Source organism: Perognathus longimembris, chromosome 7 (genome assembly GCF_023159225.1).
Source record: "Perognathus longimembris pacificus isolate PPM17 chromosome 7, ASM2315922v1, whole genome shotgun sequence".
In the NCBI taxonomy this organism is placed as follows: Eukaryota; Metazoa; Chordata; class Mammalia; order Rodentia; family Heteromyidae; genus Perognathus; species Perognathus longimembris.
In genome coordinates, this window is record NC_063167.1 from 11,465,981 (window position 1) to 11,608,547 (window position 142,567).

Consider the following 142,567-nt stretch of genomic DNA (forward strand, 5'->3'; position numbering starts at 1 on the left):
GGCTTCAAATCACAACCCTTAGACCACAGATTCTTGCGTAGCTAGGATTACGGATGTAATCCATTTGGGTGCTGGTGTTTATGGGCTAGAGAGAGATCCCACCTCATTAAAAAAATGTAAAGAAAAATGAGTGACAATTCTCACTCAGCTTAAATTCAGGGCCTTTACCTCTTTTGTTCAAGACTGGTGCTCTACCATTTTGATCAGACCTTTACTTGGAGTCTCCCAGACTGGCTTCAAACTGCAATCCTCAGGTCTCAGTCTCCTGAGTAGCTATGATTATAGACACAAGCCACATGAATGGTTGTTGTAATAGATATGACTATGTGTGATGAAGCAATGTGGTCCACCTTACCTGTGGCTGATTTTAGATACACTGAGAACAAAATATAGTGAGGATTTGAATGTGCCTTTATATACTACCTCCCTCCCCCCCCCCCCCCCCAGTCCTGGGGCTTGGACTCAGGGCCTGAGCACTGTCCCTGGCTTCTTTTTGCTCAAGGCTAGCACTCTACCACTTGAGCCACAGCGCCACTTCTGGCCATTTTCTATATATGTGGAGCTGAGGAATCGAACCCAGGGCTTCATGTATACGAGGCGAGCACTCTACCACTAGGCCGTATCCCCGTTGCCTCTTTGGCTTGTGGGGTGCAGTGACAGCCCCGGGACCCAGCGTCCACCAGCAGGCGCTCAGGGCAGGGCTGGTTTCCCTCCAGTCTTCCAGGGGCATCCCGGGGGCCGCGCAGGAAAGGGGAGGTGGCTGAGCTGCCCCGTGTCTCTCAGAAGAGAATGTGGCAAGTCTCCTGGTGAAGATTGGCCCACGGGGCTGGGGACGGCCGTGCCGGGCCACGCAGGGGGAAGCACGGTGTGCAGCACCAAGGAAGGGGGACTAAAAACTGAGATGTGCCGGCACAGCAGCTCCTGCCTGCAATCCCAGCGACCCGGGAGGTGAAGAAAGAAGGCCTGTGGTCTGAGGCCGTCCCGGGCAGAAGCGCAAGGCCCTAACTGAAGGCCGGGAGGTCGTCACCGGGGCTGCCACCGGGTAGGGGGTGCAGCTCCTCCAGTGCGTGGCCACAGGACAGCTCCCCTCCCCGCAGGGCAGGGATGGGGCTCCCTCAGCTCGAGGTGAGCCGCCGCCCTCCCCGCCCCCCCCCCCCCCCCCCCCCCCGCGGCCCCAGCTCCAGCCAAGGTCATGCCAAGGTCACGCCGAGCAGGGCGGGCGAGAAAGAACACAAGGCTGGCGCCAACTGCGTCCCAGTTTCTTTTTATTTATTTATTTTTGTTCTTTTTTTTCCTTTTTTTTTTTAAGTATGGAGGCTCAAGTATAAGATGTAGATTTTTTTTTTGTTTAAGCTTTACAAAAAAAACAAAATAAAACAAAAAACTCCTTTTGCATTCCATAAAAATTGACAGAAAAGCACCTGGCCAAAAGAGCAGACAGTCGCCGGCCCCCCTCACCGCGGTCCCTGGGCTGGGGGGGGGGAGCCCTGCGCGGGGCAGTGCCGGGGGCGCCCCTCTGCCTCCAGAGCTGCCCCCCGGCCCCCGCCCAAGTCACTCCCAAACACACCAACCAGATTTCCAGTTTTCGTCTTTCACACACCACAGTTAGTTCATAAAATTTTTTTGTTTTACATTTTTTACACCAATGTAACAAAAAGGTGGGCGGGAGGGTGCTGGCGGCATATTTATGCCTGTAAATGGGGGGGGGGGGCGGGCAGGCGAACAGACACCGGCTTTTATGGGGACACCGAGTCGGTAGCAAAACGTGGTGGGAAGCAGGCCCGGAGCCGAGGGGGGCTATGGTTTATTGTGGGGAGGGATGGCGCTGCGCTGCGGTCGACGACGATGCAGTTGTTATGTGACCTGTCTGGGAGGAGAGGGGAGGGGAGGTGGGGGGGGAAGGGGAGGGGAGGGGAGGGGAGGAGGGCCGAGGGAAGGGAGCAGAAAACGAGTTTTCTAAGAAAGGAATCTAAGGAGTGCATGGCGTGTCCGGTCAGCGAAGCGGAGGTTTAACACTGCTGCTTTCTCTTCAAAGCCTCCACCAGGTCGTTCTTCAGCGCTTCTTGTTTTGATTTGTCTGCAAATGTCTGCACGGACCTGCGAGGAGGAGGGAGGGAGGGAGGGAGGCGCGTGAGCGCGCGGAGAGGCGCCACCTTGGAGGCCGGGAGGGTGCCGAGGGCTGCCCGCCCTGCACCTGGGAGACCGGGCCACGGCACCCACCAGGTCCCCGCGGCGGCCCCGGGGCGGGCTCCACGCCGCGCAGCACAGGCACCATGCGGCCTCGGCCCCTGCCCCCCCCCTCTACGGCTCCGCCCCCCTCTATGGCTCCGCCCCCGCCCTCGGAGGGCCTGGCTCATCTCGCACAAGGCCCCGGCAGCCCTGCTTCTAGGGGCAGCTGTACTGGCTGCTCAGCAGCCCAGAAGATTCCCTCAGCCTGGACCCCAAAGGGGCAGCCCCTGCGGCCAAGACCCGGAGTGGCGGGAAGCCCTCTTCCACAAGCTGGGCGCAGAGCCAGCGCGGGAGCGCCTTCCCCCGCGTCCCTCTGTCCCTCCGCGGGCTCACCGGCATCTGGGGCATCTCAGCCACTCCGGCAACCGTACCAACCTCCCCCAGCCGAGAACCTAACGGTGGAGCCGTGTTTCAACCGGCTACCAGCAGATGCGAGGGGAGAGAGCGCCAGGGACATCCCCATTCCAGGAAGAAGGGGGGATGAGGCCACGAGGCAACCCCAACCTGGATTCCATCTGCCAGTCCTAGTGTGGATACCCCCGTGCGCCTGGAAAGGCGCCCCCTGCTGGCCGCCGCGGCCTCCAGCCAGCGCAAAGGCCAGAGCCGCCCAGACCTCACTGCAGGGACAGGCCGAGCCACGCGGGCCACTGCAAACCCCACGGAGCCCCACCCGGCCAGGCCCCCGGCTGGCGGCCCTGCTCTAAAAGCAGCTTCCCGCCCGTCTCCAGGGCTGCCGACGGCTTCCCTCCATCTGTATTTGTCACAAGCTCCGGTCATGGTTCTTGGCCATTGTCAATAAGCAAAGGCTGTTTTCCTTCCCACCCGCGTGGCCCGCGTGACAGCTGCAGCTCGTTAGGGGGAAGGGGGTGCTGTTCCCCACAGCGCGGGCCCAGCCTGGCTCAGTGCACACAAGCAACCACACGGGGGGGAGAGGGGGTGTTAGTGCGCTGGCCCGGGCTTCTTCGGAGCAAAAGCCCAAACCAGGCATCAGCGTGCCACAGTGCAAAGCACACACTGCACACGCGGGGCCCGTGTCTGTTACGTGGGGCTGAGGCTACACGTTAATGTGGCTGCTCCGCCAGCCACGAGCAGGACGGGGTTAGTGGCGGTTTAAACGGGCACGCGGCAGCCACTGGCCGGCGAGTCGCCGGCGGGTTGGTGAGTCCTGTTTAGTGGGGAGGCCTCGCGCCCCGCAGGCGGGGTACCTGGGTCGGCTTAGTTATCAGGCTGGATGTAGACCTGGCGCTGGGTGAGCACCTGCGAGAGCTCCCTCTGCAGCTGCTTAAACTTGTGGTTGTCGGGGAGAGCGTCAAGAGATCTACAGAGCGTTCAGAGAGGGGGGAGCGGGAGGAAGAACAGCAACGCGGAGGGCGTGGTCGACGCTGGCGGCGGTCCTGGTGTTCGGGGACGCACACCCCATACCCAGCCACGGGCAGGGGTGGCATGGGGAGGGAGGGTATGGGGGGGGAGGGGTTGATGCGGCAGCCCAGACCCAGGCCCACGGGGCCCTGAGCTGACACGGGCCAGGGAGGGGGAGTGAAGGGGTTCCTGCCACCTCACTTTAAATCTGGAATCTGTCTCTTGGACCAATTCACAAGCCAAGGCGACCCCCAGAGAGGTGGCAACCCCCGGAGTGGTGTCTCGCCTTTCTGTCCCTGTCCTGAGGTCTGGACTGGGGACTGGGATCAGGGGCTGGCTACCACAGGCACAGAACACCAGGGCTGGAACAGCAGTGCTGGGCTGCTTAGAGGCCTGGGGCCACGGAGCCTGGAGGAGACCGGGTCAGCGCTGGAGGGGACCCGCGGCTGCTTCTCCTGCCCATCAGCGGGGCTGGCCCTCCTGCTCAGAACACCATGGGCCTTCGCCCACCAGCCTCTGCTCGGTGGCCGTGCAGAACCCAAAGCACAAGATGACTGGGTGGCACTCGGGGCCCAGGCCATCGCTAACCGCCACGGCAGAGGGCACAGAGCGGTGGGGGCCTCTACCTGTGCCAGAGGCCAGCGTCCGGCGAGGTGGGGCGCGCCCAGGCCCCAGACACCAAAGGGTGGGCAGAGTCTGTACCTGGGCCTGCCCAGCCAGGGGAGGCTGCTACAGGAAGAGGGGGTACCCAGAGGCTGTTGAGGTGAGTGAAGGAACCCCAAACTACGAATACCAAGTATTACACCTTGTAGAACTTACACGGCACTCCCCAGAGGGGGACTCGCGGGGCCCCATTTAAAGGGACAAATTTGAGGCACATGGACACAGAGCGGGGATTCCAATCCCTTTGTGGTTCAAAAACTTGGAATTTTTGGTACGTTACCTCAGCCCGTTGACAATATCCTTTGTTTTTCCAAAGTAGATCTCATTCAGTGTACTTCTGATTTTATTTTCCATGTCCTGGAAAGGGAGGTCGGTTAGCCAGGATGGCAAACCCACCGGCCACCCACCCACCCACCCACCCTGCAGTCCCCGCTGTGGCCACACGGGGGAGACACGTGACTGCGCTTCCAGCGGCCGGGACCCCGTCCACTGCCCTTAGGCACGAAGGAAGCCAACACCTAGGGGCTGGCGGGCGGCGCTGACCATTATTGGGAGCTGCTCTAAACCACATCACCACCCCTCAGCCTGGCCACCGACTCCGTGATAACAACTCTGTGAAGCTGGAGAACACTTCCCGGCTCCCAAACGGTGGTGACAGGCGGGGCCTCGGCCCCAACTGAAGCTGCTCTGCGGCAGGCCAGCGCTCCAGGGATCGGCTTCCGGCCCGCGCCGCAGCGTCTGTTGTTCACACCCAGTGGACTGGGCCAGACAGGACTGGGCGCTGCTTCCCAGAGCCAGGACACAGTGGGGTCCTTGGGGGCATGCGTGGGGCAGTGGGGGAGGGGGAGGGGCTGAGCTGGGGTGGCAGGCACGCGGCCTCCCGGGGGAGGCCCTGAGTCCTGAGGCCCACTCACCTCTACCAGGCGCCCGATATTGGCTATGTGTGGGGAGCAGTCGCTTACAGTTTCATCTTTCTCCATCTGCAAAAAAAACCCCACCAAAGCACTAAGTGAGAGGAGGCAGCAGGAGGAGGAACCAGGCCTGACTACGCCGTCACCTCGGTCCCTGCTGGCCGGCACAGCACGTGGTACAAGGACACGTTCCTTGGCGCAAAAACCATTGAAGTTTCAGGTCACAAATAGCCCACGGCCTCATTTCCAGGGGAATCTGCTGGGGCCCCGAGAAGCCTTGCTCTGCCTCTCACACCACTCCTTCCCCGCCCAGTGCCCCGTGGGGAGGGGCTGCCAGCCTTGGCCGTTGGAAGACCGGGGCCAGGGTCATGAAATGACCAAGCACGGCGCTCAGGCAGCGATGGGGGGGCCTGGGGCAGGCCCTTCCTTACTTTAGAGCCCATTCTCAGCCACTGGGGGCCGTGGGGGACGGACAGGAGACCCCCAGGAAGGGATGCTCTAAGCCCAGGACTTGCAAGTCAGCTCTGACCTCAACAGGGGGATGGGACAGCCACACCTGACATGGCTCAGGAATCCTGACAATCCACTTTTAATATTAGTTGACAAAAATCAACCCTTCCCTTCCCTTCCCTTCCTTCTCCCTCCCTCCCTCCCTCTCTCCTTTTCTCCTTCCCACCAATGCTAGAGCTTGAACTCAGGCCTTCACACTCTGGCTTGGCCTTTTCTTTCAAGGCGGGTTGAGCCACCTCCACTTCCAAAACTGAGTTTTTCTAGGAGAGGTCTGCCTGTTTTCAAGGGTAGCTAGCAGAATACCATGTAAGTGCTCACATTACTAAGTCGTTGTTGGACAGGATGCAGAAGCTCAGTGAGTAACAAGAAGCAGGAAGTAAGACTGGGTATGGACGGGGACACAGGAAAGCTCAGTGCTGGGGAGACTGAGGCAGGAGGGCTGCGAGTTAGAGGCCAGCCTGGGCTAGTGAGAGCATTCTCAATAACCACAAAAAGGAATTGTGAAAGAAAACAGGCTGGGAATATGACCTAGTGGCAAGAGTGCTTGCCTGGTATACAGGAAGCCCTGGGTTCGATTCCCCAGCACCACATATATAGAAAACAGCCAGAAGTGGCACTGTGTCTCAAGTGGCAGAGTGCTAGCCTTGAGCAAAAAGAAGCCAGAGACAGTGCTCAGGCCTGAGTCCAAGGCCCAGGACTGGCAAAAAGAAAGAAAGAAAGGAAGAGAGAGAGAGAGAGAGAGAGAGAGAAAGAAAGAAAGAGAGAAAGAAAGAAAGAGAGAGAGAGAAAGAAAGAAAGAAAGAAAGAAGAGAAAGAAAGAAAGAAAGAAAGAAAGAAAGAAAGAAAAACCGAGTTCCAAAAAGCACAAGCACATCAAAGCCAAGGCTGGGCCGCCATGTTTGGACAGGAGGAAGGAGCCAGGGACAGAGGTCATTGCGAGGTAAGTGAAGTCAGGTGAGCAGTTCAATGCCCTCGCTCCCAGCCTCTGTGCGTCAGAATCAAGAGGCACCTTCCAACAAAGAGGCGGAAGCCACTGGACCCTTAAGGAGAGACGCTGGGGGGGGGGCAGGGGAGCCCCAGTAAAAGGCTCAGCGGGGGCTGCTCGAGATAGGCCAGGCATGGGGGAGCCATCTGGCCCCTGAGGCAATTTCCAGGGCTCCTCTCTCCCCCCCCAGCCCCCTCCACACCTGGCCAGGGGCAGCCGGCAATGCTGACCCACCAGAAATAGGGCTATTTTTGCAATGCATATATTATTACATCCTTATAAAAGTGGCTGCCAGAAGTAAAACATTTTTATGTTCTGTGGCCACACAGATGTTCCGTAAGGTGGTTCCAGTGAGTCTGGAGTCAGCCCGGCCCTCCTGTCCCCAGCCAGCCGCTCTCCTCTCCACAGCCGTGATGGCGACGACACAGGCCAGGCCGCTACGGGGTGGCCTCCCAAAGCCCCTCGTCTGCTCCCCGTCCTGGAGCCAGGAGAAGAGCTCTGGCTGGTCCAGGCCTCCGCCCCTGGTCTGTGAACTCGGGTTCACACGAGGCAGAGCAGAGCCTGGTGGACTGGGAGCTTGTCCCCCTGCCAGGCCCCCAATGGACCCTTCGTTCCTGGGGTCTGGAAGGGAACGGCTGCCAAGCCGGAAGTAAAACAGCTTCCCAGGAAAGGCGGCTCTCCAAAGTCCGGAACTACATTCTAGATCTGCAGTAGCAGTGAGGAAGCGGCACCAACGCTCAAAGCCAACTTCCTCAGCTCCGTGAAGGTCAGTCCAGACTGCGCGGCGGAACCTCGCTTCCTTCTAGACCCTTCCTCTTCACCAGAAAAGCCAAGGACAAACCACTGCCCAGGGCGTGGAAGGCCCAAGCAGGGCCCAGCCGGCTGCCCCTTCCTTCCTGGAGGAAGGGCAGGCCCCACAGGGGGCGCTTCCTGCCAGCCTTCCGTCTGGGGCACGGAGTACCCCGTTCCTAGGAGCCATGCTCTCCTGCCTAACACGCACCCCCGGCCCCACCCACCCTGGATTCCGTCCTCCTGGAAGGAACCATGGGCTTTGTCCCCTCAACAAATCCGTGCCTGACCTAACCACCAAGCCCAGGTGAGGCGGCCTGGGCTGCCCGGTCCCCCAGGGAGGGCTGGCGGAGCCCCACGGCTGGGAGGAAAGGCGGAGCTGCCCGGGCATTCCACCCTCATGGTTAAATATTTGGAATCTGTAAAGAATATCACACCCACATCGGCAGCCCCACCCCCCCCCCCCAGCCTCGGATCTTTCGAGACTTCGGGTCCGTTTTCTGCCTCCCGGCAGGAGGGACCACTTTCCGCAGATGGGTCCTTGGTGTGCCACCCTTCTCCACCTGCTCCACCCCCTCCCGTGGGGGGGGGAGGGCACTGGAAGAGGGTGGTTCCTGCGCCCCCCAGGCCCCCACTCCCCTCCCAGCCCCCACTTTATCTCCTCCACTACCTAACTCCTGTGTCAAAGACAACCCTGGGCAGGGGCAGCCAAAGGCCGGGAGAGGGCGGGCGGGGACGAAGGGGGCTCGCGCTAGGGTGTGTCCGGCTAGCTGGGGAAGGCAGCTGCAGCACTGAGGCCACGCTCCGCACTCCTGCGGGGGAGGATGGGGTGGGTGCAGGCAAGCCTTTCAGGGTGCTGCTGCTGTTGGAGTGAGTGCCTGGGGCCACACACAGGCAAGTTCCCCCCCCCCCCCCCCCGCCGCCTAGGGGCAGGACGTGCCTGTCCCAGCAGAGCAGCCCGCAGCCGGCCGGAGTGCTCTCAGGACCGGTGCTCAGCACGGCCGAGCAGACAGCTCCAGGCGCACGGGCCTTCCTTCCTTCCTGCCACCGTGGGGGGTGTGGGGGTGATTGTGAGGAGGCTGTGGAATGCCCGGGCCGCTCCCAAACTCTGACCACCCCACCCCCACGACTCCCAGGTCCTGCCTTTCCCTTCTTCCTTCTCACCCGGCCACAGGCTTATCTGCCCTCCCTGTTTGGGGGGGGGGGGGCAGACCAGGCCTCGCGGGAACGGCCCCGGGGCCCTGCGTGGCCCGATGCGGGGTCGGGCCAGCCCATCTGCACCTCCATGTGCATCCGCCATCCACACAGTCAGACCAGGCGCGTGTGGCTGGGTAGGTAGAGCAGGTGTTCCTGCTGACAAATCTGGGTTCAGAGCTTCACATGGACTTACTGGTCCAGTGATCGCGTGACCGCCAGAGCCCAGGCCCTGCCTGACAGCTGGGCAGGGCAGCTCTTCCCCCCCGCCCCCCCCAGCTCACAGCCGCATAGCCCTGCCCCTCACCGCACCCCTCCTTCACCTCTCCATCTCCCACCCAAGGCAAACAGGCATTCTTCCAGGGCTCACCTGGGACCTACAGCGAAGCCCCTCAACCCCGATTTCCTCTGCTGGCTGAGAGGCTGTGCACCTCACTGCGCCCCACACCCCCTTTCCTACGGACAGCGCAGGAACGCCTCAGGGCTAACACAGCTCAGCTGGGTGAGAAGCCCGCATTTCCTCAGCAGAGCCCCGGGAGCAAAAGGCAGCACAGACAAGGCCCCCGGCCCCTGCCAAGGTGTGGTGAGGACGGCTGCTCACCGGGCCCGAGTTTGGCAAGCCGGGACCGGACTCTGGTCGTGGCTGACAGCTCTGACTGAAATGATTAGGAAAGCGAGGGATGAAGTATTTGTGCAGGTCGCTGTCCACGGGGTGGAATTACCAAAGCTCCAAGTGGCCAGGATGCAGGAAGCAGCCTCCAGGTGCAGAAGCGGGGTTTCCCAGCCATTCTGTGTGGGACGGGGGGGTGGGAGGGCTGGCGGGCCTGTCCTGTCCTGTCTCCACCTAAGGTCCTTGTCTGCGCAACATGAGTGGGCTCTGGCCTGGCGTGGGGTGGACAGAGCCCTGCCCAGAGGCCACGGGAGAGACCCCAAGCCCCCTCCTCCCCTCCCCCACTCCGGGCGCGCTGGCCAGCGCCGCCTGGCACTTCCACAGGTCTGTGGACGCAAGCTCACTGACACAGCTGCTGACCGCATCCTTTCTGCCATGTGTTTCTATCACAGAGCTATCAAACCCGTAATTACCATTCTAGTTTGGGTTGCTAGGGATGGAACCCAGGGCTTTACACGTGCTAAGAAGCCCTCTTCCAGGGGCTGGGGATATAGCCTAGTGGCAAGAGTGCCTGCCTCGGATACACGAGGCCCTAGGTTCGATTCCCCAGCACCACATATACAGAAAACGGCCAGAAGCGGCGCTGTGGCTCAAGTGGCGGAGTGCTAGCCTTGAGCAAAAAGAAGCCAGGGACAGTGCTCAGGCCCGGAGTCCAAGGCCCAGAACTGGCCAAAAAAAAAAAAAAAAAGAAGCCCTCTTCCAGCAAACTGCACCCCAGCCCAAAGCCTGCTGAGGAAAAGAAAAATCGGTGGATCTGAAGGGAAATTTTCATAGTCAAAAGCCACTCGGGAGCGGAGGGAGGGGTTTGCGCAGCAGGCACCGGAGCGCCTGCCAGCGCCACCCGCAAGGGCGAAGCTCCGCCGGACATCCTCGTTCCCTTCCGCAGCCTCCTGCACTGGGCAGGCCCAGGGAAGGCCGCCCTCAGATGGGATAGGCGTGAGGGGGTCTCCACAGCGCATGGTCTTAAGCATGAAGCCCCGCCGTGCCCCCTCTGTGGGGTCTGGAAGCTGCTTAGATGCAGAGGTTAAGGCAGTGCGGTCCAGGGGCAGGCGGCGCCTTCCCATGCGAGCTCCCAGTTCAGCTTGGGTGCTAGGGCGCCTCGCAGCCCGGCCAGCTGTCACTGCCCCAAATTTTAACCACCTAGAGAACTCCCTGGAGGATTCTGTTAGAAGGCTGGGCACCGATGGCTTATGCCTTGTAATCCTAGCTACTCAGGAAGGTTGAGATCTGAGGAGCCTGGTTTGAATCCAGCCGGAGCAGGAAGGGGCTATGCGACGCTTATCTCCAACTACCCACCAAAAAGCCTGAAGCAGAACGGTGGCTCAAGGGGTGAGTGCCAGTGTTGAGCTCAGGGACAGTGCCCAGGCTCTCATTTCAAGCCCAATGACACCTCCCCCCCACCCCCGTCTTGATCAATTTCTCGATTTGTATACACTCTGGTGACACCGGTGCCAGACTTCAGGTACGGCTGGAGATGTGGAGACCCTGAACGCACCGCAGCTTATAGAAGGCGGACTGGCCGGAATGATGGCTGACCCTGGCACGCCTGAGCAAGGGCTGCAGGGGGGTGAGCCCCGTGAGGGAGAGGAGACAAGGCGAGTGCGCCGGCTCCGGGTCCCACCCCGCCGGAAGCCGGCTGGGGAATGGCGGCGACACTGCGAAGCGTGGGCAGGGTGTCTCTGGGTGGGGCCGAGGGCAGGGGGTCAGCTCTGAGGCTGGCCCCGGGGCGAGAGTGGAAACCGCACCTGTCTGGTGAGGCTGCCTCCGAGGTTCATGGTGCCCGAGCCCGATTTGTTAGTTTGCAGCCACAGCATCACGGTGGAGGTCAGCTTGTAATGGGCAGTGCGGCCACTGGACTTCTCCTGAGAAGACACGATGGACATCAGAACCTGGGGTACACCTGAGCCCAGGAGGGCCTTGGCCTGGTGTGGCCTCTCCAACCTGGGGTCGGTCTATCTGCCCCGTTACATCATCACCACAACACCTCCTCCCCCACACAATCCCAACTTGTTTTTAAAGGGGCAGAACCTGGACGTGTGCATTAAGTTCTCTGAGGATCTGGAGGGCCAGTGATGAGTGCAATCCTGGTTCATCTTCACCTGGAGGGGCTCCAGGGACCCGCAGGGATCCTGTCCCAGCAGTACTCCCCCTGTCCCCCCTAGGGACCTGTGGAGGGGGGACCGTACCTGCACCTCTACCACGTGGATCGAGTCCCAGCAGCCTTTGATCTTCTTTGACCCGTCTCCAGCCTTCTTTATGAGAATGACTCCAGCAAAGCCATGATCCAGGTCCCAGAGGTAGACTGAGGAGACGCCACCTTCAAAATACCTGCGGGAGACAGGCCCATGTGCCCATCAGCTGTTCAGTCAACTACTGACCCTGGTCCCAGGCTGCGACTCAGCCGCACTGTACCAGATGATGTGCCTACATGTCCTGGGGCCACCAGCAGCTCATCCCTGGTGAGGGGAGATGTGTGGTGCCATTTAAGTCAAGAGAAGAATGTGGACTCAGGGAATCATCAACTTGAGCCTGACCTTTGACTCCTTGGCTACCTTAACTCCACGTCTCTGAGCTGTGGCTTGATCCCAGGTAGGGCCCAGAGCAGGCAACTGATGGGAGCCACTGCTGCCACAGTAGTTACTATTATCGACGACTGTTCAGTATTTAGCTTCTGGGGAAGCGATCTGACCAAGAAAAGGGGGAAAAATAGCAGCAAGCCCTCTTCTCGCACGCCAGGACTCCTGCTGGTCTTATCAAGTGACTAGCTAGAAAAACCCACGCCAGAAACGAAGGGCTAAGCTTGGCAACACGGAACAATATCTAGTTGTGACCAAATGGAAGAGGGGAAGGAAAGACTAGGAACACAGGTAATGAGTGTGCACCCTGGTCCAAGGTGACAGAGGCCGCGGGAGCAGAGGTCCCCGCAGGGCCTTCGGAACTGACATGGTCTCCAACTGGTAACCCTGGGGAACCACAGGTCTCGTGACCAGCACACTGGAACAGAAAGACCTCAGGAAACTGCTCCTGGTGCAGCAGGCACACCTCGGAACCGGCATAGAGGGCGGGTGTCGGGTGTACAGGACCTGTCCTGGCATCCCAGAAGGGCAGCTGCAAGGGCACCGTGAGCACCACACATTTGTGGGCCATTGCCAACTGCCCCGTGGCAAGCTCGGCTAGAGGCTCATCCACTCAGTGAACAGCCAGGGGCTGGCGGTGTAAACCCAGGCCCACGGGGGGGGGGGGGGGGGGGGGAATGCTGGAAATGGGAGCTGCGGCTCAAGTGGTAGCGTGCTAGTCTTCAGCACAAAAGTTCAGGCCCAGAGTTCAAGTCCCAGGACTGCCTTAAAAAAGCCCCAGTCTGTAGTGAATGTGCAAACTCTTTACGTGTAGCGCAGAAGCTGCTGACATGGCAGGGAAAGAAAGGGTGCTGGGGAGGGTTAAAGCACGCGGAGGGCCGTGGGGACCGCGCTTCATGAGCCAAGGCCTCGTGTCTGAGGACTCCTGTACCCACCAAGGTCCTGGAACTCACTCCCCGCCGGCTCCGTGGCAACGAGGGCCGACTACATTCCACTCTTACAGTTTTACTGCACATCTAGAACTGTTCAAAGTGAAGCCTCTTAGGCTGGGAGCCCCTGGCCTGCCTGTACCAGACCTGCAAGGGGCAGGGCCCCAGCAGGTGGTTCTGGAGTGTTCCTGGGACGTGTGCAGATGGAAGGACCTTCTTGCTGGACCTGAGGTCTTGCAGTACTCTGCCAACCTGGGGGCATGGATTGCAGAGCCTTTCTGGCATGTTCTCCCTCACCGTGGTAACTCCTTTGGGCCCTGTGTCCACCTAGGAGGCCCCAGGAAGCCGAGCCCCAGAAGCCCATCTGCTACTTGTCCTGTTGGTGATATAAAAGGTGGTCATACCCAGGGCTGGTGGCTCATGCCTAGCTACTCAGGAGGCTGAGATCTGAGGATCGTGGTTCCAAAGCCAGCCCAGGCAGGAAAGGTTCTGTGACTCATATCACCAACGAACCACCACAAAGATGGAAGTGGTGTTGTGGCTGAAAGTGGCATAGTGCTAGCCTTGAGCAAAAGGAGCTTAGGGATAGCACCCAGGCCCTGAGTTCAAGCCCCATGACCACCAACAACAAAGAAGGTGGTTTGCACAAGGTCTCCCTTAGAGCCTGCGTGCATGTAGGAAGTGTGAGCCCACATCAAAAGGGGAAAAACCACCTTAAATCTACCTTCAACCCGGGGCCCTTTCTGTGCTAGGTCAGGCCTGGGGCTGCCGGAAGCAGGCTTGAAGCCCGGGACATTTTCTCTTTCCTGTGGTTCAGGAGTTGTGGTGTCCAGGGCCTGCTCTTCGGGGAGCTGGGCTGCTGGGGAAAGGCAGGGTCAGGCTGTCCTGGAAAGGAGCCTGGAGAAGGCTGGGGGTTCATAGCCCATGTCAACACCACCGGAGACTACTTCAAAAGCGCCAGTGGCCTAAGGTCTTCTCTTCCCAGAGAAACAAAACAACAGCCAGTAGGCTTTATCCAGCGGAGCGGGCTGTTGCCATGCCAACGCCCCACCCTGTGGCCGCTTCTGCCCTGGCATCCTCAGCTTCCCCCGTGGCCACACCGCTCATGTCTCCAGTTTCGAAACGCTGGAAATGAAGGAGTTTCCTACTGCAAGCCCAAATGTGATCTCCTTGTGGGTCACTGCTCTGTTTCCCAAAATTTAAAAACGTACTGCAAGAGCACAAAGAGGGCAATTTAAAAATGAGCCGCAATACCATAAACCAACGTATCCCATAAATGGGAGTTTTCCAAAGTCCCTTCCAGCCCTCGTCCAGATGCCTGGCCTTTATATAACACTGGGCGCAGCAATGGGGCTGGGCTACGTGGGTGTTTTGGGTTGTTTTTTTTTTTTTTAACTTGGCATCCAGTCACGAGCACTTTTCTGTGGAGCCCCGTCTGCAACAGCTGGGACAACATTCCTCCAGGCAGGAACCTCATTTATCATGGGCCGGGTTTTTCACGAAGATGCGGCCGGGCAGGGGCGAGGCGGCCGGTCACTCACCGGACTGCGTCCCGTCTCCGAACGAATTGGGGTGTTCCCTGGCGAGGTGGGGTGGGCACGCTGGGACTTGGCCTCCTCAGGTGTGGCCCAAACACCACAACAAGTCGAGAACAGACTTGATCCCAGGCACCGAGAGGGACCTCCGGAGGTGCGAGTGGCCACAAGTCACAACGTGACACCCCAAAAGGAGAGTGGCCGTGCCACTTGGAGGGGTTGCTTCATCATCTCCCCCAAAACACCAGGCTCACTGGCACCCACTGTCAGGACAGCTCGTGGCCCGGCGGGGCTCTGGCAACTGTGGGGTGCACAGACAGCCCCCTCCCCATTACATGGTTTATGGTTTTACTCTGCGCGTGAAGCATTAATTAAAGAGACCTCAACAAGTTTCTGAAAATATATTCTTACCTACTGTACTTTGATCATAATGACATGAAACAAGGAAAAAAATCATTTTTATGTGGTTCGCATTTATGAGTTTTTACATAAAGGCTTTTGTGGGTATTTTAAGAATGTGCTAAAATGTTGTTTGAAACCACATGAAGCCATCTGAGGAGCTGCCGGCCAGAGCTAACAGCACACACATGGAAGCACTTTAGCTGGCCTTTGTGTATTTAATGAGTCAAGTAGTATCGATATTGTTTAAATGATGCCATGCTATTTCAGTAAGGGGGCTCCGCCATCACCAGTGACCCTCTCTCGGGTCAGCGAGCCGTCCACTGTGGTCAAGCACGGAGGGCCATGGAGGAGCAGCTCTGCCCTGCCTGCAGCTCCACCGGCCCCCCACCGTTCACACTTGGGGGGTGGGGAAGGTGGGGGGACCAGGGATGACTACTGCAGCTCAGGCGACTGGGCTCAAAAAGGAGATCCTGGAGAGTTCTGGAAGTGAGGCTTCAATCAACGAGGAAAGCATGGGCTCCGCTCAGGTGGCACAGGGCTAAAATCGAGTGCGACCATGCAGACAAATGGCCACCCTGGGAGTCTCCCAACAGGACGACACAGGGACAGCCTCGTGAAGACCACAGACAAGGCAGCTTGGACAGGGTTAGACTGTGCAGTGGGTGGCCTCAGAAAGCTCTGGACATGAGGGGTGGGTGGAATGACCAATCAACAGTGGGTAGGGTGGACTGGGAATGTGGCCTAGTGGTAGAGTGCTTGCCTCGCATGCGTGAAGCCCTGGGTTCCATTCCTCAGTACCATACAAACAGAACAAACCAGAAGTGGTGCTGTGGTTCAAGTGGCCCTGAACAAAAGAAGCTGAGGGACAGCACCCAGGCCCTGAGTCCAAGCCCCAGGACTGGCAAACAAACAAAAAACAGTGGGTAGGGGGACCAGGATCAGAGCACTGGGGTCTCTGCTTTGCTGGTGTCCACAGAGTGAACTCTGTCACTGAGTGGCATCGGTTCCACAAGCAGCACTGGCAGCTTCCGGCAGGCAGATGGACTCTACTGGGGAATCTGTCTGCTGAGATGGAAAGATGGGGCCAGACGGGGCCACTGCCTGTTACTAACAGTATAATGATTATAAATAGGCAGAGACAGGCATCTTGGCACTCAGGGATACCTTTGCACCAGGTGAGCCAGGAGCAAAAGGCAAGTATCTCAGATGGGGCTGATTGCCAGCACAGTCGATTCCAATCAAGCACCTGGTTGAGCTCAGTCTCTAATACCTGTAAGATCTTTGAATCAGCTTGTGGCCTGAGGTGTCAGTGATTCTCTTCCCAGAGACCTAGGTTGTTTCTCTCTGAAAAGAACTCGTCCTGTTGAATCATGTTACAATTACGTATACAGTCTACGCCTGGAACTCTTCAACCACAGGACTTTGGGGGTTGGAGAAAAAAGGGGACATATACCTTACACTCACAGTGACCTGCTTCACAAAAGGAGGAAGGAAGGAAAATATTCTGTGCAGTGCCTGAAGCCGCGGCATGTCTGGAGACTCTGGATGGAAACTTGTTTTGGGAATCTGAGCTGTAACTATGACCAATCCATTCCCCGATCCCAGTCAACACCAGGCTGCAGAGCGGGAAGATGGGCCTGGAGCAAGCCTTGGAAGCTGGCAGGCTCCTCTGGGGTCAGAGGCTGGATTCCAAGTTTGCATACAAAGGCGTCCAACAGGTAGTGAGTGAGTCCCATGATATTACCTCCACACAAGAAAGAGCCAGGCTGGGAATGTGGCTTAGTGCATGCCCAGCATGCATGAAGCCCTAGGTTCGATTCCTCAGTACAACATAAACAGAAAAAGCTGGAAGCGGTGCTGTGGCTCAACTGGTACAGTGTTAGCACAAGTGCTTGGGAACAAGCCCCATGACCAAGCAAACACAAAAGAAAGAGGCAGCCAGTGCCAGTGGCTCACACCTGTCATCCCAGCGCCTCAGGAGCCTGAGATCTGAGGATTGTGGTTCAGCCCAAGCAGGGAAATCCTTGAGACTCTTATCTCCAATTAATCACCAGAAAACCAGAAGTGGCCCTGTGGCTCGAAGTCGTAGAGCACTAGCTTTGAGCAAAAGAGCTCAGGGACAGTACCTAGGCCCTGAGTTCAAGCCCCATGACCAAACAACCAAAGAGACGAAGACGAAGTAGAAGAAGGGGGGCCAGGCCAGACCCGCTAAGGGAATGGCTTTTCCAGGGCTGGCCAGGAAACCAGCTCTGCATTTCCTGGGTTCCCTCAGACATGGCCTTTTGACCACTACCTGGAGGGGCCACCGTCATGAACTGGGCTTGAGTGAGGAGGCTCTGGTTCCTGAGCTCTGGCCTGTGACACCTGCCATGCTGACACAGCCACAGACCCAGATGTATGGGGAAGCCCCGTGGGTGCTGGATGGGGCTTTTCTCTTATAGCTGGCTTTATTAAATAAAGACTAGGCATATTAACTTGATACCAACATAGTGTCAAAGACCAGGGAGGGTCAGATAAGGCCCAAGGTAGAACCTGAGTGCCACAAGGGGGTTCAGAACATCAAGTCTGCCACACCTCTGCGCTCACACTTATAGTGAGTGACAGCAGGTCCTTACATGCCTCAAGGCAAACATCTCTGTGTGGAATAATTCAAAATAGTTCTCTCTGGACCTGAGCCTCTTCCTTCTGCTTTCTAGAGCCACACAGAACAAGAACGTAATGCCCCTCCCTCAGACGGTCCACAGTCCTTTCTGCACTGAAGGTGGCCTGCTTAACCTCCGTCCTCCCATCCTTCCGTCATTCCTCATAACACCGCGTCAAGTCCCCATGCTTTATGCTTTGTGATCTGAAACACCCTCCAGGTCCTTCAAAAGTGGAACAGGAACTCCCCCCGCCCCTGGTCCCACGTCCCCCAGCCTCCTGGAGACTCGGTGTGGCGGAAGCTGTTTCGGAGCAAGGAATGGGGACACAGGGTCCCCTCAGTTCCCCAAGCCACAGTGTTCACACGGCACACACGCCTGGCATCGCCTCAAATGACACAAGCTTTCTCACATGCAACCCAGGACTCCTCTCTCACATCTCACACAGCACCTGGTGGACCGCCCCCTCTGTCATCTTCCACTCCAATGTGTTACTTATCTTTCTCGCAGACGTGGCTCTACCACTGCCGCTTGTCTATCCAGGCCACCCCTTCCTGGAGGTCTTTTCGCCTGGGAACGTATGGGAAAGCAGGAGACCACACAAAGCGTCGCCGAGTTCCGGGTTATGTGAACCAGCACTCTGCACCCCAGAACTCCTCTGCTATCCACAGAAAGAGCGCAGTGCCCATGGCAAAGGCTCCATGGAAAAGACAGAGGCACCGGCTGATGGAGCTGCAGTCTGCCGCTGCTACTACGCGGGGACCAAGACAAGAACACCACAGCCTGACTGCAGTCAAGATGGGCTGGGCTGTCTGAGTGAGGGAAGAAAAGAACGGACAAGGGGCTGGGGATTTGGCCTAGTGGCAAGAGTGTTTGCCTCGTGTACATGAGGACCTGGGTTCGATTCCCCAGCACCACCTATACAGAAAACGGCCAGAAGTGGCGCTGTGGCTCAAGTGGCAGAGTGCTAGCCTTGAGCAAGAAGAAGCCAGGGACAGTGCTCAGACCCCTGAGTCCAAGCCCCAGGACTGGCAAAAAAAAAAAAAAAAAAGAACGGACAAGGCACGCTCCCGAAATGCCAGCTGAGGGGTCCAGACTAAAACTGTCAGTGCAATGGAAACAGCAAAACCCTCCTGCACCTGGCACCATGCTAGTAATGCTGGAGGAGTCGTAAGGGTTTGAGGTTTGCCCTCCTCCCGTGTCCTTCTGTACACACACAACTGTTCTGCTTCTCAGATCTCACTCAACAGCAGCAAGATGCAAGTCTGACCGTCATGAGGGACACTTCTGCACTGGCACTGGCACAAGGCAGGGGCAATGAGCTAGTACCCAACCAAGGAGACTGCAGTGCAGAGGCAGCATCTGGGCTCTGGCCTAGGACAACACCTTTGTCTCTTCTTCAGCCTCTACCAGCAGCAGTTTGTTTTTGAGCGAGCAGGTGGTTCCCACAGGTGGGAACAATTCCATTGCACTTTGGGAAAGAGGAAAACTTCCATTTTGCTTGGAGAGGCATCTTAAAGCCAGCATTCCTTTTGCACTCACTGGCTCCAAACTAACCAATGCTGGGAAGCCAGTGGCTGAGCAGGGGTGGGTGGGGGGATATGTGTGTGCACATGCGTGTGCGACTGTGTGTGTGCATGCATGTGCGCGCTGCCCCCAGGGACAACTTCTGCAGAGAGAAGTCAGCAGAGGCTTCTTTCTTCCCCTGGTTTTGTCAGCTCTGCTCAAAGGTGCAGGTACCCAGTAAGCTCCCAGCCAGGAAGAAGACAGAGGAAGTAGGACCAGGAGCTGGCCTCGCTGCCTGCTGGCTGGTATGAGGTGGTTTTGCCGTGTGCTGGGGGGCAGATGACGGCCTTGATGTGTTCTGAACTTCCCAGGAGGTAACCCATCAGAAATACGAGACGCTGCTTGCTGGGTGGGAGCAGTGGCCTGTCTCTGAGAACTAGACTTGGCTTCACACAAAATGGAGAAAGAGCAACAACACTTGGCACTAAGCTGGCCACGTCCACATGGCACGCCCAGCCGGCCGGCCTGCCTGTCTGGGTGTGGAGTCCAGCGCTTTCTCACCGTGGTTTACAGCCTGTGTCCCAGAGTCTGCCCACAGATGGGACAGGTATTGTGGGAATTCCTTCTGGCACACACAGGTGCAGAGCTCCCCTGAACAAACACACCAGTTGGCTGGCATAGGCGTGTGCAACTTTAATGCAAGTTGTGCCTAGAGGTGCACATCTGGATGGCAGCAGCTCTCTGCAGCGTCTCCTCACAGGCTTTTATTGTAAAGGGAAAGAAGAGGCCTTTCTGGAGACGACAGTGCGGCAGGAGGGGCTGCCAGCCAGCTCTAGGCTGGGCTCAAGGCTCTGAAGCCTCTGTAGGTAGCACTGTGGTGACTGTTCCCTGTGGACTGCGTGGGGAAATGCTGCCAGCCCCAAGGAGCCCACCTTGCGAATGCGTCAACAGTGAAGACTTCCGGGGCTCCAAAGCCGTCACTATCAGCCAGAGCTGTCATTGTGCACAACCCATTTGGGGCTGAGGGCTTTGCATACGTGTCACAGTTAAGCAAACTGTAGGCCAAAAAAGGGAATGTACCCAGGTCACAGAGCTGAGGTATGGGGAGCTGGGTCCACGCTCTGGCCCCACACCAGGTGGCCAGAGGTTGTGTGGCCTCGTGAGGCATCCCAGCCGTGGTGAGCGGAGTGTGGGATGGGTTCAGGCTGTAAGTTCAGTCCAAGCAGGGAACTCTGCCCTGCACCCCATCCAACACCGTCTGAGCAGGCAGCATGTGTAACTGCAGAGCCCTGAGTGTGCCTGAGTGACACACACTGTGTGTGTGTATCCCTGAGGCTCCCCTGGGTGAATCATGTGCACAGTGAACTGGTTTTCTACCCACTCCTGTTTTCCTCTTAACTTTCCCTTAGCAGATGAGAGTAGGCAGCACAAGTCAAGACAACCAATCAGCAGTCCTGGAGGGGAGTCAGAGGCAAGCCTCCTAAGGGCCCCAGGGAGCTGATGCACGCGTTGCGAGGGAGGGGCGGGCCTGACCCCTCCCCAGGAGGTGGCTTCAGTTAAAATCATAGAATGACAACCACAGACTGGAGGCGTGACTCAAGTAGCAGTACCTCCCAGTTCAATCCCGACCAGTACCGACGGAAGAAAAACTCTAACTGCAGTGAGTCCCACTGGCCACTTCCAGCACCCTCACGGGCGGGCCAGGTGTGGCAAGCAGAACTCCACTGCAGGCAGGGGGTGCCCTGAAGCTCCCCGAATTCGTGAAGACACACACAGTACCTATGCCATGCCCAATGGTCCCTCCAGATCTGGAACCTTCTAGCACATTCCTCATGGCTTCAAACTCACTCTGCTGCTCCCTGCTTCCCCTTCCTGACTCCCCACCCCAAAGTCCGAGGGTTGTTGTTCCTGGAAGTGGAAAGTACCTGGCACGTGAACTGTAGACCTTGTCGGGCTTTGAACCAGCCAGCCTGGTCCTCCCTTCCCTGGCCTCTGCTCCAACCTCCAATGTTCAGAGCCACACCCAAGCCCGGGCGCCCCAGCCTACGTCCTGCTCACATCCCCCTCATGGACGACAGCCTGGAGCTCCCTCGCCTGATGGACCAGGCCCTGCTCTCCCCCCTGCTCAGGGCACTGCCTGGCTGCCGCCCTTCCAGGTCTGAGGCTGAGGCTGCACTAGAAGGAGTCACAGGACTTGGAAGAGCAGAGCGGACCAGCTGAGGGAGAAAGCAGAAGAGGGCGAAGGAGCCTGGGGAGAAGGCGTGAAGGATGCAGGCACAAGCTGAGTCACAGGGGACACAATTCCCCAGCAATGAGCTGGATGACCCAGGGAAGAGCTGCTTAGAGACCTGGGGCTCAGGGCGTGACTTACTGCAGCATGCACTGGAACCTCAGACTCCTACCACGAAAGCAGGGAGCCCGCACAAACCACAGTATCTGGGTACTGTGAGCTCCTCTTATCAGTGGAAAGACTGGGGTGAGGCTCGCCTCACTAGCAGGCCTTCTGATGAGGCTCAAGGCAGACCCACTATCTGCCCCTCTCCCCTCCCAGCTGCTCCATGGCTGGGGCCGCTGCTCTTCCCTACCCCAGTGCCTGCTCTGTATATATCTTCCCGTATATACTAGATGGGGCAGGCATTCGTCCATTTGTTCGTGGCCTAGTATGTGCTCCTCAGCCCTGTTAAGACAGGAGCCTCATGAAGTAGGAGCAGGGCTGGGTCTCACTTCATCATGGCTGCACCCATTTGTGCCACGTTCCTGGGAAGTGCTCGGTATGACCCGTGGTCTCTCTCCCGATGCAGCAGGGACCAGGTGTCAGTGCCTGCCCGAGTCCTCGCTTTCCGTTTTCTCCATGTCTCCCTGTGGGTGGTGGCTGAACGGTAAGACCCAAGGCACAGCCTTCCAGAAAGGCCAATGACAACAGCCTGATACCCCACCAAGGCCAGGGCACCCCATCATCATCACAGGAACAGAGAAGGCATCCAGCACTGGGTGGTAATGTGGCCTGAGCAGCCTGGGGCCTTGTGTGGCTGTGAGGAGCCAGGGTGGCTGGGGCCCTCTGTGTGGATGAGGAGGCGGGCTCATGGCTGGGGCATCAGGAGAGCATGCTGGGAGCCCTCTGTGTGGATGAGGAAGCGGGCTCATGGCCGGGGCATCAGGAGAGCATGCTGGGAACCCTCCAGGTGGACAAGGAGGCGGGCTCAGGGAAGCTGGCTTGCACAGAGGAGTTACTCGGTGGGTAAGGGCAGTATAGGCAAGCCCAATTTGCTTCTGAAGCCAAGGTTCTCCCCTTTCTGCAGCCTGGCCTCATCCAGGTGGGCGCTGGAAACTCCTGCTGGAGGTCCCCACGCCTCTGGCCCAGCAAGCCCGCTTGAAATCTCAGCAACTCCCCATACTCTACAAGGTTTCTTCAGACAGGAGCAATGGACACTCAGGGCTCATGTGCAGAGGAAGAGGCCATCCCCAGGAGCCCAGAGTCCTGGGGCACGGAACATATAGTTCCAGGAACCCAAGAAACAAGGGGACAAATGACAGATGGGTGGTTGCCCTGTCCTTCCTGGGTCAGGGTTGCTCACATGTCATCAGTCCCATTGGACTGACAGTAGAAAGGGAAGAAACAGTCAAGCCTCTAAATTGGCTGCCAATTAGGGACGGGGTAGAGGAAGGGGAAGGCCCATCTATCCAGCACCCTGGGTCACTCCCGTAGAGGCCCGTGGGCTTTGGGGACAGCCATGGGGAGCCTGGCTGGCCTTGTTTCACTAGGCAAACTTGTTCCAGACAAGCAGAGTTGATTAGAAAAGCTAATTAAAGCTTTTGAAGATTATCTCAGACCCCAAACAAGGAAGAACACAAAACTCTGTTCCTCCCCTCCTCCCACCCCCCCAGACCCTGGCCTTCATTAAGTTTTGATTTCAATCAATTGCTCACCCACTAAAATTAACTTATAAGGCCAATAAATTGCAACCGCATGTTTGGAATATTATCTGCTCCAAGTCAAGAGCCGGGGATCGCAGAGTGCAGGCAAGATGTCTGGCGCAGATGGGAGCAATCGTCTGTGGGAGAGACTGGTGCTGCCCCTCCTTCTAGCGGAGGGCTAGAACATCTGGTCTTGGGTAGAACAGAACCCAGGCCGACAGGCTAAGCAGGACCCAGCCTGAGGGCTGGAGCTGGACAGGCTCCTGTTTTCTCTGGGAACCTGGCAGGTCAGGCTGCTGACCCCGGAGCCCCCCGCAGCCTTCTGTGGCTTACCCCTACTATGAGCAAGCTGTATTCCTGGCAGCTGTATTGACAATGCCACCTCCAGACCTTACCCCAGAAGATGGACCACTCAGGTCAAGGAATGAGGTTCTGGGACGCTAAGCTGGACAGGGCTCAGGCTAAAGCCAAGTTTCACCCTGCCAGGAAAGAGGGCAGAGAGAGCCAAGTGCCAGCTGTCCCCGAGGGCGCTACCTTTCCCGACTCTCCACCTTAGTTCTAGCTCTGCACAGAGCTGGATGCAGCGATCATGGGCAGAAACCTTGGGCACTGGGAGAGGGATGAGGACCAAGGTGGTGGGTGATGGCCTGCTGTGGTGATGGGCTCTTGCAGTCCCAACACACAGCAAAGGGCGCCCACCATCACCTGGGCATTCTTACCAAGTGACTGCCAGCAACAGCTACTTGGCACTTCATCCCCTGGGGAAGACCACTGCTGGGCTCCTTTCTGCACAGGATGGCAAAGAGGGTCACCAGTAAGCGGTCCAGCAGGAGAGCCAGGAGGAGTGGGGAAGCCAGGAACCACGTGAGTGGGGGACACGGCTCCACTTGCTAGGCCTGACTTGCCTCCTATGGGGCAGGAGCTACACTACCAACTGCTGGCCCTTGAGTCTGGGGTTGAGAAATGCTGTGCACAGGCTGGGGTGGGGTGCCACTTCCCACGGGAGTTCCAAGCCAGAGGGCCTGTGCGTCAGCCACTCCGACCAGACTGGCTCCATGTGTGGGTGATTAACTCCAGCCCCTGCAAAGTCAAAGCCTTTGCAGGCGCAGGATCAAAGCCGGGCCCTCGGGACGATAGAATCAAGTTTTCCCCCAGGATCTCACCAGGGGGCTCTTTTTCTTTCATGACAGAGAAGGCTCTGGGGAGAATGTCTCTGGAAGGGCCAACTGTGGCTTGGGTCACATTTCAGCTCTGTTCCTCCGCTTATCTTTAAAAAGCTCAAGGACTAAGGACGAGGCCACAGGGCTCGCAGCAGGCACACGGGGAAGTCAGCGGGGCCTCGCTCACGCCTTGCACACCTGCGCTGCCAGTGCTTCCCCCTCTTGTTCCCTGGTGTGTGTGTGGGGGGGTGGTGTGTGTGTATGTGGGTGTGAGTGAAATCTATGAGCAAATCCAGAGTGGCCTTCCCACTAGAAAGGGAGGCTTGGTTCACAAATACGATTCTCTAACAAAGTTCTCAGCAGCCTAGCATCCCCCAAGAGAGGGCTGACACCCCCAATGTGGCTGGAGTCTGGCAGTTTGAGGTATCTGATGGGTGAGTAGTCAAGATATTCGAGCATACGCCAACCAGCCTTAGTTCTACAATTCACCAGAATATGAGGCTTCTGCAACAACGAGCACCATGCGAAGTCTGAGCTGGGTCCCACGGGACGTGGGGGCGCTCCACACGTGCCCGACTCACTTCCCCTGGGCACAGTGGCACCCACTGTGTTCTGGAGGGAGTGACTTTTCAGCCATCCTTCCTTCCTAGCGGGGATGGGTCTGCCTGAGGACGCAAACAACTCTCACCAGGACTGGAATGGGAGCCACCTCGTGCCCCTTGCGTGGCAGCCTGGCAGGCTTGAGGTGGCGTTGGGCAGGATCAACTTCCTCATCGCAGGGACCTCTACCGGAGCCTGTTGGCCAGCATGAAAGGAAGACAGAGCTCCATGGCTCTGTCCACAGGGTGACAATAAATGATCTTTCCATGGGCACGGGTCAGTGGTGGGGAGGGTACAAATGTCAAAGAGAGAGAGAGGTATAGCTCTTCCACCCTAGTGAACTATCTAGAAAACTCAGTGTCACACCATTAATGGTCAGTGATACTCAAGGACCAAGGCCTCCTAGACACAAAAGGCCTGTATTCCAACACTAGGGGGAAAAGAGATCAGGATCTACCACCCCACTTTCGGGATGTTAGCATGCCACGGACACCCCAGGGTGCTCTGAAAATGGGACATTCTGGAGGGGAGTGGTGTACTGACAGGTGAGAGTAAGAAAAAGATGAAGGAAGGCAGGTGCTGTGGCTCATGCATTTCAACCCAGCTACTCCATTTGCTGATATGGGGGGGGGGGGGAATGAGGGTCTGAGGCTAGCTCAGCCCCCACTTCTTCCCCTCCAGGAAGCTAGATGTAGTGGCAGGCACCTGTCAGCCCAGCTAGGCAGGAAGCATAAATATGAGGAATTCAGTGTAGGCCAGCCCAAGCAAAAAAAATGAGACTAGTAAGCCACCTTGTTTGTGAAAGAAATAACAAAAGCATTCCAGGTGCCAGTGGCTCATGCCTGGAATCCTAGTTACTCAGGAGGCTGAGATCTCAGGACTGCAATTCAAAGCCAGCCTGGGCAGGAAAGTTTGCGAGACTCTTATCTCCACTAAATTACAAAATAAGTCTGGAAGTAGAGTTGTGGCTCAAGTGGTAGAGCACTGGCCTGGGCACAAAAAGCTGAGGGACGCGCCCGGCCCTGAGTTGAAGCCCCAGGACCAGCACAAAACCAAACCAAAACCAAAGTAGAAAGAACTGAGGGCAAGGCTTGTCATTCAAGTGGTAGCGCGCCTAATAAGCACAAGTCCTGGAGTTCATTTCCCCATCTTCCTAGAAACACAAAGCAGACTGGTTTTCATCACGTTTAGCCCAGAGTGGCGAAGCTGATCCCACGTGGGCCAGTTGGGGAGAGCTCCTCACAGAGGACAGGGCAGGGCCACGCCACTGGAGGTCTCAGGCTGAGCTGCCCACCTGGGGCCCCTCCCTGAGCCTCCGCCTCCCCATCTGTGTGGTGGGCAGCTCCCGCTTAGCTGACAGCTACATGTAAGAGCTTAGGGAATGTTGTTTTGAGCTCTCAATGTGGGAAGGACAAGATGGGGGGGGGGGACACGACCCCAAGGGGAGTAGAAATCAAACACAAAGACCAGCTCGTCCCACGCCTGGCTCTAAATGCACTGTAAGACAACATGTCGAGGTCACTTCGTTAAGGAAACAATACAAATGTGTTCAGTCTATAAAAATCAGAACCCAACCCTTCACTAAATCTAAACATGCAGCCCACCTGAAACACACACACTAAAAGCACTCAACGTAGCCTCCGAAGAGAACAAGGGAGTGAGGCGGCCGCCTCGCTTCTCTGGCTCAGGAGAGGCCCACGTGGCCCCATTCGTGTGGAAGCCCAGCACACACGGGCAGAGGGGGCTTTTCCCTCCCACTCCCCACTTAACTGGATCTTGCCCCGTGGAAGCTCTGTGATAGCACCCACCCGGCTCACGGGAGGCCCACAAATGCCTGCTCATTTGTCCTGGACCCTAGCGTGGGGGAAGGATGTGGCTCCACCACCTCCTGGCCTGTGCATCTGAAGTCACTTCGCCTTTCTCATCTGTCCACTCACTTGTTTGGGGGGGGGGGGGTTGGTAAGGACCACGGTAAGACTGAACGCGACTGAGCAGACCGTGGGCCGGTAACTATGACTACCATTGTTATCTTACTATCAGCATTACTACTGCAATATGAAACTAATTCCACTTGGGACATTCTTGAATAGCTGGTTTATTTGTGGCTGTATTTGTATTAATAAACGAGTGAAGAACTACTTTTTGTGCGAATGGGGACGGAGCTATGAGGCAAAACTGAAGAGCTAGAACTCTTACACAGACCTGAATCCTAGCTCTCTGACTCCATGCTTGTGGTCCTGTGTGAGTCACTGCCCTCGTGGTGCCTGTGTCATCTGGAAGGGACAAGCTGTCTCCCCACAGTTTTTGAGAGGATCAGTTAAGGACACCCGCCACGTGGCAAGGGACCAGGACAAGGCTGGGTTACTCGGGAGTCATGAGGGGCTGCTGAAATGCTCCAAGCCACTTAAAACTCTGGTTTCTCTTGGGCTCTGTTGGTGTGTCACACTGAGGAGAGTCTTTTCCTTCCCAAGACATTTGTAAGTGAGACAAGTCATAGTAAACTGCTGTGAGCTAGGCAGAAGACCAGTCTACCCAGTGGAGATAGAAACCTCTTTTCTGACCACCAGTTACTTCAGTTGCTATTTCTAGGATTTCTATTTTCCTGCCTATAAACTACACTAGGGGTAGGCAAACTATGACTGAGGGCCAAATCCCAAGGCTGGACAGACAGGGTCTCCTGCTTTTGCCCAGCTGAACCTTGGACTACAATCCTCTAACCTTCATCTCCTAAGTAGCTGGGATTATAAGCATGAACACTACCATACTTGGTCCCAGAGTTTAACTGGTTGGTTTTTTTTTTTGGTGCTACTCCTGGGGCTTGTTTGTACTCAGGGTCTGGGTACAGTCCCTGAATTTTTCTTTTGTTCCAGGCTAGTGCTCTACCAGTTAAACCACAGCTCCACTTCTGGCTTTTTTAGTGCTTAACTGGAGGTAAGAGTCTCATGGACTTTCACACCAGGGCTGGCTTAGAACCGTGATCCTCAGATCTCAGCCTCCTAAGTAGCAAGGATTACAGGCGTGAGCCCCCGGTGCCTCGATGAGTTTAATGTTTTAAAAAGTTATATAGAAAAAAAGAAAAACAAAGACTAGCCTGAGGCCTGCAAGGCTTTTCTAACTGTCTGCTGTCCCCAGTTCTAGATGGTGGAAGCCACAGAGAATTAGTACCACATAGTTTAAACTTGCTACGTTTTCAGTACAGAACTTAATTTAAGATGAAATTCTGTTAAGAAAATGTTTCAGAGGACATCTCTGGAGCCTTCCCTTGAGATAGTGCTTAGTTAGGTGAATGCGCTTTCTCGGATATGGTGGTAGGAGGCAGAAAAGCATCTAGCAGATGTGTGAACACTTTCTTCTGGCAGGAGTTGGTACCCTGCCCCAGTCAGCTGAGGATTCAGAGGCGCTGATTTGGAGAAGGCTGCTTCATCTCACTGCAAAGACCAACCTAGCTTGACCTGTCAGCTAAGCCACCAGTAGGGGCCTGAGCACCAGTCAGTCAGCTATGAGGCACAGTAAAAACCCAGAGATCAAGAAGAGACAGATGGGCATTCAAGTCCTGGGTCTGCCTTTGGCCTTAACCTTTCTGCGCCTCAGTGTCTCCATCTGGAAAACAGGGACTTGAGTAGCTATGGCATTTGGGAGGAAGTGAGACAATCTTCCTCACAGTGGCTATCCTGGCAGTACCTGCTATGGTCATGGGCCGGGACACGGGGAAATCTGTCTTGTTCTAGGACCACACGGTCGGTGGCTAACCAATCAAGGAACCAGTGGCCCACATCCTGTCACGGGCAGCTCAGATTTAGTCATGGAGGCAGCCACGGGGTCAAAGGACGCAAACCCACAGGCTCTGTGGGGCATGAGGCGAGCAACTCACAGGTCTCGGTACTGGTCAAAGGCATTGTTGGCTTCCACCTCCAGCTTTCTCAGCCGAGCAGACGGCATGGCCCCGTCTTCCAAAGGAGGGTCATACTTGTTACTCCACGGTGACCTGCAGGGAGAACGGGGGAAGAAGCCCATGAATCACTCAGGAAGAAGCGGCTTGTGAGTGGTGAATCTGGGCTCCAGTTGTGCGGGGTTTCAGAGGCTAAGCCACTACCTGCAGCCACTTTTGAGCCCCTGCCCTGCTTACCAGCTAAGTGATACAGACAGAACCTTCGTGAGGAGCCTCACTTCCCCGTACAGAGAGTGAGGCACCAGGTGCTGCCCACAGCAGGTGAGAAACATGACAAGGTGGACACCCACCGCCTAAGCTGTGGCCTGGCCAACAGTGAGAGACCCAGAGCTGCTGGGTCTGTGCTCAGCCCTCCCTCTCCCTCTGCAAATCCTTGCCCCTCCTCCACAAATGCGGGTGATGGCCAGGGCCGCCTCCTCCCACTCCAGAAGGGAATTCACATCTCACATGCGGGCCTGCGGACTGGACTGTGGGAGGACCGCTACTTGGAAGGCTGAGGCAGGAGGATTGCCTGAGCCCAAGAGCTGGAGGCCAGCTTGGGCAACATCGTGAAATCCACTAAAAAAATAAATAAATCGAGCCGGGTGCCGGTGGCTCAGGCCTGTAATTGTAGCAACCCAGGCCTGAGTAAAAACAAACCCACACCTGACCAAGGCCTGTCACTAGATCTGATTGGGATGCGGGGTGCAGCTGAAAGGGGGCAGACCTGTGGCCGCGATTCTCATGTAAGTGGGCTGGTTCTCTACTGGGGCAAAGCTGCAGAGGCAGAAGCCCGAGTACCACCTTCAATGCCTGCCTCCCCACTGTGGCTTCTTCTGAGATTCTTGGGCCCACTGGGTCCCACGGTCCCTGGCCTGGGTGGAAGACCCACCCCAACTGGCTCTTATTTAAAGGCCACCTGCTGAGACACAAGAGCCCATCCTCTGGCAGACTCTCTTGGCCTGGAATTTCCAAGAAGCCTGTAACTCACATTTCTCCTGGCTCACAGGCAACAGACAGCATTTCAAGCCACTAGTCCTGGAGCCAGGGTAATTTTAGCTGGGGGAAAAATCCTAACATTACCCAGAATATTCTTCGTGGAAGGGGCACTCAGAACACATTTAAGAGCTTAAATGGAGGCCATTTGAGAAAAGACAGATGGACAGGAACGCTTAGATTTCAAAAGTCAGGCTTTCATTTCCCCAGAAGGCCTTTTGTTTCAGCTAACAGGTCTCCAGCCGTGCTGCTGGCAACCGTCACGCCATAAGGATCTTATTTAAGCCAACGATCAAACACAGGATGGAAATGTGTGGAGAAAATCAGAAGACCTTGAAGTCTCAGATCCACAAGGGGAGAGGAAAGACAAGCTTTCTGCGTGCTGGTCACGCTCCTCTTCAAAGCTCCCCGAGCCTCTGGGGCCCCCCTGGCATCTCAGGAGGGCAGGCAGGGCACACAGGGCACCCTGGCTTGAGGCCCCCGGGAGCCAGACATGGGCACAACCCCATTCTTCTTCCACAGCCTCCTGTAGAACGGCTGGACTGAATGGAGCTTGCTAGCAGTGTGGATGGGGGGATAATGCTGACTGAGCACAACTCCATTTCCAGATCCCTCTTCCGGGAAGCCCTCTGAGGCCACTCTCGGCAGCCAGGCACGTCCTGGCCTGTCAAGGGGCATTTCTCTCAGAGGTTCTGGAGCCTCCGGAGGAGGACCACACCCACTGGCAACTTGACCTGCCCAGTGGTATCACCAGCCAGCACCTCTGCTTAGACCTAAAGAATACTTCAATCTTAAAGCATCCCCAAACCAGGAACTCCCTGAGGGACCACCCCCCCGCTTCCATCAATGGCCCTAAGTCCGGCAATCACCCACCATACCCGTCTCAAACACACTCCACCCCTGGCACATCTGCTGGCATGCACCCCATTTCTACTCTCTGCTCTATTATTGCCCACCTAACTTCTCCTGGCAGCAGGAAAAAATATCATTCTAATACAACAGTGTTCTCATCTCTCAAAAAAAAAAAAAAAGTCACTGGGGCTGGGAATGTGGCTTAGAGGTAGAGTGCTTGCCTAGCATGTATGAAGCCCTGGGTTCCATTCCTCAGCACCACATAAACAAAATAGCCAGAAGTGGCGCTATGGCTCAAGTGGTAGAGTGCTAGCTTTGAACAAAAGGAAGCCAGGGACAGTGCTCAGGCCCTGAGTTCAAGCCCCAGGACTGGCAAAAAAAAAAAAAAAGTCACTATTTGCAGGGCACTTGTGGCTCATGTCTGTAATCCTAGCTACTCAGGAGGCTGAGGTCTGAGGATTGTGATTTGAAGCCAGCCCCATAGAAAAGTCCTTGTGAGACTCTTATCTCCAATTAACCACTCAAAAACAGGAAGTAGCTCTGTGGCTTAAGTGGTAAAGTGTTATCCTTGAGCACAAAGATGCTCAGGGACAGTGCCCAAGGCCTGAGTTTAAGTCCCATGACCGACACACAAAAAAGTCACTATTTAAGCTGGGCACTGGTGGTTCACACCTATAGTCCTAGCTACTCAGGTCTTAGCTACTCAGGAGGCTGAGATTGAAGGATCCCAGCCCGAAGTCAGCCTGGGCCATGAAACTCTTACTTCCAATTAGTTAGAAGTGGGGTTGTTGCTCAAGTAGTAGAGTAATACCTTGAGCAAAAAAGCTAAGGAATAGCACCCAGGTCCTAAAGTTTAAGTCCCAGTACTAGAGCACACACATACGTGTGCACGCATGCTCACACAGTCACAATTAAACCTTTAAAATATGTGGTGAGCTCTGGGCTGCGCTGTCCAGCTCGCCCTATGTGCCATGTCTTTAATTCACTCCAGGAAGCCTTCACCGGGCCTTCAAGACTCTGGTATGCTTTCCCTGCCGGGCTTTTGGCTTCATCCTCTTAACACACCTGAACACCAGCAAGCTCATTTCCCCTAAGGGGCTTAATTTAAGCCCAGAAAACTCTTCCCTCCAACCTGTACAGGACTTAACTTTTGCATTCTGAAGGACACTTGGGAAGGTCTTCTGGGTCTATATCTTCCTCTGCCTATACTCGGCTCCTTTCACAAACTATTTTATTTATGGACGTGCTTATGATGGCCGGCTCCCCCCCGCCTTGAACTACAGACGAACAGAAGAGACCTCAACAGTGCCCAGTTCATAGCACATGCTTACGGCAAGACTGCTTCTGGGCATGGCTGCTGTCACCCCTGTGTTGCTGTCCAGCAAGCCCAAGGCCCTGAGTTCAGCCCCTACTACTTTCTCTCTTCCCACAAAAATCTTAGCTCAGACATCACTTTCAGGAATTACCTTGAAATAACCCCCACCTGCAACCGTGTTACCTGCAAGCCCTGTGCCAGTGGTGCCAGGATCTCATAGCTAGATCATCACCCAGGCAAGGACTAATGTCAACGAGTACTCAAGAGGTGCACAGAGGCAGACAGAGCCGGGTGGAGGCCCCCTCCCTGGATGCAGAATCCCCACCGCAGGCACAGGCTGTGCTTTGCCCTTTGCAGGACCATACACGTGGCAAAGGAGCAGCCATCTGCTAATGGAGTCCCTCCCTCTCCGTTAAGATCCACGAGGACTCCATCACCAATGCTAAGGGAAGCACTCCCCAAACACCTGCAGGCTAGCTGGGTGACCGGTAGAGGAGGAGGAGAAAAGGACAAACAGAAAGATGGGCGAGTGGAATGTTGGTCCGTCCAAGTCATAAGGGTGTTTGTGTCACCTCGGTAATGGCTGGCATGGGAGCGTCCCAGGCATGAGCTCACCTATATGAGTCCCCATCTCTGTTGTAGTCACACAACAGGTAATCCTTGCCCACCACCTTGTCTCTGGCAATTTTCAGTGGCTGGTCAACAGAAGACAGGAGATCTTCACACAGACTGGGGACCTGGCAGGAGGAAAAGAGCAGGTAGAAATGTGGTTAAAACAACACCTCAGATTCCGGTTCAGGCATCTGAATGGCGGGCAGTATATCTGACATCTGGCCCTTGGTGCCTTGCCAAAATCATGGGCTTGTTCTTCTTTTCCCCTAGATGTGCCCAACATCACGTGTGTGGCTCTATAAAGAAAGTTGGCTTGGGTTACGGCGAAGCGTGAGCCCCAGGCGGCTCTCACCTGGCCGCCGGGGTGGTCCAGTAAGCGTGAGGATGTATGTGCCTGCTCTTGGCCTTTGGTGGGCAAAGTACTAGCTCAAGTCCCGAGAAAAAGGCAAACATTTCAAATACATAGGAATTCAAAGAACTCAAAAGAATAACCCATCCATGCAAGAGAACTCCCACAGGCTCCCATGCCGGGTGGAGTTTCCAGCACTTTCCAGGCCTCTGGCCAAGCATGCCCAGGCTGGCTTGTAGAGTCAGCCACATTGGATGCAAAGGTAGCTGCTCACAGGCTCTCCACAGCAGAGCTGGGCTGGTTTGCCTCTGCAGTCCTGCCCCATGGCTGGGGGGTGGGCGGGGGAGGGGGGCTGAACCCCCCCGGCACACACTGCCAGTTCCAACCATGGCCCCCAAGTGAGCAGGCTGAGGCAGCCCCCTCCAAACTCAAAACATCACATTTCCACCAAAATATTCCAGAAAGGGACAGCAGCCCTCTCAACAATAGATTCCTTTGGGCTTGAGTCATTTCCACAGTCTATGCATGTGCTGGCTCTTTCTTGACTTGTGGCCTGGTTGTGGGGGTCTCAGCGTTTCATTTGCCTGGCAAGGGGCTGCCAACTTGCACCAAGCATCCTCCCCAGTGGGAAAAGGAAATTGCTTGCCAAGATGGCAATGGCTCGGCTCTTTCTAGTTCACCCTGTCCTTGGCCCTGCAACTACGAGAGAACAGTGGGAGAGGCCAGGCATGGTGCTCATGCCTGCAATGCTTGCCACAAAGGAGGTGGAGGTCAGCCTGTCATCCCAGCTATGTGGGAAGTGTCAGAGGGAGGACCGCAGGCCAGGCCAGCCCAGGAGAAAAGTGCGAGACCCGACCGGTTAGATTTAACAAAAGCAAGAAAAGGGCCAGAGATGGTAGAGTGCCTGCCTAACTGGTCCAAGGCCTGAGGTGAAACCCTAGTATTGAAAAACAAAATAAAGCCAACGGAAGAATTTACCATAAGTCTTGTGGATGGTGAGCTTGCACAGTGACTTAACTGCAAGGATAGGGCCAAGCAAAGCTGAGCCCATTCTGGGCTGCGGAAGCAGTGGACCCGGAGACAGCTCAGGTGAGGAGCAGCAGACCCCATCAAAGGCTGGCCCAGGCTGCTGGGCCAAACTTAAACCCTAGTGACTTGGAACAGCAAACGCTGTGCCGGCCAGGACAGTGGCCCCCCGTTTCTCTGGAAGGGAGGTTCAGGGCTCCACTGACTCCTCTGCTACAAAGGAGCATGGCTCACCCTCTAGAGTAGGAATTGCTGCGGTCCTCTCTCTGGAGCCTTCAAGCTGGTTTACAGGTACCCATTAGAAAGAGAGGCGGAAGGAGAAGAAAATATATTAAGACTAGGAGGAAGGCGATCAGGGATTAGAAGGTCACCAGCCACACCCTCCTAACAATGAAGGGACTGCAGCTCGACGTAAGAGTGCCGGTCTAGCAAGTGGGAAGTCCCGGGCAAACCACATTGCAGGCCAGGCATGATGTAGCCACCCACAAGCCCGCTACTCTGGAAGCAGAGGCAGGAGGATGGCAAGTGCAAGGATAGGCAAGGGAAAGAAAATTCTAAAAGAGGATGAGGGGCATGGCTCCAGTGGCAGTTCTGCCACTTGCCTGGCACACATTCCATCTCCAGTACTAGAGAAAAAAGTGATACTGCATTATCTGGGCAGCAATGGCACTGTCCTAAAGCTCCATGCTACTTAAAAGGCAGAGGGAGGAGGAGGAGGAGGACTTAAGCCCAAGACCGGCCTGTGCAGCGCAGGGAGACGCCCATCTCAGAGCAGCAGTAGCCATAGGCCAGGGCCTGGCTCTGCTCCATCCCGCTGCCTACTTCACCTCTGGTGCTGAGGCAGCTCAACACACAGTTGTTTTCGAGAAGAGATACAATGAGCTGCCCAAAGCTGCAGTTCCCAGCCAGCGTCTACGGAAGGCAGGCACAAGAGATTAAAAAGTACAGGGAGGGCTGGGAATGTGGCTTAGCGGTAGAGTGCTTGCCTAGCAAGCATGAAGCCCTGGGCTCCATTCCTGAGCACCACATACACAGAAAAAGCCAGAAATGGCTCTGTGGCTCAAGAGCTAGAGTGCTAGCCTAGAGCAAAAAGCAGCCAGGGACATTGCCCAACCCTTGAGTCCAAGCCCAGGACTGGCAACACACACACACACACACACACACACACACACACACACACACACATAAAAAAAAACAGTGAGGTCTTGCTTTGGCCCACAGCGAATCCTTCCCTACTATCTAACCCAACCCAACAGCTGATCACATGAAAGGAGATACAAATCAGAAGTTTCCGGCCACAGTGAGGTTTGTGTTCATGCCGCCATATGGTTCTACTTTGCCTCTTCCTCTTCTCCATTAGTTATTAATGTTGAAAAAAATTGCTCAACCAGAAAAAGAAACTTGAGATGAACCCTTCAGAAAAAACACAAAAGCCAGACCCGTTCAACACCGCAGATAATCTAACCACAGTGCCCTTAAGACGTGCACCCTTATACTTCAGCTTTTTTTCAAATGGCCAAATGAACACACTCCACCTTTTGATCTGCCTGTTGGCCAAGAGCCCATTACTGCAGAGATAAGAATCGAAAACAGATGAGTAATGTTGGTGAAATCACAGCTGGGAAGAGTCCCCTCCCCCTCCCCGCCCCCCCACTTTCCAGCAAGCTGGGTGCCCACGGTGCATGGTGCCCACTGGCCAGCAGGGGGCTCTGTCAACATCCTGTTCCTTCTATTTTCCTAGGTCCCAAACTTCACTCTCTAAAAGAGGCAGGTACCCGTGGCTCACACCTGTAATTCTTTTTTTTTTTTTTGGCCAGTCCTGGGCCTTGAACTCAGGGCCTGAGCACTGTCCCTGGCTTCTTTTTGCTCAAGGCTAGCACTCTGCCACTTGAGCCACAGCGCCACTTCTGGCCGTTTTCTGTATATGTGGTGCTGGGGAATCAAACCCAGGGCCTCATGTATACAAGGCAAGCACTCTTGCCACTAGGCCATATCCCCAGCCCGTCACACCTGTAATTCTAGCTACTCAATGAGGCTGAGTTCTGAGGATCAAAGCCAGCCCAGGCAGGAGAGACTCTTAGCTCCAATTAACACAAAACGCTGGAAGTGGAGCTGTGGCTCAAGTGGTAGAGAGCTGGCCCCGAGCACAAAAGCTCTGTGGAATGATGGCACCCGTGGGTGAGGAGGCCCAGGCCCAGGGAGGCTGTGGTCCAGCTCTAACAGCTCCTGAGGGTTGGGGAGGACTAGTACAGATCCTAAACCCTGTCTCAGGCTCATCATGCAGGCGAACTGTCCTGCCCTGGGACAGGGAACCAAAGCCACTCGGACAAAGGGCCTGGCCAGAGCAGACCCAAGGGAGCTTGGTGTGGGGGCTGCAGGGCTGGGCTCTCCCAGTCTGTGACTAGAGGCTCAGCACCTTTCACTGGGCAGAGTCCAACAAGGAACAGAAAGGAGTCCTTGGGCCTCCCTGCACTGGGCCCCAGCACCCAGCAGTACTCCCCCACATTCCTTCAGACCCAACCTCTGTTCTCATCAGCAATCCCTGCATCCCAGGATATTAAGATCAGCACGGGCTGTAATCCTCATTTGCGGACTATAACTTGTAAGATGTAGCATTAATCCAAACATTGTTCAAAAACACGAGTGAGCCTTAAACTGGGCACAGCAGGCTGCGGGGCTCCTGTGGGGGCTCCGGTGACTGGGGTCTGATCCAAACGAAGCTGGGCAACAGGGCCAATGCTGGAGAACCATTTTGGCCAATCAATGTTCTTTGCTAGTCAGAAATGTGATTTCACATGCCACTAACCCCAAGGAGCCTTCTCAAGAAACAATAAGTTGGGCTGGGAATGGGGCTTAGTGGGAGAGTGCTTGCCTAGCCTGCATGAAGCCCAGGGTTCCATTCCTGGGTACCATATAAAGCGGTACTAAGCCATAAAGCTAAAAGTGGTGCTCTGGCTCAAGTGGTAGAGTGCTAGCCTAGAGGATCAGGGACAGTGCCCGGGCCCTGAGTTCAAGCCCCAGGACTGGCAAAACAAAAAGGGGGGGGGGGAGAAATAAGCCTCCTCTCCATTTCCTCACCTGGGCAGGCGCCCACCAATCCTGAGATGGATAACAGAGCTCTCAGACTTGCTTTCAGCCGTTCACACTCAGGATTCAAAAGCTTCATCTTTTGCAGGCTTAAAGCCTGGAGCAAGAGGCCACAACTGCTTTGTAAAAGAAGGGCCAAGAAGGGGCAGCACAAGGAGATACAAACTAATAAAAGAGATTACCAGTCACTATGTTTGAGCACAGGCACAAGCAAGACTAGCCTCTCCCTGAAGCGACAAGCAAGCAGAGCAGCCTAATTAACTATTTCCCTGTCAGGTGTATCTCATCTCCTGGGTGGACACAAGTGACTATGCATTAAGAACTGGCCTCAGAGGACACAGCACAAGACACTAGTGCCTTCTAGTCTCCAAAGAGGCAGAAAACTCACAGGATGTAAGTGTCTGGGGGGGGGGGGTGTCAATGCTGAGGACTGCCTGCAGGCAAGGGGACTCCCCCAACTTAGCCACCTATCAGGCCTTTTCTGTCAAAGTGGGCTGCTTTAGCTCTGTTCTAGTTGATTATTCTGCTAAGACATTATCAACAAGAAAAGGAAAAGGAAATGCTTTGGGATGGGAGGATTTTTGGAATGTAAGGTGTTGTCTTAACTGGAATTAAGACACACCTCAGATTGTTCAAGAAAGCAGCTGCGGGTGTGAGTATGTTTTGAAGAGGAATTGAGACACACCTTAGATTGTTCAAGTAACAGAGCATGTGTGTTTTGAGATTGCTTATGTACTGTAAATCTTATCTCAAAGCCTGTTAATGGTTACTGTGCAAACCTGTGTACTAGATACAGCCTAACCTCTTCAAACTAGCCACTCACAAGCGGATTGGGAACCTGAGCACTGCCAATTGGAGCAGAGGGGCGGGGCCTGATGCATTGGGAATAAAAGGGGAGGGGCAGCCAGCCAGCTCTGCTTGCCAAATTTTTGGCTGACGGTGCACCCTTCTGCAGAAGTAAACTTTGCCTGGCTCAGTTCCTTTTGAGTTGGTGTCCTTATTCCTATGTGACACCCCAACATCCCTAGCCGTATCTATCCGGCCCAATGTTGGCCCCACCACCCGGAAGAAGGACCTTCCATCCCCAACTCTGCCTCGCAGGCCCCGCATTATCCTCAGAGGGTGGCCAGCCCTCCTCTTCCACACAGCTCCCCAGGGCTCCAGCGCAGAGGCCATCCCAGGTCTGGGCTGCAGCCCCTTGGAGCACGCACATCTGTAGCATCTGGCAGACCCCAAGTCTGGCCAGTGCTTATGTGTGGGTGGACGGTGGTAAAGTGTGAAAAGGGCTAGGGCTGCCCAGCTTGGCCGCCTATCTCCTGAGGCCCAGGTCTGCCTCAGCAGGAAGCAAGATCCTAGTACTTTGCTCAGCACCTCTCCAGCACAGGGCTGGGGGAGAGAGACTAACTCATGAGCTGGCATGGAGTTGGATGGAGAGATTCAAGCTCTCACGCCTACATGGGGTGCACTACTGTCCCAAAACATGTGAAAGGCTGGCCCTGCCCCTCTGGCCCCAGCGAGTTTTGCCTGGAGCCCAGCCTACAGCCGGCACAGGGGAGGGAGGCAAGTGTGGTGGGCAAGGGCCTGACATCAGACTGGGGGCATGGCTTAAGTGGTAGAGCACCTGCCTAGCAAACAGGAGATCCAGGGATCAAAGCCCAATACAACAAGAAAACAACAGCCAACAAAACACAGACAAGGCCTCTCAGTGCTGCCTTCTACGTGCTGCTTATTAAAGTATTACTGTGCTGCTATGTGGACAATGAACTATGCAACTCGTGGGCAGGGATGGGGGGGGGGAATTGAGGGAAAGCAAAGAAAGGGGTGACATTGCTCAAAAGAGAAATGTACTCATTACCTGATTTATAAAATGGTAACCCCTCTCTGTACAGCATCTTAACAATAAAGTTATGTTATTTGTTGCTAGATGCAATGCTTAAATGTATTTATTATTACTCTTTAAGATACAAATCTGGTAAAGCTACTTTATTAAGATGTAGTCGTTCTTCGAATACCATACCAACAATAAGGTCAAACACCCATAATCTCTACATAAACCCCTCTGAAGACTATACTAAGGTATACTGGAAGGAAGAAAAATAAACCATTACTGTGCTGCTTGTATTTTCCTTCTTTTTGAACTCAGTGAGGCCTTGAATTCTAGCACTTTCTTGCTTACGGCTAGTGCTGCCGCTTGAGCCATGCCTCCAGCTCAGCTTTTTGTTGGTTAGAGACTGATTTTGGTTTTGCGCAGGCAGGCTTCAAATCGTGAGCCTTCAGGCCTCGGCCTCCCAAGGAGCTGGGTCACAGGCCCGTGCCACCGGTGCCAGCCAGCTTTACTGGAGAATCACCTCAACCTAGGGACGAGCCGGCCTCTGTCCAAGGGCACGTTACTTCCCAAAGCTCTCCATCCCATCCTCCAGGGATGCAAGCACAGCAGGCCCGTCTCACCGCCCGTCACACAGCCCTTCGAGAGGCAGGCCCACTCCATCTCAGGTTGTTACTGCTTCTGGATGAGGAAAACGTGCACAGGTAGAGTAAGCCGCAGGTTGGCTAATGTGGCAGAGACAGGAGCTGGCACCAGAACACAATGAACCCCATACAATCCCCCAAGGCCAGAATTGCCCGCCGAGCCAAGGCAGCCTCCCGCCTCTTGCCTGGCAAGTAACCCAAGGGCAAAGCATCCCGGATGGAAGAAGGCGTCAGCCAACCAAATGGTGGCAGGGAAGCATTTAGCAAGACTAGGTTTTGGCACCATAAGGTCAATGTAAACTGAATTTTCTCCTAAAACCCTCCCAAGGAGAGGCCTGACAGAGGTCCTGGAAAATCAGGTTATATTTCATCATTGGGTGTGAGGGTTAGGCCTGGCTCATAAACCACATATAATCAAAACACCCATGTATAGGATGCTTTGGATATAAACTATGGAAGGGCTACCAGGGAAGTGTATACAAAATGAGGAGATGTTTAGAAGGGATGTCTTAGGAGAGAATGAACGCCACCTGAATGGGAAGCTAGCACTATGCAGGGGGAGGCTAGGGTGGACAAGACCTATTGTTCCTGACACCAACCCGAGGGGCTGGGGAGTAGGAGGCCAACAAAGAATCACAAAGCCAGGCAACAGGTGATGCAGGTGGCACAATGGATTCTGGAACCCATGAGATAGCCCAGAGTCCAGGGACTGGACAGCCTGGAGGGTGTGGCCAAAGAGGACCACCAGCTCCGCAGAGGACGGCACACCAAATCCAGCTACAAAGTCCTGGCTCTATGCATCACCAATCTCCCCAACTTCTTGGGGCCACAAGCTTCTGGACAACACAGCCTTCTAGATTCCAGGAAGACTTCTGCCTGTGTCTGGCAGGGTGGACATGGCCAGACCAGCACTAATGGGTGCTCAAAACACGCTGATGGCATGCTGGGCTAGCTACAGAATCCCACTCGATTCCTTCTGGTGGAGGGTGACAGATGATCAAGTTTGGTTGCAATTTCTTTGAGTCATCAATGGAAATGACCACAGGGCAGAGATAAATCTGTAATTCTTCTTCCTACCGCAGCTAATGAGGCCCCTTAGTGGCTGGGTCTTTCAGCTTCTGGGGCTCCCCTGTCTCTCCATTTTGTAGTAAAACTCATATAATAATCTGTGGCTCCAGATAAGCCTGCAAGGAGCTCAAAGACCAATAGAAGACCTCCGCCACACAGGGCAACACAGGAGGTGTAGAGGGGACAGGACGTTTGGAAAAGGGCTTCACTGAGCCTAGATCAGCATAAAGCTTGTTTCAGTTTGAGAATCCTATCGTATCATGTACATGCCAGTAGTGGGGCTTGAATTCAGGGCCTGGAGCTCATGTGGCTTTTCTATTCATGGCCGTTGCTCTACTGAAGGTGTTGAGCTACATACACCTCCAGTTCTGACTTTTTGGCTGGTTAATCTAAGGACCTGGAGTGTTTGCCTAGGCTGGCCTTGAACCGTGATCCTCAGATCTTAGCTTCCTAAGTAGCTAAGATTACAGGTAGGAGCCACCAGTGCTTCGCTTCTTATAGCATTTGACAGTCAATATTTAGTTGACTCATTATCTCTATCATCACCCAGGATATAGCTTTCAGAATTAATCAAAAGTTTGGAACATTATTTTGTAAAACAGCTTTCTGGGCAAGGCACTCTGTAAGCACAAACCAGCCAAGGCCCGGCCCTGCTTTCCCGCAAGCCACAGTGGGGCACAGCACAATGAATTACTCACCCCACAGGGTAGAGGGGGGTGATGGCTCATGACCACACAAGCTTCCCCCAGAGCTCTCAGGAAGTGTCTGCATCGTGTACAGAATCCCGACTCCCTCTCCTTTCTCTCTCCCTCTTGCAGGACAGCTCATGTATGCTCTGCTTCCCTCACCCCATTTCCAAAGAGAGGTCTAGATTTCCGAGGGGGAATTCCATGGGTGTTCAGAGCCCCTGCCCTGCGCTGACCTGGGCACACCATTAGCACGTGTGCATCTCAGGGAGTGGCTCAGAGGATCCAAAGCCCTGGGCTCGACCGGAGGACAGCTCCAAACACTTCTGGCCACCACCCAGGCTCCCCCGAACTGCCCGGCCTGCATTCCCGGCCTAGTTCAATGCCAGGGGAGGCAGAATGAGCATGCCACTCTCTCCTAAGTGTTTTAACTGGTCTCTAAAATCAGACATGTTCACAGGGCAGCCCAGGTGCTCCTCCCCCTGGGCTGGGCCTGCCGGCCTTGGTGAGATGGCTGGCTAAGAGCAGCCCTCAGGAAGGACAGGCTTCTCTAGGTCTGTGGGGAAGCCGCTTTCTGCATCTCACTCTAGGTCTCACAGTTCTCATTTACCAGAAGGCAGCAGCTAATGGAAAGGAACATTCACCCATCCCTTAAGGACAGACGCTGTCTGCATACTGTTCCCCGGTTTCCCATACAAGCAAGTTCTGAGTGCACGGTCAGGAACAGGGTCTTTGTGCATTCCTGGTGAGCCACAACTCCCGGCTGCAGGTGACAAGGACCGAGTCCTGATGCCGCCTACTCAGCCTGACCCTCACCTGGCTTCTTCACCTTCCTTCCCAGGGGGCTTCTGACATTCCTGGACAGCTGCCCATGCCCCAGGGGACCTGGCTTTCTTGCTCATTCTCCTCCCCAGTGGAGGCAAAAATGATGCCCTTGTTCTTTGTTCATCTAAGGGCTCTTCAGGACACTAAAGAGCAAGGTTGCCACCTTCCAATGTCATGGCCAGACTCAATGTAAAAATGAAGAGCCAGGAGCAGATTCACATTCATTCCAGAAACTTAAAACAACAATGAAACCTGCTCCAAACAGAAATGAGGTCTTCACAAACAGACTTGCTGAGTGGTGAACATTTTGGAAAGATGGAATTTTAAACATAAACATGGATGGGCAGAGACCAGTCAGAAGAGCTCCGCACACAGCCAGGAGGCCCTTTAATTGGGGGAAGATTTACAAAGCCCGGGGAGCATCAGCAAGTCTTGGGAATGGAAAGAATGTGGACACAATGGGTAGTCAGCAAGTTCAATCTGTGAGATACTCTGGCCAGGAACAATGTGTGCAGTCCTAGCCAGCCCTCGCCACCCTTCCTGCAGTCCAGAGATCCCTGTGGAGGAGGAGGAGGAGGAGCAAGAGCACCGGCTGGCCCGTGCACTCTACCTTGGTGCTTCCACAGACCACAGGCAGGAAAGCTCGTGTGTGTGTGTGTGTGTGTGTGTGTGTGTGTGTGTGTGTGTACACATACCAGGTCTTGAACTCAACGCCTTATATTCTTGCTAGGCTTTTTCAAAACACACGGCTGTGCTCTACTACCTGAGCCATACCTCCACTTCTGGTTTTGCTGGTTGGTTAGACCTAAGAGTCTAGTGGACTGTTCTGCCCTGAGTAGCTAGGTATAACCCACTGGTGCCTAACTAACCCTTCTGTGTTTTGAGGCAGAAACAGAGTTCAGGGAGAGCTAGCGAGCCAGATGTTGGTGTTGTGCTTTTTGTTCATGTGAGTTCTCACGCACAGGCAGATGGCTCTGTAATGGCACAGGAAACGATCACTACCCTCCTTCCCTCCCCCCCCCCCCCGCTCCCCCAGGGGGCCCTGCCCGTTTGACAGTACTTCTTCCTCAGTAGCCTTCAGATTCTTCCTTCCAGATGTCACAAAGTGCAATGCCATCCAGGGTGCACACTCGTTTAACTAGTAATTTCACTCTACTTCTGAAGATACCCCGTGCCTTCCCGCAGTGAGGAGGAGGCCTCAGCTCTCCTCTGCCAAGATCTAGGGGAGACAGAGATAGGGACGTACAGAAAGAGACAGCAAGAGAAAGAGCACGCGACTCGCGCTGAGTTGCCCTGGAGCGGTGGCCTCTCCACAGAGGGGCGGGGAGAGCGCCTGTGGGTGAGGCAGTGAGGCCCAGGCCCTGGCAGATCACAGGTGACACCGGCTGGCCCTGGCTAAGCCAGTCCAGATCATTCTCTGGATTCCATCCTGCTGACATGCAGTATATTCAGAGCCATAAGCAGGACAAGGGCATCGGGCTGAGGACAGCTGGCTATGCAGGGGGCCCTGCAGGCAAAAAGGCCTGCCTTGAAGCTGTCCTACAACTCCCGTGCTCTAGGGAATGGCAGAACCAATAACTGCTCAATGAGCCACTCAAGAGGCTTGAGCACACCCACACCCAGTAGGGATGGTGGGTGACCAGCACGCGGCACCCCCGGAGCCCTTGGGCCTGCCTCCTGGATCCCTAGCTGCACTTCTCCCACGTTACAGGCCCACTTAAAGCCTGCAGCATCAGGACCACAGAGATGGCGCGCTGGCATGGAGGCATTGAAGACCTGAAGACCCTGTTACTCGGAGGGCCAAGCACCCTGCCTGGTGAACCACTCCTGGCTCACGGAAGGCAGGACCTCTGGGGGTCCAAGATGTCTTCATCCGCTCATCTGGCCAGAAGGGTCATTTGGATGAGGCTGCACACACCTCCTTTTACCAGAGAAGCTGAACAGGGATGGGGAAGGTCACGTATGGGTTGCTGGCCTCTTCCTCCGCTCACCTCATGGCACAAAAACCCATACAGCAAGCTCACTGTCGCCACGCTCCTCCTCGTGACAGCAATTGGCCTGGGTCTGCACCTAGCAATGCTCATCCTCCCCCGCTGTCCTGTGAGCACCAGGGAAGTTCACAATGCTTCCACTGGACCCCGGGCAGAGGGAGCCGACCCGAGGCTTGGACCTACCTAACTCATGCCCACTTAGTTGCTGCCTCTTACACTGCCACCTGTCGGGCGCATGCCTGAGTTATTACACTCAGCTCAGGGAGGCTCCACAGCAGATGGCACAGCCTGGCAGGCCTGGAACGGAGCGGAGTCCTCTCCTCCAGAGCACGGTGTGGGATGGTAGCATGCTGCCCCATCACCACATTCACCCACCTCCGGCTGGCATAGCAGGCAGTGTGTTAGGCTCTGGGGACACAGAGCACCACCACCACCTCCCATGGGACTCAGGAGCCAGAGCCCCTCCCTGGTCCTAGGAATGCAATGTTATAGCTCATTAGGAGGAAGTGTTTTGAGCCAACTGTTTAAGTGACTCAACATAGAGGGTAGAGGCAGGGCTACTGTGAACAAGCACCTCGTGCGAGTAGGAAGCTCAGTGAGACAGGTGTAGACATGTGGGTGAGGAGGGATTAAGTGTCTGCTATACATCTCCCCCCATCTTAATAGTCCGCACACAGTGAGAGCGTGGAGAAAATCTATTTGGATGAGAGTAATCATTCCCAGCCCTGGGCAAATCTGAAGGGTTTTGTCCTGAACCACAAGTGTTATTTTAGCTTCCAGTCAATAGTAATTAAGTGTCCCAATACCTTGCAGAAAGAGGGGAGAGGGAGATTAACGGTAATTAAATCTCTTCTGCATTTGGCTCAGGACCTCTCCTCGGAGCAGCCTGCTGTCAAGATACTTAAAGCCTTCATCTGACAAAACTCCCCACCACCATCTGTAGCTTCGACTCTGGGCCCGGTGTAAAGGTTTCAATTATATCACAGGCAACAGGCCGGCCAGGGCCCAGCATCTGGAGCCGCACCGGAGCCGCTCACACCTCCTCTGCACACAGAGCACCCGGAATGTGGTCAGCGGCCACTGCGAGACTGACTTCAAGGGGCCTGGGACTTCCAGCCCCTGCCCCTGCCGGTCCCGAGGCACCTCACAGGCAGGATACGTACGTGTGTGTGTGTGTGCGCGTGCATGCGTGTGTGTGTGTGTGTGTAATGACTGATAGGCTCTCTAATGAGCCTTAATTGTGAGCTCAACAGGCCCAGGAAGGCAGCAACAGATCTGCAAAGGGGTAAACCTCCAGCAGGCCTGAGGCCAGGAACCCAAAAGAGGAAGGTAGCTGGGGCCACACTAGGAAAAGCTGCAATTCACCCTTGCTCTTCCCCCCCGCCCCCACCTTTCTCTTCCTTCATTTGTTCTGGGTTTTTTAGACTGTCTCACTAGGTAGACCACACTGGCCTCTACTTCCTGAGTGCTGGTGGGATCATAGGTATGCTTTACCTGTACCCTTCTGAAGCTCTAAAATTCCTCTCCATAAGCAATTCAGAGCCTCTAGAAGAGCCCGTCCATCCCCAGGGGCAGTGCTGCTATTTGGCGGTGGCCCCTGGGCCTGGGCAAGGGTTTCCTGTTCCATCCTATTCTAAGATGCAGTGCCAGAGGAGCTGACCCACAGTACTGACACTGGCTCAGGCACCAGGGGAAATCTACAGTAAGTGCTGTGAAGGTATCTGTATTCAGACCCAGCTGTCCACCAAGGATTGCGGTGACAAGGAGAAAGCTATTCCTGGGGCAGCCGTGGCCCAGAAGCAGGGCAGGAGGATGGGGGAGTCACTTAGGCTGGGGCTGACCCGACTCCACAATTCAGCAATGGCTGTGAGGCCGGGGCACCTATAAAGCCTCTGTCTCCCCACCTGTGAAAGAAGACCAAGATCACGGTGTGCAGTTTGATAAGCTAAGTAAGAAAGGGCTTCAAACGGTGTCTGGCATACCACCGTGATCTGACAGAAGCCATGTGAGCAGCAGACACTTTGTACACGTCTGATGCAACCTCTGAACCATGCAAGCAGCTGCGTCCGGCCACTGGCTTTATACAATTCTCCAGGTAGTGTCTTCACACTCATCTCAGCAGTGAAGAAAGTGAAGTGGAGGTAAGATGAAGCAAGGATGCAAGCCGAGGCTGACTGGGCCTCGAGGCCAAGGCATCCAGCCATCTCCCACCCAGTGCTCCTAAGTGTATACCCAAGCCCCGACCAGCAGCCTAGAACACCTGGTTAAGAATCACGCAAAGGCCTGATTCGTGAGTGTGCCCGCCCTTGTGTCTTTGGCTAACAAAGAGGGCATTATAAAAGGAACAGTTTCCAAGAAGTGAACACACTGGCTCTTCAGGAGTGGCACCTACAGGCATTTTCTGCATCAGGAGGCCCCGAAGAGCAAACAACTATGGGAAGAGGACCACTGCTGATTGGGAAAGACCCTCAGAGGAGCCTGGGGGCTCTGGGAAGGGGGGAGGACACGGAATCCAGATGACACCAGCAGTGTGAGGGGATGGGGAATGTGGGCGTCAAGAGAGACTGAAGAAGTAGTAAGGGGCAAAAGCTCAGTGGATCAGGGAAAGTGAGAGTTGCACAAGTCTGCGGACAACAGAGGGAGCCTGAAGACTGGGCCTTGGCAGGTGGCCTGGCTGAGATAAAGGAGAGGAGGTCAAATGACCTGGTGAACCTACCATGACAGCTGCTTTGTCCTTGAACAGAGTTTGCTCTGGCCACTTTCTGTGTAGCCAGCCCCCACCCTACTGCTGTAGGCAACTGTAGAATTATTCTGGGAGCAGTTCCAAAATCAGGAACAAAGCAGGAGAAGACACCTGCCACACAATCAAGAACACTAAGGCGGGAGCTGGTGGCTCCCACCTGTGATCCTAGCTGCTGAGGAGCCTGAGATCTGAGGATTGTGGTTCAAAGCCAGCCAGGGCAGGAAAGTCTGTGAGACTCTTATCTCCAATAAACTACAAATGAAAGAGCAAGAAGTGGAGCTGTGGCTCAAGTGGTAGAGGCCTAGCTTTGTGCAAAAGAAGCTCAGGGACAGTGCCGAGGCCCTGGGGTCAAGCCCCAGGACCGACCAAAAAATAAAAAAAGGACACTAGAAAGACCCAGGCCACCTGGAGCTCACCAGCCAGGGCAGGGCAGGAGTGCATGGTGTCAGACCAACCCTGACCTTTCTGGAAGCCTCTGAGCTCCTCCTCTCAGCTTTGAGGTGGGGGGCAGCTTCCCAGCTCAGGGTTCCTCCCTTGACAACAGGTCCAGGGAAAGCATGTTGGACTGTTTCTATGGCCATCTGACAGCAGCCTCATGGGAGACCTAACCTGCCCCAGATGAAATGCTCAGTCCTCGCCGCTGTGCGTGGGGGCTATGTCTCACTGTGCAGCCAAGGCTGGGGCACGGCCAGGGTGAACACAGCCCAGAAGGCTGCTTGGGCGACAGGACACAGCCTTCAGGCTGCTGGCACCTAGGGGCGAGTCAGTCAGTAAAGGAGATAGAGACATCACCTAGCATTTACGAAGCACCGCCTGCTGTGTCCCTCTTAGCACTCAACCTTCCGTGCCCCATGAATTGCATTTCCCTGCCCTCATCCTACAGATGAAAGAAACAGGGAGCGGGCATGATCTACCCAAGGTCTTGAAGCCATGGCGAACCCCAGGACAGTCTGGCCAGCCTCACTCTTTCCTGATGGTAGGCAAGGAGACTGGGCCAGGACAGTCATGGCAGGAGGCTCGGCCTGCCCGCCCCCTCCGTGTGGTCCCCACAGGGGGAAGGTACAGGATACACATCTGGGGTCAGGAGACTTTCCTGGTCAAGAATGGCTGGGAACTAAACAAGGCAATGAAGTGTATTCATAATTTGGCCCACAAGTAAGTACTTCTACATATCATGGCTTTCCTGAAGTTAAGTGTTCTTGTTTTTTATTCTGTGTCAGTCCTGGGCTTGAATCAGGGCCCAGACGCCGTCCCTTACTTAGTCTTTTCGCTGAAAGATGATGGCACTCTATACTTGAGCCACACTTCTACCTTCCGCTTTTGGTGGTTAAATGCAGGTTAAGAGACTCACTTACATACTTCCCTGCCTAGGCTGGCTCCAAACCTTGATCCTCAGATCTCAGCCTCTTGATTATAGACGTGAGCCAGGCACCAGTTATTTTATTTTATTTCATTTTATTTTGGTGGTGGTGGTGGGGGAACAGGGTCTCATTCTGTAGCCCAGAGTGGCTTCAAACTCATGATCCTCCTACCTCAGCATACTGTAGGGCTGAGGTTACAGATCTGCACAAGCATGTCCAGCTAACTATTTATTTTTCCATGCCATTCACTGAAAAATATTTTATGGGCAATGAAAGAGGGCACAGTTAAATCTAAAATGAGACAAAAAATAATTCCTATTTTGTAGCTTGTAATGTCTGAAAACTCACAGAAATGTGCTGGGTGGTTGACTTAAAGGTGATGGGAGATGGTGGACTTCAGGTTATCAGTTTTTACCGTCCAGGCCGACTTTGCAGGAGCTGGTTCATCTCCCTTGCTCCTTTTTCTGACCCCAAGGCTGGTGGACACAGGTTCAGTTTTTGCTGTCCAGGAAGACTTTGCAGTTCATCTTCCTTGCTCCTTTTTCTTTTGCCCGTGCCAGGATCTAGCGCTTGCTCACTCAGCTTACTTCCTCCTCAGCTGGTGCTCTGCCACTTGGACCTCACCTCCAGCCCCTCACTTCCTCCTCAATGGCATCAAATGAGGGGCTGCTACACACCACAGGATTCACTGAATAGCAAAGAGTTCCAGCCACATTGATGGGGAACAGGCAGGTGAGGGCACCTCCAGAAGCCCCACTTCTTCCCAAGCAGACCTCACCATTTCTTCTTGGTCTGTACAGGTAACAAGCTACCACCTGGACACAACCCTGAGGCTGCAGCACAGGGTGACAACAGGGGCACCATCCTCAGGAAAGCAGTGCTGGCAGGGGCCACGGGCCAGCTCAGCACCTACAAAGCCCATGGTCTGTTCTCTGGCTCTCCAGCCTGACTCACAACAGCTGCAGTCATTCAGAAAGCCGGACGCTGGCATGCAAAGGCTCACCACAACTTTCCAAGGATGGAGTTCATTAAATGCTGCTGGAGGCCTTTGGCTGGAATGCTTCCCCGCCCCAGAAAGGGGGCCTGCAGCAGTGTGGCCCGCAGGAAAGCTTAGAATATGCTCAGAAACGTCGGTGTAAGCAGACTGCAAGGGTTGGTGGCCATGGCCACCGACTCTCCATTCCGTGCTCCAGCCCTACAGACTGAATCAGCCCCCGTGGAGCCAACTTCCTGGGAGGATAGAGGCCAGACATACAGCCCCAGGCAACATCCCTAGGGGATCAGAGAACAGGGTCCAGCAGGCCTCTCCTTGCTTGGCAGGACTCCAGAGCAAGCTGGAATCACTCAGTTCTGCCGCTCCGAAGACTCCTCTCTCCAGAGCTTATTCACTGGGGAATGACCAGTGGTCTGAGAAAATCCAACTGAAATCATGCTTTACAGAGATCAAGCTGTGGAACCCCTGCCTCCTCTCTACGGACGGGGAGCCGGGGATAAAGGCTGCACTGCTTCCCAGGCACACGGCTGGCACACGGCACCTGATCTCACAGGCGAGGGCCACTGCTGACTCAGCCCCATCCACTTCCTGTGGACTCCCCTACTTACTCTGAGGGCGCGGTATCTTAGGCATGTCTTTGAAATACAGGAGGAAGAGTGCTGGTTACAGACTCTTAAATGGCAACACTAAGGAAGAAACGTGTAACAAGAAAGTCGAATCATTCCAGAACACTGCTCCTGGCCCTCAGGATTCCCAAGGGCAGGGGTGGTGACCTCGCACACCTTCACTGCTTGGGAACAAAACTGAATTTTCTGTTTCACTCCACACAGCTGACACTGGAGAAATAAATTCCAGACTTAACTATTAAAGAGACTAAAGACTGAATAACAGCACTATGCTATTCTGCTAACCGGATCACATAGGTGAGGGAGCAGGCTCATCCACCGCAGCCTCCACTCACTCAGAGGCCGAGACCGGAATGGCGCCAGGGTCCCGGTGCACTCTAGCCCTGGGCTGCCCCATCCCATTCCCCGCGGGCCACTCAGGCGCCTGGCGTGAGATGTTCAAAGTACAGACGCTGCTGAGGCTGACGGTGCAACGCCCTGTGCCCAGCTGGCCCTTTCTATTTCTGGAGGGCCACTTGGGCTGCTCAAAGGAGGAGAGTGCTGCAATGAAAACCACCCAGATCAGCAAGGCACTGGGAAGCCATCGAGATGCCTGTGCACCTCCGCCGGGGCCTGGCCAGGCTGGCAGGCAGCTCTCCCAGCCCTGAAGCCTTTCCTGAGCGTGGGGAAACTTTGGGGACACCCAAGTGCCCAGCCTTTGGGTAATCACAGGAAAGCAGGAAGAGACCTAACTAAAAGATGAAGTGACCAATGCTTGCAGACAGAGTTTCTTGCTTTATTAAATAGGTTCAGGACTATTTTTTGATGTGCTCTTTAAAAGGCAAAGGATGGATGGCCCGTTGGGTGCCAGTCTGCAGAAACTCCTTCCTCAGCTTAGGGCTCAACATATACCCAAGCTGGGAAGTTTCAACCAGAGCTGCCAGTGGTGTGCAAGTAAGGACAGAGAAGGTCAAAGTTCAGGAAGCCAAGTGAGAATCCTGACATCACATGGTTTTTGGCCCACATGCACATGTGGCTATTTTTGAAATAGCTTAACAACAGATTTCAGATGGCTTCGTTCTAGCACAATGAGATTAATATGCAATAAAATGATGTTTTGGCCATCTGCAAGAGATGGTCATTTCCCACCAATCAGAGAGCGCATCATAATCCCAAGAGAGAGTGAAAGCTCCTGCTGGAAAGAAAACAGAAAGCTGATCTGGCATGGTAAGTCAGCTGCTTGGCCCAGCTGCCCAGGACACACCACATTTCTCTTTAATACTACTCAGTAATCGGCCCACTCGCTGACCGGGATAGACTCCCCTACAGTGCCTGGCTCTAACTTCTGAGTGAAGCCATTCCGCTCAGGGAAACGCTGGCAAATCCCAACATTCTTGTTAGCCTTAACACCAGAGTCTCTCCTCTTTTTTCACGGCTGCAAGCAGGTGAACATTCCAGAGGTGGCTGTGACAGGCTCTGAAAACGCCCAACCTGCCTGGGTTACGAATCACAGGCCAGGGTCGGGGCTTTAAGCAGATGCAGGGCAGAGTCATGGATTCTCTGAAATGACAGACACTAAACCTACATTTAGACTCCAGAGCCACAACAGGACCATCAGCCCAGCTCAACTGTTAACAATTTAATTCTGCAAATTCAGTTAAAAAGGAGAAAAGAACTGCTTTTGAAGCTGGGTACCAGTGGGCTTTCCTGTTCAAACGCAGCCCAAGCAGAAAAGTCCTTGAGATACCAGCGGCAAAGCACCAGCTCAGCAAACACGAGGCTCTAAGTTCAAGCACTAGTAACAGGAAAAAAAGCAAAAAAAGAAGGGTGGGCAGGGTGGCTTTTGAAAGATTAAGATGCAGTTTTAGAGAAGGAGAGGGTAAGGTGTGTCTGATGTGGTGTACGATGTCTCAAACTCCTCCCTTCATTCCCTTTTGATGCTGTGACTACATTCAGCTCAAGGAAAAAACTGGCATTTGCAGCCAGATTTTTTTTTAAAATAAAAATGGCAACATACACAGTTCTGAAAGATGTAGAGATAGACGTCCTGGGCGGAAACACAGAGCTGTAAGACAGCCCTTCGCTGCCATAGGAACAAAGCAGCCTGTTCAACACCAACAGGTCCACAGAGAGAAATGTGCTCATCCTTTCTGACTTGTACGTTTGAGATTTGTTTCTCAAACACAGTAATAACTGAATTGGCAAACTCAGTTGCAACTCAGCCAAGTGTACTTTCTTGCTGAGTTTAAGAGGAAATCTGAAAGCCCCCGCAGCTGCGGGGAACAGGGGCCTGATGGCACCTCGAACGCTGGCCCACCTCACACATTCCTGAATGAGAACAGGCAGGGTGTGCCACCAGACCACACTTCGGCCTCGGAGGCCTGCTGCCAAAGAATTCAGGCCATGAACAAGAGGCGGCCAATTCCCTGCAGAGGATATTCGACTGTCACACCACACCAAATCCCTCTGGCCCATCATTTCTCCTCAACTGCCCGAGGCAAAACTATACAAAAATCAGACCCAGCCAATCCAACCATTAGGTTTAAAACTCAGGATGTGGGCTGGGACTGTGGCTTAGCGGTAGAGTGCTTGCCTAGCATGCATGAAGTCCTGGGTTCGATTCCTCAGCACCACATAAACAGAAAAAGCCAGAAGTGGCGCTGTGGCTCAAGTGGTAGAGCACTAGCTTTGAGCATAGTGGGACAGTGCCCGGGCTCTGAGTTCAAGCCCCAGGACTGGCACAAAACAACAACAAAACAAACAAAAAAGACGCAGGAAGTTTCCCATAAAAATCTGAATGTTTCTCCCCACCCTAGATGACCCTCTACCAGTCTCTCACACTCTGCTGAGACTCTCTAGCACAGACTTTCATTGTTTTTGGTTTTTTTTTCTTTTCTTTTTCTTTTTTTTTTTTTTGGTTGGTGGTAGGGCTTGAACTCAAGGCCTAGGTGCTGTCCCTGAGCTCTTTTTGCTCACTAAGGCACAGTTCCATTTCATGGTTTCTGGTGATTAACTGAAGAAAAGAGTCCTAAGGACTTTCCTGCTCAGGTGGGTATCAAATCACAATCCTCAGATCTCAGCCTCCTGAGTAGTTAGGATTGCCAGATCTTCAGTTTTTTTTTTTTTTTTAACATCCCCTTTTCTCTTCACTTCTAGAACCAGACCCCTATGTGGGGCTGGCTTTTGCAGCAGGACCACTGACCTCACAAAACCTCTCCTCATTTCCTGACTCACTACAGGTAACACGGCAGGTTTATAACTCCTAGGTGCTCGATTCTCTCTTTGCACAACTATTCCTGGCTGGGAGCTGGTGTCCCTATAAATATACAAATGGCCCCACTGCACTTGTAGATGACACTAGTCTCCGGCTACAATATTTTTTTCCTGGTAAAACTGCCTCAAATCCATTCAATGGATTAAATAAATCACCATAGCAGAGGAATGAGATTTCAGACTCCTAGTTTAGCAAACAACACTGATGAGCCAGCCATGTTTGGCAGCTGATAGCCACACACAAAATACACACAGGACACAATGGGAAAACAGACTGTGGCTTCCAGACCTGCTAAATGATCTAAGCAAGACGGTTGGTCCCTTAGGATCTGAGTTTGCAGATTTTTTCTTTTCAATTTTTTCCTGTGGTTTTACAGATGTTTTTGAATATTTTAGCATTTCCAAGTAATATTTTGGGGCCAGTTAATCTGAGACTTCATTTTGAAAGAAATAATCCTGAGTATTTACAACTATGTGGACGGGAATGTGGCTTAGTGGTAGAGTGCTTCCCTAGCATGCATGAAGTCCCTAGGTTCAATTACTCAGTGCCACATAAACAGAAAAGGCTGGAAGTGGTGCTGTGGCTCAAGTGAGAGAGTGCTGGCCTTGAGCAAAAGAAGCTCGGGGACAGTGCCCAGGCCTTGAGTACAAGCCCCAGGACTGGCACAAACTAACTAACTAAATAAATAAAATAATAATGAAAATAAAGCAAAACAAAACCACAAAATTATGTAAGGGCCTGGTGTAGTCATTTTATTGAGTGCCTGCTGGGGTGTGGCCTTGAACTTGCCATGATCAAATGTTCAAATTTCTAGAAACTGAAGACAAATTAACTGGGGTAGAGGGGAGTGGTCACAATCAACTTTAAGACTGGGGGAAAATTCTAATCAACTTTGTAATGCCTATGTTGGACTTAATCAACAAAAATGGTCTCAGAGAAAGGGCCCCCATAGGAAACTTGTCTTCCTTATGTGGAGGAAGCTCTCTCTGCCTAATGCTAGATTCTGGCTACAGAGAGAAAGGGTTTCCTGCGTTTTGAATTCCGCATGGGAAGAGCAGCACAAAAGCAAGTGATTAGAAGCCATGGCCTCCAATGAAGCCACGTGAAGAAGGCACGTACCAGGTCAATCAGGTCGCTGAGGTTTTTCTCGATTTGCTGTGGAGGCAGGCGCCTCATTAGGTCCAAGGCACAGTCCAGCTGCTGATCACTCTGTGGAAGAAGAAAAAGAGTGCTTAAGTCACTTCTGCTACCACTCAGGATTCCTTCTTAAAAGCATCCTCTGGTTGCTGTTTGCTTGAGGCATATTCTGAAACCCAGAGTTCCTTCCCCGCCACTCCCCACCCCCCCCCCCCCCCCGCCTCCACCAGGGCTGGGCACAGAGGATGTTCAGCAAGCTGTCTATCCTCCTGCAAGCAGCCTCTGCATGAGGTCCCGAAGGAAGCAGGGCACAAGGCTCCAAGCCCTTCCTTGGTATCTGCTCAGTAGACCTGGCAGCTGCAGGTGTGCCCGCTCCTGGCTGTTCCATGGTGAACAGGCTCCTGCAGCAGATTAGGTTTGTCCAAGTGTGAGCCTCAGGTAGCACTGCCAGAAAAGATCTTTGGTGGGTTTCATGCCACGGAGAAACCGGGCAAAGATGGAGTGTTAAAAGATGGAGGGTTAGGGCTGGGAATATGGCCTAGTGGCAACAGCGCTTGCCTCGTATACCTGAAGCCCTGGGTTCGATTCCTCAGCACCACATATAGAGAAAACGGCCAGAAATGGCGCTGTGGCTCAAGAGGCAGAGTGCTAGCCTTGAGCAAAAGAAGCCAGGGACAGTGCTCAGGCCCTGAGTCCAAGCCCAGGACTGGCCAAAAAAAAAAAAAGATGGAGGGTTAAAAGTCCATCATCATTCATTCAACTATGCCCAGGAAATTTTCTGAAGCCTTGTGCAAACGAGACCTGAGCTCACTCCAGCCGGCAATGTGGACAAATGACAGGGCAGCTGACTGCTGCATGGGGTGCTGGGAAATGAAAAGTACTCATCTACTGGGCATCTTCAGAAAGCTACCCAGTGTGCTTCACCATGCCTTCCTCACTTACTACTTAGAAGGTAACTATTTACTAAAGGCCCCTATGTCCCAGTCACCATAAATATACAGACAATAATGCCAACAAGGAAGGGGAGAAGGAGGAGGGAAAGGAGGAGGGATTGGGGCCAAGATGGTAAAGTGAAGTGAACTGGGGAGGGGAGCAGCTCAGAGAAGGTGGGAAGGGTGGATCGGGGAAAATGGCAATGATCTTTGTCCGCCCCAGCAATGCAGGCAACCAGTGAGGAAAGTAGAGCCCTCAAAACACGCCATTTGGGCATAATGAGACCCCACCTTTGAACATCACCACTTGCATCCAGGCCCACTAACCACAAGTAATCAGTGGAGCAAGGACCCCTTGATATCCACAAAGACAGAACATCTTTCTAGCCAGAGTCCATTTCATTTCCAGATATCGGCATGCCATCCGTAGAAGGATGTTTAAAACAAAAGAAAATCCCTGTGCCTTGCTTGTGGTGGATCAGTGGCCCCTCAGCCTGGGACACACAGCAAACTGCCTGTTCTGCAAAGAAATGAAAACCAAGCCAAAGCACCCAAACCAAAACCCCCAGCAGAAACCCTATCACTTGTTTTACTTAAAGAGACGTTCCGGCGGCTCCCAGCTCCTAACTTGGTCTCACAGGTCTACGCCAACCCATGTCAGGCGAGGCCACGGCAACATGGGTTTGGCTTGCTGGCATGAGAAGGAATTTTTACACCATGCCTGGGGCAGAGCACAGATAAACTGACTTGACTCCTGAGAGGCATCTTCAACTCCCAGGTCTGTTGTCCATATAACTATGACCCTGGGCAAGTTCCTCATCCTCCACTCCCTCCGCTCCATGGAAACAGCTCTCCAGGTAAGAATGAATGCAGGCTGGGAGGCTGCGACCCTTGCCTGTAACCTTAGCTACTCGGAAGGCTGATTATGGATCAAGGTTCAAAGCCAGCCCAGGCAGGAAAATCCATGAGACTCTTCAATCGAATTAACCACCCGAAAACTTGAAGTGGTGCTGTGGCTTAATGTGGTAGAGTGCTAGCCTTGAGCAAAACAGCTCAGGGACAGCGCCCAGGCCCCGAGTTCAAGCCCCATGACTAACAACAACAAAAAAATATGCACAAGGGGTATGTAACACATGGTAGTTTGTGTTTACGGATTGAGGAATTATGTGCAAATATACACACAGGTCTTACATATTTAGAAAATAGCTTTAAATGTACTTTATCCTTCTCACTCAACTGTGTTGGAAGTTTGAGTCAACTGTTCACACTTCTAATGGCTAAGTGTTCCATGCTGGGCAAGAATGGAACCCTACATGATTCAACTGCAACTTGCTGCAAACGGTCAACTAGTGCTTCTTAGCCAGGAGTGGTTTGGGGAAGGCAGCCCCAATCCTTGCAGGAGACGCCAAGTGTCGCGCAGGTGCAGATCCGGCTGGGAAAGGGAAGCTGCCAGTGTCAGTAGGAGGGGCCAGCGATGTCCTAGAAGTCCAGCTGTGTATAGGACAGCTTTCCCACAATGGCTGGCCTGGATACTGAGCCTCAAATAATCACTTAGGAGTCCTGGTCAAAGACAAGACCTGTCTCTAGAAACTACAATTCTACTCCAAGACCACTCACAGGCCCTCTGGCCTCTGGAAACTAGCTAGATGTTAACCATCTTTTTCAGTTATAACTAAGCCTAGCTAATTTGAAACTAATCTGGAACATTTCGGGATTCATAAAGGATTACATAAAACCTGGGCAGTGTGATCCAGGAAAAGAAAGACATAACTTGACCAGAGAGGGCCAATGTGCAAACACAGCATCCGGACCCTCTGGGGGGCCAAGGGGCCTCTTCACCTCCCAGCCAGCCAAACCATCCTTACCCCAAAGGCCAGCCACAGGCGGCCGGATGACTGTGCCTCCTGCCAGCACCACACTTTCCCCAAACCATCAAACTCACATTGTGCATTCGTCCCAATTAATCTTAATTGGAAATGTTTCACAGCAAATTTCTAGGGCTAAGGATGTTTAACTATCATTAAACTAGGAAATGACTAAATGCTTCCCCTAAGTGAAGCAACATGGGAAAGCTTACTGACAGCTTGTAAAAAGTTAAAATTACAGTTAACTGGAGCCACTCACCGGGAGTCAGCCCAAACCGTAAGGGGTCCAAACAGAAAGAGAACTAAGAAACATGGATGACTTACAACCACACAACACATATGAGACCCCCAAAAACAGGACAATGGGGGGGGGAGGCCCCCAGAGGTCAATGACCTAGGATGCAGCCACATTCACAAGAATGTGGCAGGCTGGGAATGCGGCCTAGTGGCAGAGTGTTTGCCTAGCATGAAGCCCTGGGTTCAATTCCTCAGTACCACATAAAACAGAAAAAGCCAGAAGTGGCTCTGTGGCTCAAGTGATAGCCTTAAGCAAAAGCAGCTCAGGGGGGCTGGAAACGTGGCCCAGCAGTAGAGTGCTTGCCTTGAATACATGAAACCCTGGAATCGATTCCACAGCACCATATATAGAAAATGCCAGAGGTGGCGCTGTGGCTCAAGTGGTAGAGTGAAAAGAAACCAGGGACAGTGCTCAGGCCCTGAATTCAAAGCAGTGCCCAGGCCATGAGTTCAAGCCCCAGGACTGGAAAAAAAAAGTAACAGTGGACTGTTAGACACAAACATACATACATGCATGTGTATATGTGTGTGCACCTTGACATGGCAGAGCTTTTCCTCTTCTGCTTCAAGCCAAGGGAATGAAGAACACAAAGTTCGGAAGAACAAGGAAGGAAATGACAACAAGCCACCAGAGGCGACAGTGATGCGGCCCCGGCTGCACGTGGAATAGGAAGGTCCAGGGCACTCATGATGCCCGGACCTAGGCAAAACTTGCATTACCAAGATGGCTACTGGACAGAGGCTCAAGGTAAGTTTTTCTTTTTTTTTTTTTTTAGGTCCAAGATGGGAACTCAAACTCACTACCTGCCTCTTTCACTCACGGGCTAGCGCTCTACCAACTAAACCACACCTCCAGCCCCTCAAAGTAACTTTTTAATAGTACTAGAGAAGAATATGAATGGAAAACAAGTGAAGACAGGGTTTTGGTCTTTCCAGTCACAAGATGTGCATTTGACTTAACCTTGTGACCTGAGATTTGAACTTGACGGACTCTAAAATTCCTTCTAGATGGCCCATGGCTTCTATCCTACCCAAAGTACAGACAGACACATACCTCAGTCCCATTTGCCTCATCCTTCAATACAACCATCAGTCAGGATTCAGTCCCATGCAAACTAACAACTAGGTGATACAAACCAACAGCCACATACTGTGTGCTAACCTTGGGTCAGGCTCCGATTGTGGTCCATGAAGCTCTGTCCCAAACACTCAGCTAGGTGGCAGTGGCTCATGCCTATAATCCTAGCAACTCAAGAGCCTGAGCAGAGAAATCCACAAGACCTTAGCTCCTTGGAACTGAGGTACACCAGCCATGAGCAAAAGAAAGCCTAGCTGGAACACTAGACCCTGAGCTCAAGCCCCAGTTCCAGCACAAAAACAAAACAAAACAAGAACCAATTGTCTGTAAGTCAGACAGCCACAAGGCGGTGTAGTGTGGTCAGTAACAGGGCGCAGAAGGTCCAAAGACACAGGCACCACTCACGGCACGCTGACTTTCCCAGGATCTCCCTCCCTTGTGGTTTCCTTTATCCACAAGGTCTATTTATTTTGCAAACTGTCACCCCTTGACTAAGACAGCTTCTTTGAAATGTCGACTGATTCCAGACACCCCGTTCATAAAATGAGCTCTTACCCTCCCACCTCCCACTGGTGGTGTTCTGAATTGAAAAATAAATAGCTGAAGAATGACCATTTCATTACACCCTCCAGAATTCTCTGCCCATTCAATTCGTCATTCCCTAATTATTTACAGAGTGTCTCCTAGGTAACAAGCACTGTTTCTGATGCTGAATGGTGAACATAAGGTCTTCTTAGAGCTTATGATGCTGTCAAAATCAATAAGGGCAAAGAGCAAGGCCTAAGACCTTAAGGACATGGAGGGATATATGCAGGGTGTGTTTCCCCACTTCACCCCAAGGAGGCGCCACAGGGAGCCAGCCTTCAAGGTTCATCACCTGAGGCAGGAAATGTTTTGGTTTTTGGTCTGTTTCCTATGACTTAGAGAGGAAGCACACAAAACAGCTTAAGCTATCCCATAACAAGTAAAATAGTATTAATATAGACAAGAACAATTTTCCAGAAAATAATGGACGTCAAAATACTACAGCACAAAATGCCCACTGGAGAGTTCAGACATAAGTGTTGTTAAATCATCAGCTGTCAAAGCTGGCCTACTTAACAGATTCAAAGTCCACATGTACAGCACAAGGGGATGCCAGGAATAGAGGACAGGAATAGAGGAATAGCCTAGGGTAAGCCCGAGCTTGTCCTGGAGCCAAGGTGCCCTCTAAGTGGTGCCATGAGTCCCAAGATGTCTAAAGAGCAGGCACAGGAGCCAGGCTATTGTCCCAGGCCCTCAGGAGTGAGCCCCTGGGCCTTTTGGGCACAGCATACCTACAGTAGCACAGGAAAAGGAGGTGTGCAGAACACTGTTAGCCACCCAGTCTGAGAGCACGATCAGGTGCACCCGGCATAGGGCAACTGTGCCTTGCTGCAAAGGACAGAAGGCCAGACAACTCCCCGGAAACTCAGGGGAGCTCAGAGGCTCTGGCTTACAGCCTTATCTCCAACAGTTTTCTCTATGTACTTTATAGATGAAGTATCTGTGCTGTGTTCTTTACCCTTTTCACCTTTAAAAGTCACACTTCTGGGAAGGTTTAGGAGCCTCTTGAAGATTTTTCCACAGAGAAACAACACTGTGCATCTAAGAAGGTAAAGTAGACTGTATTTTCCAAAAATAGCCAAAACTAGCTGGGTGCTCATACCTGTAATCTTAGCTATTCAGGAGACTTAGATCTGAGGATTGTGGTTTGAAGCCCGACTGGGCAGAAAAGTCCCTATGAGAGTCTTATCTCCAATGAACCACTCAAACACCAGAAGTGGAGCTGTGGCTCAAAATGGTAGAGCCTTGAGATCAGGGACAGAGCCCAGGCCCTGAGTTCAAGCCCCACAATAGACCCTCCCCCCAAAAAAGCCATAACTAGATAATCTATCCCATGAACTCCACTTGCAAGGAGGGGTGGAGGGGTGTCTGTGTCCCCTGCACTGGAACTGGAAAAGCTCATGCCAGTGACTGTCTCATCACCATTGCACAACTGGTGCTCGGTAACGTCCAAGGCCACATGATACCCACAGCTTCTGCCCTGCCTGCTGTTTGTACACACTGGAGACCCCAGGAGGCCATGCTGTGCACTAGGGTCCACCAAGCCCTGAAGCAAGGCCACAGGGGTCTGCGAACTCCACTGAGGGTCTGTGAAAGAAGATGCCTGTGAGCGCCAGGACTCCACTGTCAGCTTTGGATGTAACTGCAATAGTGCAAGATCCTATGCCTGAGCTGCCGGGCCTGGACTTGACTCTCTGAGCTGTAGAAGCTACCAGAAACAATGAGGCCATGGTTCTCTTAAGTGTCAGGTCTTAGGTGATCTTGTTAGACAGCCACAGTAAATGACACCAAAGAAATCCTGTGTTGACGGAGCAGAGATGACTCTGGGCAGGAGGACCAGACAGGCTGGAAAGTCAAGGTCACCCTGGAGATACAGGAGCCCCAAAGGTCTGGAGCAACTCGCTTCCTAGCTGGGGCCACTGGCCAGAAGGCAGTGCCACGCCTGGGTAGGGTGCACATTTCGGGGATGAAGGGTAATTCACACTGCTAGTATTTTACACACAAGCCCTGCCTCTCCACAGCAGAACTGATGAGGGCAGATCTGGACTTCACAGCACCATCCCTACGTCAGCAACACTCCAGCGCCTTGGGCCTGCAGTTTGTGCAGAAGTTCACCCCGGCGTTGGCTGGTCTACCGTCCCCAGAGGGCCGGCGAGCAGCAACTTCACAGACACAGAGGGAAACAAGGCCGGAGCCCAAGGCTGACTTACACACGCCCGTGTCGCTCAGCCGGGCCTGCTCTCCTAATCCAGGGCCCAGCAAGCAGCTACTTAGAAACAGCATGTGTTTCCTGCCCGTGGCTTAGGAACAGTTTGTGCTGGGGGCTACTTGGGGACTGATTCAGGGGTGAGGCCAGCTACAACTAGTCTTTGGGTCACTCTGGAAAACTATCCATTTGGGATTAATAAAAGGAAAAGTGCTTCTTCTACGCAGTGACCCGCCCTCAGGAGGGCCTCAGTGGTGACGGCAGCACAGACACAAACCCACACACACCCTCCCGACACTTCGGGTCCCACAGGAAAGTCCTTTACTGACTGAGTCAAAGTCACAGTGAAGACGAGACTTGAACTGGAGACCTCACACTTGACAAGCAGGTGCTCTGCCAAATGAGCCACACCCTCAGTCATTTGGTTATTTTTCAAGTAAGATTTCAGATTCGTGCCAGGGCCAGCCTCAATGGAAATCTTTCCACTTACACTTCCCTTATAGCTGGGATGACAAGCATGTACCACCACACCTAGTTTTGTTAATTAGTTGAGAGTCTCACTATTTTATTATTATTATTATTATTATTATTATTACATTGCCTTGCTGGCCTGAAGCAGTAAACTTCCTGGCTTCTGCTTCCTAAAGTTAGGATTACAAACTTAAGCCACCATATTTGACTCAAAGAACTAACTACTTTTAAATCCTAAAAGAGCATCTCTCTAACATGTATTGAATGGCCCGTACTTTTATATAACACAGGACAGTGGGCTGCATAGAGGTAAGCCCTGTCAACCTAACCCAGAGACACCTGTCAAAGCATCCATCCTGTGTGTTCACATTTTCCTGCCCCTTCTGTTGGGCTGTGGGTTACACTTCCATACCTAACACATTGTTTCTAACCTACTACATGGTGAGAAACCTGACAAGAAGGGATTATTCCTGTTTAAAACAAATGTCCAGGGCTGGGAACATAGCCTAGTGGCAAGAGTACTTGACTCGTATACATGAAGCCCTGGGTTCAATTCCCCAGCACCACATATATAGAAAGCGGCCAGAAGTGGCGCTGTGGCTCAAGTGGCAGAGTGCTAGCCTTTAGCATAAAGAAGCCAGGAACAGTGCACAGGCCCTGAGTCCAAGGCCCAGGGCCCAGGACTGGCAAAAAAATAAAAGAAAGAAAGAAATGAAATAAAACCAATGCCCACATCCCATGAGATATATGGGACGAGATAGATTTCAGGCTCAGCCCTTGGGGTCCACAGAGACATCATTTGTAAGTACCCTAGTCTACCTTGAATATTTGGGTGTATATGTGCACAGGTTTTCACTTCTCTCAAAGAAACCTAAGGTGCTAAAGGCACATCTATAATAGATAGTACTTATTTGTGATAGAACTAATAAGCAAGCAGCAAGTCACCCCTTTTGTTCTTGGAGCCTCTGTTTTCTTAAACGCATGGGTTACATTGCAAGGCCCTGGCAAATGGGGTCTGGGCTGCCCTGCAGTGCCCCTCCCCAAAGAGCAGGACTCCCCAGAGCAGAAAGCCTCAGGGCTTCTCTGCTAAGACTTTCGTATAACAATTTTCAGGTGCTTAAGGACCTGTTCATCCCTGCCTGCCCCTCACATGACACAGGTTTTCCATTTAGACTGCCAGGAGGCTCTAGAAAGGTGGGTGGAGTGTTATTTTGGTTTCTAAGCCATTAAGCACCAACAAAGAAGGGCAAAGTTCACAACACTCACCCCATGCAAACCCGGCTTCCTAAAGCCAAAAGGAGAGTAAAGGCAGAAGACGGTGAAAGTTCCAGTCATCCACGAGTCTTCCTCCCTTGCATCTGCTGTGCCTTTCACCCAACCTCCTTCAGCCCCTTTTAACTCAGCTACGTCTCAGCCCAGGACATCTGCAGGAATAGTTCCACCACGGAGTGATCTCCCTTTTTACTAGTGTTCCCACGTCCAGTGGAAGCCATCAAAACTAGAGAACCTGGGCAGGCCTAGGACTGGCCCCAAGCTGCCCTGACACCCTATCCAACAGCGAAATTTACATGTGCCTTGTCTCCCTGGTATATTTATTCCAGGGGAAAACTTAGCGATCTAGCACAGCAACCAGTGGATTTTTCCTTTACATAACCTTGCAGGAAGTGAACTATCCGAGGTGAGTCACACTCAAGAGCTGGAGCCATGCCTGTGCACAGCCTCAATTTCCTAACTGCAGCACAGGGCAGACCCTTGGCAGAGATCAGGATCTGCCCAGTGGACCTGGTGCAATGGCTCTCAGAAAGGGGAAGTCACCAAGAGTGGGGGGGGGGGGGAGGAAGGCAGCTACACCTTTCCACAGCTTGGAGGTTCCTCTACCTCTCCTGGACAACAGACACTCCCGCGTGTCCTTCACCCCAGCATGCAGCCAGCGGCCAACCCCTCTCTTCCAAGCTCCTCGGGGATTGGAAGACTGACTCAGGTGCTGAAATTTCGTCCCCACATAGTGCTGCCACCTGCTTTCTGAGGTTGGACAGCCTGATGGGCAGCAAACAAAGCCACCTTGTAAATGGCTCTGCTGGACTTGGACAGTACTGTTCTGGGCCTGGCCGAGAGCCAGCTGCTAAGGGGGAGCACATTCTTTTGGGTGTATTTCCCTCACCTCTCTACGCTTTAAAACACAGAACTGTTACACCAAAGAGGACCTAAATGAGGAAACTCGAGGCCCAGACTTGTCTATAATTCATTAGATCAGGCCAATGAACAGGGACACATCCTTCACTATACACTTCAGTACTTTCCTCCCACTCTTAGTTTAATAAGTTGACATTTAAGAATGGAGTTGTGTTTATGTCCTTCACAGTACTACTGTGTATAAGATTCTGTTAGCAGGGGGCTGGGAATATGGCCTAGTGGCAAGAGTGCTTGCCTTGTATACATGAAGCCCTGGGTTCAATTCCCAAGCACCACATATATACAAAACAGCCAGAAGTGGCACTGTGGCTCAAGTGGCAGAGCGCTAGCCTTGAGCAAAAAGAAGCCAGGGACAGTGCTCAGGCCCTGAGTCCAAGGCCCAGGACTGGCAAAAAAAAAAAAAATGAAGCCCTGAGTTCAAACCCGAGTACTGCAAATCAACCAATCAATAAAACAAAATGGGGCTGGGGATATGGCCTAGTGGCAAGAGTGCTTGCCTCGTATACATGAGGCCCTGGGTTCAATTCCCCAGCACCACATATACAGAAAATGCCCAGAAGTGGCACTGTAGCTCAAGTGGCAGAGTGCTAGCCTTGAGCAAAAAGAAGCCAGGGACAGTGCTCAGGCCCTTAGTCCAAGCCCCAGGACTGGCCAAAAAAAAAAAAAAAAAAAAAAGAAAAAAATGGGTTAAGCAATAAAACACTAGCTGTAGTATGTGCCAGTCCCTGTGTTCATCAATAGAAAAAAGAAAGCAAACCAATTTCTAAAGAGAGAGGCTAGAGACACACTAGACACGGCTCAAAGGATAGAATGCCTGCCTAGCAAGTATGGGCCCTAAGTTCAGTCCTCAACATGATCAACTTCAAAAAAGAAAAGGGAAAAAAGTAGCAATGGCTATAGCCCACTGGGGATGGGGGTGGGGGATACAACTATGACCCATTTCATAGGCAAGTGAATGGAAACAGTGTCTCCTCCTAGGCTGAGCAAATTATAGGTTACTCTTCTACTTCCACATTCTGCACTGCCATCCTGAATTATGGACATGATTCTCAATACTGTCATAGACAGGTGGACTTCTGGAAAACACTGGAGCCTTTTACAGACGGCTCCGCTGGTTGATGGTTCCCTTTACCCCTCCAGAAGATCTACAGGGTGCTGTCACCTATGATCTGGTCATTCATGCTTCAAAGATGTCTGCAGCTGCTGCCCCTGCATGATCCTGGCAGGTTTCACATGGCAAGCGACTAATCCCACCGCTCTGCCAACTGGCAATGAGACACATAATTAGGGGAAATCCAGAGACCTCCTCCATGGATGCCATACATGCTGTCCGTGCTTCAACTGCACAGGAAATTCAAAGCCTTTCTCGAAAGTCAGAGACAAGGCAGAGTGCCTTTGTATTCCACGAAGAAGTGGGGGGGGGGGTAAGAGAAGAGGAAGAGGAAGAGGAAGAGGAAGGAAGGAAGGAAGGAAGGAAGGAAGGAAGGAAGGAAGGAAGGAAGGAAGGAAGGAGGAGCAGCAGCAGCACCACTACCACCACCTTGGAAAAACCACCACATGTTCATTGACTAAGAAAAGTAAACTCCCTTCTTTCTCCAGGGCATAATCAGACAACTCCCACAAGCCTTTTCCAAAACAGGTTGACAAGGTGGCCCACATGCAACCATGTGGGCACAGGTTCCTCCAATAAGGCATTGTGCATGACTCCGAAAGAGAGGCAGCCCTCAGGTAGAACCAGCAAGAACACAGACAAGTCTGAATGGGAAAGCAGAAAGCTCTAAAGGACCCGGAGAAAACAATAAAGCCTCCATCAACCCAAACATTTTACCTAGAAGGGGACAGCGCCACTTTCTGACTCATGTCCCAAGGAGGCTGGGAAAAGAATACAACATTTAGACATCAAAACACATGGGCTGGGCACTCAAGGCTCACGGCTCACGCCTGTCATCCTAGCTACTCAGGAGGCTGAGATCTGAGGATCAAGGTTCAGAGCCAGCCCAGGTAAGAAAAGTCTGTGAGACTCACCAGAAAACCAGAAGTAGTGCTGAGGCTCAAAGTGGTAGAGTGATAGCCTTGAGCAAAAGCACTCAGGGACAGCACCCAGGCCTCGAGTTTAAATCCCGCAACCACCACCACTATCAACAACAAAAACACATGAGGCTGGAGGCAAAACTCACCTAACAGAGTGCTGTTTAGCAAGGGTGACCCCCATACAAGAAACAGGGGAGGGGGGCTGGGAATATGGCCTAGTGGCAAGAGTGCTTGCCTCCTACACATGAAGCTCTCAGTTCGATTCCCTAGCACCACATATACGGAAAATGGCCAGAAGGGGCGCTGTGGCTCAGGTGGCAGAGTGCTAGCCTTGAGCGGGAAGAAGCCAGGGATGGTGCTCAGCCCCTGAGTCCAAGGCCCAGGACTGGCCAAAAAAAAAAAGAAAAAAAGAAACAGGGGAGGGGCTCAAGTAACAGAGTTCTGTCTAGCACGGGCGACCCCCATACCCCCATACAAGACAGAGGGAAGGGGGAACAGAGGAGAGGGGAAGGCTCTTGGTTACTTTTAACAGATGTTAACTTTTAATAGACAAATGGTGATTGTACATATTTGTGGAGTATGTGACCCTTTTGTGTGTGTGTGTGCCAGTACTTGGGCTTGAGCTCTGAGCCTTGAACTCTTGCCCAGATTTTCCCTTCTGCATGACGTTCTACCACTTAAAACTCAACTCAACTCCAAGTAAGAGTCTCAGCTGAGTGCTGGTAGCTCATGCCAGTAATCCTAAATACTCAGGAGACTGAGATCTGAAGATCATTATTCAAAGCCAGCCCCTGCTGAAAGTCTTGTAAGAACTTATCTCCAGAAGTAGAGCTTTGGCTCTAAGTATACGGCCCTAGCCTTAAGTGAAAAAGCTAAGGGACAGAACCCAGGCCCTGAGTTCAAGCCCCATGACCAACAACAACAAAAAAAAGTCTTTCAGATTTGTCTGCCTGGGCTGACTTTGAACTGTAATCCTCAGATCTCAGCCTCCTAAGTAGCCAGTGTTATAGGCATGAGCCACTGGTGCCTGGCTCAGTATGGCATTTTAATACATGTATACAAATGTAATGGTCAGATCAGTCTATCAATTTTCAAACCTAAGACTGCCTTGCAGATATCTGCAGTTGGCAGAAGACTTGAAGTAAGACAGAGCATGGTTTTGAGCTTGCACTGTCATTTCCTGGTGGAGGTCTAGATGTGGCTTTTATCTTCCTGTTCCTTCATGTATTAAATAGGAACAATCATTATGTACATATTACGTATGGGGGTTCAAACTCAGGGCTTTCCTTGCATTTGCTAGGTAAGCACTCCACCACTTGAGTCATATCCCAGCCTGGTATCCATCTTGGGGACTGAGGACAATTCAGAAAGTGTGAGTCAAAAATCTAGCACTTCCTAACACACATTAAGGAAGTGCTCAGAACAGTGGAGTGCTACGGGCTCCCTCTCACACAGAGCGTCACCACACAGGATCAGGACTGCAACACTCCCAGAGGAACTGAAACTCAGCTGCCCTGGGCTTGCTTGTTAACGTCACCTGAAAGCCTGCAAGAGGGTCGCTGTGAACAAAGGCCAGGAATCAGGTCAGGAGACCACCTCTTTGGTAACTCTCAGCCACGTTTGCAGTTTCCTTAGAGCTTGAGAAAACCCCTGCCAACAGGAAGGACACGCTTGCAGGAGAGGCTCGAGGCTCACAGTCTCCCTGTCCACCCTCAGCTGAACGCTGCATCTCAAGGACGTTAGGTAGGCGGCTTAGCATCGCTCAATGGCCACAAAGAATTAAGGAAAAGGGGTCACCAGGTTTCTGCTCCAGAAATCCAAAGCCCGAAGCCAGCACTGGCTAACTGAGCTGATTGCCACCAAGCCTCACTCAGCTACCGCCCAGCCCAGGCCTCGCCATGGGTGGCATGGGTGGCACCCCCCCCAACGCCCACCAGCCCGGCACTCAGCAAGTAGCCGGCATAGGTTTCATCTCTCAACTTAATTGACAAGAACGTTTTTTTGTGTGTGTGTGTTGTTGTTTTTTGCCAGTCCTGGGCCTTGGACTCAGGGCCTGAGCACTGTCCCTGGCTTCTTTTTGCTCAAGGCTAGCACTCTGCCACTTGAGTCACAGCGCACTCTGCCACTTGAGTCACAGCGCCACTTCTGGCCATTTTCTGTATATGTGGTGCTGGGGAATTGAACCCAGGGCTTCATGTATACAAGGCAAGCGCTCTTGCCACTAGGCTATATCCCTAGCCCTGACAAGAACTTTTGAATCACCATCCTAAGGTACTTTCCATGGCAACATCTCAATTGATCTTTGTTTTGCTGGTTTGGGTGCTAGAGATGGAACTCAAGGGTTCTCACCCACTGAGCTGCAACATCAACCTCTGATTTAATCTTAGAAAAGATCCCAGGGGCTGAGGCATATAGCTTGGTGTAGAGCACCTGCCTAGCATGTGTGAGGCCTTGGTTTTGATCCCCCAGTACTGAAAACAGAAAAATCTTATGATGTGTTGGTGTAAAGCCTCAGAGGTGGAGAACAGACACAGAGTGGGGGACTGGGGTTCAACAGCAGGTGTATGCACCCCAAAGCCCTTGTGCCCAGTCTCTAGTTGAGGTACAGGCTTGAGACAGGGTGGTATGCATTCGTTTCCCTCCTGTAAGATGACACTGATGGGCTTGCACTCTGAGGAGTGCCGGGCACACAGCTGTCAGTCACTGCCCACCAACGCCACGTGTACAGGCAGCAGAGAAGAGGAAGGGAAGACAACAGGTGGAGGACATAAAGCCTCACATCTCCAAACAAAGGCCTCTCTGGAAACAGTGCTGGACTCTTGTCCACCACAGCACAGCCAAGACTGTGTGTCCAGGAAGATCACAGGGCCTGCAGAGCCTGGGCGCATCTACGGGCTGATCAAAGGAGGCCTGGGGGAAATGGCGTGTGGCTCCAAGTGACAGAGCACTGGCTTTGAGCAAAAGAGCTCAGGGATAGTGCCTCAGCCTCAAGTTCAAGCTCCACAACTAAAAACAAACAAAAATAAAAATATTTATGTGTGTGTTGCTGGGTGCTGGTGGCTCAAGCCTGTAATCCTAGCTATTCAGGAGGCTGAGATCTGAGGATCATGGTTTAAAGCCAGCCTGGGCAGGAAAGTCCATGAGACTCTTATCTCCAATTAACTCCCAGAAAACCAGAAGTGGAGCTGTGGCTCAAGTGGTAAAGTAGTCTTGCGCATAAAAATCTGAGACAGTACCCAGGCCCTGAGTTCAAGCCCCAGGACTCTCTCTCTCTCTCTCTCTCTCTCTCTCACACACACACACACACACACACACACACACACACAAATAAATAAGCAAACAAATAAAGGAGGCCTGGGCTCAGCTGGAAAGGTGGAAAGGCCAGTGTAGCTATCCTCTACAAATCCAGTCACTCTTAACTTCTCAGGGACTTTTTTCTAACTCACAGCCGTATAAATCCACTGTCTAACAGCTTTCATTAGAAGCAAATGGCCTTGGCTAGGGATCCTGGCTGAGGATGTAACTCATTGTGTAAAGCTTTTGCCTAATGTGTACTAGGCCATGGGTTCAACAAACTAGCAACCCACATACATGCATGTGCATGCACGTGCACGCATACACACATACACCAGATTCTCAAACTAGCTCAAAAGCTGAGCTACTGTCACCCTAACCCGCGCCCCCCCTCCCCCCTGCACTGGTACATTTCTCCTTTACAAGTGAACAAGACACCAGAGGCCACAACAAGAAAGGACACAGCTGATCATAGGAGACACACTTTGCTAAGTAAATGCTGGATGGGGATGCTGCTAATTTCCAAGAGAGAAAATAAATGGCAACATCAGTTGTTTCCCGCCCGCCTCCCAGTCCTGTAATGAATACGAGATGTATAGTTGGCCAGCCCAAGGAGCACACGTGCATCTTCTGCCAGGTCTGAAGGACTCGATGTGAAGAAGGCAAAGTCAGAGGGCACACAGAGGAACAGCAAAGCTGAAAGATGCATCTCTCCAGACCACCCTAGAGCCCGGGAAGTGGAACAAAGCGCCTCAAAACTACCAGTGGAAGAGCTTCATGACACACAGAGAAAACATCTTTGCTTTGCCAATTTTTTTATACTTAGCTCATAAGTTCCACGACCAAAACTAATAGAGGCACCACAGGAGAGCTCAGGAAGCAGAGGGGGTTGTTTTGCTAAGCTCTTTCCTCCAACAAGAAGGTAAGAAATCAATTCACTCTCCCCTTCGAACCCTGCAATCCCCAGAGAGCTCTAAGTGTTCGCATGACCTACAAATGCTCAGCTTTCCGGCAGAGCCCCAGACGGGAGACCATCATCCATCCAAGTATTGTTCTTACCTCCCACCCCTCCCACAGCAGGGGCGGGGCGGGGACATGGCGCAGGGGTCAGCTCTTCACTTACAGGATCGTGGGAATGCTACAGAAAGCCTGGCTGCTTCCCTGCCAGCTGGAAGAACCGCTGAGGGAGAGGGAGGCTGGGAAAGCAAGGACTGCATGCAGGCTGTGACCCAGGAGGCAGGGAGGCTGGCCTCCATCACTGGGGCAAGTATGAAGGCCCCCACCACCCGCCCAGGGCGAGCATGTGCAGCTTTGGTGGGCTTCCATGAGACTCCAAGTGCACGGCTGTCCCCAGCTTCAGGAAAGCAGATGCAATGACAACATTCAGTGAGCAAACAGCCCTACTAAGGAGTTGTCCCCAAGAGACTATTGTGGCTGCCCCCGTTCTGAGTGAGGAGCCCAAAGCCAGAGGCCCCTGAGGCCTCCAGGCTGTGCAAAGGGGTGGGGCTGGTCTGTCCAGGCCATGCCCTGAGGCTATCTTCACGCTCCACCTAAGAACCAAGTACTGTGCCAGAGGCCCGTGCGTGGAGGTGGCTCCCACACTCAGGAGTGGTGCTGGGAGGTGAGGCCCTGGGTGCTCTGTTCCACCCTTCACCAGGGGCCGATGGCCCAGGCTGCTCCCTGGTCAGCAGCAGGCCTGCCCCAGCTTTCTTTTGCTCTCTCTTAGGTCCTCTGGCTGAAGACAATGCTTAGCTCATTCTCATAGAAGATTTAATCCAGAGCAAGGGGCAGGAGAAGGAAACAGTTTCCAATCCATGATGGAAAGCATGCGCTCTCCCATGTTCTCAGAACCTCCAAGTTCCACCCCACCCCAAGTTCAAGGAGGAACAGGCGTGGCAGCACATTTCAGACACGGGCTGACCCTCCAAAGAGGCCTGCTGACGTGGGCTAGCCCACCGGAGACAGGGAACTAAGTCAGAACTGCTCCAGTTCCAGGACTGTCCACTCGTGCAAGCATTCAGCTCCTTCCTGCACCACACACCATCTGTATTCATATGGAAAAAGACAGCATCAACTCCTAAGATCTTGGATTTGAGGCCTTTGGGGCTTTTGAGGGGGGGTGGTGTGTGTGTGTGTGTGTGTGTGTGTGTGTGTGTGTGTGTGTGTGTGTGTCCAGGTAGGGTCTTATATTCTTGCTCAGGGCCAACCTCCATTGAGCTACTGCCTTCCTCACAGCTAGGATCACAGGTAGGAACCACAATACTAGGCTTCCTAATTGAGGGTCTTTTTTTTTTTTTTTTTTTGCCTGGACTGGCTTCTAACTTCAGCCCTCTGGCTTCTTGCCTCCTAAGTAGGTGGGATTACAGATATGAGTCTTTTTTGTTGTTATTGGTTGTGGGGCTTGAACTCAGGTCTTGGATGCTGTCCCTGAGCTCTTTTTGCTCAAGGCTGGTGCTCTACCACTTGGAGCCACAGAAGCCACAGATCCACTTCTGTTGTTTTTTTTTTTTTGCTAGTCCTGGGGCTTGAACTCAAGGCCTGGGCACTGTCCCTGAGCTTCTTCTGCTCAAGGTTAGCACTCTACCACTTGGGCCACAGTGCCACTTCTGGCTTTTTCTGTTTATGTGGTATGTGGTACTCGGGAGTCGAGCCCAGAGCTTCATGCATGCAAGGCAAGCACTCTAGCACTAATCCACATTCCCAGCCTCCACTTCTGCTTTCCTGGTGGTTAATTGGAGATGAGTCTCATGGACTTTCCTGCCCCACCTGACTCCTGAGTAGCGTAGCAGGGATTACAGGCATGAGCCATTGGTGCCTGGCTCAAGAGCCTTTTCATTTTTCTTTTTTGAGACCTACTCACTACCTAAGCCCAAGTTGATACTGAACTCCTGATTCTACTGTCTTCTTAGGCTCCTCAGTGCTGGGATTACAAATGTGCACCACTACATCCAGACAGGTCTTCTTTCTTAAGGAATCAGACTCTCCAGAGCCCCTGGAGCCCCTCTCCCTTACAGAGAACCCCTACAGCCATGGGCCTTCCAGCTCTACTGCTGCCCTCAGGGGACCCATGCCCCAGGCATCCTGTTCACAATGCAGTGGCTGCTCAGCTGCCCTTCCTTCCACCTGTCATGTCCACAGTCCTCTCATTTTCCAGAGCCATGCCCAAGATCTGCCAGGGCCAGGGGGGAGGGGGGGTTAGTCACCCCGGCCTCTCTGCGGGCTGCTGGCTGGTACCCTCAAGCCAGCACTGGGCTGCTCACAGGGGTTTGTCCCACCCGCACCCGCTGCCCAGGTGCTTACATTGGCGCCTGCCTTTAGAAGTGACCCCACTCCTGAAAGATGCAGTTTGTTTGGGGCTTGTGGTGTATGTTGTTGTTTGGAGAGCATTGGGTCCTAACACCCAGGGCTTCCATGGCAGTTTGTCAGGCTGCCAACCGCCATCCACCATCCATGGCTCAGACAGGAAGCAAGCGGGCCGAGGGCCTGTGAACCATCAGGTGTGTGTGCTGGGGAGCAGGGGGAGCCGGGCTGACATTTCCATGGTTGGAGCAAAATACACCTATTACTGACAAGTTCAATAAGCTGCCTAGGAAGTACTGAGCGGTGCAATCACTCAGGAAACTCTAGTAAAAGACACCTCTGTGCTGAATGCATGTTAAAAATGAGAGGGTCGCGGGGACGATGTGGAAACAATTGCTCTTTACCTGGAATAAGCATTTCTCCTGAAACCCAACCCCGCCGTGTGGCATGGCCTCTCCACAGTGAAAGGCCAAGGCCGGCTGCACAGAATGAATGGCAACTCTGGATCCAAAACAAGGGGCTGTTGTTGTAGCACGGTGTCCGTGCACCTGTGAGGCCCCCAGGTAGGAAGGACACACCAGGGTCTGCACAGGCCTTGGGAGTGTCCACCAGCTCCCTCTAGTTCACCTTTAACACACTATTGCACTAAAACGCATGGCAGTTAGAAAATACATATGACAAGCAGGGCCAAAACCTTGAAGAGTTCATCCTGTGTTTCTTGTCCCATACAAAGCCTACAGGGAGGGGACACAGACACACTGGTGGCCTGCTGGAGGGCTTTGGGGGGAAGTAACGTGTGCAGGAACGCAGCCCTACTTGGGACTCAGCATTGTGGCCGGGCCAGTACAGGGCAAGAAGAGTCTCCAAGATGGACAGGGAGCCCTGCCAGCCCGGTGGGGGTTTGGTGCAGCACATGCATGCAACTTCCTTTCCAGGCCACAGGGGGGTAGCAATGGGCACAGCACGCACCAGACCCACGGCTCTCCTGTCACCCAGACTCCAAAACTACACCACCAACTCCTGGGGGCAAAGGTGAGATGGGCACAGGGCATTAAACAGAACATGGTACCATCCCCCAGGGAATGCTCCAAAAATCATCCTCGTGGCCAGATGCCAGCGGCTCACACCTGCCATCCAAGCTGCTGAGGAGGCTGCGATCTAGGACAGAGGTCAATTCAGCCCGGGAAGGAAAGTCCATGAGACTATTATCTCCAATAAACTATGAAAACATTGGAACTGGAGCTGTGGCTTGAGTGGTAGAGTGCCAGCCTAGACAGCGCCCAGGCCCTGAGTTTAAGTCCCAGGACGGCACACACAAAATCACTGCCCCAGGTATCCCCGATGGTCAAATTCGTGGGCAGGAGGCATTACATTGGATCTGTATTACTTCTTTAATGTACTCTGTGGGTGGAGGCAGGGTGATTAAGACCAACCTGGGCACCACAGGGAGGCTGTCTCCCTGCCTGTGTCTTTTATTCACATATATCTCCAAGATGTGATTCAAGCCAATTCAGGCCAGGGAGGGCAGAGGTGGGAAGAGATGAAACAAGACTAGCTATGGAGGACAATTTGGGGCAACAGATAAAAGGGGGTTCATAAAGTTTTGTTTTATTGGTTGTACTGGAGATTGAACTCAGTTCCTTGAGCATGTGAGCGCTGTAACACTTCCAGCTCATAGAGAGGTTTTAAAAACCATAGAGGCAACACTCCTTACTCCCCTGCACTGAGCCCGGCTCTCCCTGGCTCCCAGGCAAGATGGCGGACTGCTTAGTGGACCTCAGGCAACTCGCTCCCACTCAGTCCCAGAAGCCCTGCAGGAGGATACAAGCACACCCTCCAGGCAGCTTTGCAGCCACTCTGTTGCTCTGAAGGACTCAAGATGGGGTCCTCAAAAACACCGAAGCCTTTCTCCCAGGAAGCTTTCCTCCTGGCTGCCTGTAGAAACCGTGGAGTCTCCTGCTGGGTCTGTGTTTAGCAAAGTTCTGCTGCTGTACGGCCACCTTGGACACAATGAAATACAGCTCCTTCGGACAGTGGGAACTACACTGCCTGCAGTGAAAGAGGCCTTCATTATCCACTCTCTTCTATCAGCACCAGAGCAGCGAACTTGGAGAACACAGGCCTGCTTTAACACCATCCAGTCAAGGGCAAAGAACTGGCATCCTTCTCTACAACAGACAGTGTATGGTGCATGAGTGTGTGCGTGCGTGTGTGCATGCGTGTCAGTACTGGGGCTGGAACTGAAGGCCTTCTGCTCCCACAGGGCTTTTGCCCCTCACAGCCAGCATTCTACCACGTGAGCCATGCCTCCACTTCCAGGTTTTTGCTAGGTAATTGGAGGGGAAAGTCTCGAGGGCTTTTCTTCCTGGGCTTGCTTCAAATCTCCATCCTCAGATCTTGGCTTCATGGATTTTAAAGTCAGTTCTCATTTTATGATAATAAAGCACCAAATAACAGAACCACAATAAAGCCGTCCAGCCTAGGACCCCTTTTAGGGAGATTGAAGAAAACTCAGGTAAGGTTTTTTTGGGTTTTTTGCTCATTTTGTTTTTTGCTAGTACTGGGGCTTGAACTCAGGGCCTGAGCACTGTCCCTGGCTTCTTTTTGCTCAAGGCTAGCACGCTACCACTTGAGCCACAGCGCCGCTTCCGGCTTCTCCTATATATGTGGTGCTGAGGAATCGAACCCAGGACTTCATGTATACAAGGCAAGCACGCTACCACTAGGCCATATTCCTAGGCCAGCTCAGGTAAGTGTTGAACCTGTAGCTGCTTTGAAAACTCAAGGAACACTTTGGAGATGACGGCAAATAGCTCTGGGGTACAAGGCACTTCACAGACAAGCAAGCAGAGGTGGTGAGGGCCAGGTGGCCCAACTCAGGGCCCTGGTGAATGTCCTGTGGCAGTGGAGTTCAGAGTACACCAGGCCCAGCCTTGTTCCTGAAGTTCACATGTCCTGTCCCTGGGAAGTCCCTCCCAGTTCATTTCTAATACCCCAGACGCCTGCCTCCCTCACCCTTGTGACAACTCAGACTTTAATCTGTTCCAGCAGACTGTTTTTAAACTCATCAATTTTTACTGAAAACTAGTAAGGAATGCAAAGGGATTATGAACACGAGATACAATGTGCCTAAGTCCTAAGATGGTAGGATTCATGGTGATAAACTACAGGCCAGCTCCTGTGCCATTTTCAGGGGCCTGCCTCTCCCACCTCAGCCTCAATCTCAACTAATGGAGCCATCCAGACCCCGTCCCAGGTCCAAAGTAAGTCATTTCCAGGAGTCGGTGAAACTCAAGACAAGGTATCCAGAAAGTTATTTTGCAAAACAGACTCCATATTGGGAAGCAAAACTTCTTCAAAGGCCCAAACCCTCTGACCCAAGCATCTCACAAAGGTCTCATGTCAGCCCTATCTGTAATAGCAAGAAGCAAAGACAATCTAACATCCAACACACATTCACACAGTACAGTCCTAAGACAAAGCGTTGTACAGCCAGTCACAGGAAGCTCGCACAAGATTCCACCTGACTCCAGTGAAAGAAGCAGAATGTAAATTTAAAGCAAGAAAGCTCTGTTTAAAAGGACACTCTGGATGGGGGATGTAGCTTAGTGGTAGAGTGCCCTGTGGCTCAAGTGGTAGAGCACTTGCACACAAAGAGGCTCAGAGACAGCGCCCAGGCCTTGAGTTCAAGCCTCACAATCAACCAAACCGGGGTGGGGGTGGGGGTGAGGGGGAGAGACACTCAGGGAAGACTGCGAATAGGGGAACTCTGAATAACATTTTTATTCTCATTACACTCTCACATTTTTCACAGGTCAAGCATACACATCTCCCCTTTACCCTTTTCTTCAGATGAGAAACGCAATGCATGCTCTCTGTAAAGGACAAGCACTGCATACGTCCTCCTAAGGCCTCCAAAGACTCCCCACAGGGAGCAGACAATAATAATTTGGTTCCTATTCTTTCAGATACTTTCTAACAAGCATTACTTTCATAATTTATTTAAAATATGCCCCATGTGAGCTGGGCACTGGTGGCTCACACCTGCACTCCTAGCTACTCCGGAGGCTGAGATCTAAGGATTCCAGTTGGAAGCCAGCTCAGGCAGGAAAGTCCGTGAGACTTTTTTTTTTTTTTTTGCCAGTCCTGGGCCTTGGACTCAGGGCCTGAACACTGTCCCTGGCTTCTTTTTGCTCAAGGCTAGCACTCTGCCATTTGAGCCACAGTGCCACTTCTGGCCATTTTCTACATATGTGGTGCTGGGGAATCGAACCTAGGGCTTCATGTATATAAGGCAAGCACTCTTGCCACTAAGCCATATTCCCAGCCCTCCGTGAGACTCCTATCTCCAATTAAACACCAAAAAAGCACACACACACACACGGATACACATGTACACTCATTCATTCTCCCATTCTGTCTCTGTCTCTGTCTCTCTGTCTTTCTGTCTCTTTCTCTGTCTCTCTCTCTCTCCATGTGACTCCATGTATTTAAACCAGTAGTTAGAGGTTGCCTAGGGACAGACAGGGGGTAGGAACGAAGACTGAAAGTAGGACGATAAAAATGGAAGTGTTCTAAAACTGGACTGAGGTTATGGCTAAATAATTCTGTACATTTGCTAAAAATTTACAAAATTTAAATGTTTTGTGTTTACAGCCACCCAGCGAGACAATCTACCAATCTACTCTGGAAATGTTCATATAAGGATGCATATGAAATTTAAGACTAAAACAAAACAAAAAAAAGCCGCCTTGGAAGAGGTGAGTCAAAATTTATGTAGCAGGTAAAACGCACAGTGATCACAAACCGGAAAAGCAGCCCAGAGGCCCGCGCAGGTGGAGACAGGCACAAACCTCCTAGGCTGGCAATTAGGTGTCCGAAACTTTAAAATCTTCCTGCCCTTCTAGGTGTCCACCCAAGGTTGTCACTGGAACTGAACTCCAGTGTTTAATTACAGTATTTCTCAGTCTCTAAACACCTATGATCCATCTGCCAAGATGGTTTTGCCAGCCTGACCCTCTCAGAGTTGTATTAAACAAAAATTAGGGTTTATTTTCCAGACATAAAATTTTAACATTGAACATTTTCCTTAATTACAACCCAGTCGTCCCAGACAGCTCCATTGGAGCCTGGTGGGCGTGCAGCAGGCCGGGCCCTACCCTATCCCAGCTCTCTCTGAGAACCACCTCTGCCACACACAGCACGGGGGGGCCTGGGTCAGCCTTGAGGGGGCAGGTTCTGCAGCGTCGCTTGGTCTTCCTAAAGGAAGGGAAGTGCTGGTGAATTTAAAACCTGGCGTGGATGGAGAGGCTGGGTAGCCCCCACTTGGTCTTTGATGGGACCCACATCACCCAGCCCTCCATGAAGCAAAGGCCACAGAGCTTTCCACTTGCAGAAGCGTGTGTGGAGGCAGTGACCAGCCAAGTGGTTTCAGCTGATAGGCCTTGTGGGCTAGGCAGGCCCAGGACACACCCCCAAGATCAATGCTGGCTGTCTGCTCTGCTCACCATCTGCCCAGCGAGGCCCCGCCCCGCCCCTCCGCTCCTCCTCTGACCTCCCAGGTCTCACAAGAGTGCTGTGTTCTGCCCAGGAGCCCGAGCCCCTCAGACATCCGCAACCAGGAGTTAGAGCATGAAGCGCACTTCAGGGTGAGGAACTAGCAGGCCCAGTCTGCTCGCTCCCTGGGATTCTAGCAAGCCGCCTTCAGGCAGGGAGAGGGTGCAGACAGCTGGGACCTGTCGGCCCACGAAGCACCAGGGCTCCAGGGTCTGCAGAGATGAGAACCAAGTGTGAGCACCTTTTTCCAAGGGCCAGAACCATGCTCCTGTATAAATGGGCTGCCCCTTCCTCTTCCTTCCCTTCCTCCCCCGCCTCCTGTTCACCCTGCAGAATAACAGTAATTAGTATTTTTCTCCTTTTGCTTCTCTAAGTTGAAGAGGGTTTAGAAGAAATGAGCAAGTTGCTTTTCTGACACCCTCCTCAGCCCACAAAGCTCAGAGGCACAATCTCTCCAACTGTTTCCTCTCTGACTCACAACTAAACCTGGCTACAATCTGGTTGTTTGGACCCTAGGAAGAGCAGTGCCTCGCCCTCCTGTACCCACGGTCAACGTGGGGTCCGTTCCCAGGCCTCCACAGCTGACTCACTTCCAAGTTGCCTGGCGACCAGGCCACCTTTACACCCTGTTTGGCAAGAACCTATGGGGCAGCACACACAGTCCCTGGGGCACAGTGGCTGCAGTGTCTACCACGGGACCCTGGCCTCTTACGTCCACATCATCACGGGCCCCGGATTCTGTGTGGACTCTGCCAGTTTTGCTCATTCCTTCCCCTCCCATCACCCTTCCTGCCAGTTACTGTTGGGCGCTGAGGGCACCTGATCCCCTCCTGCCCTTCCTCTCCCATCAGAGCTGATGTGCCTGTTGCCTTGCCAAGCTCTGGGCCACGTCTTCTAGGCTAGCCTGGGCCTCAGTGGGAGAACCTTGTATCATGAGTCTACCTGGCACTGGAGGAAACCAAGAATTAAAAGTAACCATGTGCACGCTACACGATGACTGAGGGGAAGTAGAGACCACTGCCCCCTTCTGCCCTGCCCCTCTGACTGCTCCCATCAGAGACAAGTGGCTCCCCGGGGGCTTTCCATTTGCAGGTAGAACCCCAGCAGTGACCAGACTGCAGAACAATGACCATGGAGACCACAAGACAGCACAAAGTACACCTGTGTGTCCTGAGCAGGTCTAATAAAGGGTCATACTCACCAAGGCTACAAGAACCAAGTGGGGCCCCAATGCCTGGAAACTCGGGTAACAGCCAGAAAAGGAAGCGTACTAGGGCCCACAGAGTGGGCAACAGAGCCGAGAACAGGGGCAGGGACCTTAACACCCAAACTTCAGTCCCAACTAAAGGTGCCAGTGCATAATGGAGCCTGTCTCTATGCCGCAGACAGCAAAAGCAGGTCTTTTGTCATGTCTACCCAATGGCACAGTTTGAAATAGCTAAAAGCAGGCTCATAAAGAGAAGGTAGTAATACATACACTGGGCTTTCTGTGGTAGGCACTGTGATAAAGACTTCATCTTTCAACTTTTCCAACCCCCCTACCATGCCTACAAGATGGCTTCTATTATTACTCCCACTCCACAGGGGAGGTGTATGGAGATCATACACCTAATATGAGGCAGAGTAGCCTGATTCCGAGGTTGTGATTTAATTGTCCTGTCCTACTGCACTGCCATCCATAATACTATGATGTTACATGTGTACAATATATTATATGTATAGAATCACACACATATACACACACAAGGGCCAGTGGCTCATGCTTATAATTCTAGCTACTTAGGAGGCAGAGAGTGGATGGATTATACTTTGAGGCCAGCCTGGGCAACACAGTTTGTGAGATTACTCTCAACCTATATAGCCTGTTGCCCTAAGCCGCAAGGGAAGGTAAGATTGGGAGGACCATGGTTCAAAGTCATCTTGAACAGAGACTCTGTCTTCACAGAGGAGAGCTGTATGCAATGGCTCATGTCTGTTATTCCAGGAATGATGAAATAGGTGAGTCACAGTCCAGGCACTTGTCTGGCAGGAAAGTGAGACTCTATGTCATGAATGCACCAATTCCACAGGTACCAGTGGCTCATGCCTATAATCCTACCTACTCAGGAGGCTGAGATCTAAGGGTCATGGTTTGAAGTAAGCCTAGGCAGGAAGTCTTTGAGAGCCCAATTAATAAGCAAAAAAAAAAACAGACATGGAGATGCGGCTCAAGTGGTAGAGCCTTAAGTATTAAAGCTCAGGAACAGCATCCAGGCCTGAGTTCAAGCCCCAGGACCAGCACACACTCAAAAAAATAAATAAAATTTACAAAGTACCAACTCAACTATGCAGAAGGACTGTCACTGCTCCTCTCCTGACTAGCAGCTGTTCGCCTTGTGAAGGCCTTAACGTTTCAATTCAGCAACCTCAGCAGTGACGTTGTCCAGAAATGCTGAGTTCCCATGGGCTCCCTGGGGAGTGGTTGGGGCAGAGGAGCGACACAGGGGAGGACTGGGAAGAAAAGACTCAGATGGGAGCAGAAGTCACGGGGACACTGGCACACAGAACCCCTCCAGCCTCCCCCCCCCAAGTGGAAATGGACAGTCTCACACTGGGCTAACCTCCCGAGCAGACTGATGGGGGCGGTGGGGAGAGGCAAAGCACTGTAGTGGGTGCCACACCTCAGGGCCCTGAGCCCCCTTGCCAGAACTCCCCAGGGGCTGCGCAGTGACAAGGCTGGGGGGCAAGTGGGGTGACGTTAGCATACAATGTTCTCCCCCAAGCCATTGCCTTCCTCATGTCTCCGATGACACCAGAGGACCCTGTCCTCTTCACGTCCAAAACCAAACTGGGGATCCTCACCCAGGCGGCACAGTTACGCCGCACACAGCGGCTGGCATGTGCTAGGCGCTCCCTGTGTGCCGGTAGTGACCTTAGGAAGCGGGGGAACTGGGTAAGCAATTGTTATCACTATCCTCGTTATCCCTTGGCAGCGATCACTGCCTGCTCCTGATGACCACACCTGCCCTAGCCTCCGGCCCTCCACACCTCGGTCAGAACACGTTCTCCAAGACTCCACCCTGACTATCCCTCACTATGACGCCCTAAGATGAAGACAAGCCCGCTGGGGTGGGTTAGGGGAGCCTCACCTACCTCCATCCTCAGGACGCCTCAGTGAGCTCCTTGCGCAGAGGCTGTGACTCCCACTGCTCAAGCGTAACCCCCGTTCCATCAGCCCCGTCACAAGGCTTCTGTCACCGAGGACTTGCTGAATCTGCTTCTTACTACGCCAAGAGCCAACAGGTGCAGAGCCCTCGCTGAATCCAGGCTGGTAGCCCAAGCAGCAGGCAGTGTACATGAACTCTTCCCGAGACAACCCAGCAGCCACTATAGAGGGGGGGCCAAGGGCCGGCCCGTGGGACTTAGCCTCACCCTCCTCTGCTTCCCAGAGTCCCAAACCCCAGACTGGGCAGGATAAAACTGAGGAGGTAAACTGAGGAACGCAATGAAGCTTCAGCTAGGAAAGCCCTGGGAAGGCCAGCAAGAGGGAATGGCACAGGGCTAGGAAGGTGGCTCAGTGGTAGAGTGCTCGCCTAGCATGCATGGAGCCCTGGGTTCAATTCCTCAGTACCACATCAACAGAAAAGGGCACAAGTGGCACTGTGGCTCAAGTGGTAGAGAGCTAGCCATGAGCAAAAAGAAGCTCAGGAAGAGTGCCCAGGCCCTGAGTTCCGACTGCCAAAAAATAAACAGAGGAAATAGCACTAGCTTTGCCACAGTCCACAGGGAGACTGAAACGGTGTGGCTTATCTCAGCTAAACCTCCCACAGAGGAAGGCCATCCTATGAGATCCCCCCCCCCCCCCGTGACTCCAGAGAGAGATGAGCAACGGCAACTCAAAGGAGCTGAAAATACTTCTTTTATTTTGGAAGGTTACCACATGTAAAATCACCGAGAGTCACTATTAACTATCTGCCTGCCTGCTGCGTGTGTGCTACACAGGTACACATATCCCCTACTTGACCCTTCCAATCCCCAGGTGCATGGTTGCTCCCGCTGGCAACTGTGGAGGCTGAAGCTGTGATTTGAGGGGACCTGCCCTAGGCACACTGCTGGCATGCAGGAAGCCAAGGCCGTCTCACTGATGCCAAAGGCTTCACTACCTTACTCATTGCCAGACATCTCCAAAGCACTGTTTTTCAGGCAGTGCTGTAGGAACGCATGGGCAGAGCTACCTCTAGACGCCTCAGCTGAGAAATTTCTGTGCTGTCCCTCTATCTGGATGTCCTCAAGGCCACGCGCACACGGGCGACCCTCGGGTGAGGACCTGCAGAAGTCAGCAGGAGTGAAAGGAAAGTAAGTTTCGGGCACAGGAAGGAGGAGAGGCTGAGCAATTCGTTAAAGCTGAATTCACAGGGCATCTGTCCTGCAGAGGAAGCCAAAATGCAGACCAAGCAGCCAGGAAGGGAAGGAAGGGAAAGGGGCTGGTGGCTCAGGAACTGCCGGGCAATTGACAGGCAGGCTGGCCAAGGGCAGGAGTGCAGCTCAAGGTCTGGGCCTGACCCAGCAGCAGGGGGAGGCGATCGGCACCTCCAGGCCACTGAGTGGCAAGGGTACTCAAGCCCAGAGTGGGTCCATTTGAGAAATATAAGGGAGCTGGGTGCCAGAGGCTTACACCTGTAATCCTAGCTACTCAGGAGGCTGAGATCTGAGGATCATGGTTCCAAGCCAGCCCAGGCAAGAAAGTCTATGAGACTCCTATCTCCAATAAACTACTCAGAAAAAAACCGGAAGTGGCACTATGGCTCAAGTGGTAGAGCACTAGCCTTGAGCACAATGAGGCTCAGGGACAGAGCCCAGGCCCAGAGTTCAAGTCCCAGGACAGGCAAAAAAAAAAAAAAAAAAAAAAAAAGAGGGGCTGGGGGGTACAGCAGTATAGTATGCATTTAGCATGCATGAAACCCGGGATCAATCAATCAATGAGATCTCGGTATCAATCCCGAGATTGAAGAGGGGAGGAAAGGGGAGTGGAGGGGAGGTGAAGGAAAGGCCCAACATTGGAGTGGAGCATCTAAAATATCCACGTCACCAACAGCTATCTAGGCAGTGTTTCCCCCTCCCATCACCAACAATCAAGGTGATAATCTTGCCATTTTTATTTAACTGGAAAAAACTCAAGCTGCATTCTCTAAGAGAGGACAATTGGAAAGCCAGGTGCTAGTGGCTCACACCTATAATCCTAGCTACTCAGGAGGGTCGTGGTTCAAAGCCAGCCCAGGCAGGAGAGGCTGTGAGAGTCTTATCTCCAATTAACCAGCAAAAGAGCAGAAGCAGAGCTGTTGTGGTTCAAATAGCAGACGAGCACAAAAGCTAAGGGACAGCACCCTGGCCTTGAGTTGAAGCCCTAGGACCGACACACAGACAGACAGAGACACACACACACACACACACACTCTCTCTCTCTCTCTCTCTCTCTCTCTCTCTCTGTCTGCTTGCTGACCCAGGTGTCCCCTCGGGGTGGTCCTACAGTTCCTCGACTCATGGTTTAAGTGACCCCGCCAAACCAGGTAGGACACCAGGACAAGGGCCCTCCTGTCTGCCAGCCCTGCCACATCCCAGCTGACTATGGACTGGCCACTGTGGCCTTCGGATCTGCAATCCTGCTTAGGGACAGAAGAGAAAAGCCTTGTTGGCTTGTAGCCTTTCAGACAAACTCACATGTCCACCACACCACCCCCAGCACACAGACGCCATTACTTTCTTTCCACAGAGGAAGAATTTACAATCTCAGAGCCGGCTATTTATGTGGAAAAAATAAATAAATACCAACTCCCAGCACTTTACAGGATTTTTATACGCAAGATGCTAAGCACACGCAAGTGGCCGCAGCTGCAGGCAGGCAGCAAGGCACAGAACCCGGGGAGGCCTACGAGGCGGACGCGGGGGCCCGGCTCACCGCCGGCTTCACACAGCCACAGCCCGTGGTGGTCACAAGAGCTGAAGCAGAAGAGCCGTGTGTCTGTCCTCATCCACCCTCCATCCCCACAGCCAAGGGCACATCTTCCTTGCACTTTCCTCAGGAATACCCTCATGCCCTGACTGGAGAGACAAGGTAGGAAGACTTGCTGGCCGTGTCGAAGCCGTCCTGCTACTTTTCCGGAGGTGACCAGCATCTACAGGCCACAGAGGACTTCCATCTGCTCGAGGACACAAGAGTCGTTTTGCTGCTCAGACTGAGGACGTCAAGTGCAAGCTGTGCTGAGTGAGAAAGATCTCCATGGAACAAAAGGAACCCCAATCTGAGGGCCCAGGACACTCACACCCCGTGCCACCCTGGTTCCCTTGGAGGACAATTGCGGACACCATTCAACCTGATTCAAAGGCTGGCAAGGTTACTGACTTCATGGACCTTGGCATCAAGCTAGCCGGCGCTTGGTGAGCAGAGGTGGGATCATCAACAAACAGGGCATCTGGCTCTTTTAGTGTGGTGCAAGTAAAAGAGGCCACCGGGCACAGCTTTGCTACCAAATACTTTCATTACTGACAAAGGAAACAAACATGGATTTCTCCTCCCCAAGGAAAGGAATCTGCCTCGCCATTGCTAGAGAGACACACAGACTAACAAACAGGAAAGTGGCCACAGTGGTCCCACCTGGAAAGGCCTTTGTTCTTCATGTGGCCTGGTTCCAAAAAGTGAGTACTACTGAAACATCTTCAGAGAGGGGAAAGTACAAATTCAAGATGAGATCAGATACTCTGAGACCTGGAAACTAGTTCTGCACGTGCATACGCGTGCGCACACACACACACACACACTATACAGTTTCTGGTTTCATACAGAGGCTGGCACACAGGAATACACTGCCAACAACGGTGATCTCAAGATCCCAGGCGTGGGTTCCTTTACTGCACACAGAGCTGCCCTGACTCCTCCACGACCCTGTGTATTTCACTACCAGCCCATCCCACCCATGAGGTCCTCAGGCTGTGCCCCATGGTCCAACATAGGGTTCACTGGGAAAAGGGAACAGAGGAAGGAAAGATAACGTGGCACTTCCAACACTGCAGACAGCACTGAGAAAGCAGTCACCTTCCTCTGGGACACGGGAGGCAGGGCACCAGGAGCCACCACACGCCTTCCCAGAAACTGAATGGAATAATGACCATATTCCAGACTCGTGTCCAGACTGGTGTGGAAAGGCACGGGGAATGTGATGAAAGGAGTGAGTTCATCCCAAGGTACACAATATGAGCGTGTCAAAATAAAATCCTCTTGCACAACTAACTGGTGTGGTTTTTTTTTAGTACAAAACATTAAAATAAGTAAATATATATAAAAGAAAAATAAATAAATATAACTTCAGCTTCAGGTAGAGAAGGGGAAGAGGGGCTTCAGGGCTGCGATCATCCCCAGCCTCAGGAAGTTGCAACAGAAAGGCTGTCTTTCTACCCATGTCTTGTTGGGACTCAAACAGCAGCAAAGGCAAACCAACCAAAGGCCAAGAGAGACAAACACAGAGGGAGGGGCACTGGGAGTAATATTTTAATTTCCTGAGGTTTTCGGCTAATTAGGCCCTCAATCCAACTGTAATGTGACACAAATTTCAGCAGAATTCACAGAGCAGTTGCGAGTGGAAGATGACACAGAAGTCACAGGGCCCGAGGGAATTCACAGAAAGCCCATGGCACTGGCTTCCGGCCTTCACACTAATTAGGCACCTCTGATTCCCCAAGAGAAGGCACCCAGAGGGAGCTGTGGAGTCCACGGTGAGCACCCAGGGAGCTCTTCCTTACAACACTTCTCATAATTCTGTTATTTGGTACAGGCATGCATACATACATGCACAGCTCAAGGATGGGAGTAGATGGCATCGAGTACAAAATCACTTGTACTAACACATGGACAAAGAAATTCAATCTTGCACACCAAAGACATGCAAATAAATGCAAGAAGAAATATTACTGCGTACTCAATTAGGAACAGAACAACAAAAACAACATTATAAAGTGGCATGACATTCCTGTTGTCAACATACTGCTCGTAGTTTACGTAATACTATTACTCCTGCCTCACCTTTCCTAGGAGTGATGTAGAGAGGAAGCGGCACCCAGGACTTCAGTCCTGTAAGACTTTTGTGCTACAAAAGCTCCAGCCAGTATCACAGAAGCTAGGCGTTCTCCCACCCTAAGGGGCTCGCTGCAGAGCTGAGGAAGGATGGCCACAAGCACTTCCCAGCACGTAGTGAGTCCTGGATCATAGTGAGTCTTAAAAAAGAAGACAAGGGCTGGGAATATGGCCTAGTGGCAAGAGTGCTTGCCTCATATACATGAAGCCCTGGGTTCGATTCCCCAGCATCACATATATAGAAAATGGCCAGAAGTAGCGCTGTGGCTCAAGTGGTAGAGTGCTAGCCTTGAACAAAAAGAAGCTAGGGACAGTGCTCAGGCCCTGAGTCCAAGGCCCAGGACTGGCAAAAAACAAAAAACAAAAAAAAAGGAAGACAAGGGCTGGGAATGTGACTTAGTGGTAGAGTGCTTGTCTAGCATGCATGAAGCCCTGGGTTTGAGTCCTCAGTACCACATAAACAGAAAAAGCCAGAAGTGGCGATGTGGCTCAAGTGGCAGAGTGCTAGCCATGAGCACAAAGAGGCTTAGGGATAACATCCAGCCCGTGCTTTCAAGCCCAAAACAGGCACAAAAAAATAAAAAGAGAGAGAGAGACAAAGCCAAGCAATGGTGCCTCATGCCTATAATCCTAGCTACTCAGGAGGCTGAGATCTGAGGATTGGGGTTCAAAGCCAGCCAATGGAGAGTCTGAGAGACTCTCACCTCCAATTAACCACCAAAAAGCCAGAAGTGGAGCTGTGGCTCAGGTGGTAGAGAGCTAGCCTTGAGTAAGACAGCTCAGGGACAGAACCCACGTCCTGAGGTCAAGTCTTAAAAAAAAAAAAAAAAAAAAGGGAGGGGGGAGGAAGAAGTGCGTGTCACGTGCAGCCTGTGGCCAGAACTAATCACAAAGCACATGTGGCCAAGAAATTATTTACAAATGAAAATGTTACGAGTATTTTTTTCCTTCCATGACCCAAACTTTCCATAATGAAGCTTTATTGAGTTGAACCAGATGACATTGCTAATGGTCAGCATTTTTTTGGCTACAAAAATGTTTTGGCTTCAACCTAATATTTTTATAATTAAAGTTTTAGTAACTTCAGGTTTTCACAGCTTTTCTTATTGCATGCACCAGCACTCTTTAATATAAAGAATCTGCACACACACGCGTGGGCACATGTTCATACTTGGAGCTCTATAATTCAATCGAGAAGATGAGAAAAGAAACAATTGATGGGGAAATGGCGAGAAGCTGGGGCCATCGGGCTCGGTCACACACAGCTCCTATGCCAGGAGGGTAGGGAGTGGGCGAGTGGGCTATCTTCACTTTGCAGGCCCTTCTGGAGGCTTCCTTCAAGCTCAACTTGGTCCCACTTTTCTTTACCAGCGTCTTACATGACATTCATTTCTCTTGGAAGCCTCAAAAACCATAGTGATTAAAAAAAAAAAATCTTTGTACGGGCTTGCTCCCATCCTTGCTCTTTTAAACGAATGACACCATGTCCAGCATGATCTGGTTTGAATTTCACAGTGACTGGCTGTATAAGTTGTAGAGAACAGTATTAGTTTCAAAGATGTGAAGGAAATTGGGTGCTATGACCATTGGGAGAACCGTGTTTCCTTAGTCTAGACTGGTGCTAGCGCCGCCTGGCTATTGCCATCTCTCTTGGCTTGTGAGGGTCACGCTGCTGCGGACAACAGAAGATACAGTGTGCTTGCCCAAATGTCTTTACTGGTGAGGATGCATTCCAAATGAAGAAAAATATTCCACAGAAAATCCTTTTCATGAGGCCAGGCACTGCATCTCTGCATTATGTGTAGTTTCCTTGAATTCATATTTTTCCAGGATGGCTCTGCCTCCTGGCCATCTTACAGTAAGATTTCAGCTTTCCCTTCCCTGTGTGCCAACAGATTAAGGATCTCAATGAATTCCTATCACTACTTGGCTCTCATGCTTAAGCAATTGGAAGTTCTACAATTGTCAAAGCAACTTTTGTGTATTTCACGTTTTATTTATTTTTGCCAGTCTTGGGGCTTGGACTCAGGGCCTGAGCACTGTCCCTGGCTTCCTTTTGCTCAAGGCTAGCACTCTACCACTTGAACTGCATCGCCACTTCTGGCTTTTTCTGTGTATGTGGTGCTGAGGAATCAAATCCAGGGCTTCATGCATGCTAGGCAAGCGCTCTACCGCTAAGCCACATTCCCAGCCCCTTCACATATGTTTTAAAGTGTCATAAAAGGATGACATGTTCTAGACCTTGGACCTTACTATGTGTTGGCCTTTTTTTTTTTGGCTGTTCCTGGGGCTCTTGGATTACAGGCATGAGCCACCAGTACTTGGCTACAGTTGAACCTTTTATTAGTACATGCTCAGAAAATACCTATAACAAATAAGTGTATCAGCTGCTAAGTGATCTGAGAGGAATCAGGAGGGTCTCCCCTTTCCCAGTTATACATTTCCACAACACTTAAGAAGAGGAAGCATTGCTTTTGTTGCCAGAAAAACAATCTAGAAGATTCAAGTCTCTTTCAGAGAAGACAGTAGACCTCCTTTGACTTTTTTACACTTCCTACTTCTACCTGTCCAGCCTCTAGCTTCTCTTCCTCCACAGTGCCCAAGTGGCAGAATGGAATCTACTCAACCAAAAAAGGAAAAGAAGGCTGGGTAGAAAAATGGCACTTTCCCGCCCCCAGTAACATGCATAGCCAACCCTGATTCTTCAGGACGGCCGTCATGGCCACCCAGGAGCAGCCCAGGACCCTAAAGACCCAATGACGACACTAGCTGTTTACATGTCCTCAATGGTACCATGTACTACTATTAGAAATGCATTACTGACCTTCAAGACGTGACCCAGTCTCTCCAGAGGGACTGGGGCTAGGTTGGCCAGCTATCCCGGGAGGAAAAGGTCTGACAACAGCCTCCCAGTGTCAAGCAGGCACCATGGAAGCTGCAAAGAGCAATGATTTCCCTTGGGGGCCCTCGCACAACACGTGTCCCCAGAGAAACTGTTGCCACAAAGACAAATGAGAAGACCCTTTACAGGCTCAGAAAGGTAAAGTGACTTGCATACAAGGTCACTCAGCCAACAGGCACACAATGGAGTCTCAAGTTTCAGAGTCCAAACTGACGTTGGTCTCTATTGCTCTGGGATACACAGGGAAGAAAAGACCACTGTGAGACAGCTCTGCCTCCTCAAGTTCTGCCTCCTCTCTCCAGCCTGAGCCAGGCATGCGCTCAGGAGAGCCCTCCAGTCAGAGTAGGTTCTCGGAAGCCAGGCTTCTAAGCAAGCCCAGGGACACAGAATCCTCACATACCACTTGATCACTACTTCCTAAATCACAAGCCTGCAGGGCCACTGACTAGGGTAATGCCTACCTTTAAAAAAAAATTCTGACTAGGAAGGAGTGCCAGTGGCTCAGCCTGTAATCCTAGCTCCTCAGGAGGCTGAGATCTGAAGATCAAAGTTCAAAACCAACCCAGGCAGTAAAGTCCATGAGACTCTCAGCTCCAATTAAATATCAAAAAGTCACAAGTAGAGCTGTGGCTCAAGTGGTAGAGTGCTAGCCTTGAGGGGAAAAAGTTCAGGGACGATGCCCCTCAGTTCAAACCTCAGACACGCACTTATGCACACACTCACGCACACAAACACACGTGCACACATACAAAAGTAACTGAAATTTTACTTAAAAGAACAGGTGTAAATGTTTAAGAAAATGATCTATTTTTTAAAATAGTCATTACACAAATAAAGTCTTAACTGAAGATGAAATTGAATGAGGCAAGCTTTGTGGGAACCGGAACTCCAGTTAACCAGCAGCCTAGCTACAAGCAAATTAACCTGTAACTGTAAGAAAATTACCTAACCTCACCAAGCCTCAATTTTCCCATCTATAAAATTAGGATAATAATACCTGGCACACTGGGGTGAATGAAGGCTGACTCACTACATTTAAATGAGCTAACCAAGCTTACCAAGTGTCTGCAACATGATTCCAGGCACACGGGGCGATCAATGAGCTGGAACTGGGGCCATTATAATCCCATTAAAGGCAGAATCATAAGAAGGATGCATGCACAAGACTCTTAGAAGCTCATTCAGTCCAGTATGTCAGTTAGGGATGGGGAAACTGAAGCCTGGGGAGGTCTATTGGTTAATGCTCCAATATAATGTTCACCTCCTAGAAAATAGTGTTTGCCTATTTACCTAATCAGATTTAAAATAAAAACAGAAAGGGTGAGCAAATACAGTCAGTATATTCAATGTACATATGTAAAAATGAAACCGCGTATATCGAGGGTATGTACGGATTGGGAAAGATGAAGGAGAACAATGGAGAGGATGACAATGATCAAGATGTATATTGTATGCATAACCTGACTGGTCAGATTGAAAACCCTCTGTACGACTCCTTAAATAACTTGCTTTAATAAAATAAAAACAGAAGGAATTTTTTTTTCTGTTTTTTTTTTTTGGCCAGTCCTGGGGCTTGGACTCAGGGCCTGAGCATTGTCCCTGGCTTCTTTTTGCTCAAGGCTAGCACTCTGCCACTTGAGCCACAGCGCCAAGTCTGGCCATTTTCTGTATATGTGGTGCTGGGGAATAGAACCTAGGGCCTCATGTATACGAGGCAAGCACTTTTGCCACTAGGCCATATCCCCAGCCCAAAACAGAAGGAATTTAAGGCCAGGCACAGTAGTGTGTTTCCTATGGTGTCAGCTACTAGGATGCTGAGACAGGAGAATCACTACAGGCCAAGACACAGTAAGACCCTGTTTAAAGAAAACATTATAAGAAGCAGGCTGGTGCTAAGTAATTTTTTTAGTGGTTATGTAAGCCAATCAATCTGAACTGTAAATCTTTACTCAGGAATATGTATGGAACGAGTGTAAGCTATTGGTAGGCGGAGAAAGTGGATTTGGTCAAAAGGATCTTTCATGACCCTGTGACCTACCTTTTCCTTGAAAGTTCAGGAAAAGGAGAAAGGTCATTTTGTTGCATTTCTCTTATTCTTGGTTTTAAAAGAAATCCCCAGTCCTATAAAATGTCTTGTGCTGAACTTTTGTATTTCAACTAAACATTTTAACACATGAAAAAAGAAAAGCAAGAGTCAGGTATGGTGTGGCAGGCCTGTGTCTATAATCCCAGCATTCTAGAGGCTGAGGCAGGAGGATTCTGCATTCAAGGCTAGTCTGAACTACACTGAGACTCTGCCTCAAAACAAGCAAAAAAAGGCAGATCCAGTTTAATGGTATTCCCCTGACTTGGAATTGGTTCTAACTTGGAATTATTGTTATTTATTTTATCTTATTTATTTGGGTCTTGTTTTGTTTTTGTTGGTTTTGTTTTGTTTTGTTTTGTTTTGCTAGTCCAAGGGCTTGAACTTGGCCTGGACACTGTCCCTGGGCTTCTCTTGCTCTAGGCTAGAGCTCTACCACTTGAGCCATAGCACCACTTCTGGCTTTTTCTGTGTATGAGGTAGTGAGAATTGAACCCAGGGTTTCATGCATGCTAGGCAAGCACTCTACCACTAAACCACATTGTTGTTCTGTCCAGGGGCTTAAACTCAAACCTAGGTGCTATGCATGAAGCTTTTGTGCTCAAGGGCAGTGTTCTGCCCCTTGAGCCACAGCTCCACTGCCAGTTTTTGTTGGTTAACCGGAGATTTGAACTGTGATTCCCTGAGTGGCTAGGTTATAGGCATGAGCCACTGGTGCCTGGCTTTGTTTAGAGACAGAGCCTCTATGCAGCCTAGGCTAGTCTGGAGCTCACAATCCTCCTGTCAGCCTTCTGAGCACTGAGGTCTCATGCCTAACGTACAGGGATTTTTAGGGGAAGGGATGCAGGTTCTAGGGCTTGAACTCAAGGCCTGGATGACACCTCTGAGCTTTTTTGCTCAAGGCTACCATTCTACCATTAAGCTCCATTTCTGGCTTCTCAGTAGTTAAGTGTGGGTAAGAGACCCCAGACTTTCCTACCCAGGTTGGCTCTGAACAGCAATCCTCAGGTCTTAGCCTCCTGAGTAGCTAGAATTACAGGCATGAGCCAGTAGCGCCTCGCTAGGATGATTTTTTGAATTAAACCAATTAATTCCCCAATGAGAGTCAACTTTCACTTGGATCTACATTGGTCAGTGCAGGAACCACTGGCAATGTGGTCATTTAAACTTAAGTCTGTTAAAACTGTACACTCTGTTCCTCAATCACACCAGTCACATTTCAAGCATCTAAAGCCACATGTGGCTATGACAGGGCCCAGAGGACAAAGAGATCTCATCCAATATGTAACTGGGGGGCCAGGGTAGGACACTAGTTAGGCCAGTGAGGTGGGCCAGGGCAAGTCACGGATAGACGCTGCCCCTGCCCCCACCCAAGCTTATCTAGACTAAGACAACAGTCATTGTACCCTGCACAAGCATACCACAGGGTCAGGGGGACAATGTACAGTACCCTTCAGCCCTACTCTGGCCCCAAGATGGCTGTCAAGATGGCCTCCCCATTAGCCCTGACATCTGGGCCAGGTCAAACTCTGAGCCCCTTCCCTCACCTCAGTAATTCAGATGTCACAGACTCTTTTCTATCAGTGCCATGCTTCCTGCCAGCTCCCACACTGTGAGGCCAGGAGGGGGACTCCTGGTTCACGGGAGCCCAAATTACTAGGACGGCTTTGGCTGGAAGCACAAGTTGGGTTCCTATAACAACCACATTAGGTTCCGACATCTATTTCCACAGCCACATCAGAGGCTGGGAACTGGAGTCTGGGAACACTGCAAGGCAGCAGAGCCTCAGGGTGCCCGCCCGCCCTGACCAGCTCCACAGAATGGAGCCTCACCCACAACTACCAGTCTCCAGAAGCCCCTTGTCACAGGAGCCAGACCCACTCCCAGAGGCAGCGCACACGCCTGTCTTAGGACAGGAAGAAAGGGACTCCGCACATCCTCATCACTCAATGGAAAAGCCTCACTGAGCTGATGCTTCTCCCAAGCCACTCCCCCCCACACACAGTCAGAATGTGTACAAGAGCCAGGCGTGGTGAGCCGAGCATACGGGCCCAAGCCTGTACTCATGTACTCTGGAGGCTAAGGAGGGAGGATAAGGGTTGCAGGACAGCTTGGGATTCACAGAAAACAAAATCTACACACACACACACACAAAAAAAAAAAAACCAAAAAAACAAATAAGGGCTGGAACTGTGGCCTAGTGGTAGAGTGTTTGCCTAGCATGCATGAAGCCCTGGGTTCGATTCCTCAGCACCATCTAAACAGAAAAAGCTGGAAGTGGCGCTGTGGCTCAAGTGGTAGAACACTAGCCTTGAGCACAGAGAGGCTCAGAGACAGAGCCCAGGCCCTGAGTTCAAGCCCCAGGACTGGCAAAAAAAAATAATAATTAAAGAACCAGGCACCAGTGGCACTTGCCTGTAATCCTAGCTATTCAGGAGGCTGAGATCAGAGGATAACAATTTGAAGTCTGCCAGAGCAGGAAAGTCTGTGAGACTCTTATCTGCAATTAAGTCATCAGAAAACTGGAAGTGGAGCTGTGCCTCAAATTAGTAGAGCGCTAGCCTTGAGCAAAAGAGCTCAGGGGCAGTGCCCAGGATCTGAGTTCCAGCCCTGCCATAGACAAGACAAAAAGAATCCTATTCACATCTTAATTTTGTTTTATTTTATCTGAGACAGTATCTCAGTATGTAGCCAAGGCAATCCTCACTTGTCTTGCCTCAGGTTCAGCCTCCAGTGTGCTGGGATTAAAGGTGTGTACCACCATACCTAGATTTAAATCTTATTTTAAAGCACCATCTATGAGAAATAGATGGGCCAACCTTCTGGGCACATAACATGTTAGGTGCAGATTCTATTATTTCCAAATTTGTCTACTTGGTAATTTATTTTTAACTCCAAAACCAATACAGTTGGTACCCTGGTATCCAAGGAGGACCAGTTCCAGAACCACCCACTTCCCCACCCCACCCCCACAGGCAGCCCTTTATATAACATGGTGCAGAACTTGCATACAACCTAGGTACATGCTCCCCGACACTCCAAATCATCTGTAAATGGCTCAGACTACCCGATACAACAGCTGTTGTCGTGTATTGTTTAACAAGTGAGCAAAAATATATTACAGGTTTAACACAAACTCTGTTGTTTAGCAACTACCAAAAAACACAGGTTATGGGTTTAACACAAACCCAGTTTTCTCCCAATTATTTTTGGTTCACAGTTGGATCCATGAGTGCAGAATGCACAGACATTGAAGGGCTGTGCTGACTCTTTCTCATCAGCATTCCGATTCTCAGTAGCAGGAACTCGAGTTCTCCAGCCTCAGTTCAGGCCCCAGTGCTGGCACACGCGCGTGTGCACACACACAGCACACATAAAAGAACAGTACACTTTGGCAGGAAGATGCCCTTCTACCTCAGTGTGGCTAGAGCCATGGGTCAGGTTGAGGAAGTGAGGCTGGCTAGGCTGGGCGGTCATGGTCAGCTCGGAGGACCTGGAGGATGCAGCCAGTCAGAGGCTGCTGTGCCCGGGAAGAACGCTCCTTCCCCCAGCCTCAGCCTCAGGACTTACCTTCAGGATGGGACTCAAAACAAGACGTGGGAAAGGGAGGCAAATATACACACACTACAGCTGGCAAGCGGGGGGCGGGGGGAGAGAAGGGCTCCCAAACTGTGGCTGCATCAAATCCTCCCAGTAGCCCCCAGGTAACCCTGCACACAGCATGTCACACAACACGGGCTAACTCTGGTGCTTACTCAGTGCCATGGCCATCATTTCTCAGGCCGACATTCCATGTAACCTAAGCCTGACCCGCTGCTGGACATCCTCCACTTTCTCCAGCCCTGTGTTGCTCCATCCACATTTCCCAGGCACACGGCAGCAAACCAGGAGCAGCTCTAAGTCAGAGTCTTGGGTTGGGGTCCAGCCCTGCCCCCACATTTCGTCTTTGGTTCAACCACTGGCAATCTGGATGATCAGCACACATGCCAAGAAGACTCCCAACATGATGTTGGAAAGATGGAGAAGCTCAAAGACCTGAGCGTGGGCCTGGTTGTAGGGAGTACAGCTGACTCCATCTTGACTAGGGAAGCATGGTAGGAAATGTTGGAAGGAGTAGGTCAACCTGACCTCAAAATTCTGCTTCTGTAAATGGCTTGTTGGTTGCTTGGTCTACCCCTGCGTTAACCCCTACATCTGTGCTATGCTTTTACCTTTATAAAACCCCTATTTGAGGACTGCTTGGGGTCACAGTGTTAGTGCCTGAGTCTGCACTTTGTCCCTGGCTGGTCAGCCTACTTTCACTGTCATAGTTTCAGCTCCCGAAGACTATGCTGCATCCCTGGCCAGTCAGTTCGCTCTTTACTTCCCCAATAAATCCATCTTTTTGCTTGAGACTGTCTCTGAGTGGTGGACTCTTGGAGGGATGTGGAGTCTCCTCCCTCAAACCCCAAAACAGGCCTGAGCTCCCACAGGAGCCGATAACACTCAGTGTAGAATCCAGACACTCACAGGCTAGACACTGGGCCCCAATCCAGTTGCCCTAGTGGTCACAGTGGGTCCCTGGACGAGCCCCATGCCTCATGCAAGCAGCCTAACTCCATGACACGGCAGAGGCAAAGGCCCCTGAAGTCAGAGCGGCTGGGCGCAAGCCCTGACTCAGCCACTTATTAGCAATTTAGGTAAAGTCTCTATAATTACAGTTCTCATGTACATAAATCGATAGGACTGCACTTAGGGAAACACTGGCAAGTAAACAGGACAATGCATGTACACTGACGAGCAGAGTAGTAGGCACTCTTAGCTGAGTCCGCCTTCAGGGCCAATCAGCACTTTTCCCAACACAAAGCCTGTCATGTGACGCATGAAAATCACCACCTGACCAGACACTTTTCTTGAAAATGATGGCTTAAGGTCCAAGGCCCCACCAGGACTGGAGGAGCCCACACTTATACTATGTCTACATCCTGCCAACTGGCCACGTGGCAGAAGGGTCTTCCTGGGGCCACAGGAACCAGTTCTTATCTGTGATTTCAAGACATGGTTTCTCCAACAATGATGACGTAACAAACCAGTAGGGTGGGGCTGGGAATGTGGCCTAGTGGTAAAGTGCTCGCCTTGTATACATGAAGCCCTGGGTTTGATTCCTCAGCACCACATATATAGAAAAAAGCCGGGAAGTGGCGCTGTGGCTCAAGAGGTAGAGTGCTAGCCTTGAGCAAAAAGAAGCCAGGGACAGTGCTCAGGCTCTGAGTCCAAGGCCCAGGACTGGCAACAAAAACAAAACAAATAAACAAACCAGTAGGGTGGACTCAGAACAAAAGCAGAATCCCAGGAAACTCCCAGATTGCTTCTGCATGCTCTCCAGCAACCCAAGCAGAAATGCGTAGAAAGCCAGCTTTGTGGCAGGCATGTGGACAAGAGAATTCTAGTTAGCACGTGAATAAATGTCCTTATTGAAAATTATTATTATTATTATTTTGCCAGTCCTAGGCCGTGAACTCAGGGCCTGAGCACTGTCCCTGGCTTCTTTTTTGCTCAAGGCTAGCACTCTGCCACTTGAGCCACAGCGCCACTTCTGGCCATTTTCTGTATCTGTGGTGCTGAGGAATCGAACCCAGGGCCTCATGTATATGAGGCAAGCACTCTTGCCACTAGGCCATATCCCCAGACCCTTGAAAATTATTTTTAAGGAGGAAATAATGGCATGGAGGTGGTTAAGGAAATGCAGACCCTGAACCTGCATCGAAGCCTAGGAAGGAGCAAAGGAGCAGCAGCTGCGTACACTGAGATCCTGCAGACACTTCCTAGGCCAGGGAGGTCATCTGCAGCAGGAGGCATTAAACTCCTGAGCGGAGGGTGGGGGGGTCTCTTAGTACCTGGGGATGAACTAACATCCGTTATTTCTAGCAGGGATGATGCAGCCAGGACAAAGTGAAATCTACACAGACATACACTGAGGAGAAAAGAGCAGACAGCACCAAAGGCAATCCCAGGCCTGGACCACAGGTAAGAAGTTACCACGCAAGCTAGCCCCTCCCCCTTTCTTGTCTGGTGCCAATACGGGGGGCTTGATCTCAGCCCCACACTTCCACTTTTTTTCATTCATGCCTGGTATTCTGGACCACTTAAGCCACACCTCTACTTTCAGCTTTTTTTTTTGCTGATTAATTGGACATAAGAGTTTCTTGGATCAGTCTGCCCAGGCTGGCTTCAAACCTTGTTCTCAAATCTAAGCTTTCAGAGTAGCTAGGATTACAGGTGTGATCCACTGGTTGCCTAGCCTGGAGACTCCCTTTTAAATGAAGAACTGCAACTACTGCATTCATTCTTCCTGAGTTTTACGATGGGCTAGGGAAGGCTAACTGATGAATACTAAGATACAGCAACATAGAAGAAAAAAGGGTCCAGTGTTCTTCTATTGTACAGTAGGGTAACTACAGATAATAAAATGTATGCATGTACTTCAAAAAAGAAAGCTGGACGTGGTAGTACACCTCTGTAGTCCCAGCACTCAGGAGGCTGAGGTGGGAGTATGGCTTGAATCCAGGAGTTTGAGCCCATCTTAGATAATACAGCAAGACCCAGTCTTATAAACCAAAGTAAAGGACTGGGAATATGGCCTAGTGGCAAGGGTGTTTGCCTTATATACATGAAGCTCTGGATTCGATTCCCCAGCACCACATATATAGAAAATGGCCAGAGGTGGCACTGTGGCTCAAGTGGCAGAGTGCTAGCCTTGAGCAAAAAAAAAAAAAAGGCCAAGGACAGTGGCTCAGGCTCTGAGTCTAAGGCCCAGGACTGGCAAAAAATAAAAATAAACCAAAGTAAGCAAAGCTAGAAGAAAGGATTCTGTTATCTCCATAAAGAAATGATCATGAGGCTGGGAATATGGCCTAGTGGTAGAGTGCTTGCCTTGTATACATGAAGCCCCAGGTTCGATTCCTCAGCACCACATATATAGAAAACAGCCAGAAGTGGCGCTGTGGCTCAAGTGTTAGAGTGCTAGCCTTGAGCAAAAAGAAGCCAGGGACAGAGCTCAGGCCCTGAGTTCAAGCCCCAGGACTGGCAAAAAAAAAAAAAAAAAAAAAGAAAGAAAGAAAGAAAAAGAAATGATCATGAAAGCTGGCACTGGTGGCTCACGCCTGTCATCCCTGCTTCTCAGGAGGCTGAGGATCACAGCTCAAAGCCAGCCCAGATTTAGCCAGCCGCTTAGTTCCAACGAACCGAGCTCAGGGACAGCGCCAGGCCCTCAACTCAACCTCAGGCCCAACAACTGACAAAAAATAAAATAAGTAAATATTTTTAAAAATAAAAAGAGGGCTGGGGATATGGCCTAGTGGCAAGAGTGCCTGCCTCGGATACACGAGGCTCTAGGTTCGATTCCCCAGCACCACATATACAGAAAACGGCCAGAAGCGGCGCTGTGGCTCAAGTGGCAGTGTGCTAGCCTTGAGCAGGAAGAAGCCAGGGACAGTGCTCAGGCCCTGAGTCCAAAGCCCAGGACTGGCCAATAAATAAATAAATAAATAAATAAATAAATAAATAAATAGATAGATAGATAGATAGAAATTACAATGTCTAAGTAGCTACACTTAACCTGATTATAACATTACACACATTGTATATAAAAACAAATCACACCCCAAAAATATATACAATCTTTATGTTGATTTAAAAGTAACAAGGAGTGGAGCTGTGGCTCAAGTGGAAGAGTGCTAGTCTTGAGCAAAAAACAAAAAGCTCAGGGACAATGCCCAGGCCCTAAGACTTACTAAATACAGTAAATAAATAAATAGAAACTTGAGATCATCAATAAACAGATTACAAACAGCTAGCTCAAGGCCAGCCCCATCAAAATATTCACCAGACTCCATTTCAACAAATAAAGCTGAGCATGGTGACAGGCATCTGTGGTCCCAGCTATGCAGGAAGAATCAACAGGATGGCAGAATAGGCTGGGCTGGGCTGGGGAGAAATCTAAGACCCTATTAGAAAAATAACAAGAGCAAATAGGCCTGGAGGCATGGCTCAAATGGTACAACACCAGCAGGAACCACCTAACCAAACCCTACTTTCAGCTACAGAAGTTTAAAAGTCATCAACACAAAGCACCTTTTCTTTTTTTTTTTGGCCAGTCCTGGGCCTTGGACTCAGGGCCTGAGCACTGTCCCTGGCTTCTTCCCGCTCAAGGCTAGCACTCTGCCACTTGAGCCACAGCGCCGCTTCTGGCCGTTTTCTGTATATGTGGTGCTGGGGAATCGAACCTAGGGCCTCGTGTATCCGAGGCAGGCACTCTTGCCACTAGGCTATATCCCCAGCCCCACAAAGCACCTTTTCTCTGTCATGACAATGACATCCTTGGGCCTGTCTCCATAGATATGAGAAGGCTGAATTCTGGGAAGCCCCCCCCCTCTGGTGTTGGGTAACTTACCCTCTCATAGCTGTAAAATAGGGCGCAATAGGGCAGGGGCAGGGCATGGGTTGGTGACAAATGCTGATGCTAGGCAAGTCCCCTTGCACTCTAAGACTGGTAAGCACCGTGTAGGCCCTTCAGGGCACAAAGAGGCACCAGTCCAAGAGCAAACACATGAAACCTGAACTTAAGAGGCCTCCTCTTAATCTGCTCCTTAAGACTCAGTATTCTTTGGCCTGGGAATTTTCAGAGCCAATTCCATGGTACCACTTTACATGACAAATGGCAGAATTTCAGGTAATAAGAAGCCAATTTCAAGTGCCTACCCCTAAGCCTGGGCAACTATACTGCATGGACATTATTTGTATTTAATCCCCACTGCTCTGTGAAAGATGTTTGTTCTTTTCACCAGTCACAAGGCTGAGGCTCAGAGTGAGGAAAGGGTGAGTTCTTCAACGGCCAGCGTGGGTGGGGGTTCCAGATACACCTTCCACTCTCCTGCTGTACCAGGCTGCCTTCTCTCCATACTGCTCCTCTCTATCTTCCTAATCTGACCTCCTTATACAGCTAAGCCCCAACTCCCACGTGGCTTAAAAATCAAATACATATCCTCAAATGAAATAATAACGCTGAACCAAAGAAATCTTCTACATTTGAGGCAGCTTCCAAATGCAGTGAAGGTCAGCAGAAGCTAACCTGCCTCCTATATCCCATAGAAAAGGAGAAAACGGGCCACAAGTTAAGCACAGTCCCCAAGGGGAGGGGGAGGGGGTAGCACCGCACCTCGGCTTCCCTCAAAGGCTCTGGGTGCCAAATGTAACCCTGTGCCAAGGTTGGCTACTCACGCTCACAGAAAGAAAAATTAAGCCATTTTTCCAAAAAGAGTGGTTTGTATTATAACCTGGAACAAAAGCCCTGTGAGGGGTGTGTGCTGGGAACAAAGCCCCGGCCCCCGCCCTCCGCCCGAGCCTTTGCAGACAGGCCACCTCACCTCCCTAACTCCTTGCCTATGTAGCTATCTCCGGCTGGGGCTATAGCTTGAAGGAAGAGTGCTTGCCTACTGAATGAGGTTCTGGGTGCTATCCCAGCACCTCAAACATTAAGGAAAAGCTTTCTGATAGTCTTTGTGAAGATTAAATAAGTTAATGCATGGTAAGCCAGGCACAGGGTAATGCTAGCGGCCTGGACTCTGCGTGCATGTGGACTCTCCTGGCCTCAGCTTGAGGGAGTGTTTACCTGGGGCTATGCTGGATCTCATGGAGGAGGCAGCTGTAGACCCTTGCTTGCTCTGGGCCTTGCAGGGAGGGCATGCAGCTGTGACTATGAGCAAGCTGTTTGACAGGGCTTTTGTTCCAGGTTTTTTTTTTTTTTTTGCCAGTTCTGGGGCTTGGACTCAGGGCCTGAGCACTGTCCCTGGCTTCTTTTTGCTCAAGGCTAGCACTCTGCCACTTGAGTCACAGCGCCACTTCTGGCCATTTTCTGTATATGTGGTGCTGGGGAATCGAACCCAGGGCTTCAAGTATACGAGGCAAGCGCTCTTGCCACTAGGCCATATCCCCAGCCCCTTGTTCCAGGTTTTAAGAAGCCTGCAAGGGGCTGGGAATATGGCCTAGTGGTAGAGTGCTTGCCTCATATACATGAAGTCCTGGGTTCGATTCCTCAGCACCACATACATAGAAAAGGCTAGATGGCACTGTGGCTCAAGTGGCAGAGTGCTAGCCTTGAGCAAAAAGAAGCCAGGACAGTGCTCAGGCCCTGAGTCCAAGCCTCAGGACTGGCCAAAAAAAAAAGGGCCTGTGAAACTCTTGTCTCCAACTAAATATCAAAAAAAAAAACAGAAGTAGAGCTATGTACAAGGGGTAGACACCAGCCTTGAGCAAAAGCGCTCAGGGCTAGCACGTAGGCCCTGACTTCCAGCCCCAGGACTGCCACCAAAAATAAATACCCTAGCAATTTCACATAATTTCACATGGGTCATCCTAATATAGGAAAATGGCTTACATTATTAAAGACCTACAAACACCTATTGTGAGAAAACACTGTCTTTCTATCAAAATGTGTAGTTTAAAAGTTCCTGCTTTGAAGGCCACCTGTAATCCTAGCTGCTAGGAGGCTGAGATCTGAGGGTTGTGATTCAAAGCCAGCCTGGGCAATAAAGTATGTGAGACTCTTATCTCCAGTTTGCTACCAGGAAAATGGAAGTAGAGCTATGGTTCTAAGTGGTTAGCCTAGAGCAAAAAAAGTTCAGGGACAGCACCCATGCCCAGGTTCAATCCCTATGAAAGACCAAAAACAAAAAAAGTTGCTGCTTTAAGTGACTTCACTCTTGTTAAAAAAAAAAAAAAAAAAGGGGCTGGGGATATAGCCTAGTGGCAAGAGTGCCTGCCTCGGATACACGAGGCCCTAGGTTCGATTCCCCAGCACCACATATACAGAAAATGGCCAGAAGCGGCGCTGTGGCTCAAGTGGCAGAGTGCTAGCCTTGAGCGGGAAGAAGCCAGGGACAGTGCTCAGGCCCTGAGTCCAAGGCCCACGACTGGCCAAAAAAAAAAAAAAAAAAAAAAAGATGAACTGCTTTGGGATAAGGAAAAGATTTTTGAAATGTAAGGTTTTGGCTTAAACTAGCTTCAAGATGAAAGCTAAGACTTACCTCAGATTGTTCTAGAAATAGCAGAGGGTGCAGGCATCTTTCCAGATTACTTGTGTATTGATAATGTTATTTCAAAGTCATCTTATGTAAATACATTTTTTTTTTTTTTTTTTGGCCAGTCCTGGGCCTTGGACCCAGGGCCTGAGCACTGTCCCTGGCTTCTTCCCGCTCAAGGCTAGCACTCTGCCACTTGAGCCACAGCGCCGCTTCTGGCCGTTTTCTGTATATGTGGTGCTGGGGAATCGAACCTAGGGCCTCGTGTATCCGAGGCAGGCACTCTTGCCACTAGGCTATATCCCCAGCCCTGTAAATACATTTTATCCAATTCAAACTAGCCAATAACAGGCAGACTGTGAGCTCAACCAATCTGAGCAGAGGGGCGGGGCCTGCAACATTAGGGATAAATAGGGGAGCAGCCTGCCTGCTCAGTGAGCTGGCTTGCCAGATTTTTGGCTGGTGGCACCCCCTTTTGCAGAAGTAAATTTGCTTTGCTGAGACAATTCTTTATTTCTGCGTCTACGGTTGTGACTGCAATTGCTCTTGGGGAGCGTATTTATAACACTGTGGAGCAGAGGCCTGTGTGAGGGATGGTAAGAACTTACACATTTCTCAATAGTCTCCCTCATAATGATAAGAAACAAACAACAGGCTGGCCAAGGCGGCCAACTCAACCCACCCAGGTCACCTAACTGTGGACTGCTCTCCGGGTTTTTCCCCAAAACACCAAAAAACCAACACAGCCACAAAGGCTTTTCAACCGACAGTCCTCAACAAGGGGCTCTCACAGTGAGTCCACATGCTACTGGCTACATGCTACATCAGAGCGGAAGCCAGGCATGAAGGCACTCTGGCACAGAGGCTAGCCCTGGTGGTCCCACCCAGGCACCCTCTGGCTGTCGGCTAAGCCATCACAAACATTTGCAGGCGGCTTACATAGTTCCAACTGCTTTTATGTCAACAACCTAAACCCAAACCAAACCTAGTCCCACACCTCCTCAGCCACTGGGGGATGGACCTACAGGGCCCCCTCAGCCTCAGTTTCCTCATCTCTAAGACAAGTAGCCCCACCAAATCCCATCAGCAAGGGCTGTGGAATGAGGTGAGCCTGGGTCTGCAAGTCATCTTCCATGACTCAGCTGGGGTCCTTGGGCTTAGGTTTTCTTTCCTGAGAAATGAGGAAGCAGCCAGGCACCCTGGCTCAAGCCTGGAATCCAGGCTATTCAGGAGGCTGAGATCTGAGGACTGCGGGCTGAAGCCAGCCCAGGCAGAAAAGTCCACGAGACTCTTATCACCAATTAACTACTCAGAAAAAGCCCAAAGTGGAGCTGTGGCTCAAGTGGTAGAGCACCAGCCTTGAGCAAAAAGAAGCTCAGGGATAGCACACAGGCCCCGTTCAAGTCCCAGGACAGGCAATAAAAGAAAAGGGGGGGAGGACCTAACAACCTGGAGATATTGTGGCCATCTTAGTTGGATGTTTGCACATGGATGGACTCACCGGAGGACATGTGTCCCAGAACACGCCTCAACACCGAGTGATGCTCAGGACACATTTCACTTGGTAGCACCAGAGTTTCCTAATCTGAGAACCAATACTGCGCAGGACACATTTCACTTGGTAACACCCAAGTTTCCTAATCTGCGGACCAATACTGCTGAGTGCTGGTGGTTCACGCCTATAGTCCTAACTACTGGGGAGGTCAAGATCTGAGGGTCACAATGTGGTTCAGAGCCAGCCTGGGCAGGCAACCCCTGAAAGTCTCTTATCTTCAATTAGCCAGCACAAAGGGAAATGTGGAGGCATGGCTCAAGTGGCAGAGCACCAGCCTAGCAAGGCCCTGAGTTCAAGTCCCAGTTCTGGCACACACATAAACTACCACACACACACACACACACCACCACCAATACTGTTAAATCAGATAATGTTTCAGAGCAGATCTTAACTAGAGGGTGCTGTCAGCTCAAGAAGAGGAAGCTTGAGGGAACAGCTGAAGCGGAAGTTCAGGGTCAAATATAACTACCTCCAATGAGCACCACTGTAAAAACTGAGGCCAGAAAACACTGAGCTGGCATTTTCACCACTCTATTGTCTAACTAGGCTGACCCCTAAGGCTGCAAACACAGAGCAAGGGGCTCCACCTCCAAGGGTCTCAGAAAAAGAGCTAGTCATTGCCTCGCAAGTAAGGTTGGGAGGTTAAGCGAAACCCCAGCCATCAACTAGCCACGTTAACAAAAACCACAAGCACCAACACTTTTCTTGCATTACTCAGTGCCAGTCATGCCTACCCTTCCCGTATGACACTTCCATACAGCAGTCAGTCCTCACACTTGCCCCTGTATGGTGCCAGGGGAGCAGTACACCTGGCTACTGCTATGTACATACAGGCAAGAGGACTGCAAATGGGGCGGGGGGAGGGGGAATAGCTAGGGGGTTGAAGAAGCTCCCTGCAAGCTTCCAAAGATGTCCCAAACAGATGAGCTAGTGGCAGGAGGTGAAGGGGAGGTGAGCAAGGGCTGCCTCTGCCCCAGGGTGTAGACTCTGCATGTTGGCTCTGGCCTGGTCCCAGGCTCTAGCAGCATCAAGGTATGTGACCACCCCTGCTTTTAGGACTGAGATGCAGTTAGTGGGTCTCCAGAGCTGTATCACAGGTGTCCCTGGAGCATCCTGAGCAGTTTGTCCTGGAGTCAGGCTATCTCAGGCTGGCCTTGGTTCCCCACGTATGTGGAATACTAAAATTCAGGCAGGAACACCAGCCCCCGTCACTCTTACGGCCACCCTGCAAAGTGTCCCTCCACAGGCTGGGGGGTCTCAAGCACTTCAGTGTGTGCCCAGAGCCTAGAGCTGTGGCATGCAGGCTGGATGCAGTGCCACGGACGGGTCCCCAGATGGGTGATGATGGCTAATCACTGGCTAACCAGGCGGAAACCTGCTTCAGTCTGAACAGGATACCAAGAGTCTGCAGACACCACTATCTGACCAGAAATAGCTGTGTGTCAGTGATGAATCTGAATCTGTGCACAGGGGAGCTCTGGGGGAAAGAGAGCCCCTCACCCACAGAGGTGGTAAATCTCGACGTCTCGTTCTGCCTTCCAATCTTTATCCACCACCCCTTCTTTTCTGTACCAACAGCCAGAGTGGCCACGGCCCTCACAACTGCAGCCTGATGCCCATGAATGTTCCCCTCCTGGCCTCATCTCTTTCATTCCTGTCCACAGCGGCCAGAGGACTCTTCCTAAAATACCACCACTCTGCCAGCCTCCTCAAATTTCTACCTGCCCTGTCAAAAATGTTGCTGGCTCCACACTGTCCCAGATCAAATGCAAACTCCTTAGCTTAGCAACTCAGGCGTCCTGCAACCACGCCCAAGTCAGAGCACCTCCCTTCCTCCTGTCTACTCTGTGGTCCTCTAACTCACGGGATGACCATCTCCTGATCCAGGCTGGCCATGCTCGGTGTGCCATGCCCTCTCCACCCCAGCAAGGCCAGTGGGGCTTCACAGCCAGCCCTCCCCACCCCCCCCCCACCTCCCGCTGGCTGTGGGCTCCAAGGTCTGAGGGCTTCCCAGAGGAGAGGGAACCTGAGTCACGCTGCTCAGCGCACAGACATCAGCCTCCGGCAAGTCTTTTCCAGTGTGATTTCCTTCCGTTGCACCTTCAATTTTAGATGCCTCTGTCTCCTCTCCCTCCTGGGATAGAGGTCAGAGACGGCGGCTTCTATCTGCGTCCTTCACACTGGGGCAGGCAGAGCATGACAAATAATAGCCAAAGCTACCACTACTGTGTACCAGGCACTGGATGGTTGTCTAATAAAACGTTCCTCTTTTTCCTGGTATCCTGGTATCCCTAGAAACTGTTATCCTCACACTGTGCACAGAGGATCTGAGAGTCAGGAAAGATGGGGACCTCACTTAAGGTCATGCACTGAGTGGCAGGCAGAAGTTAATCCACACGGGATCCACTCCAAAGCCCACCAGAAGATGGGGCAAGGAGCAAAAGGAAAAGAGAGGAAAGGCAACCTCCTCGCCAATCTCTTCACTCCCTCACTCAACGGCTCAGTGAAGACTTCCTATGGGCCAGAGGCCAGGGCAAGGTGCAGCAGACAAGCCCCTGCTCACACACTGCCCACAGCCTGGAAGAGGGCAAGGGGGCTCCACCAGCACCGACAAGGCTCCCAGACAGAGAACAGCACTGGCCCCCAGCTCACAGCAAGCCTGTCCCCCATGGACAAAGAGAGTCAAGCTCAGCAGGGACGTTCTCCCTTCAAGGCACAGCCCAAGGCCTCGCACACTTCAAAACAGCATCAGCAGGTAGTAAGAAGCGGAGACAAGGGGTCCAGCCACCCCTGCTCCACAAAACCCAGTTCTTCCAGAGTTCCACGGGGGTAACCACATACCCCGTGCACCTCACCTTAAACAGTGAGAATAGTTAATACCTAAGCAATTGTGTGCTAATGTTCCAGGCATGTGGCGTGTATTATCTCATTTAACCCTCCTTTTGAGGAGGTGCTGCTATTATCCTCAATCCGCCTGGCTCTACATAACTGGGTTGGTACAAGGCACCTTCCTTGGGCTAAAGCTTCTAGCAAAGTGCTTAACACATGGCTAGTGCCCACACAAATGCTAAGTCTCCACCTCCTCGCGCTGAAACACTAATCTCCTGTACTAGTAGGGCCGGATGGCTCAGTTTCTAAGGACCCAAGTGACCCACAGAGGAGTTGGGAAGATCCAAGTCTGAGTCCCAGGCCTGCCACTCACATCTGTCACTGGACCCCCTGAGCTTCCGGTTCCTTGTTAAACTTCAGCCCTGGATCACACAGGTGCCTCAGTGGGTGGTGAGCTAGGCTGACAGGGCAGCATTACGGGGCTGCATGGCAGCGGCGGGAGAACCTCAGATGTGCAGAGGAATGGGTTACAAACACATGCACTTCGCTTCCAATGCGATGGTGGCAGGCACCCCTCAAAGACAGGGCAACCCCAGGCAGCGCAAGCGGGCACAAGCCTCCTCCACAGCTCACACCTGTAGCGCTGCTGTTTCCTCACTTAAAACATGTCCACCCCCTGCCAATGGAAGCTGGGAAGATACTGGCTCTCGCCCGCCTGGGTCATCGCTGTATGCTCACAACATGGGCAGCACAGGAACCACTTAACACACGTGTAGAAAGCAAAATGGTATCCTGTAGCTTCCCACACAAAAAGGCCTCCGGCTGAAGGCAGGGTTCAAGTGATAGAGCACCTGCCCAGCAAGCTGAAGTCCAGGGTTCCAACTCTAGTAGAGACACAAAATAAAGTGATTTCATACAGTCTCTGTGTCTGCCTAAGAGCGAGCATCCAAAGCCAGGCAGGCAGAGAGGTCTCAACAGTCAAGTCCCTTCCCTGCCACTGAGTTCCTGTGCTGTCCAGGCTTCTGTCCTTTGCCCTTCCCCAGCGAATGTAAAAGTATACACTATCCAATGAGACGCAGAAAAAGGGGCTGGGAATATGGCCTAGTGGTAAAGTGCTCGCCTCATATACATGAAGCCCTGGGTTCAATTCCTCAGCACCACATATATAGAAAAAAGCTGGAAGTGGTGCTGTGGCTCAAGAGGTACAGTGCTAGCCCTGAGCAAAAATAAGCCAGGGACAGTGCTAAGGCCCTGAGTCCACGCCCCAGGACTGGCAACACAAACAAACAACAACAAAGACCTGCTTTCCAAGGCATGGCTTATCATCTCCAAATCCCAAACGACTGATCTTCAGCTACTTTTCTACAAGTATTCTACCCAAAAGAGTCCAGCTGGATTTAAAGAACAGGGCAGTATATACACCTAAAGCCTGAATTGAATTGTGCATTTTATCTACTCACCAAGACATATGTAATGCCAACTCTATTGTTTAACCTGGTAACAATATAAGGAGCCTCTCCTGTCAGCTCTGGTCAGATAAAGCAATCTAAGAGCCAGAGACAACTCTTGACCGGCCTTCTTCCTCCCTCTGGCCCCTACTGCTATAAACCCCGTACCAGAATTGTAACTCTCAGAACAGTAATTCCTAAATTAGAAGCCAGAGCTACATTAGGAAAAGTGCTTTGAAATTGTGAAGCACTTAGGGACAGTAGTAAGATTATTACCTAAGAGAATGCAAATAAATCCCATTTGTCTCAGCATTCTTAGCCGGGAAGGTGAAACTGACTCCAACAAAAAGCATGATCTTCATTACAAAGTCAAGTGCATTTTAGATTCTCAAACACCCATTCTCTCAATGAAAAATGGCCACCTAGCTATTTTCTCTACCATCAGACACAGTTCATTCCCTATGGTCCAGCCCCAGACTACTCCTTCTGTCCTGTTCCAACTATCTACACCAGCTACCAGATAATTCAAGCAGCAAATAAATTAGAAGTGAAAAGAAAGTATTTAGGGGCCAGTGGTCCAGGCACTGAGGACTCACACCTGTATCCTAACTACTTAGGAGGCTGTGACTTGAGGATCATGCAGTTTGAAGGAGGAGAAGGGGCTCTGAGGCTCTTATCTCCAATTAGTAACCAAAAAGCCAGAAGTGGAGCTGCGGTAGGGTGCCAGCCTTGAACAAAGTAAAAAACTAAGGGGTCAACACCCAGACCGTGGGTTGAAGTTCCAACAACACCAGTACCAAACACACACACACACACACACCAAAAAACCCAGGTGCCAGTGGCTCACACCTGTAATCCTAGCTACTCAGGAGGCTGAGATCTGAGGATAGCAGTTCAAAGCCAGCCCGAGCAGGAAAGTCTTAAGACTCTTATCTATGATTAACCACCAGGAAACTAGAAGTGGTACTGTGGCTCATGTGGTAAAGCACTAGCCTTGAGCTCAAGAACTCAGGGACGGCACATAGGCACAGAGTTCAAGCCCCACAACTGACCAACAAGAAAAAAAAAAAGGAAGAGAAAAAAAGAAAAAAAGGACTTAGGGGGGCTGGGAATATGGCCTAGTGGTACAGTGCTCGCCTCGCATATACGGAGCCTTGGGTTCAATTCCTCAGCACCACATATATGGAAAAAAGCCGGAAGTGGTGCTGTGGCTCAAAAAGTAGAGTGCTAGCCTTGAGCAAAAAGAAGCCAGGGACAGTGCTCAGGCCCTGAGTCCATGCCCCAGGACTGGCAAAAAAAAAAAAACAAAACAAATGAAAAATTAAATTAAATTTAAAAAAGAAAGAACATTTTTTTTAAAAAGTACTTAGGATTGTAGGGAATGAGCTATAAACATGAGCTATAAACCAAGTGGCTAAACTCACAGACATATCTCAGAAGACCACAGTAAACTAATTCTTTCCCTCTTTCTTTTTTCCTTGAGACAGGGGCTCACTACATTGCCCAGGCTGGCCTTGAACTCACAATCCTCTTGTTTCTTCCTTCATTAGTGGAATATAGCACTGTGCCCAACTTTTCTAATCACTTGAGTTCCAGGGGCTGTTCTAGTCCCTAGAAATACAGCCTCAGAAAACAACTCTAAACCCCTGCTATGGAAGAGCTCAAGTTGTGACCCACATTAAATTGCTGTTCTCACCATACTATTTCACTATTAAACAAGATTTCCTACGCAAAGCATCTAGCACACAATCCATGGACTATAAACACTGCACCTTCCTTCCTGTTAAAGCATCCTATTATTATGTCTTCTAAACATTACCATTATATCTTCGAACACACCAGTATCTTGGTACCAGGGATCGATGTAGTCTAGAGCTCGCCAGATGGGTTCTTACTGACCTGCAGTGGTTCTCCCATCCATGAAGCAACACTCTGATATCACACCTCCCTCCCCCCCACCCCCATCATCTTATCCACCTATCTCCTATCAAGTGCCCAGCAAACACCTTCAAGACTTTGTGGGTATGAAGTGAGCTCATCCAGATGAAGTAGTGTCTAGCAGATAGCATCTTCTTTATCCCTTTCAGTCCTTTCAGAATGCCCCGGTGAGAGCCACATAGAGGACTCTGGGAGGCCTCAGGTGTCATGTGCGCTTCCTGTCACTTTCCATCACGTGTGGAGAAGTCCTTCCATACCTCAAGTGCTGCCCTGGGCAACCCCAACCGGCTACTCCACTCACCCTCCCCTGCTTTTGCCCCGAGAGCACACTTACAAAACTTCAGCCTGCTTCTAAAGTCCTCACCCCAAACTGTCAGGAAGTTGTTCTCTGCTCAGGCCAGGGCTTCACTTGCCCCACCACCTTGAAAACCAGTTTTCTTCCAATATTAAATATTAAAAATTTGTAATCAATATCCAGAAAGCCTACTATCCAGTCTAAACTAGTCACTCTTGTTCAGCATCCCTTGATTAAACAAGGAACCCGGCACCTCAAAACCATCCAGGGCGCAAAGTTCACAAGCAAACATCTGGCAGCTCTGCAGGGAGGTGCAGCACGGGGCAGTGATGCAGCAGGTGGCTGGTCTAGGCTCTCGACGAAGCTTTTTTCACCGGGTGGGGCAGAGGTCCTCTGCCCTTCCACCTAGGTGGCCAACCCTTGTAGAAGGTCCCCAAGTGGGTGTGGTGGGCGGGCTCAAGGGTAGGGGGAGGTTAGGAGAAACCACCCCTGGCTCCACTAGCGCCTGCCTTCATTACCAAAACAAACACCACGAGTGGAGGAGCTAGCTCTCGGCCTTCCAGTTAGCTCACCTGATCCGAACCACCTCCATAATCGGCAGTTCCAACCTTCACAAGCTGACAGTTCAGGGGGAAAGGAAGGCTGCGCCTCCTGGGGTGCATCGTGTCCAGGCCATATGTTGTTGGGGCTCTGAGCCTGGTGGCACCCCCAAGGTTGCGGCCTCACAAGAGCAATTGTGCGTTCATCCCGGTGACCCTCGCCGCTCAGCCCGCCCAGACGGCTCGGGAGAAGGGCCCGGCGCTGTTCCGGATGCCCGCCCTCTCCTCCCTCTTTCTCTGGCCCGCTGGCTCGCTCGCTCCCAGGCGGCCTCCCCAGAAAGGGCAACTCCGGAGCACGAGAAGGCACAACGCTCCCAATACCCCCACCCCAGCGGGAGCTACTCCCCGCTTCTCGGAGGACGCTCCCTAGGTACAGGGGAGGGGACCGGGGTCGGGGTCAGGACTGAGAACGGGATCTTACGGAGCAGGGCCGGGCAGGGCGGGCTGACGCAGACTAAGCTAAAAGTGTGACAAGCCCAGGGTCCCCCCCCCCCACCCCGATCGTGGATCGTGGGTGGCCGAGGGCCGGGGGATGCAGGCGGGGGAGAGGTCTAGACTTAGGACCACCGAAGGAAGGGAAGGCTGGGGGAGGGGGTCCAGACAAATCCAAACTGAGGCCACAGAGGAGGGGTTGTCCGAGGTCCCGGCGAGGCCGCGGAGAGGGGAAGGGAGTTTGGAGAGATGGGGGCCTAGCCTGTGCCATGATGGAAACGGCGGCCTAGCCGGGGCCCTGGAGGCGGGGGAAGAAGACCCAGCTGGGCATCGAGGAGGAAGCGGGGGACCACGCCTGGGTGACGGGAGGGGGTGCAGGGCTGGGCCCACGGGGCACAGAGGGTCCAGGCTCTGTTCTGGGGGAGACTAGCCTGGGCGCGGAAGGGGAGAGAGGGGCTCCGGCCGGAGGCAGGGGCGAAGGCCGGGCCGGGAGGCCGGGGTCAGCGCCCGGGAGCGGGAGGCAGCCCGCGGCCCCCTCCGGAACCCGCGGGGTGGCGTCCACCTAGGGTCTGGGACCCCGCCCCTCCCCCACCCTCGGAGCCCCCCCCTCCCCGGGCCGGGGGTGGGCGGGGGAGGGGGACGCGAGCTCCAGCACGGCCGCGGGGCCTGGCCCGCGGGGGCTTTACCATGGTGGCGGCGGCAGCGGCGGTCCCGGTCCCGGCGTTGGTGGCTCTCCCCCCCGCAGCAGGGCCCAGCGCTTCCACTTCCCCGGGTGCCCAGGAGTGAACATCCGGGTCAGCGCCCCCCTCCCCCCGCGCCGGGCCGCCGCCACCTTCCTTCTCCGCCCCGACCGGGCCCGGCCCGCCCCCCACGCCGCCAGCTCGCGGCCAATGAGCGCGCCGGGCTGCGGCGATCGCCAAGTATGGAGCGCGGCGCGGGGGGCGGAGCTTCGGGTGGGGAAGAGGGGGCGGGGCCTGGTCTGGGGGCGGGCCCGGGCTGGGGGCGGAGCCTGAGCGGGCGGGGCGGCGCTGTCTGGCGCTGCCCCGAGGCCCGGGCGATGTGGGGGCTGTGGGCTGGGGGCGCAGGGCTGGCACTGGAGGCTTCCGTGTGCTCGGACGCCCGGCGCGCGACCCCGCGGCTACGGGTCGCGGTGGGCCGCAGGGCGTCCCCGGAGCACGGGCCAGGATGCGGAAGGCACCACCCGGAGCACTAGCCTGCGGCGGACCGGAACTGGTGCGCCCCGAGGCCGGGCCCCTGCCCAGCCCCGCGGGGACGGAGCGCGCAGCCCCCTGGAGCCAGGCCTGGAGTCTCCGCGCGGCCGCTGGCTGCGGGTGGGGTCCTGGAGCTTCCCGCTGCCTCCCACCCGGGACTCCGGAACTCAGGAGCCGGGGGCTGGCGCCACCGTTGTGTTGAGTACCTGCTGTCGACCAGGCCTTGTTTTAGGAACCAAACGGTGACTGGTGGATGAGACCTGAGGACCTTGGCCTTCCGGGCTACCTGGGACGGGCTAGTTGTGAGATGACCCAGGTTCAAAGAAAAGAAAATTAGAAAACTAGGTTCAATAAATGCTTCGAGGGGCTGGGGATATGGCCTAGTGGCAAGAGTGCTTGCCTCGTACACATGAGGCCCTGGGTTCGATTCCCTAGCACCACATATACAGAAAATGGCCAGAAGGGGCGCTGTGGCTCAAGTGGCAGAGGCTAGCAGCCTTGAGCAAAAAGAAGCCAGGGAGAGTGCTCAGGCCCTGGGTCCAAGCCCAGGACTGGCCAAAATAAATAAATAAATAAATAAATGCTTCGAGTTTTGCATACTTTACATTTGATAGAGAATCGGCCCATTCTCCCCACAGTGACTCAAAATTTTCACTCCTCTCTGTAATCAACACGTATTTGCTAAAGCTGGATTGCAAGCCCTGTTGATAATACGTACCTTCCAGGGCTGGCACACCCTCTGCTTAGACGTTTAAGCCAGGTCACCTGGGAGGGGGCGGGGTAACCTGCTGGAAAACGGGAATGGTTTCCATGGGCCAGACCCTGGGCTAGGCCTTGGAGCCGAAGCTTGCACCGCTAGCCACTGGCTAATAAAGCATGCAGCCAATACCCACAAGAATGCTATAGACCAGTGTTACAGACGTTCAGAAAGGGAGAGGCATCTAGGAAGTTGTTACTCAGTAAATATTTATTGTACAGCTAGGTGACCAACCTCTGTACCGGGACTTGGGGTACAGCATAAGCAAAACAACCCAGACCAATGCAGAGCTTTAAGGAGCTGAATATAAGGACCCAGGGCTTCCTGGCATGCTAGGCAGGCACTCTGTGTGAAGCTTGAAGGCTGTCCAGGAGACCATGGGCTCTGAAGTAAAGATTGTATCCAGTGATTAGAGATGTGGAGAAACCCCGAGCAGTGGGCAGGTAGGCAGGCTAGCAAAATGGGGCCTTGTTATGAAGGATAGTCAAGGAAGACCTAACTTAGGAAGAAATATTTGATCAGACAACTGAAGGGAAGCTGGGTAGCAGAGGCACACACACACACACACACACAGACACACACACACAGAATAGCAAAGGCAGAAGGAAAGAGACCCCTGGTATCAGACCCCGGTGGTGTCCACAGACAGCAAAAAAGCCAATGTGATGTAAGCAGAAAGAAGCAGCAGCTGACATGCAATGAATGCAGTGACTATGACTCAGGCTCCAAAAGGATGGCTGTGTTGCTGTGTCCCAGGTGGACTGTAGGGGGCATAGGGCCTTAGACTAGAAAGCAGCCAAGTGCCCTTGCCTCACACCTGTATTCCTAAACCTGTAATTCTAACTACTCAGGGGACTGAGGTCTAAGGATCCCTGTTAGAAGCTAGCCCAGGCAGGAAAAGTCGGTGAAATTCTTTTCTCAGTGGAGCTGTGGTTCAAGTGATAGCGTGCCAGCCTTAAACAACAAAGCCATCACAAGCAGTACTGGAATTTTAACTCAGGGCCTTGCACTTAACAGGCAGGGGGCTGTACCACTTGAGCCATACTTCCAGGTCTCTTTTTGTTCAAGGTAAAAAAATCTCAATTTTATGTCCAGGCCAGCCCAGCTTGATCCTCCTAGTTGTGATTCCCTTGTTGCTGGGGTAACAGGAACTTAGCATCTCACCAAGCCACTGAGATGGAAATCTCAAGAACATTTATGCCCAGGCTGGACCCACCCCTCCCCCAGTCTCTGCCTTCTAAGTGACAATGATTACAGGCTTGAGTCACCACACCCAAAAGAAAACTACTTCTATATATCAGACACTTTTAGTCATTTAAAAAGCATTGACAAGGTGCTTCTTATATATATGGATTCTGTTAAGCACTTTATAAATATCAATTTATAGAATCCTCATCTCAGAGCCCCAAAGGTCATGTAGCAAAAAGATAAAGGTGATTTGGACCAGGGTAATAGTATATATGGGAGGCAATAAGCAATTGCACTGCCCAATGTATTTCTGATGCACTGGTAGTAACATGAGAAGTTGGAAGGGGTCCAGAACTAGGCTGAGGGTTTTAGTGCTTTTTTGTTCCTTTCTTGTCCATTGTGGGGCTTGAACTCTGGGCCTAGGTGCTGTCCCTGGGCTCTTCAGCTCAAGGCACTCTACTACTTAAGCCATAGTGCCTCTTCCTAGAGTTTTGTTTTGTTTTGTTGGTACTGGGACTGGGACTTAAACTCAGGACCTGGGTACTGTCCCTTAGTCCCCCCCTCCCCTGCTCAAGGCTAGCGCATTCTACCACTTGAGCCACACCTCTACTTCTGGATTTTTGGTGGTCTGGAGATAAAATACTCTCAGATTTGTCTGTCTTGGCTGGCTTTGAACTTTAATCCTCAGATGCCAGCCTCCTGAGTAGCTAGGGTTACAGGTGTGAGCCCCCAGTTAGATTTAGTGCGATCAGCCAAATGAGGGACAAGATGTCCTGGGGCGAAGGGGGGAGGGGGAGGGAGAGAGAGGGGGAAGAGAGAGAGGGAGGGAGGGAGGGAGGGGGAGGGGAGGGAGGGAGGGAGAGAGAGATGGAGAGGGAGAGGGAGGATGAGTCCTTTGAGGGTTTGAGAGGATTTTTGGAGACGTAAATGGAGATGCCAAGTAATGTGGCATGTGGAAGTCTGGAGTTGGGAAGAGCGCAAGCTAGAGATAAGCTGGGGAGAACCATCAGCTAAAAATGGCTCACTTAGGAGTGAGTGCACGCAGAGAAAAGAGGTGTGGAAGATCAGAACCAGCAAGGAGAGGGAGTACCAGCTAGGGAAGGAGAATCAAGAGGAAAGTGGTGCTCCCTACCCAAAACCAAGAGATAAGGGCATGAGGGAAAGTTTTCTGAAATAAATGACCCTTGAAGAAAATGAGATGGAAAGGAAGCCAGGTATAGTAGGGCATACCTGTTACCCCAGCACGAGGGCAGCTGAGGCAGGAGTATTACAAGTTCAAAGCCAGTCTGAGTTATATAGTATGACCCTGTTTCAAACAAACAAAACACAACAGGTTGGACGCCGGTGGCTCAGGCCTGTAATCCTAGCTACTCAAGAGGCTGAAATATGAGGATCATGGTTTAAAGCCAGCCCAGACAGAAAAGTATTCTTATCTTCAATTAACCACCAGAAAACCAGAAGTGGCGCTGTGCCTCAAAGTAGTAGAGGGCTAACCTTGAGCCAAAAGAGCTCAGGGACAGCATCCAGCCTCTGAATCCAAGCCCTATGACAGCCAAAAAAATACATATATTGAAAGGAAGTTATGTCCAAAGTACATTATTTGTTGTTTCTCATTTAATTCTCATAGCAACCCTATGAGACATACTATTATTATTCCCATTTTATATATGAAGAAAACTAAAACACAAGAGGGGTTAAGTAACTGACCCCAAAACACACAGCAATGCAAGGCAGTCCAGGAGCAGAGCCCACTAGCTTGGTAGTTTCCCCTCCCCTCATTAATAGCTCCTCACCCCCTTAAAGTTCCCACTGTTCAATTATTCCACCAGCCACTCCTGATTGCTTCCCTAACTGTCCTTCAAGTCCTCTCCCACACCTTCCTCTATGACTTCAATATCTATTAGCATATTATTCTGCCGTATTAATTTTTCCCCTCTGATGATTTTCCTCCTTCTCTCCCTAGGCACGGGCTCCCCAGTGTTTATAGATTATGCCTTCACCAATATCTGCTTTATTTCAGAAAAACCATCTGTAAGATTTCAGATCTGACCTTAAGCTACTTACTGTATGTAGTACCAGCCCACATCATTTCTTCAACCTCAGGGAGACTGGCAGATTTTGACCCTTTGACCCTGTCAGATTTTCATTTATCTTCTCTTACTCGGCTGAGTAATGATCATTATACTTACTTCCTTGCATATCCCCTCCTTTTTGAACTAACTTGTCCAACCCCAGTGAAGCGCAGCTGAATATGGACATCTGATTATTTCTGGAAAATTAAAAGTGGCTGCAAGCTGGGTGCTAGTGACTCAAGCCTATAATCCTAGCAATGCAGGAGGCTGAGAGCTGAGAACTGTGATTCAAAGCCAGCGAGGGCAGGAAAGTCTATGAAACTCTTATCCTCCAATTAAGCACCAGAAAAATGGGAAGTAGTGTTGTGGCTTGAAGTGGTAGAGCACTAGCCTTGGGTGAAAAAGTTCAGTGGCGGGCTGGGAATATGGCCTAGTGGCAAGAGTGCTTGCTTCGTATACATGAAGCCCTGGTTTCGATTCCTCAGCATCACATATATAGAAAACAGCCAGAAGTGGCGCTGTGGCTCAAGTGGCAGAGTGCTAGCCTTGAGCAAAAAGAAGCCAGGGACAGTGCTCAGGCTCTGAGTTCAAGGACCAGGACCGGCAAAAAAAAAAAAAAAAAAGGTTCAGGGACAGTGCCCAGGCCCTGAGTTCAAACTCCATGACCAACCAAAAATATAACAATAGAAGTCTCCAACATCTCTGCCCCTTGTCTGCCACAACCACCTAGATAGATCCTCCTCTCCTTTGTCACTGATTTCTCTCCATATCCTGGATCATTCCCATCAGCTTCCAAAGAAAAGAAAAGAAAATACCCCACCCTTAGTGTTATCAAAGGGTCAAGCCATCAACAGCCAAAACCTGCTTGATCCACAGCTCCTGCTATCCACCTCTCCCATTTTTCTGCTCCTTTCCACAGTTTTTTGTGGTCAGGCTTCTAACTCCCACCTGCCCACAAATTTGGTTCCTTTCTAGTGGATCTGGGAATTCCAGGTTGCAGGATGGTTGCTTTTGGACCTGACCTCTGGATGCTGCCTGTTTCTTCTCCTCCTCGTCATGCTGGCTTGGATTCTCCTGGTCCTAGGGTGCCCTCTGAATTTCCTGTGATGGTCAGTCTTCCTTCTCTAAGACCCCTTTGTGTCTCTAAGTCCTCTTTTAGAACATAGCAGGTGCTCAACAAAAGGATGTGAATGAAGATAATAGCATCTGCTTGATAGGGCTGGTGTGACTAAGCCGACTAAGAATATGTAACGGAATGTCTATTCTTTTATTAACTGAGGATTGAACTCAGAGCCTGGGCATTGTTCCTTAGTTTTTCTGCTCATAGATGGATGCCTAGCATGGTATTAATTGAGCCACAGCTCCACTTTCAGCGTTTTTAGGGGTTAATTGGAGATACCACAGCTGGGCACCTATGGTTCATGCCTGTAATCCTAGCTACTCAGGAGGCTGAGACCTGAGAATCATGGTTCAAAACAGGCCCAGACAGAAAAGTCCCCAAAAGACTCTTATCTCCATTTAACCACTCAAAAACAGGAAGTAGTAATGTGGCTCAAGTGGAAGAGCTCTAGCCTTGAACATAAAGCAGCTCAGGGACACCTCCCAGGCCCTGAGTTCATAGTCCCACAACAAACAAACAAAAAAAGAAGAATCTCATAGAGACTTTAAAGCTAGAAACTTGAATCAATATTGTTTTACAGAGGAAAAACAACAGAAGGGGAGATGAAATGACTTTCACACAGATAAGTGGATAAATTCATCCTCACCTTTGGTCTTTCTGACTCAGTGTTCTTAGCACCACCATATTAGGCTCATTCTGGCACATCATATGGCAGTGTACACAGAGAGCAGGTGCCCTAAAGTATTTTCTGAGCTGAAGCAGAGTGGGAAGGAAGCTCTGAGCCTTATGGCATGAGCCAAGGAAAGGAGCAATGACCTATCCTGGTGTAGCTTATCAACTAACATGGACCTAATTCAACAGCCCTTATCTGGAGATGCCCCCCCACCTCCATGCTTTCTATTCTTCCCTCTGCAATTAAGTTCCCCCAGCTAGAAATGTGTGGTTAATACATGCACAATTATCCCAGGAGGCTGAGGATTCCTTAGCTTCTAAATCACTTCCAATCAACAGACCTGAGCCTGCTTCCTGGGGCCAGGGGTGGGGTGGGGGGAGGGTGAGGGGAGCGGGGGTGGGGCGGGAGTGTTCTCCAGTTCCTATACCATGTATTTATTTACCATGCTGGGGTCCAAACCCTAGGCCTCACATAAGCTAGACAAGCACCCGACCACTTGAGCCACACCTCACAGTCCCTCTGCTTTCAGATTGTTTTTCAACTAGGTTCTTGTTCTTTTTCCTGGCCACAGATCTCAATCCTCCTATCTTCACCTCCTTAGGAAGGAAGGTAGGAAGGGAAGAAGGGAAGGAGGGAGGGAGGAAGGGAGTTGAGAGAAGAAAGAAAGGAGGAATTCTGGGTAAGCTTTTCTTTCTTTTCCTTTTCCTTTTTTTGACTACAGGAGGGTTGAGATAGAGTCTTGCTATGTAGCCTAGGTTGACTTAGAACTCAATCCCTTCCTCTGCCTCTAGTGCTCTAGTACAGACATGCGCTGTTATACAGTTTGGTAAGCGTACACAAGTGAATGAAACAGGGTTTTCTGAGGTCTCAGTTCTCATCACTGGAACCTCAAGTAGAACTGAGTGTAGATAAACGACAACAACAACAACAAGAAAGTGCTGAATTGTCTAGAAGACAGAAGACTCTGCTTGGTAGAGGAGGCAGACTTAGCTAGACAGACTAGCTCAATATTTTCCACGCATCAGCATCTTGAAAGAATGTGTGGCCAGAAGAGGGGAACGGGCACAGACCACTGCAATCCGCTCTTTTTTTTAACACAGCCTAAGGCTGCCATGCCGAGGGTACTTTACTCTGAGGTTAGACACAGCTTCTCAAGAGTTTTTGCTTTTCCTTTTGTGATAGGTACCTGGGAGAATGCACAGCTGTCTTCTGGCCCGGAAGTGTTTATATCCTGTCCATCTGGGGGGGTCTTGATTAGAGCTGTAAGGAAGGACTTTCACGTGTAGGCCAGCGGTTAGAGTTTTTATATGCATATCTGAGAGAATTCATGTTCGGAACACTAAGCTGGCCAGCCACACACCCCCCACCCTTCTGGGTTGGGCTGGACTTTACAGAATATCCAGGCTGAGTGTCCCCTTAGACTCTGGGTAAGTAACCTCTGCTCTTTCCTCTGACAGCTCCTCAAAAGCTGGACTTGGGGCTTCCTGTTCTGTGTTTCCCCTGGAAACCGTGAGCTTTGCACACCTTGTTACTTCTCATGCATCACTACTGCTTTATGGGTTTCTTGAGACAAGGACAATGAGTCCCTTGCCAACTGTTAGCATAGTTCCTGAATGGGGCCCTGTCAAATGGTCATTCAGGGTGCTGACCTCATCCTTCCGTCATCTGTGACTCTTCCCAAGCTCCTGTTCCTCATTTCAATTGGACATTACAACAGTCCAAGTGAAATCCAACCACATGCAGAGCTGGTCTGAGGAGCCATGAAGTGTCAGGACTTAGAGAACAGTCTGGCTGGACTAAACGTTCAGAGCAAGGTGGGGTTGGTGGTACACCCCTGTAGTCCCAGTCCCATGAGGCAGAGTCAGCAGCTCTTTGAGCGGGCCAGCCTGACACCATAACAAGACCCCATCTTTTTTTTTTTTTTTTTTTGGCCAGTCCTGGGGCTTGGACTCAGGGCCTGGGCACTGTCCCTGGCTTCCTTTTGCTCAAGGCTAGCACTCTGCCACTTGAGCCACAGCGCCCCTTCTGGCCGTTTTCTGTATACATGGTGCTGGGGAATTGAACCCAGGGCCTCATGTATACGAGGCAAGCTCTCTTGCCACTAGGCCATATCCCCAGCCCCCCATCTTTTTTTTTAAAGTCAAAGGGGTTGGAGATTTGGCTCAGTGGTAGAGCATTTGCCGCGCAAGGCCCTGTGTTCAGTCCTCAGCTGGGGGCCGGGGGGGGGGGCGGGGAGAGGGGAAGGGCTGAATGTGGCTTAGTGGTAGAGAGCTTGCCTAGCTTTCATGAAGCCCTGGGTTCAATACCTCAGTTCCATATAAACAGGAAAAGCTGGAAGTGGAGCTGTGGCTCAAGTGGTAGAGTGCTAGCCTTGAGCAAAAGAAGCTGAGGGACAGTACCTAGGCCTTGAGTTCAAACCCCAAGACTCGCAAAAAAAAAAAAAAAAAAAAAAAAAAGCCTGGTACTGGTGTCTCACCTGTAATCCCAGCTATTCAGGAGGCTGAAATCCGAGGCTAGATGTTCAAAGCCAGCCCCAGCAGAAAAGTCCCATGAAACTTTTATCTCCAATTAACCACTCAAAAACTGGAAGTGGAGCTGTGGCTCAAAGTGGTAGAGCACTAGTCTTGAGCAAAAGAGCTCAGGAACAGCACCCAGGCCCTGAGTTCAAGCCCTAGAACTGGCTAAACAAACAAACAAAAAACCCTAAATTACAAAACTTCCAGAATAAAACTAGGGGGCAGAAGGGAAAGTCTTCATCACATTAAGTTGGTAAAAATATTTTCAGATACAAAAAGCACTAAATAACAAAAATGCCAAGTTGGATTTGATGAAAATAAGAAAATTAAGCTCTTCTAAAGATACCATTTAAGAAAAAAAGAGGGCTGGGAATATGGCCTAGTGGTAAAGTGCTCGCCTCACATACGTTGAAGCCTTGGGTGTGATTCCTCAGCACCACATATATAGAAAGGGCCAGAGGTGGCGCTGTGGCTCAAGTGGCAGAGTGCTAGCCTTGATCAAAAAGAAGCCAGGGACAGTGCTCGGGCCCTGAGTCCAAGCCCCAGGACTGGCAAAAAAACAAACAACAACAACAACAAAAAAAAATAAATAAATAAACCCTACCAGGCAGGGTCATATGAAATCTGGCACAATTTAAAATCTCTGTCAAGAAGACTCAAATTGCTACCCAGCATCAATAGCTCATGCTAGCTATCCAGAAGCCTGAAATTCAAAGAGTTGCAGTTCAAGGCCAGCCTCAGCAGAAAAGCCTGAGACTCAGTCTCCAAAAGAAGCAGCCAAACACAGAGCTGGAAGCATTGCTTAATTGGTAGAGCACCAACTGAGCAAGTAAGCTTGAGGCTAAGTTCAAACCCTAGTACTGGAATACAAGGTAAGTACTCTACCACTAGGCCATATTCCCTAGTACTATAGTACTATAGCCCTAGTACTATAGTAATAATAATAATAGTAAAACTCTGGTTGCTAAAGATTTCTCTGATAGGTACAGTTCTGTTGGATGTTCATCTTGATCATTTGTCTGATTGATTTGAGGTAGGTTTACACTACAAGCTTCATGGCCGTAAATCCTACTTTGTCTTTCTGACAGTCTATATAGGCCAGCCTGCCTTGAGATAACGTGACTCTTGTTGTGGTCATGTGATTGGGTTTTGCCCAAACAGAGTGTAGGAAAAATAGATACCATCTCCAAATGTAGCATAATACATCTGAGTCCTACCTTGTATCTCTCTTAGTTCCTTAGCCAACTAAAAGCAGAGGATCCCAGTGAAGACTCGGGGATAGGAAGAAATCTGTATTCTCTCTGAGAATATCCAGCCAGACTATTTGGGGGAGAGAAGAATACCTCTTCGTTTTATTAAGAGACAGAAGCTGAGGACTGTCTGTTCTAGCAGTGGCATTACTAATACAAATATAAAGAACTCCTCATAAACCAGGCACCAGGGCTATACTCCTATAATCCTAGCTACTCAGGAAGCTGAGATTTGAGGATTACAGTTCAAAGCCAGCCAGGGCAGGAAATTCCATGAATCTCTTATCTCCAATTAACCAGAAAACCAGAAGTGGCACTGTGGCTCAAGTGGTAGAGCTCTAGCCTTGAGCTGAAGAGCTCAGGGACGGTGCCCAGGCCCAAAGTTCAAGCCCCACGACCCACAAAAAGAAAGGAGAGAGAGAGAGAGAGAGATCGATCTCCTCATAACAGAAACTGGAACAATAAATCTAAGCAGGAGCTCCATACAAATGCTTCTACTGGCATCTCAAGGAACAGTGGGGAGGCGGGACAAGGAACACATAGTCTGATGTGATTTGAATGCAGGTCTACCTGATCCAAAGCTTTTTTTTTTTAATCTTTCACCTGGCCCTAAACAAAGAGGTATTTAGATGTTTTGAGCAATGGATGTAATGCTGTTAGACTCTAAGCTTCTGTATAATTTACTCTGGGGCACATCTGTTGCTACATATTTCTGGAAAACTTCCATCACTTCCCACAAGCTAGTGAAGTTGTATGTAATAACACCCTGTAATCTCATTTTTATGTCAACATCATTTCCAGGCACTCAAAGGAAGAGGCTTAAAATTATTATTATTTTCTCCAGCCATCAGCCTAAATGTTTACGGATCTGGTAGAAGACTCTTGGGATCATGTTATAAAGACCTTCCTCCTTCCTCCACTCTTCCTATTCAACTTCTCCAACCATAAACTATGTCACAAACTATGTGTTATGCCTTTCTTACAGGAATAATTGCATCTCTGTATGTCTGCTAGTACTAGGACTTGAACTCAGAGTCTGGGCGCTGTCCCTGAGCTTTTGTGATTAAGGCTAGAGCTCTACCACTTTGAGCCACAGTACCACTTCCTATTTTCTGGTTGTTAATTGGAGAAGAGACTCATGGAATTTCCTGCCCTGGCTGGCTTTGAACCCCTATCCTCAGATCTCAGCCTCCTGAGTAGCTAGGATTACAGGTGTGAACCACTAGCGCCCAGCTATACTTTGTTATTATGCCAGCATGTCTTTGACTTTCTACTTCAAATAAGCACAAAGCCTAAATATTTTAATAGAATTTTATTGTTGTTATTAAGGTGTTGTGCAGAGAAGTTACCATCTCATAAGTCAGGTAATGAGTACATTTCATTTTTTGGACAATGCACCCCTTCCTTTGCTTTGCTCCAGTTCCCTCCTCCCATCCCTGCCACAAGTTACATAGGTCATATTCCACTGAACAGCATGATTCAAAGCCTAAATATTTATTGGTCCTATTTACCATGCTATTCACCTGTCATCTTCCTATAGCTGTAGAAATCACTGAGCTGTTCATAATTTGCTTTGTGCTAGGAGGCTTCTAGAATAAGATTCTATTTCTGCAACAAGGACTATCAGACAGATGATTTTAAAAGGCATGACAACTTATTATTCTTAAGAGTAACATTTTCAGCCGAGGGCTGATGGCTCATGCCTGTAATCCTATCTACTCAGGAGGCTGAGACCCGAGGATCATGGTTCAAAGCCAGCCCAGAAGGAAAGTTTGTGAGCCGCTTATCTCCAGTGAACTACTCGGGAAAAGCTGGAAGTGGCACTGTGGCTCAAGTGGTAGAGTGCTAGCCTTGAGCAGGGACAGCACCCAGACCCTGAGTTCAAGCCCCAGGACTGACCAAAAAATTTTTTAAAAGGTGTACAAGTTCACCACCCCACCATTTGTGTGCAAGAATGCTACAATAAAGGCTTCGGGCCAAGGAGATGGCTATGAAGAAATAATCAAGAAGGTACGTATTTGCTAAAGGTTTACCCCATGCCAGCTGTGTTTATTTGTTGAGTTCTGTCACCATATTCCTTAGGCCAAACAGTGGACGGTCCTTTCAACTCTTGGTTTATTTAGTGCTTCTTTCAACACCCGGCAATTTTGACCCGGCAATCTGAAAGGAAGGGGATTACTGCTAGTGTTCAATTTAGAAGGCCTATCCAAGTACTTTCATCACCCCCCCTGCTGTGTTCCCCCCACCAAGGTGTGGACAGCTGCTATAATTTTAACTGTAGAATCCATCAGAAAAGGATGTGTGTGGATGGGGGGGACTGGGAATGTGGCTTTGTGGTAGAGTGCTTGCCTAGCGTGCATGAAGCCCTGGGTTCGATTCCTCAGCACCACCTAAACAGTGAAAGCCAGAAGTGGCTCTGTGGCTCAAAAGGTAAGAGCGCAGCTTGAGCAAAAAGAAGCCAGGGACAGTGCTCAGGCCCTGAGTCCAAGCCTCAGGTCTGGGGAAAAAAAAAAAAAAAAGGATGCTGGGATGGATACTGGTAGCTCACGCCTGCCTGCAACCCTATCTAACCAGGAGGCTGAGATCTGAGGATGGCAGTTCGAAGCTAACCCAGGAAGGAAAGTTCATGAGACTCTTACCTCCAACTAACCAACAAAAAGCTGGAAATGGAGCTGTGGCTCAAGTGGTAAAGTGCTAATTTTGAGCAAAAGAGGCTCAGGGACAGCACCCAGACCTTGAGTTCAAGCCCCAGGACCAGCACACACACACACACACACACACACACACACACACACACACACACACACACACACATGCACGATGCTGGCCCAGTTGTAGGTGAGAACTCCAAGTACTTATAAGAAATTGTTTGGGGTGAAAAAGTCATGTTTTAAAGAACAAAAGGAAAAACCAGTAATAACAAGGGGTTGGACTTTTGCTCTGACCTGCTTTGATAATATCACTCTGGTGATGGTCTCCATAAACAATTGCAAAATAGTGAGATGAAAAAGAACAAGAACGTTCCACCCAGACGAGCTGGAGTTATTTTAGGGACCAAGAAGGCAATGTCATCTGGGGTAAATATGGAGCACAAAATCTGTTCTTTTAATATTCATCCTCCCTCTCTTTTAGTGAGGCAGACCAAAGGCCTGGCAAGTCAAGTCATTTGTGCTGAAAGAAGCTCTGGCCCCTGTGCTCGGGGCTGCTAGAGTACAGCCAAAAAGAAGAAATGACGGGGAAGAGCAGATGCTGGGGATTATCCCATTCACATCCCTTGGCCTCTGAGACTCACTGAGCCTGCGGCGGAGGCCAAGGGTAGAACAAGGCTGATGTTCTCTAGATGGCTTGGCCTGCTGGAGAGGCTGGGATTAGGACCTCAGGGAACTGAGCTTTGATTTCCTGACCCTTGACCTTGATTCCCAGGCCAGTTGGTGGGGAGGGAAGCATCTCAAGACCACACTCTGTCCCTGGGGCCTCACCATCTGGAGCAGATGACATGTGCTACTCCCATCCTCATGCTAATATCTTTGAACCCCTGACTCAGCGAGCCCTAGTCCAGAAAAGCAGAACTTAGCTCTTCTCTGCAGGAAGAAGCAATGTCAGGCAATACACTTGCTGAATTCTGGGATCGCTTCCTCTTGGCACTTAACTCTTTCCTCTTTATCCTCTCTCCTCTCTTTCATGCTAGCACTGCAGCTTGAACTCAGTACCTTGGAAGTGTCCCTGAGCTTTTCCACTCCAGGCTGGCACTCCACCACTGGAGCCCCAGCTCCACTTCTGACTTTTTGCTGATTAATTGGAGAGAAGAGTCTCAGGCTAGCTTCAAATGATCATCCTTAGATCTCAGTCTCCTGAGTAGCTAGGATTACAGGTGTCAGCTACCAGAGCCTGGCTGAGATCTTAAGTTTAAACATGCCTGTAGAATATGCACAGGCTTATATAAAAGACAAAGGCAGGGCTGGGAATGTGCTTAGTGGTAAAGTGCTTGCCTACCAAACATAAAGCCCTGGGTTCAATTCCTTGGTACCCAAGCAGAAAAAGCCAGAAGTGGCGCTGTGGCTCAAGTGGTAGAGTGCTAGCCTTGAGCAAAAAGAAGCTCAGGGACAGTGCCCAGGCCCTGAGTTCAAGCCCCAGGAATGGCAAAAAAAAAGGAAATATATAAATACAATAATTAAATGAATAAGTGTGATGAAACAGATAAAGATTTTCTCCAGTTAATAATCTTCCTGTAATTCAGTTAAATTATTTTTGCAATTTACAGATTAAAAAATAATCAAAGACTTTTTAGAAATAATGCGATCTGATGTTAAAGTACATAAACCAGCAGGCATTGTTTTAATTTGCTAACTAGATAAATTTCCTGCTCAAACCTGGGAGATATGCTTGCTTGTAAATCATAGCCCTTCCTGACCAAGCAGGCACTAGGTATGATTCACATCCACTTCTTTCTATCCCATAATGCTATGCCCTAATCTAGAGCTCTTTTGCCCAATATGGCAGCCATTACCACCATGATCTTGTGTGTGTGTGTGTGTGTGTGTGTGTGTGTGTGTGTGTCTGTGCGTGTACTAACTCAATGCCTAGGTGCTGTCCTTTAGCTTTTTGCTCAAAGCTAGTACTACTCTACCACTCGAGCCACAGCTCTTCTTCAACTTTTTTTTTTTTTTTTTGGCCAGCCCTGGGGCTTGGACTCAGGGCCTGAGCATTGTCCCTGGCTTCTTCTTGCTCAAGGCTAGCACTCTGCCACTTGAGCCACAGCGCCCCTTCTGGCCATTTTGTGTATATGTGGTGCTGGGGAATCGAACCCAGGGCCTCATGTATATGAGGCAAGCACTCTTGCCACTAGGCCATATCCCCAGCCCCCTTCTTCAACTTTTTGATGGTTAATTGTTGTTAGGAGTTGCACAGACCTTCTTACCTGTTTGTTTATTGCCAGTGCTGGGACTTGAACTCAGGGCCTGGGCACTGTCCCTGAGCTCAAGGCTAGCATTCTACCACTTGAGCCACAGTGCCCCTTCTGGCCTTTTTCTGTATATGTGGTGCTGAGGAATGGGACCCAAGGCTTCATGCATGCTAGGCAAGCACTCTACCCCTAAGCCACATTCCCAGCCCCTGGGCTGCTTTTAAACCATGGTCCTCAGATCTCAATTTCCTGAGTAGCTAGGGTTTCGGGAGGGAATCACTAATAACTCTGTCCACCATGACTCTTAACTTTTTATAACTCAAATTAAATATTCAGTTCCTTTGTTACACTGGTCTCACTCTCAGTGTTCACTTGCCATGTGCAAAAGTGGTTATGGTCGTGGGTCTGCAACTTCTAGAATTCTACTCAATAAAAGATCCCCAGCCCCTTATTATTGATTAATTGACTAGACAATAACTTGTCTGACCTAGGATTTTGCTCTATCTGTAGCTCATCATTGCTCTCTCCTGAAAACTAAAGTCAAAGAAAATGATTATCTAAAAGTGAAAACTGATCAGGGAAGGGTGAAGGAGGAGGAAGAATATTTAAGTACTGGTTTTGTTTGTATGTGTGTATATGTGTATATAATACTGGGATTTGAACTCAGGACATCAGGCTTGCTAAGCAGTTGTTCTACCACTTAGGCCACTCAATGAGTCTCTTTTGTGTGTTGGTTGTTTTGGGGATCAGGGTTCTCTGTATGCCATGCCTGCCTGGACCGTGAACCTCCTGTTTTCACTCAAGGAGAACACAAACTGCTAACTTTATTTTATTTTATTTTTTATTTTTATTTTTTGCCAGTCCTGGGGCTTGGACTCAGGGCCTGAGCACTGTCCCTGGCTTCTTTTTGCTCAAGGCTAGCACTCTGCCACTTGAGCCACAGCGCCACTTCTGGCCATTTTCTGTTTATATGGTGCTGGGGAATTGAACCCAGGGTCTCATGTATAAGAGACAAGCACTCTTTGCCACTAGGCCATATCCCCAGCCCCCATACTGCTAACTTTAATTGCGAGTTCAGATATGGTGGCATATACTATATTGTACTGGAGTTTGGACTCATGTATGGTATGCAGCACTCTACTGCTTGAACCAGGCCTCAACCTTTCTACTTTAGTTACTTTTCAGATAGCCCCTCAAGTTTTTTGCTTAGGCTGGCCCAGAATCCTGATCTTCCCAATTTCTACCTCCCAAGTAGCTGGGATTACAGGCAGGAAGCACCACACTCAGCCATGGTACATCCTTTATGTGTTCATTATTGTTCTCACTTGTACTTCCATTGTATTCCAGTAATGTTGGGGCCTGTTTTCTTGCTTTTAGGAAAAGTGGCAAGTCTTATTTTCTAGGCAGTCAGACTTGGCCTCCCAGGGTTCTCTGATCTTTCTCACAGCTAGCCCATCCTCCCACATTATGCTCAAGTCTAATTCAATCCATGCACATATTAAGTCTCAAATCCTCTGCCCTGGAGCGTATTCTCTCTTGGGAAGTTAAATGAATGAGACATTCTCGCACAGGTTTACTCATTGTATTGACCAAGGAGGCCAGTTCTAAAACAGACCTTGGCCTCCCCAGTCCTGTTTAAGGTAGTTAGTTGATCAGAGGCTGAACTGAGACGGGATGCCCTCTAGAGGGCCCTGGAGAGCTGAGAGCTGGGTGTTCCAGAGGTCCTAGGAGAAGGAGGAAGGTTCCGGGGCCATGTCTTCTTCTTGGATTGAATCCAGCCTACACAAGAACCGCTTGGGGCCTGAGTTGTCTAAGTAAACACTGATTCCTTGACGACTTTCCAAAATCAGAAACACTGTTTGGTTTGAACAGGCTGTGCTCTGTAAACCACGGCTTGAATAGCATCAGGGCCCCATGTAAATATTTTAGCTACAGATCCTAAGAGCACAATTTGGTGTGGGTTTCCCCCCCCCTAAATCTCATCACGTCATCACTAGACTCAAAAGATGAATTATGTGTTATCTCTATGTCTTGTTGACTTAAATGATGTTCTACGTATTTGATGGTAGGTCCAGTTCTCCCATTAGATTGTAAGCTCTTTGGTTTCTCTTCACTAAGACTGGGATTTGGAATGACCACTAAGAAGTCACTTCCCTGCCTAGATGTGGCCCAAAGTGAAGAATAGACACAGGAATTAAGTAGGTGCAGTTGAATATGTCATTCAATTGGCATAAAGCTTATAGGGAATTTGGTTTGAGGTGTCTGACTAAGGAGCTTCTGATTGCTTACCCTAGAATTAGGTAGATTTAGCCATTCAATCCAAAACAACACTGGAGGGGGGGAGAGGGAAAGGAGGGATAGAACCATGCCTCAGGGTACAGCCTTCCCTAAGGACTGAAGGCATGGAGAAACAGAAGGAAATGGTCACTACCCAAGAGAATAATGGAAGGATGGTATTTCCCCTTGCTATAACAGAATGCCCAAGAGTAGGTAATTTATAAAGGAAAGAGGTTTGCTTGGGGCCATTGTTGGAGGAGTCCAGGAGCCTGACCTCCACTTCTGCTTGGCCTCTGGTAAAATCCATATGCTGGTTCAGTTCCTAGTGGATTCCACATGTCAGGTCTGGCTGCTGGCCCCAATGCACCAGAGAGACCGGTGGTGGTGAGACTCTGTACTGATGCTGGGGTTTGGACTCAGAGCTTGGATATTGCTCCTAAGTTTCTTCCACTCAAGATAAAACTATGGAGTGCCACCACAAGCCACGGCTCATTTTATGGTAGTTAATTGGAGAATAAGAGTCTCAGGGGCTTTTCCACCCAGATTGGTTTTTGAATCATAATCCTCAGATCTCAGCCTCCAGAGTAACTAGAATTATAGGCATGAACACCTGATGAGTCATACATTTTATAATATCTTGTACTCACAATAACCAACTCTGGTACAGTAAACCCTTCATAAATGTACATCACCTATGACCAAAATAACTCTTAAAGGGCCTATCACTTATTAATATCAATACCATTGTATAGACTGTTTCAACAAGGGGCCACCCTATGGTAGTTCACACTTAAAATCCCAGTTCCTTGGGAGTCAGAGATAGCAAGATCTTGGCGCAAAGTCAATCTGGGATTAGTAGAGTACAAGTTTCTCTCTCTCTCTCTCTCTCTCTCTCTCTCTCTCTCTCTCTCTCTGTTTCCAGTCCTGGGACTTAAACTAAGGACCTGAGCACTGTCCCCAAGCTTTCTTTGCTCAAGCAGTCTACCACTAAGCCACATTCCCAGCCCTGTACAGTGCTAGTCTTGAGCAAAAAAGCTAAGGAATAGTGCTCATACCCTGAATTCAAACACCAGTATTAGCATACACATACATGCACATATATGCACACACACACACACACACACACACACACACACACACACACCATGCATGGTGTTTGAAGAACAAAGGCACTGGAAGAGCAATGGAGAGGGTACTTCTTCTCCAGAATGGTGGTCCTCAGATCTCAGCCTCCTGAGTAGCTATGATTACAGGCATTAGCTACAGTGCCCAGCTTACATTTATTTTTTAAACAGAAGAAAAGCAATAGAATGGGAATGGATATGTCAGTGAATTCAATCTGGCTTACATTCAACTTTAACATAGTCATAAAAATGCAATATTTATCAGGACCCTCTACTTCTTGACCCCTGGGTTTAAACCATTACAGCTTACCAGCTCCACGAACCCCCAGGTAACTTTAAGACAGGATGTCTGTAGAGCTTCACACATGAGTCACAGTTTCTAGGCCTCCAGTTCCCCCTCCAGACAGCACTGCTTTGTGTGGGGCTGTGAGATGCTAAGTTAACCTCCATGCCACCTGCACTGTGTGCCGGCTGCTCTCCTGGGCTCCATGAACTATGCTGCATCAGACCTGTCTCCCCCTCCCTGAGAGGCCACAAGGGCTGGACCAACTCTGAGCACCCGCTGGCCCAACAGCTCCTCAGGCACACCTACCTTCCCCAGTGTCTTCTCAGCAGCCTCTGGAGAGATTCTGATCCGTTCTACATCTGACCAGGCCTCTAAAAGCTTCCAGGCCTCTGAAAGCATTTTCTTCTCCCTATCTCTCCTCATTCTAACCATGGCTGCCTTCTCGCCTGGCTGTGGAAGTTTCTGCAGGAAGCAGGACACAAGTCCCTGGTGACCAAATATAAAAGAAAGAGCCCAGTGGCCTGTAATCCTAGCTACTCAGGAGTTCAAGCCCCAGTGCCAACACCAAAGATGGGGGGAGGGGGAGAAGATGAGGGAGGGGGTAACACTATTCCAAAAGAAATGCACTCAGGGCTGGGAATGTGGCTTAGTAGTAGAGTGCTTACCTAGCATGCAAGAAGTCCTGGGTTCGATTCCTCAGAACCACATACACAGAAAAAGCTGGAAGTGGAGCTGAGGTTCAAGTGGTAGAGCATTAGCCTTGAGCACAAAGAGGCTTAGCTAAGGACAGGGTTCAGGCCCCACAACCAACCCCAAAAAATCACTGTTATTTGAGGAGAGAGATGTTTAACCTGCTTTTAACATTACACAATGCATTCCTGTTTCACAAAAATCACATCGAGGGCTGGGGATATAGCCTAGTGGCAAGAGTGCCTGCCTCGGATACACGAGGCCCTAGGTTCGATTCCCCAGCACACATATACAGAAAACAGCCAGAAGCAGCGCTGTGGCTCAAGTGGCAGAGTGCTAGCCTTGAGCGGGAAGAAGCCAGGGACAGTGCTCAGGCCCTGAGTCCAAGGCCCAGGACTGGAAAAAAAAAAAAAATCACATCGAATTCATAAGGTACAATTTTATGCTTTTACATATCAGTTAAACAGTTAAAAAATCCTATAAAGAAGAGTTTTTCCCTGTTTGTTTTGCCAACCAAGACGCTCAACACAAGATTTACAGTACAACTCGAACATCTGTGTAAAACTTGAAGCCACAGATGTTAGAGTGACTGTAGGCTCTAAGTCACTACTTCATTCACTTCTTTTTCCTCCCTAGTTTTTTTTTTTCTAAGCCACATTTTCATCATTTACTTTTTTATTTAAAAAGCAAAATCACCCGGTACACATCTAGTAAATCCTCTTTGGAACAAGATGGAGTGTATAAATAAGTAAAACACAGATGAGTAATGTAACTGAGCACCTGAGGTGATCTTACACCATCATTAATCTGTAAACATCAAATCAAGTACTTGCAAGGACAAATAAAATTCCAGCAACAAGGGAAATCCATCCTGTCAGGCAGAAGGAAACAGCAAAGCATGAGGAGAGGAGTCTAACAAATATATTTCATATCTTTTTGTAAACAGGAAACACCTAATTGTAACAGCCAAGCAGCTGATGGGAGGAGGAGGAAGACTAGCTATAGGAATGAACTGGGAGAAATTAGTATTCAGAACAGTCCTGATTGAAGAAACCAGTGAAATCTTCTAAGCAAGAGGTACAAGAAGTTAGAGCTGTATAGCACAGAAACACTTAAACACATGAATGCATCATAAATCAAGTTGACAGTAATGACTGCTGTTGGCTGTAATCGGTTTTGAGCTGTTTTAGCAGCAGTGGGAATGAAGGGCCAAGCCTACTCTATTCTCCCCTCTACTTTGCTTTCCTAAAAGCCACATGGAATTACATGAAATTGAGTAAGTGCTGCCATCAGTTAGGGTGCAAGCAACAGAATTTGACGCCACTTGAAGCCAAAGTGAAAATTCATTAAGAGAATAGAGAGGCTCATAGAAAACAAGAGGAAGCTGGGGTTGGGTGGAAGTGGGGGTCAGGCTTGGAAAATCAGCCAGAGGGGGCAAAGCTCTGGGAACCTGTTGTACAACTCCTGGGAAGACAGAAACTGTTATTCCCATTGACCAGAGGTTGGAAAACTATGGTGCACCAATGATTTCTGGCCCAGTATAGATTTTTTTTTGGTAAAGTTTTACTGAAACAACTACTTTCTCTGACATAGCTCTCGCACTTGAGCCACAGCTTCACTTCCAGCTTTTTAGTGGTTACCTGGAGATAAGGTAGTTGAGTTGGTAGCTGGGAATGTAGCTTAGTACTAGAGTGCTTGCCTAGCATACATGAAAACCTGGGCCCAATTCCTCAGTACCACATAAACAGAAAAGGCTGGAAGTAGTGCTGTAGCTCAAGTAGTAGAGTGCTAGCCTTGAACAAAAGAAGCTCAGAGACAGTGCTCAGACCTGAGTTCAAGCCCCAGGACTGGAAAAAAAAAAGATAGTTGAGTTGTGGTCTTTTGTTTTTTTGGTGTTTTTTTTTTTTTTTTTGAACCTTGCTCTTTAGATCTTAGCCTCCCAAGCAGCTAGGATTATAAGTGTGAGCCCCAGTATGTAACTGCTCGGTGGTCTCAGCCTCTTCTTTATGTAAGACAGTAAACTATGAAATAGAACACAAAAAGCACTCCTGCTCAAAGTAGAAACACTGGACAAGAGAAACAGATGAATTTATTGTCCTCATCTTCCTAAGAATAGAATAGACTTTGAGGGAATGGGGAGGAGGTGTTTGAACTCAGGGACTCACGTTGACTAGACAGGCTCTCTGCCACGTGAGCCAAGCCCCTAACCCAGTTCCCAAGATCTTTAGATGACTTAAAGCCTTGAGATGATATCGAATTGACTAATTTAATTATCACTGATACTTAAACAATTTCTAAAACTCACTCATTTCTATCTTTTTTTTTTTTTTTGGCCAGTCCTGGGGCTTGGACTCAGGGCCTGAGCACTGTCCCTGGCTTCTTTTTGCTCAAGGCTAGCACTCTGCCACTTGAGCCACAGCACCACTTCTGGCCATTTTCTGTATATGTGGTGCTGGGGAATTGAACCCAGGGCCTCATGTATACAAGGCAAGTGCTCTTGCCACTAGGCCATATCCCCAGCCCCACTCATTTCTATCTTACTTTTTAAGTAGGTTAGAACATTGAGACATTGTTTACTAAGCATAATTTTACGATGAAATTTCCTACTTATGTGCCACATGTAAAGGCTATATTTTGGGTTCTTTAATGAACATTTTTCAAAGGTGTAAAAAGTATGTGGTCTCAGAAAGTTGTTAGCATTGCTAGTCAGCTACAATACTTAGTTTAGGCAGACATGTCTTAATTTTTTAATTAGCTACCTCCTCACATCCCAGTTTGGTCTGGGAAATAGAAGATAGTTACTGTGGCAAAAGTGGAATGAATGCTAAAAATGGAAGCTAAGGGTTACAGACATAGCTCAGTCATAGAACACTTGCTTAGCTTGCACGTGTGTGCCAGTACTGAGACTTGAACCCAGGACCAGCCACATACTCCCTTTGCTTTTTTGCTGAAGTCTGGCACCCTTCTGACTTGCCAGATTCTGTCAACCCTTTGATGCCGGCTCATTTTACCCCAATAGGAGAACCAAAATTTTATCTTTTTTTTGGAAATTTTATCTTTTTTTTTTTTTAACATAAGTGAGATGCTTAGAACAGTGCTTGCCATAGAGCATGAACTCAATAAATGTTAAGTGTGTGTGTGTGTGTGTGTGTGTGTGTGTGTGTACTACCCAGATTTGAATTTAGGGCAACACTTGCTCAGCTAGTGCTCTATCAATTGAGTCATGCCTCTGGCCCAGCTTTTGGCTGGCTAATTGGAAATGAAGTCTCAAAGTTTTCTGCCTAGGCTGGCTTTGAACCATGATTGTCCAGGTGTCTGTGTCCTAAGGATTGAAGGCAGGAACCACCAGCTCCTGGCTCACCCAGCTTAAATGTTAGCTTTTGTAAGCAAAGGATGAATAAAAAAGAATGTCCATTTTGCAGATGAGGATGGTAAGGGGCAGAGAAGGTAGCCAAAGTTGCTTAGGCAATGCAGATTATGAGAGATGCAGGGGCTGGGAATATGGCCTAGTGGCAAGAGTGCTTGCCTCTTATATAGGAAGCCCTGGATTCAATTCCTCAGCACTACATATATAGAAAATGGCCAGAAGTGGTTGTGTGGCTCAAGTGATAGAGTGCTAGCCTTGAGAAAAAAAAAAAAAAAGAAGCCAGGGACAGTGCTCAGGCACTGAGTTCAAGGCCCAGGACTGGTAAAACAAAACAAAACAAAACAAAAAACAGATTATCAGAGATGCAGCAGAAACTGGGAACCAAGTCTATTCACCTTCAAAGCCCCTGTTTGTCCCTGATGCTGGTGGCTCACCTCTGTAATCCTTGCCACCCAGGAGACTGAGATCTGAGGACGGTGGTTTAAAGCCAGCCCAGGCAAGAAACTCTGAGATGTTTCTCTCCAATTCATCATCAAGGAGACAGAAGTAGAGCTGTGGCCTTGGGTGTTAGAGCAACAGCTTTGAGTTTAAAAAAAAAAAAAAAAAGCCAAGCAAGGAAGGGCTGGGAATGTGGCTTAGCGGTAGAGTGCTTGCCTAGCATGCATGAAGCCCTGGGTTCCATTCCTCAGTACCACATAAACAGAAAAGCCTGAAGTGGCACTTTGTGGCGCAAGTGGTAGAGTGCTAGCTTTGAGCAAAAGAAGCTCAGGGACAGTGCCCAAGCCCAGAATTCAAACCCTAGGATTGGCAAAAAAAAAAAAAAAAAAGCCAAGGAAGACCACATGGCCCCGAGTTCAAGCCCCATTGCTTAAGGCACACACAAAGACAAAAAAAAAAAAAAAAAAGTCTTAGTTTGCTTGTCCCCAACCTCTGTGTCTTTCCCTCTCAAGCTGGTGTTGTCCATATGTTGCAACTGTCCATTTCTGCATGTGAGCTGTGAGATCTACCAGACAAGGGACCAAGGCTACCTTGGGTCCCTGTGCAAGTGAGCCCAGAACCTGGCACGGGGCAAGTTCAAATACCAGAGGAGAGGCACATGAAGACAGAGTGTTCCTGCCCAGGATGCCATGTGGGAATGCTACAGAATTGAGTCGGAGCTCTCAGCTTTCTCTGTCCTCTGATGGTGCAATGTTCCCGGACTCCCAAGCCCTAGGGAGTATCCAGCCTCTCCCTGAGGATGCCCTGATCTGCTAATCTCCCATAACTTAACTCTCTGTCTTGCTTTATTATTTTTCCAAATCAAATTCCAGGCCTCCAGGTTTAAAAATAACCAAGAAATGCAATTTTTCTCCACCAAGCCGCTTGGCAAAAACAAATACTCAACAAAGACCAGCAGAGAGTCTGGCCTCACATTTACTCATGTTCAGCCGCAAAGTCAGCTCTTGTTTTGGAAGTTGGAGTAAGAGGAGGCAAGGCTCCTGGAGACGGAGGCCAAGGGGCTCAGGAGCTGGGCCACAGTAGAGCTGGACGGGAAGAGGGGCCCCACAGTACAGCAGGCACACGCCCTAGTGGGAAGACAGCTGCTGGGGGCTGTGGAAGAGCCGTTTGCTTGGAGTACTGGCTTTCTGGATCGGGCAGGAGATCAAAGCAGCCCTGGAAAATGGCCTCCATTAGTGATCCAGAATGGTGCTCCTTTCCCAGGGGAACCATCAGGCATTTGCTCAAGCCTGCCTTTCCCCTTTATTACTTAGGGGAGCTGGCTAGATATAATAGGGAATAGCACCCCCTTTTCTAGTTCTTAACCTGTTCCCCCCCCCGCCTTTTTTTAAATGCTTGTTTTGTCAGCAAGAAAAGTGTATGATGGAAGGGAGGGAATTCAGGACCAGGGAAAGTTTGGAAAACTGTCAAATTTCATATTTCCTCCTCTTTTGAATCAGCATTTACGCCCCTCAATGGGGTTTTCCTGCAAGTGCTTGTATAACTCCCTTTTCAAACACTTTTTGCTGTTTTTTCCTTTCCCTGCCCCTGGGTAAATTATTCCAACTGACTGCTTTCCACCTCAAAAGAAAGTAGTGGACAGGAAAAAGTGGTCGTGTGGTCTCTTAGCTCTCGTTCCAAGAGAAGCCAAGAGACTTTGGTTCTATTCTGAGCCTCTTGGAGAACAGGACGGGAGAGGACAGGAACCCAGCCCTTTACCGGAGTTCCTGGGATCTTCAGCCAACAGGAAGAAGTTGTTTGTTCCCGATCAGAGGGGACCCAGGAGTTTGCATTGTTATTTTTATTGTATTATTCGATTATTATTGTATTGTTCAACTATTATTGTATTAATATAAGTCCCTTGCTGGGACTTGAACTTAGGGCCTTGTGCTCTCACTTGGCTGTTTAACTCAAGGCTGGTGCTCTACCATTTAAGCTACACTACCACTTCTGATGGTTAATTGGAGATGAGTCTCACCATTTCCTACCTGGGCTAGCTGTGAACCCTGACCCTCAGATCTCAGCCTCTTGAATGATCTACGATTATAGCTGTGAGCCGCGAATCTTCTTTTAATTTATGTCATCTGTAGGCTGGGCATAGTGGCTTCTGTTCATAATCCCAGCTACTCAGGAGGCTGGAATTAGGATTTTGGTTCAAGGGCAACCCAGATAAAAAGTTATGGAGACCCTCATCTTCACAAGCGAGGCATGGTGGCACATATCCACAATCCCAGCTGTGTGAGAGGCATAGGTAGGAGGCATAGGTCTTAGCCCAGGCAAAATGTTACACAACACTCTCAGAAAAATAACCTAAAGGGCTGGGAATAGGGCCTAGTGGTAAAGTGCTTGCCTCGTATACATGAAGCCCTGGGTTCCATTCCTCAGCAGTACATATACAGAAAAAAGACAGAGTGGCACTGTGGCTCAAGAGGTTGAGTGCTAGCCTTGAGCGAAAAGAAGCCAGGGACAATGCTCAGGCCCTGAGTTCAAGCCCCAGGACTGGCAAAAAAAAAAGGGGGGGGCCAGAGGTGTGGCTCAAGTGGGTAGAATGCATGCCCGGCAAATGCAAACGCCTAAATTCAAACCCAGGGGAGCAAAAATCTGTCATCAATACCATTAGTCGAATAAAATTCTTTAATTCCAATGTCACCAAATTAGAACATCTCGCCTCCCTTAGGGATTTGTTTGTGTGGGTTTTGTTTGAGCTCTCCTCACCCCCAGGATAGCCTCTGACTTGGTGTTCTTTTCTTGAAAATGATTTTACCTTGCTTGTTTCCGTCTGAAATCCCCCTGGGGCCCGCTTTGCATGTGGGTGTGATGAAGGGAGTAATTTTTCTTCCTTTTCCACTGAAGAATGAGCCAATTTTCTCTATTGGTCTTGAGCTTCCTGCTTCCTAGCTTTTGCTTTCACCACAGTAGTGATGGATACCACATCTGCAGAGAACCAGTGACCTCTTCCTATTATTACCTGCACTTCGGAAAATTCTCATTCATCTTGCCCTCTCTGCAGTGCTGGGCAAGCTGAACCTCCCCTCTCCCCCTTGATGAAAGCCCTCTGCACATGCTCTTTCCAAACTCATGTCCCCTCTTTGCTTTTCTTCCTTAGTCTCTTACTCTGACCCTAGGACTTTGCTGGCTACATTTTCCTCCATACCCTTAAACCATTGAAATGAGTTTTCTTTCCTTCTCCTTCCTTCCTTCCTTCCTTCCTTCCTTCCTTCCTTCCTTCCTTCCTTCCTTCCTTCCTTCCTTCCTTTCTTCCTTCCTTCCTTCCTTCCTTCCTTCCTTCCTTCCTTCCTTCCTTCCTTCCTTCCTTCTTTCCCTCCTTCCCTCCCTCCCTCCCTCCCTTGCTTTTGTGCAGGAGCCCAAGCTTGAACTCAGGGCCTGAGGGATGTTCCTTGGCTTTTTCACTCAAGGCTGGTGCTCTACCACTTGAGCCACAACTCTACTTCTGTCTCTCTGCTGACAAATTGGAGATAAGACTCCCATAGGCTCGTCTGCTGGGGTTAGCTTTGAACTGGGATACTCAGGATCTTAGCCTCTCAAGCAGCTTGGATTACAGACCATACCACTGCTGCCCGGCTTGCCCCCTCCCTTTTTTTTCAATAGCATTTTTATTTTCTTTCTTTTTGCCTGTCCTGGGCTTGAATTCAGGGCCTGACTCTGTCTCTGAGCCTCTCTATGCTCAAGGCTAGCACTCTATCACTTGAGCCACAGTGCCACTTCTGGCTTTTTCTGTTTATGTTAAGGAATGAAACCCAGGGCTTCATGCATGCTAGGCAAGCATTCTACCACTAAGCCACATTCCCAGCCCCTTCCATAGCACTTAAAAAAATTATTATAAAGGTGATGTATAGAGGGGTTACAGTTACATAAGCCAGGTTATGTGTACATTTCTTTTTGGACAATGTCACCTCTCCCCTTGTTCTCTGTTTTCCTTCCCACCCCGCCTCCCCATAAATTGTATAGTTCATTTTCAACATAGTGTCTAGTGTGTACCACTGCTGCATTTGTTCACCCTTGCCTTTCTTGTTATCCTTCATAATTCTATCTTCCCCAACACATTCTCAAGATTTCAGCACCTATAGGTGAGTGGCTTCATTAATAAATCTAGTCTTGGACTCATGAATGCCAGTGACCATTAAAAAATAAGAGTTGCTGGGCACCAGTGACTCATGCCTGTAATCCTAGCTATTCAAGAGGCTGAGATCTGAGGATCATGGTTTGTAGCCAGCCCAGGCAGAAAAGTTTGTGAGACTATAACTTCTAATTAATCACCAAAAAGCTGAAATGGAGCTATGGCTCAAAGCTCTGAGCATTAAGATCATAGACAGTGTTCAGGCTCTTGAGTTCAAGACCTGGGACCGGCCAAAAAAAAAAAAAAGCTGCTTTATTTAGAGCACTTTTATATTTACAGCAAAATTGAGAAGAAAACATGGAGATATCCCAGGAATACCCCGTATCCCTCTCCCACAAGCACAACCTCCCTGTTATCAACATCTCATTTTCCCTCTTGGAGAGGGAGCCCTTCTAGATGGAGAAAGAAAATGTTTGGTCATATTTTTGCCCTTATATTTGGCACTTCCTTGCTTCAAGTAGGTATATTTTAATCTTTTACTGGAATTTTTTTTAACAGTGCTGGAGATAGAACCCAGAACCCAGAACTAATGCATTCTAGGCAAGTGCTCTACAGTAATAATGTCTCCACTCCCAGCCCCAGGTGTATTTTTAAGTTCACCAAATCTGCTCTTTCGTTCACTGGTCTTTCATTATTTTAACATGAACTTGGTTCCCCACAGGTCAGGATTTGATAATTACTTTCATCCTTTTGCAATTATTGGTAAAGAACCAGGTAACAGCACTGACATATACTATTTAATTGTTTTTGATCAGCATTAATTAGTCACAGGCGCACACCAGATTCCCATTTAATTAAATACTCCTGGGAACCCAGTGTGGGCTCAGGGGTTCAAACCACATCAAAAAGTAAGTGCTCAACTTTCAAAGTTGGACCCTAGAGACTCAGGCAGCCATGGAGAGGAAATTCCAGATGTCCACAATTCCCTTTTTCCTTTTCCAGAAACAAACCTCCTGCTTTGAGATCCATCCTTAGTGTTTTCTTCTGAGCATTTCCAAGCTACAGTGGTTGTGGGTCACCTCTGTCTCCTAAGACGGTCACCTCTGTTCTCTACTGAATCATTTTTTCTGACACATGCAAATATGAGTTACTTCTCCCATCCTAAATCAACTTGCAGGTTGCTCCCACCTCTTCTCAAGCTCTTTCCCCTTTTTCTTTGTTTCTTCTTAGAGAAAAAGTCTTCAAAAAGTTAGATGGGTGCTGGTGGCTCAGGTCTGTAATCCTAGCTACTCAGGAGCCTGAGAGCTGAGAACAAAAACGGAAGTGGAGCTGTGGCTCAACTGTAGAGTAGCTAGCCTTGTGCAAAAGAAGCTCAATCAGGGACAGCACCTAGGCCCTGAGTTCAAGTCCCAGGGACTAAGACAAAAAAAAGTTATAAGCACTCTCTCTCTCTCCAAACTAAACCCTGTTATCCTGCCCTCCTCCAAGCCCGCTGTCTTGGGGTTTTGGTTTTTACTATTATACAAAAAACTTTCTTGTTAGAGTCACCAACAAGACTTTGTTAATGCTAAATGCAGTGGGTCAATTCTCTATGCTCATTTATGTGACCCAGTTAATTAAGTTTGCCTGCAGTGTTTTCTTAATTTGGCTTCCAGGAACCCAGTCTTTCTTAGTTTTCCTCTCAGCCATAGTTGGTCCTTCTCCTCCTCATCTGATTCATCCTCTCTCTCTAGCTTCTAAATGTTAGAGTGCCACCAAACTCATCCCTAGATCTTCCTTTCTCCTCCATCTACATTCTAGCCAGGAGTGAGCTGAACAAAGTTTATACAGTTGCCATTCTTTATCTGTGGGTTCTTCATCCATAGATTCAACCAAGCTCTGATTAAACATACTCAAAAAAAATTGCTGTGTATACCGAACATGTGCAGGCTTAAAAAAAATTATCACAATCCGCTGGCACCAGTGGCGCAAGCCCTGTAATCCTAGCTACTTGGAAGGCTGAGGATCATAGTTAGAAGCCAGCCAGGTAACAAAGTCTGTGAGACTCTTATCTCCAATTAACATCCAAACATGAAAGTGGAGCTATGGCTCAAGTGGTCGAGCACTAGCTTTGAGCAAAAAGAAACTCAGGGACAGTGCCCAGGCTGTGAGTTCAAGTCCCAGGACCAACACAAATAAAATAAAATAAATCCCCTAAGCAACATAGTATAACTATTTACACAGTTTGCATTGTTTTAGGTATTGTAAGAAATCCAAAGATGACTGAAAATATACAAGACAGCGGGGTCTGGTGGCTCATACCTGTAATCCTAGCTCCTCATGAGGCTGAGATATGAGGATCTCTGTTGGAATCCAGCTCAGGCAGAAAAATCTGTGAGACTCTGATCTCCAATTAACTACACAAAGGTCACAGTTCCACTCTGGCCTAAGTGGTAGAGTACCAGCCTTCAGTGAGTAAGTTAAAGGACAATGCCTAGGCTCTGAGTTCAAACCCCAGTACCAGAACACACAAGAAAAGAGAATGAGTAGGTTCTACACAATGCATTTTTTTTTGCCACTCCTGGGGCTTGCACTGTCCCTGGCTTCTTTTTGCTCAAGGCTAGCACTCTACCACTTGAGCCATAGTGCCACTTCCAGCCTTTTCTGTTTATGTGGTGCTGAGGAATCGAACCAAGGGCTTTGTGCATGCTAGGCAAGCACTCTACCGCTAAGCCACATTCCCAGCCCAGCCCAATAATGCAGCATTTTATATAAGAAATGAGCATCAGTGGTTTTGGTACTAGAAGGGAAGGCCTAGAGCCAATTTCCTATGGGCAAGGAGGGAAAACTGTTAAATCCTCTCCTCTTTGTTTTTTTTTTTTTTTTTTTTTGTGTGTGTGTGTTTTTTTCCTTGTGGATATGAGTTTTTTTCCCCCAGTCCTGGGGCTTGAACTCAGAACCTAGGCACTGTCCCTGAGCTTTGCTCAAGGCTAATACTCTACCACTCAAGCCACAGTACCACTTAAAGCTTTTTCTGTTTATGTGATACTGAGGTTTCGAACCCACAGCTTCATGCATGCTAGGCAAGCACTCTACCACTAAGCCACATCCCCAGCCCTGGATAGCAGAACTTTAACTTAGTGATTAAGCTCTTGTTCAGCTTGTTTGTCCACTGGTACTCTGCCACTTACACCACACCGGCAGTCTGGCTTTTTGCTGATTATTTTGGAGATGGAGTCTCTTTTCCGCCCAGGCTGATTTTTGAATCTTGAACCTTTGGCTCTTAGTTTCCAGAGTAGCTAAGATTACAGGGATGAGCCACCAGCACTTGGCTTAACTCCTTTTTCATCTTCAGCACTGTTTTCATTTACTCTGCATTTCCACTTTAATTCTTACTTAAATCCTGGGATTCTTAGAAGAAATCAGAGGCTGGGGCAAAGCTGAAGAAGACAGAGAGGAAAATAGGAAATGGGGAAGGGAATGAGAAAAGCATACACGTGATCTGTTATGGAGCCAGCCACATTTCCAAGAAACAATAGCTAAGTTGCTCATTTTCACAGCAAAGATGTGCAGAGGGGCTTGGGGGAGCCATGGTAGCTTCGTGGTACATCTTGGGAAAGAGACAGTGTCATTTGTGCCCCCTTGGAAGTTGATGGAAT

At 50.8% G+C, this 142,567-nt stretch overlaps 1 protein-coding gene and 1 long non-coding RNA gene across 4 annotated transcripts; both read right to left on the reverse strand.

Moving 5' to 3' along the window:
* Positions 1–1,605: 1,605 nt before the first annotated feature.
* Capzb (capping actin protein of muscle Z-line subunit beta) lies at positions 1,606–111,765 on the reverse strand. Of its 3 annotated transcripts, XM_048350370.1 has the most exons (10): positions 110,482–110,664; positions 53,873–53,962; positions 32,279–32,400; positions 28,444–28,557; positions 11,497–11,638; positions 11,056–11,172; positions 5,166–5,231; positions 4,532–4,608; positions 3,435–3,547; positions 1,606–2,097 (listed from the first exon to the last, which is right to left on the reverse strand). In XM_048350370.1, exons 1-9 carry the CDS (start codon positions 110,569–110,571, stop codon positions 3,445–3,447), a joined length of 921 nt encoding a protein of 306 aa, XP_048206327.1. In that variant the 5' UTR covers positions 110,572–110,664; the 3' UTR covers positions 1,606–2,097; positions 3,435–3,444. The 3 variants fall into 3 exon arrangements, with proteins under 3 accessions (XP_048206327.1, XP_048206326.1, XP_048206325.1); XM_048350369.1 differs by lacking the exons at positions 3,435–3,547; positions 110,482–110,664 and adding an exon at positions 111,627–111,765; XM_048350368.1 differs by lacking the exon at positions 3,435–3,547 and having other exon boundaries at positions 110,482–110,641.
* LOC125354659 lies at positions 60,958–83,114 on the reverse strand. Its single transcript, XR_007211524.1, has 3 exons — positions 82,734–83,114; positions 73,346–73,351; positions 60,958–60,971 (listed from the first exon to the last, which is right to left on the reverse strand). It is a non-coding gene; the product is annotated as an uncharacterized LOC125354659 (long non-coding RNA).
* Positions 111,766–142,567: the final 30,802 nt, after the last annotated feature.

Bases quoted from the DNA above. Each gene is read 5' to 3' on its own strand.
- Capzb (XM_048350370.1), bottom strand. From the start codon at position 110,571: ATGCACCCCAGGAGGCGCAGCCTTCCTTTCCCCCTGAACTGTCAGCTT. The intron at 11,173-11,496 runs GTACGGTCCCCC...GTGTCTTCTCAG, and splicing joins TCCACGTGGTAGAGGTGCAG to GAGAAGTCCAGTGGCCGCAC. The intron at 5,232-11,055 runs GTGCGGTTTCCA...TTTTTTTTGCAG, and splicing joins GAGGCAGCCTCACCAGACAG to ATGGAGAAAGATGAAACTGT.